At 38.9% G+C, this 114,569-nt stretch overlaps 4 protein-coding genes and 3 non-coding genes across 14 annotated transcripts in view; 2 read left to right on the forward strand and 5 right to left on the reverse strand.

The window, feature by feature from the left end:
• Positions 1-26,087: 26,087 nt before the first annotated feature.
• Positions 26,088-57,761, reverse strand: bcl11bb (BAF chromatin remodeling complex subunit BCL11B b). The gene is made up of 3 exons (XM_027155449.2): positions 57,041-57,761; positions 49,309-49,674; positions 26,088-30,469 (listed from the first exon to the last, which is right to left on the reverse strand). Exons 1-3 carry the CDS (start codon positions 57,102-57,104, stop codon positions 28,518-28,520), a joined length of 2,382 nt encoding a protein of 793 aa, XP_027011250.1. The 5' UTR covers positions 57,105-57,761; the 3' UTR covers positions 26,088-28,517.
• Positions 57,762-60,195: 2,434 nt separating this feature from the next.
• On the reverse strand, positions 60,196-60,278 carry trnal-cag. Its single transcript has one exon. It is a non-coding gene; the product is annotated as a tRNA-Leu (tRNA).
• Positions 60,279-60,680: 402 nt separating this feature from the next.
• trnal-cag lies at positions 60,681-60,763 on the reverse strand. The gene has a single exon. It is a non-coding gene; the product is annotated as a tRNA-Leu (tRNA).
• A 4,332-nt stretch (positions 60,764-65,095) lies between these two features.
• trnal-cag lies at positions 65,096-65,178 on the reverse strand. Its single transcript has one exon. It is a non-coding gene; the product is annotated as a tRNA-Leu (tRNA).
• A 1,732-nt stretch (positions 65,179-66,910) lies between these two features.
• Positions 66,911-87,410, forward strand: reps1 (RALBP1 associated Eps domain containing 1). 7 transcript variants are annotated; one of them, XM_047801502.1, is made up of 20 exons: positions 66,912-67,561; positions 70,312-70,435; positions 71,684-71,877; positions 72,608-72,764; positions 73,937-74,061; positions 75,108-75,270; positions 75,368-75,431; positions 77,173-77,327; positions 77,455-77,576; positions 78,164-78,241; positions 79,217-79,304; positions 80,889-80,984; positions 81,093-81,165; positions 81,268-81,398; positions 81,491-81,558; positions 81,872-82,045; positions 82,807-82,896; positions 84,013-84,161; positions 84,241-84,346; positions 85,897-87,410. In XM_047801502.1, the coding sequence occupies exons 1-20, from the start codon at positions 67,409-67,411 to the stop codon at positions 85,963-85,965; spliced, it is 2,379 nt and encodes a 792-aa protein (XP_047657458.1). In that variant the 5' UTR covers positions 66,912-67,408; the 3' UTR covers positions 85,966-87,410. The 7 variants fall into 7 exon arrangements, with proteins under 7 accessions (XP_047657462.1, XP_047657458.1, XP_047657459.1 ...); XM_047801503.1 differs by having other exon boundaries at positions 73,937-73,998; positions 78,161-78,241; XM_027155358.2 differs by having other exon boundaries at positions 66,913-67,561; positions 78,161-78,241.
• Positions 87,411-88,401: 991 nt separating this feature from the next.
• On the reverse strand, positions 88,402-95,756 carry clu (clusterin). The gene is made up of 9 exons (XM_027155359.2): positions 95,600-95,756; positions 91,644-91,765; positions 91,412-91,560; positions 91,149-91,319; positions 90,368-90,725; positions 89,742-89,882; positions 88,857-89,083; positions 88,587-88,762; positions 88,402-88,476 (listed from the first exon to the last, which is right to left on the reverse strand). The coding sequence occupies exons 2-9, from the start codon at positions 91,729-91,731 to the stop codon at positions 88,461-88,463; spliced, it is 1,326 nt and encodes a 441-aa protein (XP_027011160.1). The 5' UTR covers positions 91,732-91,765; positions 95,600-95,756; the 3' UTR covers positions 88,402-88,460.
• A 9,780-nt stretch (positions 95,757-105,536) lies between these two features.
• scara3 (scavenger receptor class A, member 3) overlaps positions 105,537-114,569 on the forward strand; it is a 12,797-nt gene continuing 3,764 nt past the window's right edge. Inside the window, exons 1-6 of one of the 2 annotated variants that reach the window (XM_027155474.2) lie at positions 105,537-105,901; positions 110,647-110,682; positions 110,913-110,957; positions 111,461-111,580; positions 113,275-113,340; positions 113,983-114,569. The exon at positions 113,983-114,569 is cut by the window's right edge and continues 448 nt beyond it. In XM_027155474.2, coding sequence (XP_027011275.2) covers positions 105,895-105,901; positions 110,647-110,682; positions 110,913-110,957; positions 111,461-111,580; positions 113,275-113,340; positions 113,983-114,569 — 861 coding nt within the window. In that variant the 5' untranslated portion in view covers positions 105,537-105,894. Of the gene's footprint in view, positions 105,902-110,646; positions 110,683-110,912; positions 110,958-111,460; positions 111,581-111,954; positions 112,009-113,274; positions 113,341-113,982 lie in introns of those variants that run through there. The other variant, XM_027155473.2, reaches the window with a different exon arrangement.

A 114,569-nucleotide genomic window follows, 5' to 3' on the forward strand; every position in this document is an offset into this window, starting at 1 on the left:
ATGTCTACTGCAACCCTGACCATTATGAATATGAACAAATGAATGAAATGGTAAAGAATCAATGGAACAAGGTTGCTCAGTCCTAACCCTAAGGTTGTGGGTTCGAGTCTCGGGCTGGCCACGACTGAGGTGCCCTTGAGCGGCACCGAACGCCCCCAACTGCTCCCCGCAGTATAAATGGCTGCCCACTGCTCCGTGTTCACGGTGTGTGTGTGTGTTCACGGTGTGTGTGTGTGTTCACTGCTGTGTGTGCACTTTGGATGGGTTAAATGCAGAGAACAAACCCTGACTATGGGTCACCGTACTTAGCCATATGTCAAGTCACTTGTCACTTAATCGTGGGCATTTTTGCCCCTCACCCCCAATGCTTAGAGTTTGCATGTTCTTCCGGTGCTTTGGGGATTTCCTCTGGAAAGGGTTGCTTCTGGGCGATTAATAGTGTGTGAATGAGTGTGTTTTTGATTGTGCCCAGAGTCGGCACCCTGTCTAGTGTGTCCAGTACCTTGTGTCCCGACTCCCCTACGATTGTCTCCAAGCTCCCTGTGTAGAATAATGGGTACAGAAAAAGGATGGATAGATGGATGGATGGATGGATGGATGGATGGATGGATGGATGGATGGATGGATGGAATGTTAATATAAACTGATGTATTCAGTTTGATCAGTGAGTAATGTTTTAGGCTTCTGAACTCCAACCCCTAGAGTTCAGCATGCATTCTTCTTGCCTGATTAACAGCTTTGTAAAACCATTTTGAAATCATCCTGACAGTCACTTGTGTGATGGCCCACTAGATGAATGATGGCCCAGCGCTGGCCCATGCTTCCCATTTTCATCTGGCCCACATACCGCCTCGGAATGACGGCTCTGAACTCAACCGGATCTGGCTGCCAGAACACAGCCACAACTCAGTCTTGATGAGACCATATTTCAGGCATGATATGGAGCAGAACTTACACTTGGGCCATTTTTGGCCCAACACTGAAATGCAGCACAGGCATTAGATATGCTTGGTTGCATATGAGCCGTTTTTGGCTCTGATTCCAAATACCACAAAAACCTTAAATGTGGCTGCATAAAGTTAGGCCACTTTTGGCTCAGGATACATTGCCACTGCTATAACTGACCCTTGTGTGCTTAAACTCAAATAATCAACTATTCTGCTATTCCCTAAATAATTAGCATTCCTACATTATCATTTTTCCTACATTTACTTCCAAACAATGTCTGACCAAACCAAAAAGCTGAAAATAAAGAAATAAATAAATGATTCTAACTTGAAAAAAGACCTTTATTTAAAAGTAGGACACAAAAAAGTACAATGCATTACTCGTAGGAGGTAATTAAATAATTCTGCTTTTCCTCCTCGGCCCCTTGTTATGTGATTGTGCGAGCATCCTTTTGAACAGTTCCTGAAATTATCATTAAACCAGCAAGACTCTGCTCTTTTTGTTTCTTTTTATAATTTAACTTTTGATTTCTCCTCTCCTGCTGGAGTCTCTGTCTGTCTCCGGAGAAGCTTGGCTGCTCTACTTACCAGGAGCTCTCTTTCTTAGAGAGAATCCCTGCGTAGATGGTTATTATGCAGACAGTGAAAGAAGCAGCGAGGGACACGTTTCGGCATGCTGCTCTTGGCTTCTCTTGGTCCCTACTGGGAGGGAGGACTCTTGATTTGAGGCAACAAGGCAATGACAAAAAGTTGGCATCATCTCATTCGGTTTTCAGCATCACGATATAACGGCGGATGTTGCTGTGGAGGACGGGAGGGTTCAAAAAGGGTAGAAAGGTGCATCGTCTTACGTCCTATATATCCGCTGATTATTAGGGTTAAGTGAACTGGGTTAACCTACCACCCTAGCAGTGACTGTTGGTAACGGAGTAAAAAATATTACTATTATGCAACTCTATGAATGAGCCTTCTAGCACGGGGACTCGTCGTGGACATAAAACTATTATGCATAGGTACATAAATCATGCCATGTCTCTTCTAAATAGCGAGCATGGTAAACAGAAATGCTGCACTTACTATTAGCCAGCTCTTTTATTCAAACCACACAAAACTTATCCTTTTATCATTTGTTCCTTTGTGTAATTTGAACTTTGATTGGACAATCTGCTTAGTCAATTTACCTCCGGTTTTTCTTCCGTTTTGAAAAATCAGTGCTTTCATTGATTACATGCCATTTTATGGCTATACCAGTGAGGCAAGCTTAAAGAAATTATTCACAAACTGCACACAAATTTTGTTTCCCAGGCTGCATTTCAAAAAGTCTAATCACTTGACTTGAAGGTCACTGATAGGTAGGATACATTAATCTACAGTTTGGGACAGGAAGAAATCAGCCCCAGCTTATTCTGTTCCTTTTTTTCTTTTCTTTTTTTTTCAAAGTGAAATTAATTGGTAGTTTTCGGTTTCAGAGAAATAAAAAAATATTTTGTAGTTTTATCTGTTTGTTTATAACAAATATGAAAATGTGGATGGAAATCAATTTTCATTAAAAGACAGTATAATATCTATTATAACTAGATTTGGAAATTGTTTAGACTACTTTATGATTTTCTTCTTCTTCTTCTTCTTCTTCTTCTTCTTCTTCTTCTTCTTCTTATTATTATTATTATTATTATTATTATTATTATTATTATTAAAAAAAACACCAAGCGAATTTCTAAGCATATCGTGGTTATTGTCATGTACTCAAATATTATAATAGAGGTAAATGTGCACTGATTTTTAGATACTATAAGCAAAATGTTCTTTTTCTAATGAATAAGTTATAATCTATTATTTTCTGTTCTGTTTTGTTCCGTTGTGTGTTCAGAAAATCTCTCATCTTGTAACATTTTTTTTATATGCACATAATCAAGATGAATCAATTAATATGGTAATGCGTCAATGACCTCATCGGTTAATTACCTCTAGTGACTTTTTGAGCATGCATTAACTACTTTCTTCAAAAGTGTGGGCAATGTTGCATGGACTTAGACCGTTTAGCCAATGTATTCAAGCTGGCCCTGCATGTGAGTGATCAGAATGGCATGAGTTCAAACCTAGAGACTATGAGAGAACCACTGTATGGCCCTAACTCTATGTAGGGCCTTAACCCTAACGCTAGGTAAAAGTAATTGTAAATTCGATGTGCTTTGTTTCTATTTTAGATGGAAGTTGCTTCTTATAAAAGTGTCTACCAAATGGACAGACATCAACAAATCAAATCTACCAGACTTACAATTGTGTAGTTCTCAAAGCGGTCCTCCTTGTCCTACAGAAAACAATCCATATTTTTGTTCTTTCCCTGTGCATGGTGTTTCTGGATAGAGATATAAGGGCTGTCCATTTTGAGGTCCCTGAGGTTTAAGTGAATGTGTTATGAGTAGAGAAGAATCTTCATGACTATAGCACAAGTCCACTTGTTTTGACTTACTAAGGCCAGACATTGGAATGGACATGGACAACTGAAGAGCTTCATTCGTCCTGACAAGGAGCTAACAGCAGCCTTTTCTCAGTCTCATTGATCATGGCACATGCTTGCCTTAAGTGCTCTGGCTATGACAGAAAGAAACAATGGCAGTCTCATGAAAGTCAATATTTTAATAAACACCAGCTGCATGCAGTCACTCCTGTCTGCAGCTGCATGCAGTGAGCGTCCTGACAGGCAACTTGCCGAACCACTTGGAAAGAATATTAAGAATTAAATCAACGAGTGGAGGAGGTGACGTTAAGACAGCACTCCATCTATGGACACAACTAAATAATAAGCTTATATAAAATACATTTGGACAAGATGTTGACTAGTGAGCGTTCTTCACATTAACCTTAGAGGTATATTTGCCGAATTTATAAAGAAGGCGTACAGAGTCTATATGTACTGTATGGGATGTGCTAGCTTAGTGGTTAAGGTGGTGGACTGCTGCTCAGAAGGTTATGAGTTTAAATCCCATGTCCACAAAGTGTCCACTGTTGGACCCTTGCGAAACCCAGTTATATATATAAATGTAAGTTGCTCCGGATATGAGCATCTGGCCATTGCTGTAAATATGAATTTGTTTGGGATTTAACAGCTTTAGGGGCAGAAATGGTGGATCTCCTGGAATTTTTACCCTGGAATCATTTCTGCAGATGGAAATGCTTTGTCCTTTTGAAAGACCAGAAGATTAAGGCCAGACTGATATAAGATGACCAGAAGGGCTACGGTGGCTCAAATATCGGCTCCTCACGATTGTGGTGAGCAGAAAAGCATCTCAGAAAACAAAGTCCTCCAAATTTGTGAGGAGGATGTGCTATAGTATAACAGCTGAAGACCATGTCGGGTTCTGCTTCTGTCAGCCAAGAACAAGAAACTGAGTCTGTAGTGACGTGACATACTGTACGAGTAAGTACGGTGATCCATACTCAGAATTTGTTCTCTGCATTTAACCCATCCAAAGTGCACACACACAGCAGTGAACACACACACACACCATGAACACACACCCGGAGCAGTGGGCAGCCATTTATGCTGCAGCACCCGGGGAGCAGTTGCGGGGGTTCGTTGCCTTGCTCAAAGGCCCCTCAGTCGTGGCCGTCCCGAGACTCGAATTCACAACCTTAGGGTTAGGAGTCAGACTCTTTAACCATTAGGCCATGACTTCCCCCAGTAGGAGCAGACTTATTAAAACTGGAAAGCTGAAGATTGTATAAACATGCTTGGTCTTTATCCAATCTTCAATTGTCTAAGTTTTGTGTGATGTTCTGTGAAAGATAGGGATCTGTGATGTGTCCTAAATTTCTCCCAGCAGTTCGAGGAAAAGCTTTGGATCCACCACAACCCTAAACTGGATAAACAGTAACAGACAAGAAGATATTGTTTTTATATTTTGCCCTTCACAAGACCAAGGCCACATTACAGTAAGTTATAGTAGACATATGACATGGGGAGAAGGACATTAAACCACAACACAAACACAGAAAACAATCATAAAACAAAGGATAAAAGAGTGAAAAAAGAGAAAGAGGTCGTTGACAGGAGATGTATATCGAAAATAGGTTTTAAGTTTTACTTTTCACTTAAACATTTCAGTGACATTCTACAACATTTAAATGTAAAATCAGTGACTAGTTCTTTAATAAATACATTGCGAAATGAGTAATAAAACAATTGGAAAACTGTTGGGAAATAACACACTTTAGTACAGTAGCAGTAACTTTGCTTTTTAGTCAGGCCACATGACCTCATCAATTAACTGTCATTGATTTCTTCCGGGTACTCCGGTTTCCTCCGGCGGTCCAAAGACATGCATGGTAGGTTGATTGGCATCTCTGGAAAATTGTCCGTAGTGTGTGTGTGAGTGAATGAGAGTGTGTGTGTGCCCTGTGATGGTTTGGCACTCCGTCCAGGGTGTATCCTGCCTCGATGCCCGATGACGCCTAAGATAGGCACAGGCTCCCCGTGACCCGAGCAGTTCGGATAAGCGGTAGAAAATGAATGAATGAATGAATGAATGAATGATTATTTTCCAATAACAGCACATCCACAATTTTTTTTGTTTTTTACTTAAGCATAGATTGAAACATGAGTTCAGGAAGCTGCTTGTTTTTTATGCACTTGAATAGAGATGTTGTTAAAACCGACAACCCTCAAGTATAAGACAAGTCCAGGACCAGGACTAGCTTTAGTCAAGCCCAATGCTGGAACCAAAATGAGTCCCAGTTCTCATACTTATACTATACACTGACAGTATGAATGCAGTATGAAAGTAATGAACCATACTAGCATGTCATAGCAATGCTAGAGAACAATGTTATCAGAAACACCTTGTTGCATTTCAGCTTTTGTTCATTCATGTGAATGTATACTATGTGAATGTATACTATGTGAATGTATACTATGAATACATTCATTATTCCTAATACAATTGATACTATATAATCTATTTATTTATTGTTAAACATTTCATTTCTGTATTTACATCTCATTATGTAAAATGGTAGTCATTTGTAATTTGGATTGTATTAGATATTCTGTCTTTTAATTTAATAAACATGGTACACTTTTAACACAACATTCAGCAATAAATCTCATATAACAATACAAAAGTTTTTCTAGTTCTTACCATTTAAGTTCTTATGTTTAAATACCGAAGACGCATCACGGACGTTACACTCGTACGCCATGTTTGCAGGTCAAAATTGCCAAAGCAAACCATACAAAGTGCCTCTTTCCTCAGTACAAGGAGTCATGGGGATTAGAAAAGATTATATTAGTCCACAGATCCAAACTTCTTGCCAAACTTTGTGTATGCGAAATGAAGTCAACCTGCATATTATTATTATTATAATTTTTTTTACAAACTCTAAATCAAGTCCAAGATCATATTTAGCAAGGCCAATGTTCAAGACTTGTCCAGACTTGTGTGCTACAACAAATTTCCCAGCACCTTTATTAGTGAAACCCTGAATTTAAAAAGATCCAACCACATGTTTCACCTTTCCCAGTGAAAACAATCTCAGCTCCCTCAGAAACACACCACTCCTCCTTTATGTCCTCATGTATGATATACCATGATCACTGAAAGGTGTGATGAGATCTGAAACGTTAAGATATGATACATCTTACTGACTCACTCACTTACTCAGAAGAGTCTAAGAAAACGTACGGTCTTTTACCTGTAATCACGGTGTGTCTTGCGCTCCACCGTGGGCATGCAGCCAGCTTTGCTGTGCTTTTATGGGGATTCTGGGCTTTTCTTGTGGTCGTCGTGTTGCAATTAAAACTGTCTCCAAGTTTTGGGTGGCAAAGGCGCTGAAGCAGACACGGCTAAGAGCAACGTCTCCCTGCAGGCTATGGGAAAACATAGAAAAGGAAAAACACACTTAATTACACTTGACAGGTAGCTATTAAAGTAGATTTTTTTCTGTCCAGACCTTGGAGGTCTTCACATAAGTCACTGAAAATATACATACAGCAGTAATGCCCACTGAAAACTGCAGGTTATAATTATTTCATTCTCATATCAGAGGGTTAACTTTGTTAGCGTTGAAGGTTAAGGAGTAATCAATTTGCTTTTTTTTCTCAGGTGTGTGTTGCAACAGGTCGGTCGGGGGGTGTTTTTTTTTTGCTCCGACTTTGATGTGGAGTCTGTCTCATGGCGCCTGTGATGGGAGACCGGGTAAACTTGGACCTCACTTTCCTCCATGTTATCAAGAGGTAGGGAGATCATCACACATCCAGCCAAAGACCTTTACAATGCTCGTTTTGTATCCTCTGTCTCCATCTTCATCCGTCTGGAAATAAAAAACGGCATCCAATTTGACAGGTATTATACCTGAGATCTCCAACTTATTTATGGCACTATATAATGAGAGATGAGCCACATTTTGGCTGCCACACTTCGCTCCTGTGTTTGCTTTTTAAAAACCCGTGTAATTAGACACATTTTTTAGGAATGGCATGAAAATTTATTTGGTGATCATCATTATGTTTGGTCTTAGTTTTTTTTTTTTTTTTAACCATATGTCACCCTTTGCTAGAGAGCCAAGATCTCATAATTGCGAATTCACATAAATTTACACGAGCCAAATGATGTTTAGTTCTTCTAGCTTTATATCTAACTTCTTTCTTGTGAAATTAAACATAATTATTAAATTTGTTTCAAATTCCCATGAGAGCTGATGATTTCTGAGGTATACATGGTATTTATTGTTTATGTTTTATAGTGTACTTGTTTTTTTTTTTTTTTTTTTAAAAAGGTTTCTGGTTTCAATTTTATATCATAATCACAATATATAGCTATGTCTCCTCTGTCTCTGTCCTGTGTGTGGAGGTCTCCCTATTTTTCAGGGGTTTCCTTCAAGTTCATGACTGGTCCCGCTGTCTCTCAGGGACTCGTCTACCTGTGTCCTTATTGATCAATTCCAGTTTCCCAGTGTAGGATGGATAGGTGCTTCAGAAAAATGGATGGGATGGATCGATATCTTACTAGCAAGGTGTTAAGCATCCATGATCTCTTTTCCCACTGTACATTTACCACCAGATCTGCCTTGTATGTACATGTACATTATCACCAGACCACTAGGACTGCGCTTTTTGTATAGTCCACTAAAAAGTACCATTGGTTCCATTTTATGGTTTTTCATAGATTTTTAATAGACCTGATGGTTTCCATTGAGCAGTTCAGAGGAATTACAAATTTTGAATAGACCCCATGTATATACTGTGTGTTTCTCAGTAAGGTTCCTATTCAAACATGCAACAGAAAAACGGTAAGAAACACGAAGTCCTGAGAACGTCTGCATACCTGCTGTCCTTCTGAACTCTTTTATTTTTTTTTTTTAAAGGTGCTACGGTTTGAGACATGCATGAGCAGACAGCATTTCCTCCTGCTTTAAATGTGCTGTATAGCAACCTGTCAGTCATTACTTAATGCCTTTTATGCAACACAGGAACTGTTGGACTCAATTTATGACTCCACATACATTTTGGGGCCGTCCCTTTTATCACCTAAGTATCGTAGCTCAAAGCAAAATTGTTTGTCTCACAGCTTCCCCCGCCTTCTTTCTTTTGAATGATGACACTAATGAAACTGTCTAGCACAGCAATCCTTTTGTTTTTTTGCTGATTTGAAAGTTTAAAAAAAGACTAATTCATAAGAAATCTAGTTATTTTTCTCTTTGTTGGTTTGTTCCCTGCAATGACGCAATACGGTGAGAAAGTTCCTTCTGAGATGATTGTTTATATTCATAGGAAATACTGTAAATCTGTGCAGCACGCAATAAACACAAAATATAAATTATCAGTCATTTTTCATTATTAATTGTCATAATTTTTCCTCTTTCTAGTACATAAAGTGTTTAAAGCTTGCTAAAGTTATATCCAAGGTCTTTTGGATTCAAGAAAAATATAAATGTGCAGTGACATATAGTCCTTGCTTTATCTCTCTATGTAGCACTGCTTTAGTGCTTTAGTCTGTCCAGCTCTGTCCAGCTCTGTCCAGCTCTGTCCTCTCCCTACTCATCTGTATACACTGCACAAACAGATCAGCTTTTGAAGCTTGAACAGCTTCAGATCATCCTATAAATTTAATACTGCCATCAATATCAGTAAACATTAGTTTTTAACATTTTTAAGCATTACATTCTGAAGCTTTAAGTCTTTTACCTATCTCCATTATTCTACATATTATATTAAACCTTCAAACTGTCTGTCCCTTAGTGGTGGAATGAATTTCTAATCTCAAACAGCAAAATCCAAAATCTTTACAGTTAAATATTTTATACCTTCAAAAATAAATAAATAAATAAACAAACAAACAAACAAACAAACAAATAAATAAATAAATAAAATCATTTGCACTTATACCGCATCTACTCTGTGCACTCAATTAAACTACTATATGGAAGCACTACCTAGAAATAGCCTTTATTTTTGTCACATATACATTACAGCACAGTAAAATTCTTTTTCATATATACCAGCTTTGGAAGTTTGGGTCAGAGTGTTAGAACTGAGCAGAGAGGGTTAAGGGCCTTACTCAGGGGCCCAACAATAGCAGCTTGGCAATATCACGGCTTGAAACGCCAACCTTAAGATCAGTAACCCAGAGCCTTTTATTAGATGCTTGATGTATCGATACTGTATCAGTTGTATTTCTTTATTTGTAAGTTTATTTAAATCAAAGTGTCTGCTAAACGAATGCATGCAAATCTTAAACATTCATGGAAAACAGTGAGTAAAAAGCACATGCTGATATAACAGTAGTTCCTGCCTGTTATCACTTAGGTTATTTTCTATTTAAACACCTTTCGACATCAACCGCGCTAATAACGTCCATCAAAATGTCCACAAATACACTAACATATCACAGGAAAAATAAATTACAGCAGCAACCAACAAATTAAGTGAGAGTGAAGTGACATACAGCTAAGTACGGTGACCCATACTCAGAATTCGTTCTCTGCATTTAACCCATCCAAAGTGCACACACACAGCAGTGAACACACATACACACACCGTGAACACACACTCAGAGCAGTGGGCAGCCATTTATGCTGCGGCGCCCGGGGAGCAGTTGAGGGGGTTCGGTGCCTTGCTCAAGGGCACCTCAGTCGTGGCCGGCCCGAGACTCGAACCCCCAACCTTAGGGTAAGGAGTCAAACTCTCTAACCATTAGGTCCCGTACTGAAAGCACCACAAATATTTAAATATAAACATATTTAATGTAATTCAGTGTAGACTTTTCCTATATGTAACAAATTAAAGCTATTCTCAAGACTTTGGTTGTGTCTTTTTTTTTCAGATGGTAATGCATGACATAGCACATTTGAGTTCCTGACTCTGTTGCTCAGAGTACAAGAGACAAGGTCGAAAAGCAACACCAGCACAGATGTTTATTCCAAATAACTGTCACCAGTTCAGAAGTTCCACTTTTCAGCTTGCAAAGACGGCTTGTGAAGAAAGCTAAGCTTCCAGTGCAGCGGCAGCCAAAGTCACAGGGGCAGAAATAGTACGAGGGATTAGAGAGCGAAGGACAGCCCTGACTATTCACGCTTGGCACTCGCAAGACAGCCACCGGTACAAGTGAGGTTTTTTTTTCTTAATGCATTCCATTTAACTTTAATTACTCAAATCTCTGTGAGGGCACACAGGAAGAAAGGCTCTGCGTTTTGCGCGGAACAGATTACCCCACTGGCCTGCCAAGTCGGCGCATAGCTGCATCATAAGATAGAATTCAAATTCAAATGTGGGGCTAAAGAAAGTGCAGCTGTCACCCCTCTGGCCTGCGAAGACCCCAGTGGATCAAAGATGAGCTGTCCTCCATCTCTGCCTGCACAAAAATGATCAGTCGTGCCTGTGCCAGGGTCTCATCTCGCACCGCTTCCCCCCATGAGGTTCATAATCCTTCACTCCTCACCAGACGGTGACAACCTGAATAAAGGCATTAACCCTGAAAAATAATTACCAATTAGAGCTGAGAGGAGAACGGCAGCAGGTAGCAGCCTGGAAGACATGAGCATTGGGTCTCCTGTACAGAGTTGTATAAATTTATGCCTAGACTAGCCTGTGAAATATCAAACCAACATGATCTGTTGGGTTAGGATTAGGATAGGAAAAAGATAGAGCTGGTGGCTGGCTGGCACATACCTTAATTGGAAGTATTCTGTATTTTTGATTTAAAAAAATGATACTGTAACTGTATATCCATAAGTTTGTGGACACCTGATAATGGCATCATATGCAATGTTGAGCTTCTTGTTCTTGTAATTGTAGCAACCTATTGTAAAAGGCCCACGTATCCACGTAACACGACCCACACGACCCAACGAAAAAGTCATGATTAACAGGAATTTTTCTCTATCTCTTAATTGTTGAGAGTGTATCCTCTGTTATGAAGCTCATCCAAACAAAAACATTTATTAACATAACCATATATAAATCATTCACTGCTTTCATTTATTCATCACCAGAGAACCACTTTATCTTGAGCCAGGTCATTCCAGTTTGAAAAGTTAATTTGTTTATAGTTTGTTATATACTGTATGTATATGACTACATGTGTTAAAAAAATATCTCAGCCAGATACGAACAGTGATAACTGTGGGAGTGGATGAGGATGGTCAAAGGTGTCAGTGGGAGTGGTTGGGATTTATCTTTCTTTCTACAGGGCAAACATTCGTGGACACATGAGCATCACATCGATATTTGGTTCTTCTCCAAATTTGGAAGCACACGAATGTTAATGTATGATGTACTTTTACAGTTTCCCTTTACTGGGACTAAGAGACCCAGAACCTGTTCTGGTATGACATTGCACATGTACATGTCCAGATCTATGAAGACAAGGCTTGCAAAAGCTGGAGTGAAAGAATTACTGCACAGAGCCCTGACCTCAACTCCACTGAACAGCTTTGGGATGAACTGGATCACACTCCAAAACTCGTCGTCTGACATCAATGTCTGATTTCACTAATGTTTTTCTGGCTGAATCGACACAAATCCCAACAGCCACGGTCCAAAAATCTAGTGGAAAACCTACTCAGAAGAGTGGAGCTATTATAACTGAAAGGTGGACAACATCCAGATTAAAATGTTCTGAGTGTTAAGGCAAAGTGTCCACAAATTTTTAGTAAATGTTTAGTCCAGAAGAATGTAGTTTAGAACTTGGCTAAACTCCAGATACCAAATATCCTGCTTAGAATTTGAATGGTCAGCCATACACGCTCCATCATGCTTTAAGGACATTATTCAGATTGATCTATTAGGGCCCTAAACAATAAAGACTTCAGAAGTCTTTCTTTACCGCTCCATTTGCAATCTGTATTCCCTGAATTGTGTGTGTTCACAGAATGACACTGTATACCTTAAACTAAACAGACTAGTATGCCGCCAGACCCAAGCTGCTAATCCTGCCATCCTGCACCACTGAATCCAGGTAAAGTGGTCTTAAATCCACAGCCGCTTATTTCTCGCTTCTTGCTGGCCCTGAGTTCTGTTAAGCCTCAACTATCAGTCCAAGAAAGGATCAGAGTCGCAGATCCGCTTGGAAAGAGCAGGCTGGCAAAGGACCAGTTGTTTGACAAGTTAATCTAGTCTAAACTGAGGAAGGAGTGAACTGACGTGACTCACTCCAGCACTCCCACAGACAGTCTGAGATTTCTCACTGAACACACAGCAGGCTTGGACAGGGCCGGCGGGGCAGAGCTTCAGACTCTCAGGAATATTATTTTCAGCCAAACCAAAGTGATGACACGAGAAAAGAGTTAATACAAGAGTTAATAACATTTGAAGGGATGATAATCATGCAGTAAAAATAATTAGCATTAAGTACAGTAGGCATCTACTGCATACAGTTATCTCCAAAGATCCACAGCATCATAATTCATCATACTGTGGTCAAAAGTGAGATTTTCCACAAGTGTAGTCCATCTAGCCAAGACATGCTTTGTGTCTGAGGTTGTTTCTTTAGTTTTTCACAAGAGCTAACAAGTACAAGAGGCTTATGGGTAACAGTTTATGAAAACTGCATGTACATGGCACAATGTGACTGGCTCAGACATGTATATGTGGTTTATGCCACAGTGTGACACTGTTATCTATTAAAACTATGTTACAGAGTTACTAGTAGTTGCAGTCACCTTAAAAAAGAAGAAGCATTTATTTTTCATATATGCATTACAGCACAGTCAAATATTTTTTTCTTTGGAAGTTGGGGTCAGTTATGATACAGCACCCCTGGAGCAGAGAAGGTTACGAGCCTTGATCAAGGACCCAACAGTGTCAGCTTTATCCCTGATCCTCCAATCAACAACCCAGAGCCTTAACCACTTACAGTGAACATCTAAAGTACATGGGGAAACTTCACAAACACAGGGCAGAATCAAGATTCTAACACCAACCCTGAAGATCTAAGGCAAATATGTTAACCACTAAACCCCCACTTAATGATTGATTGATTGATTGATTGATCGATTGATTGATCGATCGATTTTTGTGGGAAGTAGTTAGCCAAACTCTAATATTATATTCCCATTTTACCATATTATTTTTTACTCCCATGGATGATTTTAATTGTAATAACTTTTAATAACTCACACTGTAAAGTCATTTGATTTGATACGCATGTTAAGTGTATAAGCCTTATTAGCTTTGCTAGCCTTGTAGCTTCAGTGCAAAGATGTAACCTTGGCTGAACTACATTTGGCTGGGAAATTTCACATCCCTTTTTTTTAACAAAAAATCTTGATGTAGAATGTATTTCCCTGATTCTGTGTCGCTTCTGACACTTCCCCGCTGAAGATCAGTGTTATGTCCTCTGTGCAGTCAGACCGAACATTCACAGCAGGCTCAATTTGCTATTACAATGCTCACATGGATTTAGTTTATGCTTGGGTAATGACAACTTGTGAACATGTTCTCATCATCTTGAGAAATATCACAGTCAGTGATAGCAGTGTGTTTTCAGGGAAGATCGTTTCTATAATTTCTATAATTGTCACAAATAAACCTTCGGACCAGATATTTCTGAACATTTCTTGGCTTTTGATCTCCCATGTTGAGTAATTCCTTAGTAAGTGTTTCTTGCAAACTGCTTAGCTTGTTAACGTCTTTGACTGAGAGAATAATCCTTTGCAACCTCTATATTAATTTGTTTAATTGTCAAAGATCAGTGTTTACATGATGTACGTTGATGCTTCATCTGTGAGTTTGAGATAATGGAACTTATTTGTTCTTAGAATCTTATATCTTGCTATCTAACACCCCAAATCTACTATGCTAATCTGTGGTTCTTTATTCCAGACATTGGAACTCTGTGCTCTGTAAAGCTTTGTGGTTCTTCCAATGCTAATACACCTGACTCATATCAGCCAATATTGAACTATCAGGATCGTATGTTGAGCTCATTTACAGCACCAAATCAGTGCAAGCGTGTTTGTCATTTTATACTGAACTATCATCGATATCATGTCATCGCAAACTTTCCCGTAATCGTCTGCCTGCAAGATAATCACAAAACTTTCTTTAATAACTTTGCCGGTCATAGCAGGTCATAGCATAGTTTTAAAGACATTATCAAGGAAACTGAAAAACACCTTGCCCTTAGCAATCTTCTTCAATTATTCAAATATGCTTCAATTTTCAGCTCATGTACTTGAAGGCAGATGGTCATTGAACAGATGATCTGTGGCCATTAATTTATATTAATTTGTATTCTCTCCCTTTTGACCCCCTTTTCTTCACACACACACACACACACACACACACACACACACACACACACACACACACACACACACACACACACACACACACACACACACACACACACACACACACACACACACATATTTCAGTCACAAAACAAAACGGGAAGTAAAAAAATGAATCATAATGTGATCTTCTCTGACTGATGCCAGGTGCTCTTTATTACTTTCTTCCAACTTGACTGACACCTTTGGAGTTGAACTTAAAGCTCATCACTCTAGATTTAAAACAGCTCTGTGGCCAGAGGGAATTGTGTTGATTGAAAGTGATGTTTTTTATTCATAATAAAGGTGGAGTGTTGAGTGGTTGCCAGAAGCCTGCAGCAAAGGTTAGGTAACACTGTCCTTTATACTAACCTTGAACACAATGTCACAATATGCAAATATTATTCTTTTTAAGCATGTTATGTCAAATTGTGTTTGATTTCCTTCTGGTCAAATTTGTTAACACACCATTTAGTCAAATTTCTAGATAAATGTAATATTTTGCTATCTTATTTAGTTACATTTCTTACCCTGGTGTTACGTTTAGATAGTTGTATTTGATGTTTAGGTTTTTTAATTAGACAATTAAATATATTAATCTCACATTTAGTTCAATTTGTTCGATCTGTATCAATTCGTATGCAGCATTAATTTTTATTTTGATATATTTTACCTTTGGTCAATTGTACAGCTAATGCCACTTTATTAAATTGTATTAATTAAATAAAATACCAATTTACCTTGTTTGGTTTTATCTTTCTTTCTTTCTTTCTTTCTTTCTTTCTTTCTTTCTTTCTTTCTTTCTTTCTTTCTTTCTTTCTTTTTACTTTATTGACCCTATTCTTGTATTTTGATTGTATTTTTGTAATATGGGCAGGTTAATAGATATAATAATAACAATTATTATTATTATTATTATTATTAATAATAATAATAATAATAATAATAATAATAATAATAATAATAATAATAATAATAATAATAACAATAATAATTGTTATTAGAAGATCAATGTTATGTCCTCTGTGCAGTCAGACCGAACATTCACAGCAGGCTCAATTTGCTATTACAATGCTCACATGGATTTAGTTTATAGTTATATAGTTATAGTTATAGATTATTATTATTATTATTATTATTATTATTATTATTATTATTATTATTATTAATAACTCAAGAGCTCAATTACTGATTACTGAATTACTATTCAAAATCCAAATTATCAGTGAATGATAACCATTATTTACAGAATTTGTCTAATAAATGCATTGCTAACTCACTAAAATCTTAGCCGGTAATATTTTTAGTTTATGTTTTTTTGTTGTTGTTTTTTTTGCTTTAGTGTTTTTTTACAATATGAATCAAGATTGGTTCTTTCCTTTAAGCTTCATAATATATAAGAAAAAAGAGAGCAGTGTTGTGAATTAGACAGCATCTAAAATACAATTTCAAACATGGAACATAAAAGCATTATATACTTCACATCATTGTTCTTCACAACGAGTTTAGTAGCTGCTGAATAAATCACTGAGACAGATACACAGAACAGACACTGAGTGATACTGAGATTCAACTCGTGAAAATCCAAGCTAGTTTAACTAGCTGCTTAGCTTCTGTAAGTGCAAACTGTGCTCATTACTGACAGCGTAGCAGTATGCAATATCTGTAAACACGATTCTCATTCTGATACATGCTGGTGATCCGGTGCCTCGTCTTGCATGAATGGTTTCTAAACGTTCCCTTGCTTTCTGCAAAGGTGAAAAAGTGGAACTAACGCCCCTGTCTGTTTGTTCTACATACTGTAAAACCAGTAGAGATTTCTTAATGCGTGTACAGGAATGACAAAGAATACTGTGGCTTCTGAAATTTTAGGGGATTTTTTTCAAATGTGGATATCATTCACATTTATCTATGATGACATTTAAGTCATAGGTCTTGGTTGTTAATAGTATTAATATTATTCACGGTGTCACTGATGTGCTGTAGGAAGTGTCGCTGCCTCACCGCTCCATGGTCCGTTCTGCTTCGATTCAGGGTTACATTCTGTGCTGAGTTTTACATTTTCATACATATTCTCTGCATAACTGTGTGGATTTCCAGGTTCCCAAAAACATATCGATAGGTAAAGGAAATTTGTCCCTAGGTGTGAATATACTCATGTGTTCATGGAGCTTTGGCATTCTGTAGACATTCAGTCCCTGAGTTACAAAGGAAATGCGTTTCGATGACCCCATGTGTTCAAAGTCCAACCATGACCTAGCCTACCCAGGAGTCTTAAAGTAAGGTGATCAGTATGGGGTAGTATACAATATGGGGTAGTATACAATATGGGGTAGTATGCAGTATGGGGTAGTATACTGTACTATACAACCATTATTTTTTCACTAAGATTGGGCTTTGAAACACCAAAACCACAGAAAATATGCGGGCACTAACACTGAGACAACTGCGCTTTGTGAATCGTTATTGAGTCTGAGGCGAGGCAATTCACATTATCTCAAAGCAGCTTTACAAAGCTATAGAAACAGGATAAAACCAGAATGAGGTGAAGGTGGCGAGGAAAATCTCCCTGATATGTTATGAGGGAGAAACCCTGAGAGGAACCAGACTCAGAAATGAACCTTCATCCTGATTCAGGTGACACTGGACAGGAAATGATGTCAATGGAATCTAATGTAGGAACGTCTACAACAGATTGTAGTCGAGCAGAATTAAGCAACCAAGAGCTTCCGAGGAACTAACAGGTCAGAGTCATTTTCTTCCTGCCTGTATTTCTATCGTCCATCGTAAGAATCAAATTCATAAGTCAAACTATCGTAAATCTGAGAGTATCTGTACTTTATAAGTGCATTCCCACCTTACACCCATGAATAAATGAATGAACAATATATCTTGGTACATTTTGGTATGTTATTGTATTAAAAAGTCAGGGTTTATTAAATTTGTTACCTTAAATCTACATATTTACTTGATGAGGATGATACAGATCTTTAACACAATGCTTACTCTATGTTTATGAATAAGGCTCTCCTCATGGTTTCTCGGTGTCTTTCAGGAGTTCAATAGAGTGGTACAGTATATGCATGTGGAAGCTCTTTGTGATTCATCCGTTTATTCCTCGATTGAAGAAAGACGCTTGGCATTGACGATCTGCTGCCTGCATCTTAAAAACACAAAGAGAAATAACTTTGACAAAACAACACTTACTGTACAGTTTCGATTATAAGGCACTTGAACATATAGACATTTTTATTCCATACTCTTTGATGTGCACTTGAACTCTTAAATGAGACGGGGACCTTCACTGAATATCCGCACTTGACTTTCCTCTGGCGTTAATTGATTTCAGTCATCAGTCTGTCTTTCATCATTAAACTGAAGCACAGAGAGAAAAGCATATGGATATTAGGCATTCAGCTTAAAGGTAATGAACATTATTTAAATTAATTACCTTGTGAAGGGCAAACACCTTTTCAATAGCAAGCCCTCAAACGGGGCCATGCAAGGCAAGAATGAGGCCACGTCTATAGCGTGTTCTCTGGAAGGCCGTTCGAACGTCAAAGACGTTTCTAGCATTCCTCATATCGCTGAATTCAAAACGAACGTCCTAGAGCTTGGACGAGAACCACATAACGCATAGGTATGGATCGTATATCATTTGTGTTTCACAAACACTTTATCAAACGCCATTCAGTTACTGTGTAGAAATGTAGCTCTTACCTTGCCAGTAGAAAGAATGGAACATTTTTAGTAGGCACTCGTCAAAAATGCCATGGAAAGGGGGGGAAATAAACAGATTGGAGAAGCAATTGACATTTCCCTAAAGCATGCAAGGGCTTATTTGCATCAGTTCACTGGCTCATGTTTTATTTATCTGTGATCACAACCGATCGTGAGGGAAATTCATCAATAGGGATGGCACCGGGGAGGCTGGGGTTTGTGCCACACTTCCCCCCATATCGTCCCTGCACCTTTACACCCAGCGCTGAGGTGACGGATTTCTCCATCGCAGCCATGCTTGGAGGAGCTCCATATGGCCAGGATCAAAGGTGTAGTTCAGTGCACGGTTCTGCTTGGTTGCCAGCCACCGCCATTAATTAGAAAACAAGATCAGAGGCGGTATTAAAATCCAATTAAGCTGGTATGAACAGATTGCCAAGTGATGTTCACTAATGTATTACTGAGCACCATGCAAATTTCAGCACCCGTGTTTGGTCGGTGTGTGTATGTGTGTGTGTGTGTGTGCATCGCTTGTGGTCGTGCTTGTCTTTATCCCCCATGCTACTTTCCGGGCGCCCGTTGAAAATCATTCAAATTGCCTGAGTGATCACACTTGGCCGGCGCGGCATTACCTGGAGGGCGCCGAGGCCCTAAACAGCGCAGCCAGGTTCTGCCAAGCAGCACACTGTCATGGGTTTATGTAAACTACAGCCTCTGTGTGCTATAGAGAAGCTTAATTCGCAATGATGGGATCATTCAAACAACCTGAGCAGAGTGATCACGTTAAATCAGGCTAATGACGCCGATTCCCTTGGACGCAGGACATCTGAACTGGGGGAGGATAAGTGGCTCCAGCTGGTGGTCCACGACCAAACACCGCAGCCCCAAATGAAGGATTCGCAGGAGGAAAAATATCAAGCTACATAATACCAGGCTAATGAGTGTCAGGAAAGAGACCTCGAGTGTCAGGAAATTGCCCCGGTCCAGAAGACATGGCAACAAACACGAGTGATTAATTGGATTTTTGGAATAGAGGAATGCAAAAAGGACTATTTTTCTCTTTCAGTTAAAGAGGGTCAATGGTAAGACAGGCTGCTCAGGCAGGAGGATTAACAATTTAGCATCTGATATTCTTCAAATATGTATACCAGTGCTCCATGATACAAAAACAAAGACCAATGAACAATGTTGGAATGATTTATTTGATTGTTTTAAGAATCGAACTTATTCGCAATATTGATTTATTTTCTCACCTTTTTAATACTATTCCCAAATTAATTTGACAAATAAGGAGGGAATAAAATGCACCACGACGGTTATTGTGTTATAGAAAAATAATCAAAGATGAAAGATTATCAAAGATTGGTTTTTTAGTAAAGGGAAAACTATTGTCAGAACTGCTTTTAGAGAATCGTTCAGATTTAAGAACCGCTCTGCGGTGTAAGGAAACGTCTCCGTAAGTCGTTAACTGTGTGGCTGAACTAAAAAAAAGAAGAAGAATTTCAGCTCATAAAAATTGTAATTCTGATTCTTTTAATAATGCTGAGATTTAATTAATCACAGAAAAATCATCATGCCGTGAATCATATTTTACAACCGCTACAGAAAGCAAGCAGTACGATGCGGATGGATGCGATAATCGTAGTAATCGTTACATAACGGAACCTAAACTTTCAAGTTGACCATGTTGACTCGTCGGTGGTTCTTCATTGTCGGTATGCTGACTGGAAAAAAAAGTGCAGTTTTGAAATCTGAATGTCTGTGACAGTGACATTCTTCCACTCTCCAAAGCCACCAAGAAAACGGCAACAGACTATGAGAGTCAAACCTCAACTCTGTGTATGAGTCATTGAAAAAATCCTTTAGCTTCCGTCTAACTCATCTAGCAAATTCATTTGAAATGAAACTTTGAAAAATAGACAAAAGTCCAGAGTCTTGTAGAGTCGTCGTCATGTAGCTTCTCGGTTAGTTAATACGAGAACTCTCTTTTTTCAGGTGAAAAGGCAATTATATAGTAAACACACATACACACACACACTTTCTCATATTATACTTGTGTGACCAAATGACTCCATCGAAACAGCTTTATTGTCTTTAGCCAATACAGATTTAGCCCAACCTCAGTAAATAAAAGCTGCACTTTTGTGTAAAAACGAGCCACCCAAATGCCCCAACGAAGTCAAAACTGTCAGATATTCCCCACACAGATATAAAAACATTCACACACACACACACACACACACACACACACACACACACACACACACACACACACACACACACACACATATGCACTCTTTGTCTCACACAAACACACAAACACACACACACACACACACACACACACACACACACACACACACACACACACACACACAAATGCAGACACACAAACACACAGATGCAGACACACACAGACACGCACTCTCCGTCTCAGACAAACACAGACACAGACATACACACACGCTCTCTCTCTCTCTCTCTCTCTCTCTCTCTCTCTCTCTCTCTCTCTCTTTCTCTCTCTCTCTCCATGCCAAGACTTTTTTTCCACTCTGTAAAACACAGGTTCTGAGTAAATCTTGTACAGCACTCAGTCATCTTGACGTTGCTTGAACATGATGCAAAAAGAAGGAATTGATGAAACAGATAATCTACACAGACTCTAACTCCTCTACACTGGGTGATAAACTTTCAGGGTTTTTTTTCTCCCCACACAGTGCAGCGCTCTGCCGAGTTGGTGTGCATAAACCGATGCCAGGAGTGTGTGTCATCCTGATGGAGCGTTTGAGGGAGAGAAGCTCTGTCTTCACTTATCACTGTAACAAGCCCAGTGCTGAGCAAACACTTCTCAAGACGACGCTCGCCATAAACGTGCAGATATACGAGCCAGCGGAGCTAGTTATCCACTAATAAGGACTGTGCTCATGCTCATTCTCTATCACACACACACACACACACACACACACACACACACACACACACACACACACACACACACTCTCTCTCTCTCTATCTATCTATCTATCTATCTATCTATCTATCTATCTATCTATCTATCTATCTATCTATCTATCTATCTATCTGTCTGTCTGTCTGTCTGTCTGTCTGTCTGTCTGTCTGTCCTGATCTATGTCTCTTTCTGTATCGGTCTGTCTGTCTCTCTGGTGATGAGTCTGTCTGTCTGTCTGTCTGTCTGTCTGTCTGTCTGTCTGTCTGTCTGTCTATGCCTGTCTTTTTATGTGTCTCTCCTACTGACTACCTCTTTAATCATCTCTCTTTTGTCTCTCTTTCTCTCTGTCTGTTTATGCATATGTTCCTTCTAACTGTTTATATCTGTCTGTCTGATTATCTAATTCTGTTTGTCTGTCTTTTTTGCTGGCTCTGTGTCTCTCTATTTGTCTTTCTGCCTGTTATATAAACTATCAGCCTTTCTGTTTATTTATCTTGTTTGCCTGTCTTTTTTTATATCTATCTTTATGTATACCTGTTTGTCTTGCTCTTTGTCTATCTGTGTATCTATTTGTCTCAGTCTATCTGTCTGTCTGTCTGTCTGTCTGTCTGTCTGTCTGTCTGTCTGTCTGTCTGTCTGTCTGTCTGTCTGTCTGTCTGTCTGTCATGTACTGTATTCTACTACAGTCATGTTACCAGGTTTATAATCATGTAAATAAGGAAAAAACACAACACTTTCAATACACTAAGTCAAGGCATCAATCTGTTTAATCTGTGTCCACACGGCTGATGTCAGATGAGCTGATGGTGGATATAATGTGTGTTTGTTATTATGATTATTATAACATTATAGCGATTAGAATAGGTGACTGACGTACTCTGCTAATGTCTTATACAGTTTAAACTCGAACGATTTGCGACTCACGTTTCATCATTTCCTTTGATTTATGAGAACTCTTCTTCTTCACACGATGGTTAGAAGCAGTGTTTGTTGTATCTGTAACCAGATACTGAGTACACTACCTAATCACTGGAGAAGTATTGACTGGAAGTTCCTCACTGTGTTGTTTGGTGCTGTGTGTGTGATCGAGTATCAAACCGCCTCAGTCGCTTTGTGATCAGCTGTGAACATGAGAGAGTGATGACTCTGAGAGAGAGAGAGAGAGAGAGAGAGAGAGAGAGAGAGAGAGAGAGAGAGAGAGAGGGAGACAAATCGGCTGAGTGTGGCTGCGCGGTGAAAAGACGGCCGGTGATGTGCTCTGTAATTAAGCCAGTCCGTACTTGATGAAAGCAAATTCGACTGGCGGGGCCCGCCGTCTCACAGCCAGTTTTCTTTTTTACGACATAATTATGCTTGAAAATCAAATGAGAAGATTTAATATTTCTCTGGGACAGGAGCAGAGTCCAATATCAACAATTACACCGACCCCCTCGAGGTAACAGCCCTGGCGGCTCAGAAAGATTCCTAATTTTACATCTGCTTCAGGGAGGTCTGGCTTTAAGAAGCCAAATGACTACAGCTTGGAGATACTAGAGGTAATTATTCACATTCTGGGTGTGTATTTGTGATCGTCTGCTTTATTTCTTCTACTTACTTTTGCTTTATCACAGAAAATTCACATTAGTGTTCACCCATTCGAGGAGGAGGAGAAGAAGAAGGAGGAGGAGGAGGAGGAGGAGGAGGAGAAGAAGAAGTGCTTCAATAATAATGTTCAACCACCAAAACATCAGAGTTTGTTGGCTTCTTTCTTTTTGTACTAGAGCTACTGACCAAAAAAAAATCTTAATATAATCACTTGAAACGTCATTAAGCTGTGTAAAGTTCTTCTTCTTAAACTATGTAGTAAAATAGCTGTAATCTTCCTCACTTACTTGTTTAACCCTTGTATGGTGTTCGTATTTTTGTTACTCAGCCAGTGTTGGTGGGTCTGGTGACCCGCTGCACTTTTGGGTGTTTAATTCAACACAATCAAAAATTTTATGTTAAAATACTCTACAGATGTTTACTTACTTCATCCCAATTACAACACTTTTTTTTATTAAAGTGCTACTTGTTTTTTGTTGATTTTTAATAAAAATGTAATAAAAAAAAGTAAATCAAATTTAATCAAGTTATGAGTGGGAAAAAAATCAACAAATTTACAAATTTACAAAAAACTATTGATGTTTATGAATATGGGTCCCACAGACCCAAACACCATACAAGGGTTAAGTTCATTCACAAAATCAATAATTTTTTCCTCCTATGTTTTCATTATTTATTTATTTTTTTGCCCCCAGTTACCCTCAGTTACATCCCAAAGCTGATAATTTTCCAGTTGCTTCACATCATACTGTGCTCTGTTTTATTATTATTACCATACCACATTATTCATATTCATTTGATCACTTTTAGTTTTCTTTAAAATAATCGTTCAAACTAACTGGAGCTGTTGCAAAACTCAGTTCCTGTTTTCACGTATTATTTATCATTCTTGTACCAAGAAATAGTTGTTCTTTCACTCTCACCTGACGTTAACATAAGAAAAAAAAAATGACGCTTGTTATGTTACAGAAAAGCCTTGAATCTTTCTGCCCTGAAGACTTTTCTGTGGTGGAAGACTTTTTTCCTTTGACTGAAAAAGTTGTGATATTGGAATCTCCTTCTATAAACTCTATAAACAGGCATGTCCTAACAAAAAAATACAATTACCCACACTTTTGTCACAAATAAATACTGAATTGTCTGCCAATGTTTGCTTGTGTGAGTAAATTGTTACTATAAACCTATCTGTGATTATAAATAATGTGGTACTATTTACAGTGCTGCTGTTATATATATATATATATATATATATATATATATATATATATATATATATATATATATATATATATATATATATGTGTGTGTGTGTGTGTGTGTGTGTGTGTGTGTGTGTGTGTGTGTGTGTGTGTGTAATAAACACCTTTCACCCAATCAGATTTGACAATTCATTCGTTCAGTCGAGTTCTAAAATGTTTTGAAGCGTGTTGTGTGCTGTTCGAGTGTTCGTTGACGTAACAAGGGCACAATGAACAGTTTTTTCTTTGTTCTCTTCAATCAGGGAGCATGCATTCCCTTCGCTTTACAGATACATTCTGCAGCACCACAAAGCCTTTGTTCCTCTCAGTAAGATCTCCTCGGAAAAAAAGATCCGCAGCTGCCGATTGACCGTGGAGCAACCGCAGTCCTCTTCGTCTCCTGCCCATCCTTTTTTCCAAAACTGCTCTGTGCACCCTCCATGTTCCCAGGCCTGTCCATATGGGTCGGATTTGCTCTGGTTGTCGGCTCCTCTGCCTTGGGGGTAAAGCCTGCTCACTGGGTGCCATTTCCTTTCGCCTTGGTCAGGGAATAGAGATTGCTAACTGGATATAGACACAGAGACCCGGTGGGGTTTGGCCCCTGCAATACTATTTAAAAAATAAAGGATTCTGTGGTCAATCTGTGTGGTCAAGTCCTCGACCACAGCCCCTGCTGACACCCTGTTCCCCGAGGCTGTGGTTTTACCAAAAGCCATCATTTCCTAAAGTCTCCTTGTGTGTGACCCATTCACATTCTAGACGTTTTGGCCTAGTAAATGAAGGCGCGTTTTCTTCCAGTGGCATTTGCCACACAGCACAAATGGGGACCTTCTATTACCCAAGCTTAAAAGGGACTTTAAATCACATGTCAGATGTGAACTATGACACTACCCTGTGTGGAGCGGTGGTCAAAATGGCCTAGAGATGCATCGGTGTGGCTGAGTCGCATAATTAGAATGGGAAAATGGTGAGACCTCAAGGGATCATGGTGCCATGAGAGAGACTTTGGGAATCTGCTGTCTTTTAATCTTATTCAGAGACTTGCTGGGAATGGGCTGTTTCAGGACTGAAGATGCATCCCAGATGTCCAGGGTCAGTCTAACCACATCCATGCCTAGCTGTTTGAGCAGACAGTCACGTCAACACAGAACACTAGAAGACGTTTCAGGACGCAGAGTCTACGCTTTAATTGTTTGTTGGTACGAATAAGGGAAGGTCTCTCAGAAAAGATAGCTCAGTGTGCAAATCGTGAGAGCCTCATTCAGCAGCAAAGTACCATGATTGGCCATGCGTAAATAGGCTATAAGAGTTTTTTTTTTTTAAGTAGTTTCCCTCCTTTACACAGAACATTGTTAGGGCTATAAAAGCCCACCTGGCTCACGTGGGAAGAAGGGACGTGGCGACATTGACAGGGTCAAGAGAGGTCAGACGGGTCATTGTGTTTAGAGCATCTCTCACTGCAGAGAGGGGCGGGCAGGTGCAGCAGAAAGGAAGGGCTAAAAAAAAATAGTGAACTTCTTAGGTCAAAGGTCATGAAGTAAGCAGCACTACTGTCTGGAGGTTTCATATGATTGTGTGTTGAAAATAAGACACTGAATGAGATTTACTGGGGCTTTAAATAGCTGCATTTACCAGTCAGTCAAACCTGAATCTTAAAAGCCTCACAAAAAACCTGGTGCCAATGAAATTTGCCCGCAGTGGACCATTTAGTCTATTGACAGCTAGAAGTATGTGTTTGTTTTATTTCTTCATGTATTTCATCTTTTTTTTTTCTCGTTCTCTACAATATTTTAATGATTTATTATTTTATTAAATTAATTTCAAATTAACATTAGTTCAGCTGCACTTTTAACACAAAACAGCGATTCAATAAACAGGTTGACTTTTTATTCCTTTTTATTTTCTATTTTTTTTACATCCTCACAAGGATGGATTTACCAAAATTATGAACAGGTATAGAGATGAGAGGAAAAAAAGTAAAAAAAAAACAAACAAAAAAAAAAAACATTTGGATAGACTCACAATTTTATAATGGACTGCAAAATATAAAGATTTTTTTTTTTTTTGCATCGTTTCATAAAATGCCACTGGTATACAAATACACTGTGTATTTTAACAGTGAACGAAACATATACGAATATATCCATTGAAATTTATGGGGGTAGGGGAAGAAACCCTGCACCAAAAAACAAAATAATATATTAAACAAACAAACAAACAAACAAACAAACAACCCTGCCATGGCATTCGAAAAATGGTAGAAAAAACATGAGATTATTCTCTTTTAAAACACATTTACACAGGAATTTGTTATCCTTGTACTTCAACACTGTAAACATTATTTTAAAGACAGAGTGTCATTTTTTAATTTTTTTTTTTTCCGTTTTCTTCCAAGCTGGTGAAGATCCAGCTCTCGGTATCAGTGAAGAACTAAATGGCTTGGTTGTCTCGGGCAAACTTGTGCGTTGAATTCGATTCTGAAAGGTAGTACACATACGCACATCAAATGCATAAATATTTAACCTCTTCTTTGTGATTTCTTGTCGCTGGAATGAAATTCCTTTTTACAAGTGTACACACTGCATAATCGTATGTGTGCATGCTGGATCGAACGGCAGTAAAACACAAACGTGTGTATCTGGGCCAGTTTGTCTCTGAGCATCTTGAATAAAACCTTCTCAGGTTTACGTTTTAAATTTTAATCCACCTTGTTTTTTTTTTACGTATGCTACCCATAGGACAAAGAATTAGACATTTAAGCTAGGATTAACGATCATGTAAGAAATGTAGAATTTTTTTCATGGTATCTTTCCATGACTTTTCTTGGAGATACCAAAAAAAAAAAAAAAAAAAAAAAAAAAGGCATTTTATTAAGTGCTGATTTTTAAGCTTACATTTGGAATGGAAACAGTACTGGAAATAAAATGTATACAGACTTACCAAAAAAAATGTAAAAAAAAAAATTATAATAATAATAGTAATAAAAAAGAAGCAGCAGGCTGAGATTTCTAAGATTTGAGGGGAGAATGGTTATTTGTTAAAGCCACAGCAGCCCTCTGAATTGTTGAAGTGTGAAAAGTAGGAGGCTGGGTTGCCTCCAACATCTAAAATGAGCACATTGATTCATTCCACAATGCTCTGGGGATTAAGCAGCCACTTAGGACATTGCATGTTAGCTTAACAAACCAATTTTTTTTTAAATAATACATGTATAATACTGCAAGACCAGGTAAATGAATGGTCCTGGCTGAGGTTTTGTTAAAACAGATTTTTTTAACACTTTGGGCCCTAGAATGTTAATAACATCGCTCAATTTTCATTTCACTTAATTCAGGTTAAAATGTTTATACTACTATGAGGTCAAAGCCATTAAGTTGTGTGTTAAGAAAATATACACTGGTGTTAAATTTCGTTTAAAAAAAAAAAAAAAAGGTGGTAATGTAAACATTCGGATCACAAAAATACGGGCTATATTTCACGTTACCGGCCTTATGAAGAATACAATAAATGCTCGATGTCTAAAAGAGTGTATTGTCATAAAGAAGAATTTGTTTTGCTTGACAGCTGAAATCATACAAGTCATATTAAGAACATATTCAGCTGGATGGTGGTCAAAGGGAATCAAACTGTCATCCAGCTGCCTGAGACATCCCTGGTATTCCATGTCCCTCGAATTTGTTTAATATTTATTGTCAAGTTGACATTCAGTGCTTTATGCTTTAATATATCACCCACGTCTGGTGTGACTGCAAACAGCAGTAGTACACAAGGAAATCTCTCACTGATTTTTAGAAGTATGACTTCTTCAGATTTTTGCAGGACAGGTTAAAATGACTTCTTTTCCTTTTAGGAAATTCCTCAAACAAAATTGTGGCAGAATGCCGAAATCTCAGTATGTGTCATATCTTAAAATGGTGTCTGAAAATAATATTCTAACATAGGAATGCATTAAAACCCCTGCACATGCCATAATATACCTGCACATGCCATGTATCATCAAGAAATGACCCAATAAATACAGAAATTATTGCACAGTAGAAAGGCTCCATGGATTCTTAATGGACAAATTCCTGGTGGTTGCTGGGAATGCCAGCAGGGCTTTTTTTAAAATCCATCCACAAACATTTACTAACGTTCTTATTTCTCAGGTGGCACTAGAAAAAAAAACAAAAAAAAAACACAAAACAAAAACAAAACAAAACAAAAACACACCAAATCATTCCGAAAACTCTATAGTTAGATTTATTCAAAAGATTATCCAGCTAAACTCATCATACTGTCTGAAGTTTGTGCTTTACTGCACGGAACCTATGCTCGATCTGCCTGCTCAAGTTTGACATTGTTGCTCATCAAGTGTTCACCATGCCACTTCTTCATGTGTTTTTCAAGGGTGCTGTAGACGCTGAAGGGCATGTGGCAGATGTCGCAGCGATACACCTCCTTGCCAAACTGGCCATGGGTCTTCATGTGGCGTGTGAGCTTGCTGCTCTGTGCGCAGGCATAGCTGCACAGGTCGCATTTGTATGGCCTCTCGCCCGTGTGGCTGCGCCGATGCACTGTCAGGTTGCTGCAGTTCTTGAACACCTTGCCACAGTACTCACATGTGTCACTCCTACGGCTCTCTTTAGAGCCAGGAGGTCTGCCCGGACCCGGACCTCGGAGATGTGGTGTGCTGCTGCCACTCCGTCCTGACAACACTCCACCTTCCAGCAGCTCCCCAGGGGGTGTAGAAAAGCGCAGACTACCTGTCTCCGAGGAGGAATGCTCAGAGGATGTAGCAAAAGGTGACTGCCGGGAGTCACCAAAGGTCAGAAAGGGCTCCCTGATGTAGTGGCGGGAAGCAGCATAGCCAGCCAACAGCTGAGAGTACACATTTTCAGAAGAAATGAGTGGCAGAGATGGAAGCTCCATGTCCTTCTCTACTTTGATCCTCTTGGCTGAGGAGCCAGAGAGGTTTGGGCTAGAGACAGGTGCCGGCTTATGCTGGAAAAAACCTGACATGGGGTCCTCAGGCCCACTGCCCCTGCCATTAACCATGTGTTGACCTACTGCATCTGTTGCTCTGGCTGAAGAATCTGTGTCTGCCTCTTCCCTTGACCTGCGGCCCAAAGGCAGTCTCAAGTGATTGTCGATGTCATTATATTGGCTTTCCTTCCCACTGTCAATGGAGAGAGGTTTTTCTCTCATCAAAGGCTGGGACTCGTTCTCCCGGTTTCTGCTGAGTTCAGAGTCCATGCTGAGATTAGATGCGGGCCTGCTACTGCCATTCTGTTGCTCTTCTATCTCCTCCTCTTCCTCATCCTCTTCCTCCTCCTCCTCATCTTCATCATCATTGTCTAGTATTTCCCTGCCTTCTCCACTCTTTTGCTCCTCTCCTGTCGAGTCACGCCTCCCCCGATCTGGCGAGCTGCTCAGTGAACCTGACTTCTGTAAGTGGGTCTTCATGTGCCGTTTCAGCTTGCTGGCCTGAGAACAGGCGTGATCGCACAGGTGGCACTTGTACGGCCTTTCACCAGTGTGACTACGCCGATGTACTATCAGATTGCTCTGAAATTTAAAGGTCTTTCCACAGAACTCACAGGACTTGACCTTGCCTGCATTGCCCAATGTTGGTGAAGAGCTGGACCTGGGAGCAACTGGAAGAGGCTGTGTTGGTGTTCCGAGGAATGGTGGTGGCTTGGCACCAGGCTGAAAGAGCGTGGGGCTGAGGAGCCTATGCACAGGGGGCACACGGTTGGGTGAAAGAGGAGGTGTGGGCCCACCATTATTGTTGTTACTGGCCAGCTCACGGAGGCGGCGGGAAAAATCCATGGACGGAGGTTCCATGGGCATTGGTGCCAGGCGCATCACCCGCTCAAAGGCACTGGGATGCTGGGTGAGAATGCCCATCTCCTCTGGGCCCAAACGCTCAAGGTGATGACGGGGCGGGGGAGGTGGACTTACAAATGGTGGTGTAGATGGCAAGCGGGTCTCCATGTATCCAGCAGGCTGAGGCTCTCGCAGAAGAGGTGCTGCCATGCGGAGCAAGTGGAATGGGTTGCTGCTGTCTCCCAGAAAACTGGCAAGAGGTGAGCGAGGCAAGGCATCTGCTCCCAGAGGAGGGGGCAATGCCATACGGGGTGTAAGGGAGCAGCTGGAAGGGTGGTTGTCCAGGTAGATACGGATACCATGTGTGTTCTGAGCATGCTGCAGCAGGAACCATGCGCTGGTGAAGGTCTGCTTGCATGTAGTGCAGATGTAGCTCGAGGGCTCATCTTTCCCTGGAAGACACAAAGGGTACATGGTGTGAATGAAAGAATAAATATTAGCTCTTAACTCTGCAACACATTCCTAGGAGAGGCTCTGATGACACGCTTTAATAGATTTTCATGACATTCCTGCATCTGTTTGTTTGCAGCAATGGCTTTGGGTATAATCAAAGGGAAGAGTTCTCTATGATGAGGTTCATGGATCATTTCACTTTAAAAATTAAACAAGCAACATGTGAGCGGCATCTCACCGCACTCTGGTGACAGCCATTTTATGAGACAAAATGAAAATTGCATCGCTGTAAGTGGGAGAGCCGAATCGGCTGATACTCTGCCAGGTTATCAGTGGCCTCACGGTGCCTGCTGTTTGCTAAATCCTCAGTTGAGAGGATGTGTCTGTACGTGACTGTGTAAGGATCAAGGGCCGGAGGGTGGAGGGTTGGTGTGTGATCGTCTCCCTGAGACTCCCTGAGGGCTCGAGCCTTATGCAGATGGCAGGTACAGCCTGAAGGCCTCAACGCATTATGCTAATGTTGATGCCAGACAGGCTTTAATATACAGCTCAATTCACACGCACACACAGACACACGCATTCGCAATTTCCATATGGGAATAAGTATGTAGCAAAGGCAGAGGAAAGAGGAGATGAAGAAAAAAACAAAGGAGGTGGTGATCAGTTTCACTCCGACTCATAAGACTGCATTACAGTCACTAGCATATGTATAAAGCTTGAGTGTTTGGAATATGAATGTAGAATACACATGCACACACACACACACACACACACACACACACACACACACACACACACACACACACACACACACACACACACATATATATATATATATATGGCAAGAATACAGGATAATCGTTTGGTAGTGAAAGTGATCTAGAAACCTATTAGTGAGTGAAATATTATATTCAATGGAAAATTGTCTTATTTAAGATTACATTATGGATCAACTTCAGACAGAGAAGAAAATAGTGGTTCTTCTATTTTGTATGGTGTGTATGTGTGTGGAGATGCTATGTACTAATGGGAGTGTGATACTGTCTCTATGGCTGACAGGGGCCAAAGGGTGTTATTGGGGCCATGGCCAGGAGCTTGTATGGCATGGCCAGAGTCCCACTGGTGCTACTCTGCTGGAGAAGAGGAGAGAAGTGTGGAGGCCTGATGTCCGTGTTTAGTTTGGCCAGGCTTCACACACATGGCTGACAGGAGGGAGCAGGAAGAGGGGGAGGATTGATACTAAAATATAAACGTGCCTGCTCCTTTCTCTTCTCAGCATGCATGGAACTCAGCCCGGAGCTGAAGTGTGGATCAGAAGTGGACGTAATTGATGTCCCCCCATGAGTTCTAATGACGCCTCGTCAAGATCACACATTCCTCAAGTGACTGCTTAGTGGCGAACTGCATTTTTCTAAATAGAGAGGTGGAAGATAGGAGATGGCAGTGAGACAGACAGGGAGAGTGATAGAGAGGGGGTGTGAGGAGAGGGACTGGAAGAATGTGTGTATGTGTGCAGGTCTCTTTATGAGTGTGCGCCTCTACTCTGCCATAAATGTGCGCTCAAGCTCTGGCAATTTGCATCTTATCACTTCTTACAGAAAGAGCCATATGTTGCCAAAGGAGCGTGTCAGCTAACAGACAGGCAGGCCTAATGACGACCAAAGACAAATTTCATCAACTTTCAAAACAAGCTTGAGAGAGAGAGAGAGAGAGAGAGAGAGAGAGAGAGAGAGAGAGAGAGAGAGAGAGAGAGAGAGAGAGAATGAGAGAAGCCCATCATGAATAAGTTAAAATATGCTAATGACCCATCAGAGAGCCGTGTCTTGCAACGGCAGCTTGTATGGTGTGATGGTGTGAAATTACCCATCAGCCACCTCAGGATCACAAATCTCCATCTGATCATGGCCCATTGGGTCGCGCCGCATGGCACCGGGCAGGGCTGTGCCACACCGCACTGCTCCAGCCAATAAAAGTGCTCATTAAGGAATCATTGCCACTCGCTCTGTGATTCAATTTGCAGCAATTACGGTGGTCCGTGCTAAAAAAAAGCTCTCGCCGTGGGCCGTAGAGGTCAACTAGCAGTTAGCAGAGTGCCTTCTCTACTCTCAGGGTGTTCGTTGTGAGAGCCTAATGGCCACATTTGCCCCCCCACCCCTCACACTTCCATGAATAATGCAAGGACTACAGGTTAAATGGCCAAGTTGAGTCACGGCTGTGATAAGATATGCCAGGCTGTGCAGCATTTTCATGCTAGCCAAACTGGCGGCGCTAATCATTGAGGAGGGGCTCACTTCCCATCACACTGTGTCTGTGTGTATGTGATTAATGATGTGTGTGTATTAGAGGTGGTCCAGCATTAAAGTTCCCCACCGTTGTGGAGATGGTGTTACAAAACCCACACAGCCAATTAAGCCGTCCTTTGAGAGACCTTTTCAGGGTTTAGCTCTCATTTTGAGGCCACTCGCTTGTGTATATTGGTGAAGGAGGGTGTTTGATATTTAATTATCTCTGAAAAAGTTCATAAGCCTCATGTTTTGAGAAAAGGGGATGCGACCATGATTGCTAGCTCTAACACCAAGGCACCACATCAATGCCCATCCATGTTTAGTGATCTGGGTGAGACGCTGCCAGTCATAGCGATGTGTGTGTGTGTGTGTGTGTGTGTGTGTGTGTGTGTGTGTGTGCGTGTGCGTGTGTGTATGTGTGAGTGAGAGTCTGTGTGTTTGTAAGCCTTACGCCTTGCACTTCTGGGAGCTCAGCTTTCAGAATGTGTCACATTCCTAGCAGTGGAGGATGCTACGAAGGTAGATTTGCATAGAGAACAAAGGACGAGGTGATAACGCACCAAGTGTGACACCCCCCCAGCAGGGCCCACGCCCCCTCTGAGAACCTGTCACCCACTGTGTGACACCTGGCACGATGCCCACATTAGCATGGCTGTGATCTGCAGCTCCCGGGCGCCCACAGGGCCTCACCTCGCATTGCTGATGTCTTGTTTCAGATGATGGCAGCTAATCAAGAGGCCAGACTGCCATGCAAATCACACACACACACACACACACACACACACACACACACACACACACACACACACACACACACAAACATGTATGCATGCATGGTGGTGTGGGTCATGCTGCCACTTCTGTAGAAAAGCTGCTTCTGCAGCAGATACACACCAGGACGTCTGTGTATGTATATTTGTGTGCATGTGTGTGTGTGGATGGGAAAGAAAGACCTCATGAGAATGTGTTGCTATCTCTCTTGTTACAATACATAGTATAATTTATTTTACAAGTGAGCAGTTTAAAGTCAGGCCTGAATCAGTGTTTATATATGATATATATCTGAAACTTATTTCCTATACAGCACACGGGTTATAATGGGTATCTTGTTGCAGCTTGGGGTCTATCATTTCTATGCTAGTCCACTGGGATTATCAGGAAGCACACTACATATTATCTACTACAGTATAATATCATTTCAGGCTTGGCTACAATGCTCTATGAAATAATGTACAGTTGTGTTGAGGGTGTTAAGCAGTCCATATCTGCTTAGCAGTCAAGCCTCCGTCTTAGTGTCCAGAAAGCTGTGAGTTCAAATCCCAGGACTTCTATTGAGTCACTGTTCGGTCTGCGAGCAACAGAATTAAAGAAACGTTCCAATATTACAATGGACATGAAAAGGAGTATAAATGGTTTCTAACGGTTGTTTAAAGTCAGCTGCTGAATTTAGCCAATAATTGTTTAGACTCTGGTGACATAAGGACAAACCTAAGACTGTTGCACTGTAACAATAACCACAGGGCCAAATTTACAGCATGACCATGTTTACTTAGAGATGTCAGTGTTAACCAGTTCTATCATCCGTTACCAAACTTCTTTTTTTTCTTTCTTTCTTTTTTTTTTTTTGTTATAATGAGCCACCCCTAGGCATCCATTATATTTGCATTTCAAGTAAACAGGTTTCAGTGCAGGGAAACATCACAAAATTCTTGTCCATTCTAATTGCACGTATGGTACTGTACCAATGCTGCGACTCAGGGCTGTCTGGTATAAATGGACTAGCACGGCTGTCCAAGAAAAAAAAAAATGAAAGGATTAATTTTCAATCTCAAAATCATCTTAATGAAGAAGACTTATTTGTCACATATTTGTCACCTATACATTGCAGCACGGTGAAATGCTTTTCTTTGCAAATCCCAGCTTGCATTGCAGCTAGCAAATGGCTTGCAATAGCAACCGACGGGTATAAAAAAGGTATACAGTACAGTATGAAGAAAAGGATGGGGTTAATTTGTTTCTAGCCCTGTCTTTACATCCCTGCAGCCCTGATAAGTGACTTTGTTTATTTATTTATTTATTTATTTTTTTACACCTGCTCCACTATTAACGCGATATAGCTCAGGTTTATATATGAATACGTAAGGCTGTGTACGGGTGCTTTAGTGAAGCATGGAGTAATGTAGAAGGAGTGGATGTGACAAATCAGGATCACTCGCTATATGAAATGAATTATAATGTAAATCCAGACAGTCAACCAGATTTTTCAGATTCTCTTGACAGAAAACGACGAATCACGTAATAAACGAGAATATATATTAATCTGCTACAGCATCATTTTTTGTGTATCTTTGTTTTACACACTTTTCTAAATGCATCAAAATAATAATAGAAAATAAAATATTGACGTACAACTTTCGATAAAACCTGCAGACAATGGATCACAACGCTTCTTGGTACACAAAAGGACACACCTCCTGCTTTCAACCAATCAGCATTGGATACACTAACAACACCTTAGATACACACAATACTCTGTTAGTGTTATATATATATATATATATATGAGGGTTTGTATGTCAGTCCATTGTTGTGCCTGTGCATGCCAGGCTTTCCCATAAACCCCTGCTCTGCATTGGAACACACATACGCAAACACGCTTCGACACAGAAGTACAAACCAGCCTTAACATGTCATCAGCAGTGATTAAGGAGCTGTGTGTGCAATACAGTCGCTCGCGTTCTCCGTTTCTCTGTAACTTTTGTGTTACCCGTTCGATATCATGACCAGATTTCACTGCTTTTAACAGATATCAAGTTAAAAAGCATTCCTTTAACCCTGAACTGACAAGTTCTACGCTCTGATTCGGAGCTCTTTGACTCTGAGTGTTTCTTCTCCCTAAGTGGAAGAGGCAACTTTATGAGAAAAAGCAGCTAATCTGAAGTGGGACAGTTTGTGTGTGTGTGTGTGTGTGTGTGTGTGTGTGTGTGTGTGTGTGTGTGTGTGTGTGTGTGTGTGTGTGTGTGTGTGTGTGTATGTGTGGAGCCACTAAGTCATTGTGAATGGTGCACACACATATTTCAGAAGCAGACCGGTTGTGGCTCCACCTGCAGGATAAATGAAATGTAATGCGGCTGCTGTAATCACACAAACTCACACACACACACACACACACACACACACACACACACACACACACACACACAGACACACTCACACTCACACAAATAGTCATAAGAAATAAGACTGGACATAAAGGTTTCCCTCACCTCGCACACACACTCCAATTTGAATCTTGGCTAGAGGCCTGTTTTCCAGCAGGTGGTGTGTGTGTGTGTGTGTGTGTGTGTGTGTGTGTGTGTGTGTGTGTGTGTGTGTGTGTGTGTGTGTGTGTGTGTGTGTGTGTGTGTGTGTGTGTGTGTGTGTGTGTGTGTGTGTGTGTGTGTGTGTGTGTGTGTGGGTGGGGTGTCAGATCAATAAGCCTCAGTAAGCTAGACATTTTGCTCTTCTACCACAGGTTAAGACGCACAAGCTGCTAATTGAAAACACATACTGGGTCTGAGCGGTGTGCCATCATCAGATAGACATGAGGGGAACAAGAGGAGGACCTTGTGCCAAAGGCAGGAGCAGACAGTGAAAAATAAGTGGAAAGACAACTCTGTCAATAAGAGCTATGACTCCTGGCCTGGCCACAGCAATACAGAGTGCGCTAGCTAAGCTTTTCATGGCATCACAGCAAGCCTGAATCAAGGTTCGGGCACCAGCCCCAGTATGTGTCGCTATGCTAAGACCCGGCTGGCATGAGCCGCCAATGTCGAAGGGCTCAAGGGGTTTGATGAATGACACTCAAGCTTGTGGTTGAAGGGAGATGCAGACCGCCGTGCGGGGAAGTAAGGGGGAAAAAAGCAAGTGAGAGAAACAAGATCAAAGGGAAAGTAAGCTGGGTGCTATGCATCTCGTCAATCTTCTCCTGGATGGGCACCATCTCCCACCCACACATCCACAGGCTTTACGCTTTCTCTCGCTCTCTTTTTCACACAAACGCTAACTGCTCCAACATAAGACTGAAAGAATCAGCTCACAGATCAGGACCAGAGTCTAGGTAGCTCTGGCTCCAACATGTTCATCGCAACTATTGGAGGTGCTTACAGATCTCTTCAGTTTCACAGGAGGAAGCCATAAGTGTGCAAAACAAGTGTGTGTGTGTGTGTGTGTGTGTGTGTGTGTGTGTGTGTGTGTGTGTGTGTGTGTGTGTGTGTGTGTGTGTGTGTGTGTGTGTGTGTGTGTGTGTGGACCTCTGCATGTGTGTGAGCAAACTGGCACAAAGAACAGTCCCGTATGGGAAATAATTGCCCTGCCATTTTTTAGGATAACGTACCCCATAATGGTCCCCAGCTGAGTGCAGGCATCTAGACCCATTTAAAGGCCACTGTAAAACTCAGCAGACCTTCAGAGTGCCTTCCAATGCAATCAGGCTGCTATAATCAGAGTGTGTGCATGTGTGTGTGTGTGTGCGTGTGTGTGTGTGTGTGTGTGTGCATGTGCTATAAAACGGCTCCTCAGATGCCGCCCGGCCCTTATGATGGCAGAAGCCGCCACGCATGCCAGCCACCTTACTGCCATGCCTGCTGGCACCGAGCCCTAGAGCTGACCATATTACAGAGCTGTGTTACGAGTGTGTGTTTGTGAGTTTTGTGCATGTGCATGTGTAAAACAGGCTTTAGTAAATGGGTAAAGTTCTGCTTTTGTTCACACAATCAAAAATAAACAGAGACATAGAAGAGAAGAGAAGAGAAGAGAAGAGAAGAGAAGAGAAGAGAAGAGAAGAGAAGAGAAGAGAAGAGAAGAGAAGAGAGGAGAAGAGAAGTGATAACAAGACAAAAGATAAGAAATAAAACAATAAAACAGTAGAAGAGAATACTTCATTATGCTCACAATCTTGATAACGATAACGGCAGGATTATGATACTGTTAAGCTAAACTAACACAAAGTAATCTGTTAGCTCAAAATGCACAAATAGATCATGAGATCATGGCAAATCCTGTCAGTCAAATTTGAACAAAAATGGCCATGTCAACCAGACCAGTCCCCCTGATCCTGGCTGCAGCCGTGGGGGAAATAAACAAGAGGAGATTCGTTTTTCCCTTGGCTGTTATCACGCCGATGCATTTCAATCCCTGGCTCGGTTCCCTACATAGCTTATGGTTAAGGAGGCTCTTTCATCACGGCAGTGCCTGTAGCGCCAGGGCCATGGCTAACTCGGTGAGCACGTCGGGACAAGCCTGTGCTGGCATGAACAAAATCAGATAAGATCAGGGCTTATTTCATTTTGCAGGGGCTCCCACAGAGACAAAGAAGGGTACTTATGGTACCATAGTGTCCATAACGTCTCCCAGTTAAATCTATAACCTATGTATTGTAACGACATGAGATCTTATTAGCATGACACAACAAAGACCAAATTTTTTCCATCGAGATCTAAAAAAAAAAAAGGGCTGTGTTTCAGTGCATATAAGAGCATCAGAGGGCGAGAGTGGAACAGACCAGGACTTTGCCGTAGGCAAAGCTAAACCGGTTTCAATTTACCGAGCGATGTCATACAAAGGCTAAGCCAGGTGAAACTGCCAACGATCAACTCTCCAGCCGTGAGAGAGTACAGTGTAAACGCGTGATTCTCAAGGAGAGGTCTGGATTGTGTTTTGCTGCACAGTGAAAATAGTATCCACAGCAAAGCGGTGGCATATGGCCCAGTCATGGTCAGCATGCGGCATTTATCACATCAAGACAGATCAAAATCAGCGCCAGGGAAAAAGACAGACAGCTTGAGTGAGGGAGGGGAAAATAAGACAACCGTAAAAAAGCATATGAGAACTTCGGTGTTTAAAAGCGGTCGCGTTTTTATAATGCCACCCAGAACGCAACGACAATAACGGTGGCGAGCAAAGCCGCTGTAACTGAGCTTACGTTCTGGCTGGTAATGCTCAAGCCGACACCGCACTTTACCACTGAATTAAGCTCATGCAATGAGATCTCGCCATCGACGTGAGATGTTGTAATGTCTGCGGAGAAAAACTGTTTGTTTAAAACAGCCGCAGCTTCAGATCTCGCTTACTTCTTTTGCTAAGCAAGTCCTCGGCTTTTGAGGGCTAAGCCTTTAGGGGCCTAAGAAAAAAAAATAGGGAAGGAGTGTTTTCACAAGGAGATCAGTGTGTGTCTCTTTTAACATACAGCACCCTATACTTTCACCTTAATACCTTCCCGAGGGGACGAAAGAGAGCGCGACAGAGACAGAAAAATGTAAAAAATGTGTGAGGGTGTGAAAACCAGGCATTTATGATATGCTGTGAAAAACAGGAAAACATTGTCATGTGCTCCATCTTAATAGAACATGACCCATATAATCTGGAGGTCCTCTCATAATCAAGGAGCAGGAGAAGAAAAATAATGAGTAAAAGCAGAAAATCACAGGGGCTTAAACATGCTCCAGAAGCAGAGGGTCGCATCTGGGCGTCAGCAGTGCGGTTAGCTCGCAGAGACACGATGAGAACGAGCTGCTGCTGACAGATCCAATGGGACACGATTCCTCACAAGCTGAAAACTATAACCAGAGCAATGATGTTTTTAATAATTATAATAAAAACTTAGTCTCTGTTTTCTAAACTTGTGCCACAGCCAGGCAGCTTCTCACAAAATGTGAGAGAACATTAGGCAAGTCCAGAGAGAGAGAGAGAGAGAGAGGGCTGAAAAGCGAGAGGGACCAAAAGGAAAACATCTGGCGAACACCGTCAGCACATGCTGAAATTTAGCGGCGGCGCTTGCAGCCTAAATTAGTGGCGAGTTTTATTCCCTGCTGTGGTAGGAAAAATATCAAATCGGTTGCCATATGACTACCATAAAGCGGTATGTGGAGCGTTTGATGCCTTCATGTGGGAGACTTTAACTCCTTACAGGGCGGCGAGTGGAAAGCACATGGCGTGTCGCTCTTTTCTGCCGCACTTTAACCGATCCAGCATGGAGCAGGGTCGAAAAACCAATCAGCCGTCCTAGGGGTGGTCTGAACCAGCCCCGAAAGCCACGCCTCCAATCCCAATCCCATGAGTCCCTGGGGCAATGCAAACCTCCTGGGGATTTCACAAGCCAGACTTATGTGTTTGTATTGTAGGCTTTTTTTGTCTGAAACCACAACTAACTACAACAGGAAAGGTGGATGCTTTTGCCAGAGGTGTGTTCTGTAATGCAACAAAAGTCTTCTTAGGTTCTTACAGCTTCCTAGAGTGTCATAAATAAACCCTTAAAAGTTGTTTACTCAAAACCTAATTATTTATATCCATAACTTTAAGTGAAATACATTTTTGTAGATTGACATCTTTGGTCCAAAGGTAGTGAAAAGGCCAAAATAAAACCTTCAGAAAAGCCTAACTGGAATTTATTATTGCTCCAGTGATGGATAGTTGAACAAAACTACAGATTTGTAAGTACAGATTTGTTAGGATGTTATCACATGTGTCCCATCTTATAACCTTTTATTGTTTAAATGTAACAGCTGTAGCTTTGAATCGACATTATAAATGTATAAAATTTATTTGAATTGTTTACTTCAGCCAATGTCCTTGTCTTGGGTAAAAAAATGATTTTGTGGGTTTTGGTTATTTTCTCAGTACACGGTAACATATTGAAATTATTATGTGAGCAAACATTACTGATACAGTGAACCGAGATTGGATGAAGATAACAGTCACACCAATGCAATGTGATTTTTTTTAAGCTAGAGAGCTATTATTTAACATAATCTATAAAACTTAATATATCTATAATATAATATAATAAACATACGGTGCATCATTGGATCTTTAACAACATGACAATTACCTATGACAATGTATAAGACTTTATAGCTCTTGTTTTTTTGCATGTTATTACTTTATTTTCATGGTAAACACAATGTGTATAACTTCATGACACATTATATCACTTAACCAAAGAGTCCTATTTTGTCTTGTGTTTGTCTTCTTTAATAAAGGAATCGCACCAGAGACGATGACGACTTATTAAAATATATAACTTCACCAGATTAATAAATAGATAGATAGATAGATAGATAGATAGATAGATAGATAGATAGATAGATAGATAGATAGATAGATAGATAGATAGATAGATAGATAGATAGATAGATAGATAGATATAGATATATAAATAAATAAATAAAATGATCCTGAATTTCTTCGACACTTGTGATGTAACATGTTTTACATTGACAAAGCTTATAGTGTTAACCATGAAGTGTATAATTCAATTCGATATATTTTCAATTTATTTGTATGACACTTTTAACAGTTCACATTGTCTCAAAGCAGCTTTACAGAACTAAAAAAAAAAAAAAACAGAATAAAAATGGTAAAGTGAACCTCATCCTCATTTTGGTGACACTGGACAGTAAATAATATAAATAAATAATATTTCTTACAACAGTTTGTAGTTGAGTTGAATTAAGCAACCTGAGGAATTAATAGTTCAGCGCAATTTCATTCAAAACGTTGCTATAAACCGTAACGAATAATCATAACATGTTATGAATGTGCTCATAGGCCTTTATATACAGTATGTATGGCCTTCGTAGGAAGTGTTCTCAATTACTCTAGGGTTTTAGCTATGACTAAATGTAATGATGTGAAATGGGGAAGTTTGGACCAAATACTATGATGCGTTCTGATATTGAGCTGTAAATCAAACGCCTTTATAGTCAGTTCTGTACAGAGGATATGGAGGGCTGCAGATACAGTTTACTCATCCTGTGTACTCTGAGTGACAGTGTGAGAAAATGGCTTTTCACATCCGCTAACGATCTCTTGCACACGCACCTAGCCTCTTCACACAAATAGACACGCACACACACACACACACACACACACACACACACACACACACACACACACACACACACACACACACACACACACACAAAATGCCACTGTAACCTCTAATCACAACCCTGAAGGCTGGACATCAAATGCAGCTGAGTCGAAACCAGATGATCAGAGGTAATTAACGCAGTTTCATATGCAAATTTAATTAATGCAGAACTACAAAGTCATTATGCAAATGGAGTTTTCCTTGAGCCCCTGCGCAAATATTCATCGCTCGGAACAGGGATCAGTCTCGCCATCTTTCGAAAATCTCTCCTCTCTCTCTCTCATCCCGCAGACACACAAACACACCCACGAATGCACGCACACACACGCGCACACACACACACACACACACACACACACACACACGTACACACACACACCCATGCACACTCACACCTCTCTCTTCAGGGACAACATATAAATGCGAGAGAAGTTCTTTCAAACTTGAGATGGTTGTTTTTTTTGTATTTTTGGCACAGGACCAGGCTCTCGCTATCAGAGCAGGCAGCTGAGAGACTGGCTGAGATGATTTGGCACTGAAGCGAGACAATGAGACTGTTAGACCGGGACCGTATGAATATGCATGACACTGATTACTTTCCATGATTAAAGACTACTCTAATATTTAAATGAGAGCACGCTCGGTGATTAGACGAATACTGCAAAGGGCCAGCGTGAGAGGACGTGTGCTTGCTTAGGCAGATTAAAAAAAAATAGAATTTACTATGCAGCCTGCAATAAACGCATGGTGTAGGTGTCGTCGTCTATGCGGTTTTGCAAATGAGGAGAAAATTGATGGCATTTGTATTTCACAAAAGAACAGGTAGCGTCTTAAATAAGAAACATGCCGTAATCAAGCCTGGTGGTTTACGGTTATACCGTGACAATCCAGTCTTGTTTACAATCCCACATATCTTACACACTCTACACGTTGTATAGGAAACACAGAGCACCATCTGCAGCCGGGAAACAAAAGAACTCTTGGAGACCTCTTGATCAAGGTTCGGGCCTCGTGAGGCGAACGTTTAGACAAGGAAAACCTCAAAGGTTTGACGGACCGCTCTCTCTCACCAATGATTACGCTCACATCTGGAAGCTCTATCATGCGCCACGGCAAGTGTGTTGCACTGATTCCACTGAAATCTGTCATTTCAAAGAATCTTTCACTCGCACACCTAAGAAATGTGTTGCAATGTTGAGGAAAATATTCCTGCCATTCGCCAAAAGATCTGCTCTTAATTGCCCTGAATATGAATTTGAGCAAATTACTTCTTCTTATTCTTGATTTATTACTGAGAAGCAGAACAATTCTCAAATATTTGACTGCAAAGTAAATCTCAAACTAATACATTCGGACCTCTTCCGAATATCATCCATCTACTCAAATATTAATCTCATTAATTAAATGTGTACAGTAATATTTTATCTGTTTATTAGATCCAGATCCGTATTCAGAGATCAGAGATTGCTATGTTTAAGGATTATAAAGCTAATGGAATTTGTTACACTCCAGAGCTGTTTCGATGCAATACAGTATATAAATAAATAGCATGGTAGAAGAGAGTGAGAAATATACAGGGTCTAATGTATGGTATTGGATCATGTCTCTAATAAACAGGACATTACATCTAAAAACATGTGGTATTTGAGGACAACAAACTTCAAATCAATACTTTATAAGAAGGTAGAAAGGACATTATTCATAATAACATTCACTGGTGTTTATAACAGTTTATAATCACACCCTCCTGGTTCACCCAAATGAAAGTGAGGTTCACTTTTGAGTCTGGTTCCTCTCAATTTTTCCTCATCACAGCCGCCTCAGGCTTTGTTCAGTGGGGATAAATACAAACAAATCCTAATATTAGTCTCGAACCTTTGTCTAATATTAATCTGTGTAATATTAGAGGTTTTTGTACTATATATTATGTTTATTTATGTTCTGTAAAGCTGCTTTGAGACAATGTCCATTGTTAAAAGCGCTATACAAATAAGTTTTCCCCAAATAAAAAGAAAAGGAAATATTTTTTTATATATGTAAATAATTGAAGTAAATAATTATTACTGTTTAAGTACTGTTAAGTAAAAACAGTAGGTAATATTTTGGAAAATAAAGTAAAAGGTGAGCTAAGAAATTGTGCAAAAATTTTGAATGGAGCAGTAATTTGCTCATTTTTAGTTTTTAATTTTAAAAACTATGACGCAATATAATTAATGAATTAATGCATTTATTTAGATGAGAAAAATTCACGAAAGTAAAAAAAAAAAAAAAAAAAGGAATTCAGTGATCACCTGATTTATGCTCATACTGTATATACTAAATTATACTAAATGAAGCGAGATTTTTGGAAGTAAGTTTCTGCACTAGCATAACAAGGACAGCTCATATCACATCTCAAAGTGGTGCTGATCCTTTAAGCTGGAGGTCAGGGATAACTTCCTCATGCTTGAGCCTGCCACGCTGTCAAACTGCCCCGGCGGGAGCATGATGTTGGGGGGGGAGATGAGTTCAAATGACGGCCAAGGCTGCAATCGAGTTTAAATGTCTGCCAATGTGCCAGGATCGGGCCTGTGGGACCGCAGTGGACAGAGGGACATATCTCTACACTCTCAGTCCCTTCCTTAGCAGGAAAGGTTATGGACATAAATGAAGGCCACTTTTCCTTTAATAGTTTTCGGCTGCCAATCTTTTTGTGCTTATGGCAAAGTACTGTCAGTAGATAGATGCGAATAATTTGACAAAGCCTGATTAGACATTCTCAGCCATTGTTGGATGTGAACGGTTAACGCTGTGTACTCATCAAACTCTAACCTTGAGCAATCAGTATACATTCCTTCTGACCAACGATACACATAAAGCCTTACTGCATTCAATTTGATTAGCAAAGTTTTCATGCTGTGGCAAGCTACAGTTTCGCCCTGGAGCTCCTCTCTACTCTGCATGTCTGCAGATAACCTTCATTTCCTTTGACGCTTCTAAGCGAGGAATAAAATACACCATGTGTTGTGTTGTTATTGGAAAATAATCAACAACTGGTTTGGGAACCAGAGTTAATACAACATCTCATTCCACAGTGATTACAATTACATTACTTAATGACAACTATAAGGACTTTTTATCTGTTTATAGTTGCATATAGTTCATGTTGTGGCAAGTGGCATGTCCACAAGACAAGTTCTCTCCTGTTGTCACTTATGTTATAGTATCTGTATACAATAAAACAGTCTGTATTCCTCACCACCACTAAAAAACAACAACAAAACAAACAGCTCGTTACCAAGAAACCAAAAAGACTTTCCTGGGGTTTACTGAATGTTGCTTAACTCTGAGACTCCTTCCCTAAATTTTCCATAAAGGTTTATTTGAGAAAACGTCATCATATTGGAAATTATGCTCTTTTAATTTCAAAAATTTTTACTACATAGAACTCAACTATAATCGCCTGCATGTTTATACATCACTTTTTATTCTGTAATAATTGCACAGTGTAATAATAATAATAATAATAATAATAATAATAATAATAATAATAATAATAATAATAATAATAATAATAATAATAATGTGTCTATGGTGAGTTTGGTGATAGTAGCTTAAAATGAGCTCAAGGAGGAGTAGCATTTAGAAGGTTTTATATAGCATAAAAAAATCTTAAATCTTGCTAATCTGTTTATTATTAGCCTACGGTTTTTTGTGGTATGTCTATGCTACAAGTCTGTGTGTTTTTTTTTCTGGGAATTTTACTACAGAAAGTATTAGAACGAGAGAATAAATATCAACAATATCGAACCTGCTATTTGCCTTGAACTATTCAACATCTTCTGAGCAGAGTGATGGAGGAATTGTGAGTATCTGCACCGGATAACATAAACAGTATGAAGCTACGTTGGTGCACAATATCATAATATGATCACAATATATCATGTCACTTCTTGATTTTTGGAGCTTTGTGAATATCATCAGCACTTCTTCAAGATGCTAGGCTATAGACTATATATTTTTCACTCATTTTAATTATTTTGTTTCTGTGACATCGCTTAAGTTCCTCCATATCAGTATTTTACTTACATCCATGTTTAAATCTTAGAATGAGTAAATATTAAGATACAACATATTTATGACACATCTATCAGGCTGTATTTATTCTGCTGTTACTCGACATAACACCTACGAAATTATTCCTCACCTTAGAAAATTTCTCTTTCTTTCTTTCTTTCTTTCTTTCTTTCTTTCTTTCTTTCTTTCTTTCTTTCTTTCTTTCTTTCTTTCTTTCTTTCAAGAGCAAAGAAAACGTAAAAGTAATATAAAAATATACTGTGAGATGAATCCATTTTTGCCTAAAGCAAGATTATGATATGATAGAAGATGAATTTATATAAAATTATAAACAAAACAACTGAACAATTTGTCCTAGATAAACAATTGGGCCTTAATTGGAACTGAATTGTTAATCATAACGGTTAGCATGGCAGCTTACACAATGCACGTATCATCCGCCTTGGAAAAATTTTAAACTTTTGGACTGGATGCAACGTCAACCGACTACACTGACGCTCAGAGAAACTACAAGACATCCGAAAAAATAATTTGAAATTTTAAAATAATAGAATTAACGAATAGCATTGGGCTTGAATATCTAAGCGCTAATGAATAACGTAAAACTGAATATGATTGTAATTACGTATGCACGGTAAGTTCAATCCGCTTTTTTCTGTTCACAATGTACAAGAAGATCCTGAAATTCTTTAACAAGGCTGTGCAATAACATGTTCTCTAAGTCGATCTGTAACGAAAGATTATTAACGTCATGCTTTATGTTGTATCCTGAAATCAGTTCGCGCAAAGACAGTTTGACAGATCGTTTCAGCATCGCTACCTTTTATGTAGCTGTCCCCTGTTTTTCGAGAGACTCCATGCCGTCCTCCTGTCTGTGCTTTTAAGATGAGCGTCACTCTCTGGGACTAAAACATGTCTGACTCTGCCAGAACTTTGGGCCATTGGCCATTACTGATCATGACGGGAATAAATCAGGACTAAGTTAGGTTATGTTTGTAATCTGATCTCAACTCATGACCAAAAAATTATTGCAAGTTGTGTGTGTGTGTGTGTGTGTGTGTGTGTGTGTGTGTGTGTGTGTGTGTGTGTGTGTGTGTGTGTGTGTGTGTGTGTGTACAACAATCTTTTTCTCACAACAAAATTGGACAAACATTTAGTCCGCCGGTACCATAAATGATGTTCACCGAAGTTGTGTTTAAGGTCATGACCTTAAGCTAGAGCTAGCTTTAGATTAGAACCCTTAATGAAAAAATGCCCCTCAAATACAGTAGACATAGTATTGAGACCTGGGTGTGAACAGACAAAAAATCTCCCTTAATAATAATAATAATAATAATAATAATAATAATAATAATAATAATAATAATAATAATAATAATAATAATCCTATTTTTTTCTTAATGAGCTTCCCTAAATTTTCTCTCCTAATATATTAAATCCTTCCAACATGTAGAGTAAGGTTCAGTTTTTCTTTGTCTATAAAGAAAATTGGTTTCAGCTGGCAAAGTGCTTTGGGCCCAAAGGGATGTTTTATTACAAATGAGAAAGGAAGGAAGGAAGGAAGAAAGAAAGAAAGAAAGAAAGAAAGAAAGAAAGAAAGAAAGAAAGAAAGAAAGAAAGAAAGAAAGAAAAAAAGAAAGAAAGAAAGAAAGAAAGAAAGAAAGAAAGAAAGAAAGAAAGAAAGAAAGAAAGAAAGAAAGAAAGAAAGAAACTCTTTCATAAATTTATTTTCCCATATTTCCTTGATGTCATCTTCATATTTCCGTGAGTTTCATTCCAACTCTGAAGAGCGCAGGAACCGTTCGAACACCTGAAAATGTTTTTGATCCTATCTAAATACGGAGGATACGTCAAGTGGTGACTTGCTAATGAGACCTAATTGAAACAACAACCCAACATTGGCAGCGACTTCTGTAGCAAAGTGTACGCTTTCATTTCAAAAACCACTTATTAAAACCTGATACCATTAAGAAAAAAAAACTGATCTCTTTTTTTTTTAAAAAGAGAGAGAATTCAGACAAGAACAAATTATGCGGTTGGATGTCATTCAATTTCATTCAAACAAACAAAGTTAAAAGAAACGATCCAAATGCTAACCCCAGCGTTAACCTTTGTAACTTTTCATACAAATTGTGCCCAATTTCTAACTACAAGGTCATGTTGGGAAAAATGAGTTGTTCGATAAATAATACACTTGTTGATTATTTACACCAAACTGCGCCAAATACAGACGTCTGATTGGGCTGATTAGATAACTAAGCTAGCTAGCAAAGCCCTACTGTGTAAACGTGGAATAAACAGTAAGCTACTGGTACTGAAGATGTCTTTTGAAACTTATCTTCTTACTCTCTTGAACACTTTTGTGTCCTCACTTGTTTGTTCTAAGGGAGCTTTCACACCAGGACAACAAAAAAAAAATTTTCAACTGTAAGCACAAGTTTGACGTGTGATTCTAAATTTAGCGACGGTATTTCAGAAGGAATGTGATTTTTCCTTTATGAAAAATGGTCCCATTGGCATTTTTTGGTCGCAGCAGAGGTACAGAGATTCCAAAACAGAAAGATCGAAGAAAGAAAGCACCGAGTGACGTCGATTATTTTTTACCTTCTGACCAAACAGGTCGTGCTGAGAAAGAGTTGAGACTCAAACGAGAAAAACAATCAATTAAGAGGACAAGAGCTGGAGAAAAGGGCATGTAAGTGAGGACATATAAGTCTTGAACAATTGAAAATATTTCATTTCCAATTTCTCAATGTTATAATTTTCTGTCTATTGTTGGGACTGGAACAGAAGTGACATGACGTCACGTTCCACTTGAACTGTAGTTGTATGCAGTCATTGACACAAGCACTTATTTATGCTTCCTCCTTTCACAGTTACTTTTATTCAAAGCCACATTTACCCTGGGATTCAAACTAACAATCAGTTTTCCAGAAACAAGCCGACGCGCTTGTCTTTATTTTCAGCCTCCAAAACCAAACATCATCCTCACCACAATGAACCTAGTCTTTCATCATTATTAGTGGTAGTAATAAATACAGTCTGCATAGTGAGTTATTTATTTAGAGATACTTAGTTAGTTAGTTAGTTAGTTAGTTAGTTAGTTAGTTAGTTAGTTAGTTAGTTAGTTAGTTAGCGGATACTAGCTAGGGCTAATAAAAGCGTTGTTCCAGTTACAGCATGCACTTTGGGAAGTGTGAAAGCACCTTACAAGCTAAAATGCCAAAAAAATTCTTCCGTTATAAAATCTTGTCCTTTAGTCAGAGTTTGTTTGAGGGAAGAAGAAAAAGAAAGAAGGGGCGTGGGAATAGGAGTCTAATGAACTGAACTGACAGCTGACATGTAATCTCTCCTGCCACCAAAGCTAAAGGAAAAAAATCTTGATATATTTGTGGGATTAGGATCAGGATTTTTATGCGTGAAATTTCAAGTGCAGAGATGTGCTATATCAAAAGCGTAACACACACCCCGACCTACACCTGGATGTATGTACGAACATGTATTTTTTTCCACTACAGTCCATATCAATCACTTCTCTCCAAGCCCTCCCACAAACCCTCCCCTCCTCTCCCCTCCCACCTCGTACCTGTCGGTACACTCTCTTGCTTGGGGCAGATTCCTCTTGCAGGCGTTAGACGCTTTTCTTCTTCTTCCTCTCCCGGTGTGACCTGGATGCCGATCTCCACGGGGCAGGGTCTCCTGGTGAGTTCTACTCGTAGAGCATGCGGTGATGAGGACGTGGCACCGCCATTGCTGGGCTTCTCATAGCAGGCTCCAGCCCCGCGGCATAGCCTTCTCTTGTGCTCGATGAAGGCCAAGATGTCTCCCAGAGGGAAGTTGGTCTGACACTGGCCACAGGTCAGCAGGTCTCTTTCTCCAGCGTTGCCCATTGGACTGCGAGGACACACCCCTGGTGAACGAGGCTCCACCCCCATTTCATGGTTGGCCTCGGCTGTTTGGGGGAAAGAGAGAGGACAAGACAGAATTGAATTTTCAGCTTGTTATTTAAACAAGTTTATGGAAAGCTTTGAGTCTATCTCACATAAAGTCTTGTATAAATACACATGCAAACCTTTACTTACTTCAAAGCCGTATAATAATTCTTAAATAAACATGTTACCGATATCAATTAATTAAAAATGACAGGAAAAATCCGAGTTTCAGATTTCAAATTTTGGCTAAACGTTAGACTATACGTGCATTCGGATCCCTTTCAGCTTTACGAAGCAATTCCGCTTATTTTGTGTGATTCCAGTTACCCAAGAGTCCTACCTGGTACAGTGAGTATTTTCGTATTGTTTAGATCTTACACTAAGTCACACTGTGTCCTAAACGTCACCACTGTAGAGCTGAACAGCTGTAAACAGAAAAGGTTTTATGTGAGCTAGACGTTTATTATTAGTGATGAGCTACAGTATCAAATGAACATTTTCAATTCCTTTTCAATTTTCAAAAGAAAAGTAAGTCAAAAAAACGTCCGACCGCTGAAAACCGATTATATCTGGACATGGAGAAAGTTGCTTTAGTTCGATTTTTCATCAAGCCGTTCCACTAAAATTTTATATTGTGGCTATTCTTCGTTCCTCCTGACGTTTAATTACAGATGATCGGATTTCTTTGTCGTTACTAAAACTCTAGAAACAACAATGTCCTTGAAACGAGCTTTCAAGTTTGCTGACGCCATGTTCTCAGCTTCAGAGCATAAACTTGGCCTCAAAGTGACCGCAGCCTGTGATCCTGATAGTGTACGCTTGCTATAACGCACAAGTAGTGTCTTGCAGTTGCAAAATACCTTTCTCTTTCTTCACACCACAAAAAGCAGAACACCTGTGATCTACAAACTGAGATCAGACAAGGTGTCTGTGTGTGTGTGTGTGTGGTGTGTGTGGATGTGTGTGTGTATGTGTGTGTTTGTCACAGCCGTGCAATAGCACAATCCTGCAGTGCTATGTCTATTTCCGGTCTACTTCTCTGCACGCTGGACCGGATGCTGGAGATGTGCACATGCACTGTACAGGTAGAAGCCAAGGAGCGCTTGCTGAAGCCGCAAACAAGGCGCGAGAGCCGCAGGCCGCCTCGCAGGTGCGCTTTTGGGAAAAGATCGGTTAAGGATACTCGACAAACAACCACCTCCTGTGTGAATATTTATGCTCTGTCACGCTAGCACTCGATCGTTTGCAAACCAGAATACAGCTGTACTGTCTGCCTTGTATTCATGATAACATATGTTACATACGTTCAATAGGTTTAGCTTCTAATCTCAGGTAAATTACAGGCAGAGAGAGAGAGAGAGAGAGAGAGAGAGAGAGAGAGAGAGAGAGAGAGAGAGAGAGAGAGAGAGAGAGAGAGAGAGAGAGAGAGAGTGCTTACTTATACATTATCATACATTAAACAGAAAAATGTATGTGCACATTTTCAGACTAATAGTTTTTTGTCTATCGTTTCTCTCATATCCCGTCCTACAGTAATACTAATACCTTCGAACCACTGGGATCTTATTGCATGTTATAACATCTGATATATGCATAAATAATCATGGAACTCTACATCCACGTCTGGTGTCTATCAACCCCTCCATGTTCTCGCAGGAGAACGTTGCTGCGAGATGGCAGCCTGAACGTTAACAGCGAAGCGATTCTGAGGCCGTGTCGCCGACACACACCTGGCCATCTGTACTCAGCTCTCAGTGTGAGATGAAAGAGGCATCAGCCTGTTTGTTCACACACGGTTGAGTAAGATCGCCGGAGGAGGAACATAAATGTCATGGAGTTGGCAAAGATCCCAACGCCACAGGAATGGAGGACAGGAGCTCGTTCAGTAGCACCCTCGCCCCTGAGAAAAAACGCCCAGCACTGCTACGGGGCACAGCGCAAAAAAATGCAGGTGGGGCTGCGAAGCACATACACATATACACATACACTCACACACACACTCACACTCACACACACACACACACACACACAAATATCAAATCCTAAATAAAAAATAACAAACAAAAGAAATAATAATAATAATACTATTCCAACATTGTGATTATTAATAGCAATCATTATGACATTATTATTATTATTATTATTATTATTATTATTATTATTATTATTATTATTATTATTATTATTATTGTTGTTGTTGTTGTTAATATTATTATTGTTATCATAACAGCAACTATAAATAAGCATAATGTTTCTCATTTATTATTATTATTATTATTATTATTATTATTATTATTATTATTATTATTATTATTGTTTACCTGATCTTTAAATGATCAGTTATCAATTATCATAATAAAAGGAAATTCAAAAACTTGTTTACCTCAGAACATAATTTTTTTAGTGACTAGCGAACACTAATGAATTCTGTATTCTGTAAAAATACGGTAGCTCATGTTCACTCAAAACCTGTTTGTGTCACAAAAGTATTTCAGACGCAAACATGACATGAGCAAGAATAAATAAATACATAAACGCTCTAACCATCGAACCATCAGCGAAGCTCGGCAGCTGCGTTTACAGAGAACGGCATGCTCCAAGTACGGCTGGGTGAAGCGCTGAAGGCCGGGCAAAAAAAGCTACAGCGAACATGTTGTTTTAATGCTCTTGAATTACTGCGTGCTTCACAAGATGTTTTCGTGCATCGCTGTATTGTAACTTTACTCAATTAGAGTCAGTGTTCAGCGTGGAACACACACACACACACACACACAAAGCAGCAATTTCATACACAATCCTCAGGGAAGAGAATTGACAGACAATAAAGTGAATTATATCCAGCTTAAGATAAGGGGTTGGAAGTGATTACGGATTGGGAACGATACTCCTGGGATGGCAGGTAGACTCATGGGGGATGTGCACATGATAAATACACTTATCACACATTATTCCTTAAGGCTATAATCAGAGGGAAGGACAAATTCCCAAAAAGTATATTCACACACAGACACACAAAAGAAACAGGGCTTGGGGGGGGGGGGGTGTTTCTTCTGGTGTATAGGGGTTTCACTTTTCCCAATTGCACCAAGCTCCTAAAGACTTACAGCACCCCCTATCAGTCACAGTACTGACAACTGACACACACACATACACACACACACACAGATCGAGCAAACCCTACCGTACATGCTTTCCATGCCACAATGCTGATGGATAACGTGGGCGTGAATACGAAGCCCTGCTTTAGACAAAACTGCTGAAACGAATCAGTGCACATGTGACAGACCCTGAAACAACAGCTTCCGTGTCCACGTGCGTTCGGAAGACGATTCCGACATGAGACGTTACTTAACATTTGGTAAGACTCATCAGAACAAGAAGAAGACAAAGAGTCATGCTGGTCACTCTTTTACAGTATACAGTCAAAAGGTCACGAGCGTGAGTCCGCAGACCGTCACTCCAAATCGTTTTGAATCATTGTGCATGCTGCTGCACTACATGCACACTAAAGTGAACCACCTGACTGTGATGGACATCCCCCTCCTACACATAAATATACACACGGTTCATGAATTGACTCATGCTTGTCTTTTTTTGAGAAAACGGTCAAATTACATAGAACACCATCACACACACACACACGCGCGCACACACACGTCTCACTAACCTTATCACTGACATAATTAACACTTTACCTAGCCAAACATCCAACCCTCATCTTAATCTCAGTAACAAAAGCGAATCCTTTGGAATAAAATTTGCAGTAAAAATCTAAAAAAAATACAGAAAAGAAACTAAAAACAAACAAAAAAAAATCTAGTAGGGACCAGTTAAACCTCCCATCTGTTATATTCCCATCGTCAGGAACATTTGATCTCCACCAACATAATGAAACACACACACACACACACACACACACACACACACATGCACATGTTTATATACACACATGCATTAAACTGTATATATCTACATGAAAGAGATAATAATAAGTATTAGATATAATTTGCTAATTTGGGCAGTTATAGTTTTGTACACACACACACGCACACACACGCACACACACGCACACACACACACACACACACATGTTTATATATACACATTCGTTTAACTGTAATATAAATGAATGAGATAAATATAATGAATATAAATATATATAATGTGTGAAAAAACATACACACAAATTAAAGGTCATACAGTCATTACCGTGTGTGTGTGTGTGTGTGTGTGTGTGTGTGTGTGTGTGTGTGAGAGAGAGAGTGTGTGATGTGTTTGTACTGTACATATATACAGTAAGTACATACAGTGTTTTAATTAGGATTTCGTTCGTCACTTTCATGCAGGCAATTAGAAACATTTTAAACATTTAAAGCTGCCTTTATCTTCGGGCTCATGATCAGTATATAGTAGCTTGAAATATGTGGTTCCTCCAGTTTCCACACCTTTTTTTTAACGTAATGTGACCTATAGATCTCACCACCCTTAACTCGCAGTTAACTCTACCTGCATTGAGCAACCGTCTCAACCGACACGTCCTGTTAAAAGAGTGTTAGCTTACCCGAATGAGCACGCTCTGGTTTTTCCCCTTGCGTACGGTCTTCGGAATATTAGTAATAATAGTAATACACTTGGTTTGAATTTATCAACACACCCACCCACACACACACACACACACACACACACACCCACACCCACCCACCCAAACACACACACACACACACACACACACACACACACACACACTTTTCTTTAGACAGACACGTGCAGGGCCACACAAACAAACAATTATATATGAGTCACAATCTTAAAACAAACATATACACTAGGACACAAAAGCAAACACACACACACACACACACACACACACACACACACACACACACACACATGCAACAAGTTACTGCCATGCCTTCAGTAACTATATTACAAACTTTACACTGTGTATGCATACGCTTCATGGATCTAGAAGAAGAAGCCCTAGAGCAAAGCTCAAAAGATTACAGTCTTGAAAGAGACCATAGGCTCCTCTGCTTCCTCTCACTCACACACACACACACACACACACACACACACACACACACACACACACACATATATATATATATATAGAACCAAAACGTTAACCTCTGTAAGAAAAAACATGTCTGATAGTCTAGTATATTTAATATTTAGTATAGCCCTGAGTATTATGCACGTATATTCTGTTTGGTATGTTCCATATTTGCATAGCTTGATCTTCTTACTACTACAGAACCTTATTATATCTACAGCTACACAGCTCCTAATTCATATATTCACAATTTTCTTTCTGTCCCTGACACAAAAGTGCACGTTTCTACATCCACGTTAAACATGTCTATTTTTGTTTTGATTTCTGACCATATCTTGAAGTGCTCAATAGTGTATTAAGGAATAAATACACCTTACAATGGATAATAATTACACGAGATTACATCTGTGTAACACATCCGAACTGTAACACATCTTCGAAAGGGTCATAAAAGCACGTCAGCTTTCCTGAAATTAAAACATCTCAGTCAGACAGGTTAAAGGTCAGGAAGAATCGTCTGACTCTACAGGCCTAAGCGAGACGCTGATGTTAGTGACACAATCACGTCCTTCAACACATCATCTCCAGAATCGTACTATGACACACGGATTATTTTCAGCACACGCAGAAATCTACTGTAGCTACAGCCCTTGGTAGTGAAACGAACATGTTTTAGCTGTTCGATAGGAAACAGGCTGGATTAATTGCGCTGATTAAGCTGCTATTGACTGTAGACAGGAACTGAATCTTACGTGTTTTTCTGTTATAACATCAGATAAAAAAGACCTTTTGAAATTACGTGATACGAACAGCATCTGGGGCCAAACGTGTGTAGTCTTTTTAAGCTCGAATTACAGTAAGATTTGATTATTATGAGGTGACGTTGACGTCGATGTTGACGATGATGATCGCGCTGTAAGCCGACGAGAGACTGTAAAGCTATGGAGGCATGGCTTCACTAGAACAATGTGTTCATTTGCTAATTAAGATAAACATAAGCCAAATCATTCATCCTGTTCAATTAAATGCAAATTGCATCGTGTCTTACCATTCTATAAATCAGTGTATTGTTTATTTCTGTGTATATATAATTATATGCAATCATCAGCAAATCCTACGTTTAAAAAATAACCTAGTATTAAATGGCTATTAGAATATTAAACAAACCGCATAAAAATGTTTGCACGTCTGTATATTTCTATGCAAAGATCTATTTTTTTATTTCTTTTTTTAATAAACACAGCAGTTGTGCATGCTTTGTTTAATCTACACTTTCTGCACTTTAATCAAAACCTCACAAATGTCAAAAGTAGTTTAGCGTTTCATTTATATCAGAGCCTGATGTTTATGTAGACGATCATCTGATTTCTATGCGAAAATAAAAATAGAACTGTGCCGGGTTTGAATAAAAAAGCTGGCCAGGTGAACAGGAATAAATACAGTGTCATTGTCAAAATATTTAAAATGCCAGAAAAGCACTCCGAATAAAATGCACTTGAAAATGAAAGTATAATCTAAGTACTCAGGTAAATATGATGAAATCTGTATGAGATACTGTTAAGCAAAAATAATCATGCATAATGTGTATAGAATTTTGAGATTATTTGAGAATATTGAGATTTTATTCCAGTTATGTTTGAAGAATTTTTTTTTTTTTTTTTTTTTTTTTAAGAAAGAAAGAAAGAAAGTTTCCTGGAAACATGTTTAAGGTGAGGCAAACTAAAGAACTTCCAGGAACCTTTTTTTTTTTTTTTTTTTTTTTTAGTGAGCACAAATATGGTTAAAGGTCATGAAAAAGAAATCTATGCTTTATTGGGATGTCTGGAGTTCAGTCCTTTTTTCGCGTCGAATAAAGTGGATCAAAAATGCTGTATTTCAAGGACCAGATCAAGGTGTCTACTTAATCTGGACTAATTGGAATCTCTTTAAAGGGTCCGTGTAAGTCATGAATGAAGCTGGTGTAATAGCTATTTGGTGTCCATGGATAGATTTTGTCCTGCACTGCTCTGTATTTGAAACTTGAGTTATAAAATATTTACCATTTAATCACAGGGTGAATAGTGTCTCTGAGTTAAAGTAATGCGCCCTCTGCGTGTGTGCGTGTGCGTGTGTGTGTGTGTGTGTGTGTGCGTGCGTGCGTGCGTGCGTGCGTGCGTGTACGTAAAGTTATAGGTGATTCCCATGCGTGTGTGCAGAGTTGTTATTGACAGGCGTGTTATTGTCATTGATTAGGCCTATTGATTAGGATCGTGTGTGTGTGTGTGTGTGTGTGTGTGTGTGTGTGTGTGTGTGTGTGTGTGTGTGTGTGTGTGTGTGTGAGTGGGATTACTCACGCTGCACGCTTTCCCTCTGGCTCACGGACAGGTGCTGTGGGTTGCCCTGCTTGCGGCGGGACATCGCCCGGCATCTCACACACACTTAGCACAGAGGAATAAAATCAGTCCGTGAGAAACACGCAGTCCTCTTCTTCCTCTTCTTCCTCTTCCCCTGCGCAAACTTTTTTCTTCGGCTTTTCTCTCCGGAGTCCGAAGCTTTCAGGTGATTTTTCAGAACGCAAGAACGCTCCGGTGCGCACGGGTTACACAGAACAAGCAGGGAAAAAAATACTAATAACAACAACAACAACGCACCTTCTGCACGTAGAACAAGACCCTCCGAGCGAGAGCTAAATCTAATCTCCTAATTTCTACTCTAATCTAGAATTCAGCTCCTCTGCTCGCAGCGCACGACACCAGCGGCTTCTCCAAACTAGAAGTTGCCTGTAAATATACGCTCCTCGACTCGAAGTGGGGTCTTCTTCCTTTTTTTATTATTATTCAAGCTCAATGCGCGCTAGTGTCAAAAAAAGCATCTCTGGCGCAAATCCCAATTCCTCCCAAAGTGGTTTTGACAGGTGAATGAAAGCTTGCGCTCCATCCTGCCCGGCGTCAGCGCGCGGCAACGGCAACTCACGGCGCACGAGACGGAGCTGCTTCTCAAAAAGCGACCTACAGGCCGAGTCATTAATTACGTCTCGCGTTTTACGTCGGGGTTCTTCACGAGGGAGGGAGTGGAGGAGGGAGGGAGGGAGGAAAGGCGGACAGGACCCACCCTGCGCGCGCCTGTACTTGTGTGTGTGTGTGTGTGTGTGGGTGGGTGTGTGCATGCATGCATGTGTGTGTGTGTGTGTGTGTGTGTGTGTGTGTGTGTGTGTGTGTGTGTGTGTGTGTGTGTGTGTGTGTGTGTGTGTGGTCAGGGGTTGCCTCAGACTGAAAGAATAAAGACTGGAATTCAAGTTCAAGTACGGACGTGACGTTTGGAGACCTAAGAACAGCGCGCGCTGCGGGGCGACGGCGGCTGTACAGCGCGCGGGGGTTGAAGCGTGGATTACCTTTTAATATTCAACTAACATACTGAAGAATTTACCCAACAGTGCAGTTATGTGCATTAATAATAGATGTTCTGCAGAAATGCACACGGGTTCATTTATGTTTTGTTCATTTAGATAAACTTTGGCACTTGAATGCACTTTGTAACCTCTTTAATAACAGTATTTATATTTTATTCGTTTGTTTGCTTTATTGTATTAACACTGCAAACTGTTCCATTCTCTCTCTTTTCACACTGATTAATTTAATTAACACATTATCAGATACATAATCAAAATACAGATAATTATCTGTCTCTATATAAACTCAACACTTTAATACACAAAATATAAACTCTTTAATAAACAATATATGTCTCTATATACACACTTAACACTTTAATAAACAGCATCTTTGTCTCTATATACACACTTAACACTTTAATAAACAGCATCTTTGTCTCTATATACACACTTAACACTTTAATAGACAATATATGTCTCTATATACACACTTAACACTTTAATAAACAATATCTCTGTCTCTATATAAACTCTTAACACTTTAATAAACAAATATCTGTCTCTATATACACACTTAACACTTTAATAAACAATATCTTTGTCTCTATATACACACTTAACACTTTAATAAACAGCATCTTTGTCTCTATATACACACTTAACACTTTAATAGACAATATATGTCTCTATATACACACTTAACACTTTAATAAACAATATCTCTGTCTCTATATAAACTCTTAACACTTTAATAAACAAATATCTGTCTCTATATACACACTTAACACTTTAATAAACAATATCTCTGTCTCTATATACACACTTAACAGTTTAATAAACAATATCTCTGTCTCTATATACACACTTAACACTTTAATAAACAATATCTCTGTCTCTATATACACACTTAACAATTTAATAAACAATATCTGTCTCTATATACACACTTAACAATTTAATAAACAACATATCTGTCTCTATATACACACTTAACACTTTAGTACATTTACTATGGACAGTTTGTTCTTCCCACCTCTTTGTTCTCAGTCGTCTTATTATCCCCAAGGTTGCCCTTATTTTTAAATATTTTTTATTAAATAACAAGAGCTGATTCGTTTTTCTATGACATAACATGCATAACGTGTATGTCCTGTAATACCTGATCCAGCCTTCACTCTGGAGGATATTTCCAGTGATTCTGGGTTGATAAACAAGTGAATATACTGTATCTATTTACCTTTCTTTAGTAAAATATCTAAAGTTTCCCATCAAATTACAAAGTAAAACAGATTTATCATTTTATAATATTCCGCTGGCTCATTGTTTATCTTAAGTAATAATAAAAAAAATCATCATTTTCATTATTTTACTTTATGAAGCTTGCTTATCGCCTTATAGCTCTGGTTCTAGTCTTATCTCCTTCTCCTGTCTGTATGGACTTTCACATGTTCTCCCCTGTCCATCATGCACAGGTGAACTGGATACTCAATGACGTTTCATGTAGGTGTGAGTTATTGGAGCTCTGCAATGGACTGGTGTCCAGTCCTCAGGGGTCCTGGGATAGATTCTGAACTTACTACAGAATCCAATGAATGAATGAATGAATGAATGAATGAATGAATGCACATTTCTGCCCATAATGTACATGTAACAGGGTTACGCATGATAATTACTATCATGCATTTTATACCAGTATAAGTTAATACAGAAAAGTCTGAAGTGTGTGCACATTGACGGACAATGGCTCCCTCTGGTGGATACGTTTATAATCACAGAATATTATAAGGACATAACATTGTTTTATTTTTTTTACTGAAGAATGATGAAGAAATCACGTTGGAAAAAAGTGGTTCCCTCCGATTTTGTATAAACGTAATCGGTCCAAATCTCATCTCCTCATTTCAAGAATTATTGTTTGAATATGAAAATAAATAATTCTGAATTTTTTTTCTTTTCTCATTAAACATTAAACATATAAAAACTTTTTAGTTAAAGCATCATATTATGATCATATTCATAATCTTCAAGCAGTTTCAGATAATTATTGCCCACCTTGCATAAAACCTCATCATTCTTTTGTCGTAATCGATTGAGTTCAATCAAATATAAAATAAACTTTGTCAGAAGTGGGATTCGAACCCACGCCTCCAGGGGAGACTGCGACCTGAACGCAGCGCCTTAGACCGCTCGGCCATCCTGACAATTAACACTGCAGGTTATTTATTTACTTATGATTTATAGTGTAAAAGGTTTTAAACATAGTATTGTTTAGAGACGTGATTGGACAGACCTTGTATTTCAGTGTGAATTATTTTAACTAATAGACCAATTCACAGCTTTTAAATAACAATATGGGGTGTCGTGAAGTAAATATTTTTTACTGAGCCCATCACTGGTCCTCCAATTCCAGATTTAGAAGCCTATTAGATTATTCATCCAGATTTTTACAAGTATTTTGAAAGAAGCGAAGGCGAGAAATCGGTGGAATTATGTCAGGTTAGTAAGGTGTTTGCTATTCATCACGTCTAAGTATTCTCTCAAAAAACGCACAACTGATAAACAGTGTTTACTTCCGACTTCATTTTCACTGTGGAAAATGTTTCTGTCAGAAGTGGGATTCGAACCCACGCCTCCAGGGGAGACTGCGACCTGAACGCAGCGCCTTAGACCGCTCGGCCATCCTGACTGACAATTGAATCACATTACCGAGATAAGACCGCTGGTGTTTACATGCGACAGTAAGCTTCAGCCGACAGAGGGCGCAGTATCCACGAACACCTGATGCTCTTTTACAGACTCTGTTACAAAATGTCAAAACATCATCCTCGTTCACCCACAGAGAAACCCAGTGGAGCTGCGAGCGCAGAGTAAGTCATAATCATAGCCAACAGCTTTACAGCCTGTTCACTGACAACACCTGTTCAGAACAAGTAGTCTAGGTCAGTGGTTCTCAAACTGGGGGCCGGTTTTATGACATTTTATTAAATAATGAATTGATCATCAATTCTGTGTAATTAAATATCAGAAAAATAAGGCTACTAACCAACAGTTCTACATTGTATCATTTAGAATGTTTTGTTTAATTCAAATATTAAGTTTTGGAATGTTTTATGTCATAAATTTTATTTAAGGGGGAGGAATGCACTGTATACAAGGGGGGACGCACGCCAAAAAAGTTTGAGAGACTCTGGTCATTGATGCATTAATCATTGCAACATGTCTTTCAAAGATGTCAACTAAAAAGCAACTAAGCATTCCCTCATTCGCCATGAGAGGAAAGCCCCCTAAAAAGCCCCTATCTATCTATCTATCTATCTATCTATCTATCTATCTATCTATCTATCTATCTATCTATCTATCTGTCTGTCTGTCTGTCTGTCTGTCTGTCTGTCTGTCTGTCTGTCTGTTTATCTATCTTGTCACATAATTATTTAGCAAGTCAAACACAAATGACAACATATACATTATTATGCAATAAAGCTTATTTTATTACAATTATTTCTAAAAATCAGTGCAGATCATTTATTCAATCCAAAAAGTTAAAGAATGTATATTTATTTATTTATTTTTTTTGGGGGGGGGGGTGAACTTGTAGTGCATATGATAGATTATTATGGTGAACTTGTAGTGCATATGATACATTATTATGGTGAACTTGTAGTGCATATGATAGATTATTATGGTGAACTTGTAGTGCATGTTACAATACGTGCCTCAAAACTACCACCATCGTTCCTGTCCCAAAGAAGTCTACAGTGTCCTGCCTCAATGACTATCGTCCCATTGCACTCACACCCATAGTTATGAAGTGCTTCGAGAAGCTCGTCATGAGGCACATCGAGACCCAGCTACCACCCTTACTGGACCCCCTACAGTTCACATATCGTCCAAACCGCTCCACAGACGATGCCATTACCACAACCCTCCACTTAGCCCTCACCCATCTGGACAATAAAGACACTTATGTACGAATGCTGTTCATAGACTTTAGTTCAGCATTCATTACAATCATCCCTCAGCACCTGATTGGGAAGCTGAGCCTGCTGGGACTAAACACCTCCATGTGCAACAGGATCCTGGACTTCCTGACTGGGAGACCTCAGTCAGTCCGGATCGGGAACTGCATCTCTAGCACCACCAGAGCCGGATTAAATAAATGGACTACACTAGGCAGGTTGCATTTTTTGGGCCCCCCTCCATCGATGTTATTTATGACTTGAAATCTGAAACTTACCAAAGTTACTAATAAAAGTTAATTCACATTTTAATAGCCCAGTCTTTAGTTACAAATTGGTTATGTTGTATATTAAACAGTCTATCAGACTATTTTTTGATATTCATTATTTATACGTCATTACACGGCTCTATTAAATGCTATTAAATTATCCTCATCCATTGGGAGTGTCATTGTTAAGGCAGTAGTATCAGCAAATAACCAATAGGTGTCAGTAAACTATGTAAACAGAGCAAATAAGTTTATTTGCTCTGTTTACATTTAATCAACACATTTAATTAAGATTTTCTGCAAAATGCAATAGCGTACAACATTTATAAATGTTGTAATTAAGATTTTCTGCAAAATACAATAGCTTACAACATTTATAAATGTTGTAATTAAGAACAAGAAGGCAAACATGACCCTTTCACATTCATCAAGACCATTTAGAAACTGTCTAACAATAAATAATAATAAATATAAGGATGGAGGATTTAAACTATGGAAAACTAAAGGTATTCAGACTATTAAAAACTTGTATCTTCCACCGTGTCTTCCGCCGCATTTCCCGCCGCATCTTCCACCGCGTTCACAGCTGTCAGACGGCTGCCCGACAGAAACTTTTGCAAAGCCCCCCGCTGTCTCTTCTTTTGTTCTTCTTCATTTTTTTTCTTTTTACGTTTTGCCCACCCGAAAGCATCTTCAAAGTCAGCCTACTACTCAAAACACACCTGCCTGCTATATTTGTTGTCCCGCTCTGACGTCTGACCGCCGCGCAGCGTACGTCTCCTCGGACTTAACTGGCTGGCGGCTCTATATAAATACAGTCTATGGTTTAAATAAACATCGTCACTATTTTTATTTAATTAATAAATAATGAAATAAATTGTACATAGGACATTTGTACATTTTATTATATTTTTATTTTTATTATAATTTATTTTTTTATATATATAATTTTTTTTTGGTCCCTCTGTCTGGGCCCCATCCCGCCAATCGGGCCCTAGGCACGTGCCTAGTTTGCCTTTGCGTTAATCCGGCTCTGAGCACCACCAAACTGAACACTGGAGCTCCTCAAGTCTGCGTGCTCAGTCCACTCCTGTTCACTCTGCTGACTCAATGCACAGATCGAATCATATTATTAAGTTCGCCGATGACACGACCGTGGTGGGTTTCATCAACAAGAATGACGAGTCAGCATACAGGGAGGAGGTGCAACAACTAACTGCCTGGTGTAGAGCCAACAACCTTTCTCTGAATGTGGACAAAACTAAAGAGATGGTTGTGGACTTCAGGAGAGCACAGAGCGAACACTCTCCACTGAACATCGACAGATCATCTGTAGAGATCGTCAAGCGCACCAAATTTCTTGGTGTTCATCTAGCAGAGAACCTCACCTGGTCACTCAACACCAGCGCCATCACCAAGAAAGCCCAGCAGCGTCTCTACTTCCTCCGAAGGCTGAGAAAGGCACATCTCCCTCCCCCCATCCTGACCATGTTCTACAGAGGGACCATTGAGAGCATCCTGAGCAGCTGCATCACTGTCTGGTTTGGGAACTGTACAATCTCGGATCGCAAAACCCTGCAGCGGATAGTGAGGACAGCGGAGAAGATCATTGGGGTCTGTCTTCCCTCAATCATGGACACTTACACCACACGCTGCATCCGCAAAGCCAACAGCATCGTCGATGACCCCACACACCCCTGACACACACTCTTCACCCTCCTGCCGTCTGGAAAAAGGTACCGAAGCATTCGGGCCCTCACGACCAGACTGTGTAACAGTCTCTTCCCACAAGCCATCAGACTTCTCAAAAACTGAACTGTACTATACTGAGCACAACATACACACACAACATCTGTATGGACTGCATAGACCCTCACATAACACACACTGTTTTGCAAACTTTTCTGCTGTTTTTGCACATCCTGTCCAACATTTCAGCTGTTTTTGCACACATTGTACAATATCTCAGCCATTACGCACATACTATACAATATTTCAGTCATTTGCTGTTTTTTGCACAACTCTATATATTATTCAAAGGACCTGCTGCTAAGAAACTGTGTTCATTCTAATGTTACTGCACGAAATATTGTTTGAACATTCAGTATTTACATACAGTATTTACACTGGTCGGTCGGCGCTGTTTCTGTTACTGTTACTGTTTATTGTCTTTTGTGTATTGCATTTTGTGTACTTTTTGTATTGTCTTGTAACTTTATGTCTCCACTGTTTTTTGTCCTGCACTGTATTTTGTCCTGCACTGTCTTGTTTGTCTTGTCCTGCACTGTTTGCACCAGGTTGCACAGTTGCACTTTATGTGGCTAAGACTACTTACATGTCCTTAGCCCTGTCTTTGTTTTATGTAGCACCTTGATCCTGGAGAAACGTTGTCTCATTTCACTGTGTACTGTAACAGCTATATATGGTTGAAAAGGCAATAAAAGCTTCTTGACTTGACTTGAATATTGATCAGTATTATAACAATATTACATCTGTTCCTAGTAATTTTTATTGTTTATGATTCAGTAAATTAAAATAGTTTTCAGTATTCATTATTCTTTATTCACATTTCCTTCATTGACTTTTAATCTCTAACTGTATTTGATTATTAAACCAGATTTTTACAAGTAAAAATTTATGTGAAAGAAGAGAAGGCATGAAATCGGTGGAATTATGTCAGGTTAGTAAGGTGTTTGCTATTCATCACGTCTAAGTATTCTCTCAAAAACCGCACAACTGATAAACAGTGTTTACTTCCGACTTCATTTTCTTTTTAACTGTGGAAAATGTTTCTGTCAGAAGTGGGATTCGAACCCACGCCTCCAGGGGAGACTGCGACCTGAACGCAGCGCCTTAGACCGCTCGGCCATCCTGACTGACAATTGAATCACATTACCGAGATAAGACCGCTGGTGTTTACATGCGACAGTAAGCTTCAGCCGATAGAGGGCGCAGTATCCACGAACACCTGATGCTCTTTTACAGACTCTGTTACAAAATGTCAAAACATCATCCTCGTTCACCCACAGAGAAACCCAGTGGAGCTGCGAGCGCAGAGTAAGTCATAATCATAGCCAACAGCTTTACAGCCTGTTCACTGACAACACCTGTTCAGAACAAGTAGTCTAGGTCAGTGGTTCTCAAACTGGGGGCCGGTTTTATGACATTTTATTAAATAATGAATTGATCATCAATTCTGTGTAATTAAATATCAGAAAAATAAGGCTACTAACCAACAGTTCTACATTGTATCATTTAGAATGTTTTGTTTAATTCAAATATTAAGTTTTGGAATGTTTTATGTCATAAATTTTATTTAAGGTGGGAGGAATGCACTGTATACAAGGGGGGACGCACGCCAAAAAAGTTTGAGAGACACTGGTCTAGGCCTAGTCATATTTTCGTTATCACACGATGACTGACATTTTGTCACATTGAAATAGGCTTAATAATTTTATTAGCACTAAATAAATTAAAGTGTATTGCATTGTCAATGTTACAGGTCACTTTTAAAATCATGTCATATTTGATATCCTGGCCATTGATGCATTAATCATTGCATCTGTCTTTCAAAGATGTCAACTAAAAAGCAACTAAGCATTCTCTCATTCGCCATGAGCGGAAAGCCCCCTAAAAAGCCCCTATCTGTCTATCTATCTATCTGTCTGTCAGTCAGTCTGTCTGTCTGTCTGTCTGTCTATTTATCTATCTTGTAACATAATTATTTAGCAAATCAAACACAAATGACAACATATACATTATTATGCAATAAAGCTGAAAATATTTTATTACAGTTGTTACAGTGCAGATAATTTATTCAATCCAAAAATTTAGAGAATGTATATTTATTAATTTTGGGGTAAAAAAGGTGAACTTGTAGTGCATATGATAGATTATTATGGTGAACTTGTAGTGCATGTTACAATATTGATCAGTATTATAACAATATTATATCTGTTCCTAGTCATTTTTATTGTTTATGATTCAGGAAAACTTTAAATAGTTTTCGGTATTCATTATTCTTTATTCACATTTCCTTCATTGACTTTTAATCTCTAACTCATCTTTTAAGCCCCAATGTCGTGAAAATTATTACTGCACTGTCAGGAATGGGATTCGAACCTAGTGCCTACAGGTGAGACTGCGAATTTACATTGTACAGTATTAATATGTGGAAGGAATCACAAGCATTACCCAGAATGCAACAGAGGTTTTTCAATTGTAGGGTTGCCAGGGTTATGATAAACCCCTCTTAACACCTTAGAGGTGTTGTGTTTTAAATTCAAAGGTTTGCAGGTAGAGGCTTTTGCACTGCTATATATTATATTAACATAAATAAGGCAAAACTAATGTCATATTTATTTATCTTATTTATTTAAACATAACGAAGTGTACAAAATACTTAGAAGTATGTAACTTCTAGGAACGTATTCCTGTCTTGTCTTTTTTGCACTAGTAGAAAGAAAGAAAGAAAGAAAGAAAGAAAGAAAGAAAGAAAGAAAGAAAGAAAGAAAGAAAGAAAGAAAGAAAGAAAAACGTTGACACCACGAACGCACGCTGAAATCACGTGAATTTATAAATGAATTGAACATCCGGGTCTTTCCGCTATCGCGTAGATACGCGCTACAGCCTGGGTGATGACGTCACGGGTGCAGGAATGGCGGCGCCGTCTGTCTGTGTGAGGGAGGGAGTCTGGAGAGCCTGAAAACTTTACTCCACAGCACAGCGCACCTTCTGCGGATTGAACACGCCGCATCGTTTCGGTCGCCGAGGACACGAAGACAGATTTAAAAAGGCACCGAGAGCTCCCACCGTGTCATAAAGTGAAGTACGGCCACGGATATAAGCTCGCTTAGCTTGCTAACTGAACACTTGTAACTTTACCTGCGTTAGCAACCAAGCTAACATTACAGCTTTAGCTGCACAAGTATAACGTTTGATTTGTTTTATCATTTCACACAGCAATCTGAGAGGAAACGAGGTAGCTTAGGGACACACTCGAGCCTTAGCTAGTCGCTTTATAGACGCTAGCAGTCTGGGATATTTATTGCTGTCTAGCCAGCTAAGCGTTAGCTTTGTCGCTAATAACTTAGCCTATATGCCACAATGGAGAGTTTAACGCTGAGCGACGTCGAGCAGAAATACTACTCGGATTTGTTTGTGTACTGCGACGTGGACAACACGAAAAAAGTGGCCTCCAACGGCAAGGTTCTGGAGCTGTTCCGGGCGGCCCAGCTCTCCAACGACGTGGTGCTGCAGGTAACTCAGCTATAGCGGTGTATCAGCAACGTCGCAATACACTCCGTTTGCGTGTATATCATCAGTCTAATAAGGTCTGTAGTATCAGACGGATTATTATTATCTTTTTAACTCTTAAAACACAACAGCTGGGTTGTCTCGCTGCTAGAGGGTGTGTTCCTTTGCTTGTTGGGTGCCATTACTTTTGAGCGCGACCTGTTAATAGAACGGGCGATATGGCGAGAATATCATATCGCTATGCTTAAACAGAACCCCTCGATACACAGTGCGTTTGACGATATTTAGTTTGCAGCAGTGCTGTTCGGCGATATTAGATATGAGCAGTGAAATCCAGTGTACAAATTAGAATGGAATTGGAAAATCTAGATTGTAAAAGTGGAATTTTTTTTTTTCTTCTATCCAGACCTTATATATTGTTCGGTGATGTCCCTCAATATCACTAATGCATTTATTTAAACTCTACATGATGTGAGGAGCTAGTAACTGTACCAAAGAGCACCGTCTCTATCCGATGCTTGCATTTTTTATGTATTAGAAGATACACATGAAATACACATTAACTCTGATTTTGGTTCCTGACTTTTCGGACACCCTAAATATTATACAGCGTAAGTCGGACTGTACATGTTACGTGAAATCTTTCAAATTGAACATAATTCTTTATTCTCGCTCTGTATTTTGAAAGCGAACAACGATGGAATATCATATATTATTTTGTGATGCACTTTCATATCACTTCTAGCACAACGTTGTACACTATATGGACATCTGACCATCATCCTGTTTAGACTCCTCTGGGAAAGGTTTGCAATAGATTTTGTAGTGTGGCTGTTGGGATTTCACACGAGTGGTAGTGAGATCAGTCACTGATGTTGGGTGAGGAACCCTGATGTTCCCTTCATCCCAAAGCTGCTCACTGGGGTTGAGGTCAGTCGTCTGTGCTGGACACTCGGTAATCCGTGTCTTTATGAAGCTCATAAAATTCACAGTATAGTTATGGTACTCAGGTGTCCACATTTTTGTATCATTTACTGTATCTCTATCACAAGTTGCACTATTGTGCTGGATTGTTTTCCTAATATTTGCAACCGTTTTCTTGTGTTGTAGTCGTGTAAGTCATTTTACTGTCACGTAATAATTTTATTGTTAATCTAAGTCTGAAAGGTAAAGCTGACTTGACCCGGCCTTATCAATTCTACATAGAAAACCAGATTGCAATATTTAGACTTGATTATACAAACTATGTAAACCTGCTATTATAAACAAGTTCCTTGGGCCAATACAGACGTACCTTGAGAACGATAGATGGAGCTGGATTCAGGCCTGAAATGCTGCTTGCAGTCTGATCCACTGACACTTGTCATAAGTACACAACTGACCAAAACAAGACAACCTTCACTGTCTTAAAGCACAGCTTCACAGCTCTAGTTTTTGAGTTCTCTGTCCAAGTCTAAGTTTTAGCATTGTCCCTGCTCGAACATGCCTAATTCAGCTAATCAGTTAATTAAAAGCTTATTTACGAGTTATAGTGGGTGTGTTAGTGCAGGGAGTATCACAAAATGTGTATTAAAAAAAGGGTGGTACACTATTAGCAGGGATGAGAATCGGTGTTAAAATGACCGAGTGCTCATTAGAGAATTTCCGTGCTTTTATACATTTCTTTTATTTTATACATTTGTTTGTCGTTGTCAAATCAGAACAGAGGCATGGGCTCACTGCACAGCTAGCTATATTTAATAAAGTAATAAAAAGTCATATTGAAGACTCTTAAAGCAACAGTTGTCCACTAGTTGTCCTTTCAGAAATATACATGATAAGGGACGTTAAATATGCAAAATAAGATAAAATCAATAACATCTCTTGCTTGTGCCTCTAAATGTTCATGGTTATTATGAGGATGTCAGTATTGAATCAGCTGAAATACAGACGATTCACCCTTGTTTATTTATTTATTTGAAATTGTCATACAGCGATTTGACATATCAATAGCACATTGTCATTTCGCACAACAATATCAGCTCTTGTTTGAACAAGCAAATGATCTCTCTAACCTCCATGAGCATATCACACATCACAAACCTTGCATACATAGATAAACAGATTAGAGTATCTGAGTGTAGATTTTATAAACTGTGTGAAGCAGTAAAGTCATTCAGGTCATTATAGTAAATTTCTTTTTTCACCAGGGATAAAATGGACAATGCAGATTAAAAAGCATGTTTTTGTTTCTTTCTAGTTTCAGCTCTTGACATACTTTTTAATCATTAGAGCTGTTTGTATATTTTATTATCTGTAATGTAAAATAAACTTTGTTTTAATATCTTGACTCATTGTTTTTGATATAGCATTTGCTTGGTGTTTAGATTTTTTTGAGCCACTGACCCTGTGGCCTGACTTGCACAGTTGCGAAACACTCCAAGCCAAAAACTCATTTTGTGATGAGTCAACAGACGAGGAGTTTCGCACCCTCATCATTTCAGCATTGAGGATCCAGTAGGCTGAGCAAGGACTCTTGCCAACATATGCAGAGGGGTGGGTCTGTCTGTGGTGCAGACCTTTTTGCTTTTGACCATCATGATCAGAGATGGGCAGAGTTACTTTTACACTCTTACTTTGTTGCAAAACTGACAGGAAAACCACATTCTCCTTTACTAAGTAACCTTACAGATCTGCTTAGTCATGGTCCATACTTTTGTTAATGTGTGAAGTATTCTGACAGCAGAATTTCTGACCTGTTCTTATTGTTTCAGATCACTGAACTGTGTGGCGCGACCCGTCTTGGCCACTTCGGGAGGAGTCAGTTCTACATTGCATTGAAGCTTATAGCAATAGCCCAGTCTGGACTGCCGCTTCGTGTCGAGAGCCTGAACAGTGGTAAGCAAAAAGCAGACTTGTCTTACATGTCATGTATATGGGGGTGGGGGGACGGATGATAGACGCCTCCCTCTTTATGGATGACTGTTTTATTTAGCACACATTAAAGCAACTAAATGACTAGGAATTATTTATCTCACAACAGAATAAACTCTAAACCACAGGATTCAATCTTTTATCAAAAATCCAAAAAGTCTTTGGCATTCTCCACTGCCAGCCTGAAAGCTCCTGTATTAGAGATCAGGAAATGACTGGGTTCATAGATGAAGTCTGAATAAAGACAGATAGGGGAAAAACAAGCAGGAAATAAGATCATCCCTTGTAGGCCTGAAGATCCTGTAAGAGTATAGAAAATGAGTCAACAGGAAATTGCAGTGAAAAGGGTTATAATGCAGAGAGACATTTTTAAAAAACATTTGTTCTACAGCACCAAAGTTCTTGCTAGTACTAAAATCCAGTTTTTTTTTTATTAAGGTATAATTTGTAATATTATTAATGTGCTACACATTGATTGACTTGTGTTTTAAGTTTTTTTTTTTTTTTTTAGCTCAGAGCTTAGTTCTGCAGGTTATTTCACAAATTAAATATGCCAGCCTGTTTGGGCAAATTTGGTTCCACACACAAAGCTATTGTAAGTCCTGCTGAGTTACTACCTCAAGACATGCTTTTGGACAGACCTGTTCTGTCTCAGTTTGGTTTGGAAGCTTGATGATTTGATAACTTTGTGTCTTCGTAGTTACATCTGGAGCAAACAATACTTAGGAACTATTTTCTGCAATAGTGCAAACAGAAAAATGGGACTATTTGGTCCGTCAGCAAAAACAAATAACGTTAGTTTATATAAAATATGTTTGTTTGGTTTTAATGTTCATTGTTAACAGCTCACAGCTTCATGGCTCAGGGTTTGAATGGCTCTGTACAGCACTTTGGCCAACAGCTGTTGTTTTTAAATGTGCTCTATAAATAAAGTTGACTTGATTTTCTGTCATGAAAAAGAATCATAGCTCACACTGATCTGCATTTCCATCTACACAGGCTAAACACTCACACTTGGCACCCTCTGCTTTAGCTGAGAAAATGACCCATTTATAAGACCTTGTAATTTTTTTTTATTTTTTTTTTATGAAAGAGCCAGTCATCTGTTTGGTAAAGCACTGAACCTTGACTGTTGTTGTTGCAAGCTTATCACTTAGCATGTTTTTTTTTTTTTTTTTGTAACCAAGTATGCGTCTGTGTTCGCCTTTGCAGTCAAAGACTTGCCCCTTCCTCGCTTTGTGGTGGGAAAGAATGAGCAGGAGGCCAGACACGCATCGGTATACCCAGACACAGAGAACCAGGGGCCGTATTCCAGCGTGATCCCCAGACCACCAGGTCGAGTCCCAACCAAAAAAGTGTCCACGCATGAAGTGATCCAACCCTGTGCTCCCCCTGTTGAACCCCAGGTCAGTGAACAACCTGCATCATCACTGCTTTTATATTCAAAGCAACAGCATGCGTTTTTTGGCCACAACAATCACAAAAAACCTCAGTGAAACACTGGAGGGACTTTATAATTCCAGCTCTGGTTTATAAATCAGTTTAAAGGTAGACATATTTAGCCTTTGAAGGATTCTCTCTAACTCAGCACATTATTTCACATTTATTTTGCTGCCTGAATTTACTGTAAATTTCAGTCAGTGATTTATTAGGTAATATGCTAGTTTGCATACAAATATGTACTTATATTTACTGTAATGTACTTTGTAATGATTTATAAGCCCCCATCTGCTGTCATTCCAAATAGGATGAGCTCCCCTTTGTGTCTGGTACCTCTCGAGCTTCTTCCTTCTATTTTTTTGTCACATCTGTTTTCTCTGGTTTGTTTATTAAGAATCTAAATCTGTGGCATTTCTGTAAAGCTTTTGTTGTCAGTGTCTGTTGATTTAAATGTGCTATACCTAGAAAAATAAAAAGACCTCCTCATAGCATCCATCTTGAATCGTAGCCCATAGTTTCATGTTCATCACCTCAGGTCTGAGGATGTGACTAATATTATGACGGGAATAGGCTTGTAATATAAGTCCCAGTTTGATTTGCGTATAATTTTATAAATGCAGGCAGCCAATAACATGAAACTGTAAAACGTTGATAGTTTTAATGTGAAAATGAATGTTCCATGTCTTCTGACCCCAGCCAGAAGCCACGTCTCCTGTAGTGTCCCCTCACCAGTCTCCGCCCACTTCACCTCCTGCCTGGAGGAAGCACAAGCGCCAACCAAGCGGAGGCACCGTGGACCGACAGGCCGCGGTGGCAGGAGCCGTTTGGCCACCATTCAGAGAAGCACAATCTGGTACATCATTAATTTTCATGAACAAATTAAATGTGCAGCTTAATAGAGTCCTTTTAGATTTTCACTTGACTCACCCTTGTAGAAAGTGCTAATCACGTGACCTGTCTTTCTGAAAGGGGAATATATATTTTATCAGAAGATGGCTGAGTCACTTCCTCTTGTGGATATGTAAACGCTAAACAGTATTGAAGAGTTGTCATTTCATAGGATGTTAAAGAAAGCAAAAACTGGTTCGAAATGCTGGTTATATTATGTGCCTCGGTACACTTCGCTTCTTTTATTTGTTTGCATAATCTGCATTTTATTTTCTGTGAATGAGCCTGCATTTGACACCGAGCAGCTTCTCCATTTGGAGAGTTTTCTGCCGGATGCATTTGAGGAAATAAAATTGCAAAACACTTTGTATGCATAGAGTATGAAAAGCCAGCCGATCTAATCAGCCACAGAGACATGTTGGTCAGGGATGTTCGTCTGGTAGCTGTCAGATTTATCTAATGTCCTCCAGAATTAATGGCACCCTTCATTAGATAATCAGCATAAAATTACATTATTGTTACAAATTAATAATTTGTTTTCTTCTAACTAAAATATAATGCAGACTCTAATGTTGTAAACAAATCCAGACAATTACTTAACCACTTTCTTGTTGTTTCTGACACGTGAAAAGTTATTCATTGTAATAACACTAATGTGACAGGTGTTTTTTGTTGACTTGCACAAAGCAGGTAAAGTTTATATAAAATGGATAAGCAGAAAAAAAAGCATATCATTAAGAACAATTAGGACCAATTATAAGGGGCAGTGGTGGCTCAAGTGGTTGAAGCTCTGGGTTTTTGATCTGAGGTCTGGGGTTCAAGCCCCGGCACTGCCAAACTGCCACTGTTGGGCCCTTGCTCTCCCTCCTCCAGGGGCGCTATACCATAGCTGTCTCTGTGCTCTGACCCCAATATATATATACATATTCTTTTATGAATAAAAGAATTCCACTGTGCTTTCATGTGCTTTACATGTGGCGATAATAAAGGCTTCCATGCCCCAATATTGTATAATAAGCATTCTGTGGGGCACCGAAATTTTAGTTCTGATTTTATTATCCACTTAAACCAAAGTGTTGGGTGTTCTAACTCCTGCTTTCTCAACCCCTTCCTTCTCTCAACACTTCACTAATAAAGGTCCAGTAGCAGGCGATGGGATGTGGTCTGCCCATTCTCCTCCTCCCGTTCAGGAAAACTGGGTCAGTTTCACAGACACACCTCCCTCCAGCACACTTCCAGCAATGCATCCCTCTTCTGCTCAGGTACTGCACCGTCCACTTCTCGCAACCTGTGGCCCATCTCAATAGCCTTTTTGTTTTCAAAGCTTGTTATGGATGCCGCTTATAAGGCTTCTGTATATAAAGCATTTTCTGTGATGGCATAAGCACAAGCCTGTTTTAATATTTGTCGAGCCCACACACAGTTTAACCCATTGACGATGCCTGCAGCAAACAAAGCAGGTATCCATGGGAGCCGAGAGAATGTTTACATTTGCAACAGTTTATATCATTGCCCTCGTCATTTGATTGGAACCTGCGGTTCTGCTATGTTTATTTCCCATTACCAAAACATTGGGGGTTCTGTATGTACCTTTGCAAATGTCATTTCTGCTGCTTGTTGCAATAACATTTGCAAAGTTTTTGTTTAGCAAGAGAGATCTGTCTTCTGAATTTCTTCATTTTTGCACCACGGCTTATGCGGGTAACACTTTACAAACGCCGCTCAGAATCTTTCCCATAAATAGTTCTCTGAAAGACATTGGGAATTTTTTTCCTGTAAAATGTTATGCGAAGTCTGTTTTTACAATTTGGAAAGACATCTTAAGAAAATATTTTGCATACTTCAGACTTGTTTATCCGTTGGCTGTGAATTTAGGTAACCTCATACACTGTCGGGCCAAAAGTATATGGACATCACACACACACAAACACACATACACGCAGTTCTCTAGGATGTATTAGTATAATTTCCCCTTGCTGATCCCAGGAGGCCCAAGCGTGTGCCAGAATGATAAACACTCGTCTGCTCATCCTCATCGAACACCTTTGGGATAAATTGGAATGCTGATGGCACTCCAGGCTTCTTCACCACATATCACAGCCTGAGCTCTCTAATACTGTTTGAATGATCACAAAGCTCCACAGCTGTACTCCAAAATCTTTTGGAAAGCCCAGGGTGGAGGTTGTTTTAACAGCAAAGAGAGGAATAAATCAGAAATGGGATGTTTGCTATATATACACACACACATTCTGTTTGAAGGTTGTCTTTTGTGTGTCTTCCTAACCACCTGTGCCGTCGTGTATTGTAGGAGAGCACAACAGTACGGACAGTGACATCTGCTGCTACTACAAACGAGATCCAAAGACAGGCCAGTGGTTATGACGACCCCTGGAAAATCACAGATGAGCAAAGACAGTATTACATTAATCAGTTTAAAACTATCCAACCTGATCTGACAGGTTTTATCCCTGGTGAGTCGGTCGAACATTTGACGCACCGATCACGTGTATATATACACACATACGCCTGGTTTTTCATACTGACGTGATTTTTATTTTTTTTTTACAGGCTCTGCCGCAAAGGAGTTTTTTACTAAGTCAAAGCTGCCTATTTTAGAGTTGTCTCACATTTGGTAAGCTGCTTTACTGAGATTAGTATGTTTGTGTTTGCCTTGGGTGACCTTGCTTAAGCTTGTTCAAAAACAAACAAGCACTTGCCAGTCGAAATATCGGGTATACCTGCACATTACTACTTTATTTTTTAGTACTTCTACTGTCGGTTTTGGATAATAATGAAGATATGCCATAGTTGTTTAACCTTGAGGTTAATTAAGGCCACAGGAGATTTTTATTAAACACTGTTAATGATATGATAATGATTAGAACTGTATCGGTCTCTCTTCAGTTTGTCCAGTACATGCTTGTGTTAATCCAAATATCCTTTTACATTAAAAAAAAAAAAACACATTTTACTGCAGCAGCTGATTGTGCTCTGGCTCTGGTTAAAATATACCTCTGAGCATAGGAGTGAAAATCTCCTTGGGTTAACTATCATTAGCTATAATTGCATAGTGTATATTGGGGAAAAATTAAAATTGGGTCACTGACCAAACCAAGGTTGAGAACCTGAAATATGGAGTTGTACAATGACCAAGAAATCAAAACTATTTGTTATAAGTCTTTAGTCTTAAAAGTGTTCCTGATGACACTCCAAATATCATCTCAGCCAGCTTCATGTGCGAGCTTCACCCGAGAGACTTTTTCCTTCCAAATTCCCAAACTAGGCCGAGCCCTGCTAAACCTGGTAGTGGTAGCTTAGCGGTTAAGGTGTTGGACTTCTGATCAGAAGGTCTTGAGTTTGAACCTCAGGAACTCCCGAGTTGCCCCTCCTGCACCTCTGAGCGAGTCCCGTAAGCCTCAATTGCTTAGCTCTATAAATTAGAGCGTCTGCCACATGCTGTAAAAGAAAACTCGTGAAAAGTACCTGAGATAAACACGGTAGTTAATAAACTAGAATGTACATTTCCTGAAGAAAATGTGAATGGTGCTTGCACGTGGCAAGTTCCCCTCATCGTGCTGAATGTTTTGATACATGACATGTCCATGTTGTGCTAACTTCTTGATTTCGTTTATTTTGGGTGGCGGGGCTAAACGTGACGTCAAGTGAATACCCGGTGGGGTGCCAATACTTTTGGGCAAAAGTTGCTACTGAAATAAAACTTTGTCCGGAGTAAGGTCCTAAAGGAACTGGTCGAGTTCGGTGTAAATCACTCAAAAACTTGCCGTGTTATAAACCTCCAAAATTTATAATGGAAGTGTATGGGGGGAAAAAGCCTTTTTTGAGCTTCCGTACCGGGAATTCTGTTCGCTTATAAAAGTCATAGCACATCTCTCCTCAATGAACCGGTCAATTTGACACCTGATTCATGGGTCTAGGACAAAAGCTGCGGGACAAGTTACGTGCTGAAGTTTTGTCCGGCACAATAACAAGAATGTTGCTTTGCAAGCACCATTAATAATAGTGCACATGAACATTCACATCAAGAATTATTTGTCTTAAAAAAAGTCAACTTTCGTAAGCTTTTAAAAGAATGCCTTAAAATCATAGAAAAATAACTCCAATGTGTCTAAACAAATACAGAAGGAACAACACAGTTCTTGTATTTATACCATTTTAGTGAAAATATAATTGTTTTTCTAAGAAGTTTATTTAACCGTTCCTTGCTGGAATCCTCATATTGTGGTCTAGTCACGCTACGTTTAAACGGTTTTAAGAGGAAGTCGGTTTTCTGGGGGAAACCAGACATTACAGACTCATGGTTTTTATGTTAAAAAATGGACTGTGTGTTAAGATGATATTTCGTCACCCTGCAGGGAGTTATCAGATTTCGATAAAGACGGTGCACTGACCCTGGACGAGTTCTGTGCAGCATTTCATCTTGTGGTTGCTAGAAAGAACGGTTATGACCTTCCAGAGAAGCTTCCAGAGAGCTTAATGCCAAAGCTTATTGACCTGGACGACTCAGCAGGTATGAAGCACAGGCGAGAAACCCAAGAAATGTGTAACTGGAGTAATAACGGAAGTAATATTTCAGAACATAGGATCAGTATGCAAAATGCAAAAGAAGTATTTGTTTGTTTGTTTATTTATTTTAGGAGTCCCAGATTCTGCACCTGAAGTGGGCTTCTCTGGTTCCCCAGTGGAGGTGACGCCTAATAAATCTCCTTCCATGCCTTCCTTAAACCAGAACTGGCCCGAGCTCAACCAGAGCAACGAGGTTTGGCCCGAGTTTCTTCATCAAAATCACAGCGTACAGATACTAAGCGTTTAATGCAGCTGTTCTATTTCTAAAGTTTTACAGACTAATAAAATGTACCTTGTATGTAAAAAAAAAAAAATAATAATAAAGTGGTGATGTGCACTTCTAAATCACCACATATTTATAATCACTAATAGACCTTTATGACTCTATCTCGAGAAAACGATGTTGCTGAGCCGAACTATCGGTCCTATAAACTCAGTGTGTGATGATCACGGAATGCTAACTTTAGACTTTAAGCTCCAAACGAGAACGTTTGGAGCTTTCTCTTTTTTTGGAGAACGTTCGAGAACGATTGAAAACTGCAGACAGCAACCATTTCTTGTCAGGTGGACGACAATTTATTTATTTAACATTTACATGTTATTTAAAAGTTAAATGATCTAGTCTTTGCTCAGTAGGCAGTTGATTTATTGTGTCGTGAGTGTGGAAGCTGTAGTATTACTGCAGGCTCACTGGTGCTGTTGTGTGTGTCAGTTGGACACGAGTCCAGCGTGCGTATCCTGCTGATATGTCTCTACGTCTCTGCTCTGTCTCTCCAGCAGTGGGAGACTTTTAGCGAACGCTCTTCAAGCTCACAAACTCTGACCCAATTTGATTCTAACATTGCACCAGCTGACCCTGTAAGTCAATCACTTAGTGCTCTTTCATGATTTAATGATTTTTATTTCATTAACCCTTCGGATTCTGTCTGGGGGGAAAAATTGCATGTTTTCATTGCTAATTCATCTGCCGCAGTGGCCAGTATAATTTTTGGTTTTGTGTATTTTTTGGGGTTTCGCTTGCTAAGCCTATGATTTATTGTTTAGTACAATATGTTCTCGTAAATCTGCCTAGGCGATGAAAATCACTGATGGAGCCTGGCGACAACTTTTTTGTTTGTTTGTTTTTTGTTTTTTTCCTCTCTCATCATTGCATATAGTTTTATTTATTGCAGCTGCATTGCTAGTGTTCAACTTTGTTACTGTAGGCATATAAGGTCTAAGCCCTCAGCTAGTGAAGCTTGAGAGAACCAGTTTGTACTTATTCTTTCTTTTAAAGTGCAGCTTTTTTTCCCCTCACTACCACGTCATTGTCAGAACAAAAATGTATTAATAAAAAGAAATTATCTTAATTGATCATTTGCAACACAATTTGAGATCTTTGTAGCGGTACATACAAACTTTGCCTAAAGATTTCCAGCCGCGCACACGGGTTTAAATAATTATGGCAACATTCACATTTGGGACAAGTTTTTATTTTATTGCTCTGAAACACTGCAGAAGAAAACCACGTTACATTTTGACTTGATAATCGATTAAACATCTGTTTATTCAGCAAATTCCTTTATGTGAAAATAAACCGACTGATAACTTCTCCGACTCAAAACCACACTTTAAAATATATATTTTTTATTCTTTTATTTTAAATTATAACATGATAAATATTGCCTAGCTCTACTCAATGAACGTTCTGTCAGTTCGGTTTGCTATACAGACAGTTTTTCAGTATTTACTTTCGCTGCACATTTGGGCTTGGGGTGTATAAGTGGCTGCTGTGTTGAGTAAAGTAAAGATACTTAACACTGCAGTAATGAATAACACGTGAATAATTTACAGGATACGGCTATCGTGCATCCTGTACCCATCCGTATGACACCTAGCAAGATACACATGCAGGAGATGGAGCTGAAGAGAACTGGAAGTGGTAAATATCATTTCTTTGTATGTATGAGAAACTTTGTGAAACTTTTCACAGGGTTAGGGTAGTAACAATGACCGTTTGTACAGGACTGTATCAGCAAGCAAACTTTTCTTCATTTCTAATGAGCAACCTTTTCATCGTTAATCATAATTATTGCTTTATTGCACAATTATTTCAAGTCAGTCAATTTAGTGGAAAAAATGCGGGATGGAGGATTTCCTGGCTTCCTGGCATAGCATGAAGGCTTATACAAATATTGCCTCACTTCTGGGACTAAATTTCATCCTCTCTGTCTAATGAGAGTGTCTGTGTTTATAAGGAGTACCTCGTCTTACATTTCAGGACATTTGTGCTCTGAGCAACAGAAATTAGGGCTGGAAATTTCAAGGGGGCAAAAAGTAACTCCCAAATGCTGACCATGTCAATTTTTATTAAGCTTAACACATATATATTTAATGATGTTGAAAATTTGAATGGTTATTAAACAATAAACGATTTTAATTCTTATAACAGTACTTAATGAAACGAAGCTTCATTGCAACCAGGAACCATGATGATATTTTAGTGTTAAAGGGATCTAATGTAAGTCATGTAATTTAGCAGTGTCTCAATCATCTTAAGACCTCTGAAAATCCTGTGACAATGAAAAGAGTGAGAAGCTCAGTGCGCAGAAATGACTTGCATTTTACTTGACAGATCTTCTGAGGTCATCAATCTACAGTCACTTAGCGGTAATATATCCAGTAGGGATATTCTGAAAATGAAGAACGGAAGGAAGTGCAAGCACTTTTTTTAATTAGGAAATGTGACAGCCGGCAGGGTCCGTTGAACGTTGGCTCACGACCTGCCCAGGAGCCACACCTCCTCCATCCAGTCTTGGCATGAAGTGCTTTGACTCAGTTGATGTCAATCTGGGTGTTGTTTTTTTTACACAAGGTCACTTCGTGTTTTCTGTGATCAGATAGCTATCCGATCGTAAAAAGACCAGGTCTAAATGCCCTCCGAAACGTTTTCGAGACAGATATAAATCCAACCACTTCAGGAGGTGGTCTGGGACGCATTTCAGATGAAACTGGACAGGTGTAAATGAATGTGGTTGTTCAAGCCACATACGTCAGCGCTATACTCCTCCCAAACGGAAGTATGTCACTCGCAGGTGACTCACGAGTCGTGCATCACGCCAGAAACAAATAACATGGACGACACACAGGCATGCATTCCTCTATGGAGCGATGAATGTCAAACACAAGCTTTGTAAAACATATAGAAACAAGCATATTTAAGTATACCAAAGCATGTTCTATTTCAATTACCTCAGAAATGAGGTAAAATATATTTGCATTTTGGGCGGGAGTAGAAAGATCGGATCGATCTCTGATTCGCCGAGAAGCATTTATGTGGCCTAATGTAGATGGAACAGTTTTTTAACAAATCAGGTAGCTATCGGATCAGAGAAAACGCATGAAGTGACCAGGTGTATAAAGGCCCTCTGTCTTTTAGTCAGATGTATACACTACTGTCCACGATCGCAGAAACATGCACAATCCAGACAAATGACAAACATTCTTGTCTGTCTTGATTCTACAGACCACACACATCCAACAAGTCCTCTAATCGCTAAACCTTCCGAACTCTCGGAGGACAAAAAGCTAGCAGCAATTAAATTCCCTGGTAGTGCTGTAGGTAAGTTATTTAACATGATCGTCAGGTTGGCTTTGTTTTAGGAGTGTAGACAAAACCTAAATGTTTTGTTTTTTTTTTTCTTTTTTTTTTTTCTTTTTTGTCATGCAGGTGATGGCTATAGCAGCTCTGATTCATTTACATCTGATCAGGAACCCATTTCAAGTGCTGCAACCAGACAGAGGTAACACACACACACGATTTCAACCTATGATTCTGTGTGTGGGTGTGTTTGTTTGTTTGTAAAGCACAACCCTGTGAATTTTGAACACTGTGTTTGTTGCAGGTCTCACTCTGGAACTTCTCCCGAAGGTCTGAAAGCTGTGGCTCCGCCCCCTCCCCCTCCCCGCCCTCATGCTTCACACTCACGATCTTCCTCTCTAGACATGAACAGGAACTTTGCCACCGTCACCGCAGGTACACATCACACTCATATGATGTTTTTACCGAGGTCAGCCAGATCGTCGGTGTTCATAACAAATATTAAAATAAATATTGCATTTCTGCAGGGGCTCAGCAGCAGGCAGGAGCGGTGGCCTTTCCTCCTGCCGTGCCTCCTCGGCCACTGGCTACACAGGTACACGTCATAACAGTCAGTGCTCGTTCCTGTACAGCCCATTACAAATTCTAATAAAATCTAAGCTGTATTTTAAATGTGGTAATGATAATATTTGACTGGTATGATAAATCATTGACACCGTGATGGGTTTCTTAACATAAGTTCAGTCTTAACTAGAGTGTTTACTGGTTTATATTTACATGACGTTTGCTGAAATGTAGACTGGTTGTGAACAGTGGGAAGGAGCATCAACGCTCATGATGATGATTTTTGCTGTTATCATTCTGCCATATAGGTAATATAGGTTAAACGTATTAATGTTTTTACTAAGGCGTCAGTGCCGCACGGCCACCGTTCAGTAGATGGAGATGGTCTTCCAGCACATTCCAGTACTTCACCACAGCAGATTCCTGAACAGCCTAATTTTGCAGACTTCAGCCAGTTTCAGGCGTTTGCTGTGGAGCAACCTGCAGACGAAGGGGACAAACAGCAGGACAGTGGACAGGTGGGGACACCGAGGAACTGGATGCTCATCTAATGAGGGGGGAAACTAGATTCAGGCTTTTTCACCTTGTTGTAACAGACAAGATTAAAACTTTAAGCAGATAAACTATCTAGTGCTGCAGGAAATCCAGATTACCGGGTTTGTACAGAGCAGTCATGAAAAGCCGGCTGTGTGATATTCTCCAGTTTGGGTTACATTGCTGGATTGGGCTGTGCATGTATGCCTAGTGAGTGTGTCACAGTGTATAAAGGAGGAAACAAAGTGCAGAAGTGTATAATTTCTCTTATAATGCACCATCTTCCCATTGCTACACATTTTTGGTAATTAAAGTACACCACAGTGCACTTTTACCTTAGACTTTCTAAACGTTTCCGTCCCAGCCAAACCTCGTCTTTTTCAGGAGTCCACAATTTGCACACTCTTGTGTCTTCACCATTATCAGCAATTATCTAAATTCAAGCAGATTCGCCAATAAAATATGTGCAGTTATTAGAGAATGTGTTGCACTTGGAGTTAAATCAGTTCTTGTAACAGCACAGTTTGGTGACTTCTTTTATTTAGCCTTGGCTAGCAGTGCATTTCCTCAGCTTGACTTTATTTCATTGGTTCGTCCATCGTTTAATTTACATATGTGATGATCGTATGTAAGATTAGTATGGCTTTGTACAATTCCTACAAAGTAGTTTATGAAAATAAACCTTACCTGTCCACTGACAATAACAGGACTGTTGTGTGCCTGAATTTCCTGCTCTTGTGTTCAGGTGGAGAAATGTGCAGACACTGCTGCAGCTTTGAGATCAGCGAAGAATGAAACTCAGTCAGAGGAACGACCTGCGGCCACCGTAAACTCTGTACGTTTCTCTCACACAGAGTCAGAAATATCATGAATTGATGTTGGCATGACATGGTATAATGCCAGTTATACTCACACAGTATTGGCAGGTTATGGATGTGTGCATCTAATAGATGTAGTAATTCTTAGGGGTGGCACGGTTCATAAAACCTACAGTTCAGTTCATATCACGGTTTTAGGGTCACGGTTTTTGGTTCTGTACGGTGCTTGTTGTTATTTTTTTCTTTTAATCATCAACACTCCAGAAATTTCCTTCAGCATTTGATATATAGCTTATTAGCTTAATTATCCACAATTTAGGATATAGTATTAACATTTTTGTAACGTAATCATGCACTAACTGAATTTGACTTGACTTTAAGCACATTACTGGGACCGTCTCTGAGTAAAAGCTAGGTGAGATTTTGATAGAGCAAGAGAGAAGACATTGATGATGACATGCTTTCTGTTTATTTGGTTAAAAAAAAGGAGAACGTGCATCATCTCTACAGGAACTTGTGCCTTTTTAGCACACACAGACTGAAATTAACTTGCATTTATCAAACTTCAGTGTAGGTCATAAAAAAAAATTAAAGAAAAAGAGAGGAACTCTTACAAGCTCTGTCTTTTAAACAAGTCAAAATATTTTAAACATAAATATATAATATAATGTAATGATATAATGAGGCTATAACAATAGCAAAGGCCATAATCATAAAGTAAAGCATAAGTTTAACATCTTAAAACAACTGTCATATTAGAAGAGTATCCATTAGCATATTTTATGCATTTTGCACAATGCTTGCACACAGTTGCAGTTCTATCTACTGTTTTATTTCCGTTGTCATCGTAAGTAACATGAAATCCAAAATGTTCCCACACACCGAATTTCAACGACGCGGGCGCATCCGCCAACACCGGGCAGCCTTCATTATCTCCTCCACATGCCATTTCTGCAGCACTCCTTACTCAACTTTTACTGTCTATATGTATGTTCGTGCGAAACTGAGTCTGAGGCGAAACTGAGCACGGGGCTACATTCTGCATGCATCGAACGCACCAAACCGTTCGGGTGTTTTTATTTTTTATTTTTAGTAATTCTGTATTGCTCCTGAACACTCGTATGTTCTCATAGGCCAAAGGATCTACTCCACTGGCACCTCCTCCCAAACCTGTCCGGCGAAGGCTGAAGTCAGAAGATGAGCTCAGACCCGAAATAGACGAGCACCCGCAGAAGTCCAACATCGTTGCCACTGTTCTCGCCACGCAGCCTTCTATACCACGGTACACACATTTGTGTCAACGAGTTTTTTTTACATAATCTTTGTGTTTTCTGTTTATTAATCTTTTCTGTTACATGTAGATCTGCTGGGAAGGATAAAAAGTCAATCCAAGCTTCCATTAGAAGAAATAAAGAGACGAATACGGTTCTGGCTAGACTCAACAGTGAATTACAGCAACAGTTAAAGGTGAGTGTTATGCTGCAAGTTGTCCTCCAGGTAGCGTGGGATTCAGAAATGTACAGTCAAATGTTTGCCTCGAGCTATAAGACACCACCTAAATTGGGACTTAAGGCACAGAGAACGATAGAATTGGGAGTATTAATATATACATGTTTGGTCTGTATTTCATTTAAGCAACCGATCTATCTGCATGAGGATTGATTAATGCAAAAGGGTTTGCCCCCTTCCTGATTTTATTTTTGCACGTTTTCACACTTTAATGTTTCAGATCATCAGACAAATTTTGGATATTACCCACATGGCCCTGTGTGAAAGTGTTGCCCCCCCCTTAAAACATAACTGTGGTTTATCACACCTGAGTTAAATTTAGCCACACCCAGGCCTGATTACTGCCACACCTGTTCACATTCAAGTTATAACTTAAATAAGACCTGACCAAAGTAGACCAAAAGATCCTCACAGGCTACACATCATGCCGAGATCCAAAGAAATTCAGGAACAAATGAGAGAGAAAGTGATTGAGATCTGTCAGTCTGGAAAAGGTTATAAAGCTGTTTCTAAAGCTTTGGGACTCCAGTGAAACACAGTGAGAGCCATTATCCACAAATGGTGAAAACAAGGAACAGAGGTGGCCTGAATGGCAGAGTTCCAAGACAAAAACAGCTGCTGAGCAAAAAGAATATAGTCTTGCCTCAGATTTGCCAGAAAACATTTTGATAATCCTCAAGACTTTTCGGAAAATACTCTGTGGACTGACAAGACAAAAATTGAACTTTTTGGAAGGTGTGTGTCCCATTACATCTGGTGTAAAGGTAACACCGCATTTCAGACAAAGAACATCATACCAACAGTAAAATATGGTGGTGGTGTGATGGTGGTGTTATTATGTGACATTTGCTGAAATGTAGTCTGATTGTGAACAGTGGGAAGGAGCATCACCGCTCATGATGATTATTTTTGCTGTTATCATTCTGCCATGTATCATTAATGGTAGTGTGATGGACTGGGGCTGTTTTGCTGCCTCAGGACCTGGAAGACTTGCTGTGATTAATGGAACCATGAATTCTGCTGTCTACCAAAAAATGCTGAAGGACAATGATGGCTCTGTTCGTGACCTCAAATTGAAGAGAACTTGGGTTCTGCAGCAGGACAATGATCCAAAACACACCAGCAAGTCCACCTCTGAGTGGCTGAAGAAAAACAATATGAAGACTTTATAGTGGCCTAGTCAAAGTCCTGACCTGAATCCTATTGAGATGATGTGGCATGACCTTAAAAAGTCCGTTCGTGCTCGAAAACCCTCCAATGTGGCTGAATTACAACAGTTAGGTTTAGGGCCAAACACTTTTTCACACAGGGCCGTTTGGGTTTTGTTTTCCCTTAATAATAAAAGCCTTCATTTAAAAACAGCATGTTGTGTTTACTTGTTATCTTTGACAAACGTGCAAAAAAAAAATCAGGAAGGGAGCAAACAACTTTTTTTTTTTATACCTTTTTCACTTTCTCACCACAGCTTCACAGTTTTGATTTTCATTTAATTTTTTTCTCTTTTGTAGGACTTGCTGGAGGAGAGAATATCGTTGGAAGTTCAACTGGAGCAGCTGAGACCTTTTTCCCATTTGTAAGCATGTGAAGAAAGAGCCGCGAAGAGCGACGGTAAAGGTTCTACAGATCCTCCGCGAGGACGCTCATGTCAGCCCTCTTCCTGCTCCTCATCTGGCTACGTGAGGAAAGACTTTGCTGCTTCCTCCATAATGCTCTCACACCCCATCCTGCTCTGATAGAGAGGCTGTCCTCACAGCGAGGAGTAGGAATATATAACATTTTGGCACTTTGACGAAACAGAGTGCGAGTTAAATCTAACTGTCCATCCTCTGCTTATGCAGCACACGGTTAGCACTGTTACTATGGGGCGTATATGCTCCTGAATCTCACAGAGGATGATGGAGATGATTGTCCAGCAGATCTGGCCTGATAATCATGTGTGCAGGGGAGGACAGATTTTCTTGTGGGAGGTCATGCTCTGTTTCAGAAGTACGCTCACGAATGACTGCTAGACACTCGTTCATGTTTCTTCTAAACTCCCTAAAATAACATTGGACAACACGTGTGTGCGTGTGTGTGTGTGTGTGTGTGTGTGAGAGAGAGAGAGTGTGAGTGAGTGATGGTTAAAAATATATTGCATAATACTAGAGTTTCTCAGCTCTCGTCCTGAAGGTCATTGGTCTGCACATCCATCTCACTTGATCGGCGCATGATGATGAGAAGAAGAAGGAGGAGCACAGGGTGAAATGACACCCAGGAGTAGAGTTGAGAAACACAGGCATAATGCATCAAAGATCACTCTTCTTTTAACATCTGTGGTATAACAATGTTTTTTCTACCTTGTACAGTCATTGGCCCTGTATAACAGATCTTTTCTTTCTTGAATCCCACACTCATCAGTGCATTTCCTGTAAGGCACAGACCCTGAGTGAGTCATGTTTCAGCATCGTGTTTTCATGTTCCACCAATTTAAAAAAATAAGACCTGAAACTGCACTTACTTCCCCTTGGCTTTCCTTTCTGTTTGTTCGTATTTTACCTTGTATCAATTTTTTGCATGTTGTTCCTGATCTTAAAATCGAACCACTTGATTTGTATGTCTATTATCTTAACTAGTACTAGAGTTTTACAATCTTACTCAAAATTAATGTCTTAAGTTTTGGTTGGTTAGTTTATTTGTTTTCCATTTTCTGTCCACAAAGCCTTACTCCTTTCATTCATTTTTTTTTTTTTTTTTTTTTACATTATTGCCCCCCCACCCCTGTTGAATCAAGGTGAGCCTTTTTTCCCCTGCTGTTCAGGTCGATGTACTGTATAAGGGGTTTGTTGTATATTGTATGATACACACCTTTTGGTCGCATATGTAAATTTGCATTAATTGCTGACTAATAGCAAATATTCTATTTAATTGCTTATATTATGGCTGTGGGATCATAGATGTTTAACTGCATGGATGTATCTCTGCAGAATGAACTAGCAGCTGTGTGATTTTTACACAAAATAAAAATGGCACAATATTTTAATAACTTTTTCTTTTGTCATGAATTTCGAATCTGTTCAGTTTTGTCGCACTTATATTTAGCAGTGTTGGATTTATGATAGCTTGTTGCACATAGAAGTTAAACTGCACATGCATTTATAATGTGCATAGCTTATCTAAAGTTCAGCATAATAGTGTGTGTGTGTGTATAAGGTGACAAATGGCCTGTATGTCATGGTTCTATACAAAATAGACCTTAATATAAACATTTGCAAATGTATTGAATAAATGTTCACCCTCAAATGTATACAACTCCTCATTGTTTGCAGCATAATGTTTACACATTAATCATTAGCAAATTTTGTGGGTTTATTATAAATCCTCTTTCACCCCCTAGTGGAATGAAAAGGAACTTCACATTGTGGTCCACAAGATGATTTGTTGGGCTGGATTAGAACCCATGTCCATGGTCTGTATATTTGATATCTGTGCATTATGACCTGTTGCTTTTAATAAATTCCAGAAAACCGCACACTATATCTATTAATTTTATTATTGTAGTTCCTTCTAGCCCAAAACCTTCATTGTTTATCTCTGAACCTTCAGTATTTGATTGCATTACAGCATAAGCCCTTATCCAGAGTGACTTGCTTTCATCTCCTTTATACAGCAATTGAGGTTAAAGGGCCTTGCTTAGGGGCCCTTAAACACCGAGCTACCACTTCCCCATGCCACCAAAACCAAGGTTATGGCATGTTTAACCTGTTCATCATTTATTCATTTACATTTAAAGCAAAACAAAGTCAGGTACATTTGTACATTTTATCTTTTTCTCAGTGTATGGTTGGTTATCACAGCGAAATTGGAAGCACTTTTATATTCACACGTACATCCGAGGATCATTTGATGCCTCCATCAGGATAATACGGCAGGAATTATGCTATATAGAGAGCGTGGAGCTAAGTAGTACAACAGCTATTGGTATTTTGGGAGATTAATGCAGAAATAACTTTTAACTGTATTTCTGTAGTAATGTATTTTGGGTCTTGATGGGGTTTTTTTTTCAGCAGGAAGTTTCACCCGGTTTCCTTTATGATTACTTTGCAACAACTCTGAAATAAAAAAAAAACAAGGATTTTGGCATAAGTGCAACAAGTAAAGTGATGCAGTTAACTAAAGCTTGGAGGAAAGACATTTCCAGAATTGTGTCTTAAATACCCACACAGTGTTCTGTTTGTAGCGATCCAGAGCCTCCTGCGCCACCACCTCAGAGAACTTTGGGTCGGTCCAGGGGATTTCTCCCGGAACGGTGAAACTTATTTCTGGCTGATCAAACAGTTTGACGGATATGTTGGTGTCGCCGGGATTCTCAGGGTTCTCCGTGTCCTTACAGATGATCTTTAGGAAATCAGAATATGACGTTACATACAATACAGGTCACAGTATCTGAATGCATACATGTGATTAGAAAGGCATTGCTATCAGGACTAACTGTTTGGACTTTAAAGATGCCGTCGTCACTGGTGGTGTGGTTGGCGAGCGAGGACACCCAGCTAAACTGCTTCCTCAGCGTGTCCAGCAGCTTCGAGGTGTTGAACATCTCCTCCTCAAAGTGCCTCAGGAGATTGTTGTACTCCTTCGTGAATTTCTCAGCCACATCCAGAGCCTGTTCCAGGTCCTTTTTCAGTGGACCTTCCAGAGGCTTCTTTCCAGAACAATCTGTACAAGATGACCAAGTCAAGAGTCAAGTCCAGATGTTTTTGTCATTTCAACCATTTACAGCTGATGCAGCAGAACGTTTCTCCCGGACCATGGTGCTGCATGAACCATTGGAGATACCAAAGGTTTGACAAGCCAGACTCGATTACTCTAGCAAACAAGCTCCCTAATTTGGCAAAAAAAAGCTATTTTACTTTCTTACAAATTGGCCCAGAACATACTTTACAGTTTTCTCAGTGATGTGTCACAGTCTTGCTTTTGAAAGCATCAACTATTTGCTGCTGCTGGGCAGCTTTGTTAGATAAAGCTGAGTTGGTTTCCTGTCAGACTAATTCAAACCCGGGGTGGGGAAGTTCAGATAAGGAGGCTCGAGCGCTCATACAAATAACCGCAAACCAATCCAAAGCTGAAATGATATCATTTTTGTTTTTCCCCACAGATGTTCCACAACATCAATCATAACTATAAGGAGATAAAGTGTCGCACTATAACATACCAAATAATAACATACCAAAAAACAACCGTTAGGAAGGTCAATTTAATTATTATTAAATTTTACTTTAAAGGTCTTTGTTAATAAACTACTGTATGTTCTGACTGTCATTATGAATTGGAATAAATCCTAATGGCTTTAAAGGAAGTTTGACACTGAGCTCACCAATGTGCTGGATCTCCTTGCACTTCTCACACTCCTCTCGGAGTTTGATGCATCCGGCAGAGTTACGCCGAATCTCCCTGCAGGTCATTTTATCGTTCCCGAACGGCTTGGTTATGATGACGTCTTCGTTCGTGTTGCCGTCTGTCAAAAAAACAGTAAATGAACAGGAAGGTAATTAATATTATATGTTCGAAATAACAACCCTAAAACCCCTTTTCAGGGAATGACTGAATACATAAAGGAGAGTATGAAGTACTTTGATGAATGAGTAGCAATAAACAACCTTATTTACAGAATGTCCATAATGCAGTGTAACTTTATAGAAGAAGTCTTTATATTGTCACATAAACATTACAGCACAGTGAAATTCTTTCTTTACATATACCAACTTTGGAGGTTGGGGTCAGAGCACAGGGTTAGTCATGATACAGCACCACAGAGAGGGTTAACTTGTGCATTAGGTGTAGTGTAGGTATAATGTTGATATTTGGCAGACATCCTAGCGGCAGTTTGTCACACCTTAACCACTTAGCTAATGCTTCCCCAATTTCACAGAAATTGAAGGATATTAAATTTGACACATAGCAGAATAATAAAAACACACTAACATTTTTTTTTTTTTTTACCTTCAGAAGGAAAAGTCAAATCGCCGTTCATGTAGGAGCCGAACGATCCAAAGACGTCTTGTGTCATCTGCTTCATTGGCTGGAACAAGCTGTGGAAGCCAGAGAACTGTGGGTTATGGAAGAAGGGCCTGTAGGAGGGTGTGTTGATCCATCTGGGCTGGTGCAGTGAGCGCATGTGGTCAAACACTCTCATGCTGTCCATGAAGATGGTGTCCACGCTGTCAGCCACGTCCGTGTAGCGTCTCTCCAGATCCTGGAAGTGCTGCCTCTGCTGGAGGTCCTCTTTCTCTAGAGTCTCCATATTCTGACCGTTAATCCAGATGGAGAAAGGTGAGGAGCGGTTCAGGAACTCCTCCAGCTGAGACAGGAGAAGAACACAAAATTAGGTGTTGAATTCTATCTTGTAGAACAGACAGACAATAGACCAGTGTTCCTCTGTCTTAACCCATGGTGGTGCTGAAAACTTGAATTGGTTAGTAGGTGTTGATGTGGTGACGTTTTTGGTAAGATGATTATTTTACAATTATAGTGTACAGTATCAGTGCTTTATAAATGTCAGTTAGTCAGGACTCTGTGACTTTGTGTGTTCTGGTTTGTCAGTAACATGACAAGCTGTGACTTTGTTGTCTTCAAGAAAGATGGGAAAAATTTAGGCTGGTGACGGATCGACTCTTTATAGCTGCCTTGATATAAGTGATAACAGAAAGTAACTTGTCAATGTTAAATATAACAGATGGTTAAACAAGGGTTTATCTTGAGCGCTATGAATTTCAGCTCTCACCTGTCGACCCACCAGGCCGGAGCCACTGCTGCAGGTTCGAGAGTAATATTTGATACACGTGTTCTTCAGGCACGGCTTACACTCTTCCCACAGGGCCTGTGTGGTTTCATTACACACTGACTGCTCCTCGTTCAGCTTCTCCTCTATCTCCTGTGCCACCTTCAGAGCTTCCTAATGCACACAAGAAATCTGGAGCTCTAGCAAACTTCCAAAATGTTACAATCCTCACAGTCAGGAAAATAAGTCTGAAAATCTTCACTAACCTCTTTCTGCTTCTTTGTTTCCTCCAACGATGACAGGAACCTTTCGTGATCCTCATCCGACTTCTCCATCAACGTCTTCATCTCCTTTACGCCGTTAATGGCGTTTTCAATCTCCTTATCCACATATTTCTCCCCGAGCTGAGAGATCTCTGTAGATGCACAGCTGCCATGAAGCACCGGCTGAAACTGACCGCAATTATAATGGTGCTCACAGGACATCTGTTATACTCACGTTTCAGGTCTTCCTTGGTGGGGGGAAGCAGACACTCAGCAGAGATGTAGAGGAGCGAAAGGCCTAGTAAAGACAAACACGCCCTCATCTTCAGCGAGTTCAGCTTTCAGATGCAGGAAACACTAAAGGTAGAAGAGAGAGATGTAACGTGACTTCCTCTAGACACTCGCTTAACCTCCGTACTGTGTTTCTCGTCGACACTAAAACCTTTGTCTGGTTTATCTGTTTATAAAGCATGAAAATGTATTCAATGTTATTGACATAGCACTTTTAACAATGGTCATTCTCTTAAAACAGCTTTACATAAGAAATATAGTACAAAATGTTTATTATACAAAAATTATAGATTATTATTAGACAAATATTAGAATATTAGACAAAAATATTAATATTGGACGTGTTTGTATTTCTCCTCAGTGAGCAAGAGGTGACTGTGGCGAAGAAAAAACCCCTTAGACGAAAGAGGAAGAAATCTTGAGAGGAACCAGACCTCAAAAGGGAACCTCATCCTCATTTGAGTGACACTGGAGGGTGTGATTATTAACTGATATAATCACCGGAGAGTGTTATAATAAATAATGTTCTTTCTATTCCATACAGACTGATAATTGGGTATTGATTAGGAGGTTGTTACCTAATTAAAATAAGTAGGAGGAGGTTACTAGGAGTCTTAGATACTTTAATTATCTTCATTTATAATTTGTTACCATAAATTATAAAGTCATTTATGGTCAATAGACCTCATTTATATTAAATAAATATGCCTGATATGTAAAAGAAGAGACATTAGAAGATGTTTAGAATTTTAGTAGTAGTTTCGAATTTTTAGAATATATTTATAGAATTATATATATTTTTTAATTATAGTAGTAATTTATAATTTTATTTATTTAAATCTATACACACCATGTTACATGGATCACTTCTGATGTCACTCTTAAAAAACACTTGAGCACCTTTTCAGAATTACCGTCTGACACTAGCTATGGATGGAGGTCATGTAGCTACTGCTGTAAGTCTCTCAGTGTAACACCAGCTTATTTAATACCCTGAATTACTGAATATGTTCATTTCGTGTATCACATTGTCAGTGTGTGTGAATGTATATATTTGTATGTTACTGAAGCTAGCTAGCTTTTTAGCCACTCCAGTGACAACCCTTCAGTGTAATTCATAATGTAGTTAACAATAATATAATTAATAGCCAGCTAGCTATATTTCCTACCTTAATTTATGTAGTAAATTTATTTAGTGTAATAGGCACTAGCTGTACTTACTATATAGTATATATTTACTAAATTGCAGAGTAGCTAGCTTTTTTAATTTAGGATAATACCCACCTTGCAATAATTAACCTTTTATTGTTTAGTACTTAATTTCAGAGAGTAATAGTAGAGAAATACCCAATGTGCTAGCTGACTCGCCCAGTGTCATTATTAGCCACTAAGCTATAATGTCATTTTATGAAGCTGTTTCGCTTTTTCAGCTAATTCTTTTTAATAGCAAGATAATAGTCTCCAGCTAGATTTAGCAAAGACTAAATTTTCTACTTTTACTGCTAAAAAATATGACCTATGTTATGCATGCATCTATGTTAGTAATTAAGCGACACATTTAAGCTCTGAAATCTATTGTCATATCATTGCTACACTGCAGATGTGTATCTTCCTGTGGAGTTAAAGTATTTGTCCTGCATTTGAGTTATATCCCTAAAAACCATCAAGAAAGTCAACCATCACGTGGCATTATGATTTGAGACGTTGTGTAATATCTAATAATCTTCAGCTAAAATCCACCAGTTATATGAAACCTGTGACCTCTGGACTGGATTGGAAAGATTCAGGGTTGGATTTGTGAATGTCGCTTCCTAATCAGGCAGAGAATAAGTCCAGAAGATCAATCTTGAATCTGTGTGTGGGTGTGTGAGTATACAGTGAGTTATTTTCCAACAGTTTTAGCTGACGACGGCACCCACGTTCTAAGCTGTGCCACCATTTACAATCCATCTTGATGAGGACTTGTGAGTTAGTCAGGCACTCGGCATGTGCTGACAGTGCTATTATGCTGAAAAAATGCCTGCATGCTGCGTCGCTGCACTGAGAACCTCTGAGATTTTGCCAGATGGATGCAGGTAGCTTAGTTATATAAGCAGCACACAAGTTCTCTGATATTCAAAATGTGAGTGATACAACCCAAGTGCTGAGAAAACAAATCTGAAAAACAACGTGTTTGTCAAATTCTCCTTTGGTCGGTGTTAATGTGATGATTCATATTTAAAACAGCAGTGTTGGCTTTAATTCTGTACTTACTGCTTGTATATTCAACTGCGTTTCTATGGCAACGGCTTATTCAATAGGACTTAATGGCAAATGCTGCAAGTCTAATAATAATAAGATTTTTAAACAAAAAGTCTAAATGTTAATGCATTAATTAACACTTTTTGGAAAGACTCCTATAACAGTTGTTTGTGAATTTACATTTTGTGTGTTTTTTTTTATATAACATGGAACATATATAACATATAACAGTCTCTCTGTAATTAAAAAAAATATATATATATAAAAATGTCCCATAACAGTAAACAACTATAAACTGCTAAAAAGGGTTTTATATTGCATTCTAAGTGTGATATAATTTTTTAAAAATAAGCATGGTCAGATAGCTTGGTGGGAGGAGAAATAATGATCACACTATAAAGTAAAACAGTCTTCGTTATTATTTCTATTACTGAATTACTTGTACTGAATTTATGCAGGCACCAAGAATGAGGCATAGAGACATACAGTATGTGTGGAGCTTGAAATAGTGCAGAAATTGTGTCTAAAACTATCACGTCTATGTTTTTTTTAATCTGTATAAAATAGCAGGCTGTAATTTTGTTGACTCTAATTACAGCTCTTTTAAACTAGTATTATTTCAGCAATAAATAAATAAATAAATCAACCAATCACATTGTAGTCTTTCTGACCTCCTGTTTGACTTTATTTGTAAATACTAGAATGAAGACCATTTTTTAATTTTAGTTTTTTGTTTTGTTTTGCTGTTTTAAACAATGCGGTCTGTATTACAGTATCAAACAACAATAAATTTCATGCTGTGCTGAAAATATATATTGAAAGTATTTCTTCTTGCTACATTTGCTAGAATGTTGTTACTGTTTCTCTCTGTGTGTTCTGCTGTGTTTGTTATCCAGCAAAATCCAGACAAAACTTTAGTCTTTGTTTTGAGGACCAAAAAAAAAAAAAACAGACAGTAAAAAATGTTCCTGGCAGATTGTCTTTAGTGGTTTTTTTTTTCCTGTTTTGTAGATGTCCTTCCCTCAGGCTGGACAAACCTGGAATAGTGCTGCAGTGACAAAGCATTATGACATGAACTCATTTTACCTTGCCACCCCATCCTGGTTTGGAGCTGAGAGTCATATTCCTCTGCACTAAAAGATCAATACACATTCAGCTCAAGGTTGAGAAAGACAAGCTACATAACAGTGTGTATACCCAAGTTAAAGGTTATTATTATTATTATTATTATTATTATTATTATTATTATTATTATTATTATTATTATTATTATTATTATTATTATTATTATATCCCTGTCTGTCTGTCTGGATGTCTGTCTTGCAGTATATTTATGTATTATATTAGGATTACAATATCAGATAATAAACAGCATTATTATTATTTTTTAAACATTCATCTTTACTTGTATTTGAATTAAGAAAATGTTTTGGTATTATTTTATTATATGATAAATACTACTAATAGTACTGCTGATGCGATGATGATGATGATGATGATGATGATGATGATGATGATGATGATGATGATGATGATGATGATGATTATTATTATTATTATTATTATTATTATTATTATTATTATTATTATTATTATAGCTTTACTCTGTTCTGTCCGTGTGGTACAGAGTTAAAATGAAGGCGGATCACGCGCACTTACCGAGCCGTCTGTTGTGCAGCTGAATCCGTTCGTCCTCTAGATCCCTTCGCGCGTGCACCGTTATTTATACCGCGAGGTGGCGACGTGATTCAGCGCGTGAGAACGAACCCCTAATCAACCACCGCTCCACCCCCCACCCTTGTTTCTGCACCGCTGGACTTTTCCAGAAGTGTCACGCGCCTCCCTCTCTCTCTCTCTCTCTCTCTCTCTCTCTCTCTCTCTCTCTCTCTCTCTCTCTCTCTCTCTCTCTCTCTCACTTTTTTCTCTATTTTCTCTCTCTCTCTTTCTCTGACTTTTTTCTCTATTCTCTTTCTCTCCTCTCTCTTTCTCTCTCTCACCTTTTTCTCAATTTTCTCTCTCTCTCTTTTTCTCTCTCTCTGACTTTTTTCTCTGTTCTCTCTCTCTCTCTCTCTCTCTCTCTCTCTCTCTCTCTCTCTCTATTCCCCCCTCAATCCCTCCCTCTCTCCCTCTCTTTTCTCGTTGCCAGATTAGACAGATTTTACTCCTGAGTGGATAATTTGTCCTTTGTTTTGAATAACCTCTTTGAATTATCCCTCCATTTTGCAACAGAATGCATCATGTTTGCAATTATGAAACCATCACACCCAAATGTTTTCCAGTAGATTCTGATCCGGTGACACAAATCCGGTGACAAGTTTTGCTTTTTCACAGGCTATGGCATTCAAGCCATGACCAAAAGTGTGGCAAATTTTACCCTACATTTTTGATGCCGAATTCATATCTTACTTTGCCTCAACAGAAATCAATTTTCGACAATTTTTGGTTGACAGAAATGGAATGGTTTTCTGTTTGGTCTTCACCACTGTTAAACAGTAACAGCAAATATGACTGTGATGACCAGGTGTCCATAAACCATCTCCCCATACAGTGTTAATAACCTGTTAAAAATGTGCCACCCATTTGTCTAGATTGTGGTCTGTGTTTTGGCACCTTTAGGTTTTGTTCGATCAAGCTGAATCCTTCAGCAGAGATAACACCCATGACTCATCAACTATTAACAAAGAACTTTCATCGACTGAATATTGTGTGTTAAGGATTTTTAAGTACACAGAAATCACTGAGATCCTACACTTCCTCTATTGAGACTAGAGAGGCTTTTTAAACTGTTATTAGGCTGCAAACTATAAACCCAATCTGGCAACCCTGTTCCAATGCAAGATTGAACCAAAGGCTTATGGGATTAAAACATTCAGTCATTTACGGGCAAGTCGTGTTGTTGACCAGTCTGCTGAAGCGATCACATTATAAAGGAGTGAATCAGCAGAGACACATCAGCTGACCTACTTAGGCAGATCTTCAGCTGGGACTGTGAAATACATGTACAGTGAATAACATCTGCATTAGCAGTGCACCAGTGTCTAATTCATCCTTTGGGGAAATTGCACAGATATTCTTTATGAAAGCCCTGAATTACAAGTTAAAGCTCTATGTCTCTTTTTTAATAGTGCATTCAACTTAGCATTATTCTGAATAATAGTGATGTGATATTATGTCATTATTTGTGACGTAATAAGTCATTTAACATGTAATTATTATTATTTTTATGTTACCTCACAATCTCCCAATAACAATAATTAGTTTAATATCTTATTCTTTATGTTTAAGCTGAATAGCATGTTGACCCAAGTTGAAGTTCAGTGTGTCTGCCAAAAAAATAAGCAAGATATCATTAAATAAATTAGTTTTTTTGGTAGATTGTAGGGTATAAATATTAGGCATAAAATACAAAAAAAATATTCAGAGAGGTATTTATTATTTAAAAAAATTCAGAGATATAATATTTATTTAACATTAGCCATATTGAGCAAAAATAATGAGATAAAAAAAAAATATGTCCTAAGTTTTGTTCTTAACTCTAACCAACAAGTTCAAAGGTCAGAAGCTTTCTGCTGATAAACATGTGCCTCATGCCCCAGAGTGTGCAGAGTAAACACTGTTTATAATGCTGATGATTATACGCTGTGCCGTCTACTGCCGTAAATGGATTTAATTTTTTGGTTATTAAGTTTGCTGTGGTGAAGACAAGTAGAGCTGGTGGTTGCTCAGGGCATGTTATTACTCCTCATGTCTAACTCCAGGGCCGAGTTGTTTGTCAGGCGTCTCACGAGCCAAAAAAACGTCAGGCGGCCACATCTGCATCTTGTCCTATCTCGCATACAGTGAGTCAGAGGTGACTAAAGCCTGTTTTTTTTGGACACAAGTTGACTTGAAATATGTTTTTAGGTTTCTGGAAAAAGTTCTGAATGATGAATTTGTTTTGACCTTGAGCTGTAACATGAGGTGAAAATATAGAGCATTAGTACATTATTGTTTAAATGAAACACACCCTGAAACAAATGAAACAGTTTGAGCAGAGTTAACAGATGAGGAGGTACGAGAGCCAGACAGACTATAGGGACTTGAATCTTACAGTAGTGCTTTCAAAAAACAGGAATGAAACAAAAGCATATAATATTATTATGAAACATCCATTTATTTAAAGTGGATTTTTCCTTGTATTGGCTGTATTGGTACTATTTGTTTTTCCATTACACCCACACTTCCACTAATATAACTGCCAAAACCTTACATAATTCTGTGTGTGTGTTTCCTATTAAAGGCCTAAATTACAATAACCACAAAGGATTTTTCAAGATTTAACAACAAATGATTATCATCCAATGTCAAATCCTTCCAAGTCTGCACACAGCATAGAGATAGAATTATCAACACCAGTTACACATAAGAGGATATAAACTTGTATATGTGTGTAGTTTGTTAAAGAAAAGCTCTGAAAACATCAGATTAGCAATACTGCTCTTATTCTGCCTTATTTGTGTCTGATCCTGATTCAACAAAAATCCTAATCCTGATCCTAAAAATAGCATGAGCTGTTTGACTTGTCACAAAATAACAGTGATGTCACCACATTCACAGAACAGCAGGTTTTTGTTGTGGGAACTGAACGTTTTTTGTTTTCTTTTCCGCTTGCAAGCACTGAGGTTTATCCATTCAGTCTCATCCATTCATCTCTGTATTCTCAATAAAATAAAATGTGAAATTATTTTCACCATGTTAAATACAAATTTTGGGGGGCACGCTTACTTAGTGGTTAGCACGTTTGCCTCACACCTCCAGAGTTGGGGGTTCGATTCCCGCCTCTGCCTTGTGTGTGTGGAGTTTGCATGTTCTCCCCGTGCCTCGGGGGTTTCCTCCGGGTACTCCAGTTTCCTCCCAAAGACATACATTGTAGGTTGATTGGCATCTCTGGAAAATTGTCCGTAGTGTGTGATTGTGTGAGTGAATGAGAGTGTGTGTGTGCCCTGCAATGAGTTGGCACTCTGTCCAGGGTGTATCCTGCCTTGATGTCCGATGACACCTGAGGACAGAGCACAGGCTCCCCGTGACCCGAGAAGTTTGTATAAGCGGTACTCTCACTCTCTCACACACACTCACACTACGGGCAATTTTTTCCAGTTAATTTTTTCCAATCAACCTACCATGCATGTCGTTGGACCAGGGGAGGAAACCGGAGTACCCGGAGGAAACTCCTGAGACCTGGGGAGAACATGCAAACTCCACACACACAAGGCGGGAATCAAACCCCAACCCTGGAGGTGTGAGGCGAATGTGCTAACCACTAAGCCACCGTGCCTCCCTCACCTAAAACTTAAGAAGTATTAATATTTTCAATCATTTTTTTATTTTACCAAACCTTCCTGCAAATGATTATATTTTTACATTTACATTTCAGACACCCTTAAGAGTAACTTACTTTTTTTTTATTTCATTTTTATAAAAAGATTTATGGTTTTTTATGTCTTTGCATTTTATGTGACTGTTGCAACTGAGCTATTATGATGCCTTATACTTTATCAGAATGTGTTTTAAATACTGTATGCTCAAATTATTTATTTTATAGAGTTATACAGGACTTCCAGCTTCAGTGGCAGATCAGTGGGTAAGATGTTGGATTATTGATCCCAACACACGTAAGATGCTACTGCTGGGCCCTTCAGCATGGCTCTTAACCCTCAACTGCCTAGTCATTGGGAGTCAAGAGTGTCTTCCAAATGGTGTCACTGTAAGGCTCATATTTACTTGTACCATTTCCTGAATATACAAAAAAATCTTTGTGCTTTATTTTCTTAAAACATACTGTATATTCTATTTATGGCCATGACCCACAAGCCTTCCTGCAAATGATTATATATCTACATTTACATTCATGACATTAAGCAGACACCCTTATCCAGAGTAACTTACTTTTTTGTATATTTCTTTTTATACATCTGAGCAATTGAGGGTTAATGGTCTTAATCAATGGCCCAGCAGTGGCAGATTGGTGGACCTGGAATTTGAACTAACAACCTTTCGGATCAGTAGTCCAGAACCTTAATCACAATGCTATCACATCCCTCGTTAGTAATAATACAGATTAACAAACAGAGTCAGTCTACTTAAAGATGTCTAAAGCCTTGCAGGATTATCAGTACTCAGATTAAGTTACTGGATATTTAAGTGCTGTAGTGAAACTGATCAACTCTTGGTTATCGGATGGCTGGTGTGAAAATGTTGACTTATTATTCATATATATTAATAGTAGTATCAAGAAAGTATTTGCTGCTTTTAGGCTTATTTCAGTCAGTCCCACATGGGTTCCCTTTCCAACATGAACCTGACTGGGATAAAACTCTTACTCAGGATGGATGAGTGAGATTGTTGCTTTCAGCAGGGCACCAGTATACATTTTAATGCTCTAAAAGGTAAAATTAACACAAATAAATGAAAATTCTTACCAGATGATTAATGTTTTTTTTCTCTCCATAATTTCTAATGTGCTTAAGCAGGCGATTGGTTAGGAAGTTTACAGATGTGTGTTGATTCCTGTTTTGTCCGCTAGATGTCAGTGTTTCATACTAAAGATAAACATGGACGCTCATGCTTGAGATCATTTTACACTGCTAAACCTTTTAAGTTAAACTAGTTATAAGTTCTTGAATACAGTCTCAATAATCTACTATTAGTCTAGTTTAATCTACTACTAAAACACACAATCAACCAAATATACGATAAAAAATATAAATATAGACATATCTGACTTTTTTTTGCTTGACATTTTCTCTTTTTTTTTAGCAGATTATTTTGGTAATTTAAGCAAAATGGTCTGCCAAAAGAATAAGAATATATTGTTGTTGTTTTTTTAATATATAATACTAATAAAATTATATTTATATTTGATATTGAATCTTACAAAAGTTTAATTGGACTAGCTTCAAGTGAACTCCAACAGAAAGATGTGACAAATAACAAAACACATTATATTCATATTATTTGTTGTATTAATGCAGTTATAATGCATGTGGTTTTTGTTATGTACATTTTACCCAGTATGGATTAGAATGGAATTTAACTATATTTCCTTTATAGAAATCCACATTGTGAAAGATGGAAATATGAGTTAAGAAACTTTCATTGAACCAAGTCTCAGTAGGGGAAGCTCGTCGTCCTCTTCCTGGAACTGTTAATCATACAGCAATTTTCAGTTCATCCGATGCAAAACACACAAAAATTCTTGTTGACATATTTGGTTATTACACCTTTAAAGAAGATCTGATCAAATACTTACTCACATTCCTAATGATGAACAAGATCATCCGGCAAGACTAAAACAATGCTCTGGAGTATTGAAAATGTGGAAATGTTCATTTAAATGATGTTCCTAGTTATCGCCAATGATTGAGATCAAGCTTCTGTTCTATAATATATTTTATTGTTTGAGTTCAATTAATCATTATGTCTTTTTATGTGATTTTTTTTTTTTGCAAATGAGCTATTTTGATGCCTTATACTTTATCAGAATGTGTTTTCAATTTGTTCAAATTGTTAAATTACAGTAAGATGTTGGATTATTGATCCCATCACTGCTAAGATTCTACCACTGGGCCCCTCAGCATGGCCCTTAACCCTCAACTGCCTAGTCGCCTTGGAGACGCCATTTGGGTGTCTGCCAAATAGCTTCACTGTAAGGTTCATATTTAATTTTACCATTTCCTGAAGATACTAAAACATCTTTGTGCTTTTTTTCTTTTGTGCTTTATTTTCTTCTATTTACCCCATGACCCAATCTCTTTAAAGGTCATGGTTAATGAGTTGCATCTATCTATCCACCCATCCATCCATCCATCCATCCATCCATCCATCCATCCATCCATCCATCCATCCATCCATTCATCCATCCCTCCATCCAGCCAGCTATTCTTTCCTCAGTAACCAGTTTTATCTGTAACTGTACAAAGTTACCACTAGATACCCTTTCTTACATCTCCAAGCTTTACCATATTAAAATTTATATAGTTTTATTTATTATTATTATATTGTTTTCTAAATGCTTCCACGTATTAATTATTATGCTTAAATTATATAAAGTCCAACTTACCTTTAACATAGAAATAAAAACTTATTTCAAGAATTCAACAGCATTGTCACATGATGGTTACAACAGATCTATAACAGCTGGTCTTTTAAATTAAAGCCACATTAATATTTACTTAAATTTCAATAACATTCAATAAGACAAGTATAAATACGGTCAGTTTGAATAGAACTGTGACTCAATTCAACTGCAATAACTATGTTAAATCAATTTTTATATGATAGCAGGCGATTATTTTATTTTGAGAAGAAAAGCTCTAATTTCTCAACATTTTTTTCAATAAACCATATATTTATCTTTATTGAAAGGGGTAAGCATAATGTTATGGAAATGACATCACACATTCAATCACACACACTTACAGCACATGTAAGCCAAATGGGCCTTTTTGGCATCCATATGTTAGCTGGTGGGCGTGAAATCTTTAGATAGCTGTTCAAACCTGTAGACTACTCTGAGTTAGTGGAATGAACAGGCAAATAATATGCTTTTGTTTCTCCATCTCTCAATAGGGCAGTGAAGTTACCCATCATATCAGACTTCAGTGTATTTCAGCATGACTCACTGTGTTATATTTATGGTAATTTAGTAATCTCTATGATTTTCAGATAAATGTTTGTAAAAGTTTAGGTCTAATCTCTTCCAGATGTTGAGCGTGATCACTGCGTCAAATTACAGGACACATGAACTGATATGACAGGGTGTGAAATTTGTTTTCCACAACATCACTGAGATGTTTAGTAACCATTTTCAAATCATTTCCTATGTAAGATGTTCCATGTGTGTAACCGGCATCTTTCTTTTCTGCCAAAAATGATATCTATCACTCGCTCCAGATGTTTGTTTGTGCCAAAATGCCTTGCTTACGATCACGTGCGATCGTCACTTCTGCACATCTGCACAAACACAGTCGATGCGGTCTCGGTGCTCACCAAAGAATAGACTGCGACTGTGATCCTGATCTTTGGAGTAAATCTTAAAAAACAGTTATTAGTCTCTCCTTTTTGTCTCATGGATATTTTTCCTTTTTATATAATTGCCAGCAAACTTCAAATGACAGGACCATGATTGCAGCCTTCTGAACAATATAAGTATTAATCCATTAAAGAAACCTTATTTTTAGAAGTCCATATCCATGGTACATCTTTCCAAAGGATAATTTCACTACAAATGACTGTGCTATATTTATCCAACCTCAAATGTATCCCAACTGTTTGTATATTTTTATAAAGTACTCTAAGTTCCTGTTGTGTTTGTGTGCATCCCAAAGACCATTACTTTATTGAATGGAATTCCTCTGTCCTGAATCAAGGAACAGTTTGCTCTCAGAAGTTCATCCAAACTATTTGAAGAGCATCTTGCAGTATTTATCAAACTTGATGTGTTGCCATCATTGTACTGCTGTTTCTGAGGATTGCTTGCAAACTGCTAGCTATTTGTATGACTATAAAATGCACACAACATTCCTGTTGTGACACATCAAACATTTGTGCTTTTTGTTGGATGCTTTAGCATATGTCTTTGGTTGAAACATACGGGATGTTATCTACAATGTGGTCAATCAATCAAAACTTTTTTTGGAGACTCCAGTATTGATGGAAATCTTAATGGGAAAATGTGTGATTTAAGCTTTTTTTTTTTTTTTTACACTTTTTTTTCCATTTCAAACTCACCCCACTTTGTTGCTTCTCTGTTCTCTGCTTTATTTTTACCTCCCAAAACCATGCTGGTTGGTGGACTGGCTACACTAAATGGCTCCTAGTTGTGAATGACATTAATGCTTGCCAGTGCTTGTGCACTTCATTAAGATTCCTATACTAATTTGGGCCAGGGCCTCTCTATGCTCTCAAAACAGCCTCCAGAAGATTCCAAAATATGTTCGACACATTCATCTAAGATTCTGATCCATGTTGACTGCAGATTTTTCATGCTGTGAATCTCCTGTTCTACATCCCAATGGTGTTCTACTGGATTCAAATCTGGGGGCTGGGAAGACTGCTGAAGAACACTGAACTGATAAGTTTCAGATAAGCTTTGTTTTGTGACATAGTGCGTTATCATGCTGGAATAGCCATTAGCTGATTATAAGTAACTGATTGGAAGTAATGGCCCAAAGTCAACACCATTACACCGCCTCCACCAGGAAGGTTTGGTTTCCGTGTATTCCCACTGTTGGTGCCAAATTACAAACCTAGAATCTGTCTTCCTTAGCAGAAACTGAGATTTACTGTATAATACCAGGCTACATTATTCTGGTCTTTGGCTGTCCACTTTCTGTGAGTCTGTGCTCTGCAGCCTTAACTATCTGTTCAGAAGTGTTTCAAGAGTCAACATGTCGGGAGATACTTTTCTGCTCACCACAATTATACACAGTCGTTATTTTAATTAATGTAGCTTGTTATGGTTTCTTGGTTAAGTCTAAGATGTCATTTGCCATCACCAAATTATTCATTTGACATTTCTGTGGACTTTAATGATCAACCATCAAGAGCAGTTACTTATCTTACTTTCCACAAAATTCCATGTTTGTTCACACATCATCATAACGAACATCTGAGACATGGACAAAGATATGCCTTCAATATAACAGGTGTTTAAATGCTCACAACATGCAATTTTTTTGATGAAAATACAAACTGATTGAATATGCCAATTATAATGACTCTTACAGCTAGGATAGCATGAGAGCAAGATGCTGACATAGAGCATTAGTTAGCCAGTTGGTCCTAAAGAGAAGAGTGTTTCTCCTCTTCTTTCCTTTTTTATATAAGAAAATCTTTTTATTTTAAAATCCCTGGTCACCCTGGTGTTACGAGGGTCCTAACGAACCAGTGAAGTGCTTATAAAAAAAAAGTTTTGAATCTACTAATGCCAATCTGGGGAAACCGTGATGCATCAATAAGCTTTTAATATTATTATTATTATTATTATTATTATTATTATTATTATTATTATTATTATTATTATTATTGTTGTTGTTTTTGTTATGTTATTTCTTACATCGGTAGAATACATTATTACATGTGATATTTTTTATTACCGAGAGGCACCAATAACAGGCCAGAATTTAAAGCGTAATTAAATTATAAAATATTTAGCACAATATTTTTAATGGTTAAATATTATGTAGACTTTGAGGGTCTTAATATATTTTTATAGAGCTACCTGACTATCGAAAGTGTGGAAAACTGCACTAATCCACATGGCACAAATTCCATTCCACAGATACTGATTTGGAATGTGGAACATTGGGAAAAAATCAAATGGAAGAATTTGTGAACCGATCTAAATTCCCATAAATGTGTCAATGCAGGAGAAACAGAAGACAAAGGTGCCTGTCCTTCCCTTTCCAGACATTTGTTAGTAATTAGGCTGGGATGGGACTGGCCTGCAGGAACATATGCACTCCCTTTCTCTCTCTCTCTCTCTCTCTCTCTCTCTCTCTCTCTCTCTCTCTCTCTCTCTCTCTCTCTCTCTCTCTCTCTCTCTCTCTCTCTCTGCACCTCTCCCTCCCCTTCTTTCTGTCCTTCTCCCACTGAGAAACACACTCCAATTTCTGTTGTGTCTTTTCAAACTGCACATGTTTTTAGCTTCATCTAGTTCTGCGGAAAAGAGAAGCATGTTCTGGAGCGGCTGCTACATACGCGCACTTGCTTAAACATGTAGCACATGTTAGCTGCTCAAATCAGCAAGTGAGCTCCGATTACAATAAAGTGGACTTGTTAAAAACAGGATACTTATTCAAGACACGTATTCAGCTGTATAATTGGACAGTGGAGGACTTGTGAACTGAGACAGCTTTCAAGACTACTGTACCTGCTCATCACTGTTCCTTCTGAAACATCATTACATAGCAAATATGAAAGGTAAGACAATATTCCTTGGTCATTTTATTTTTAATTAATACAGAAACTGTAAAACTTGGAGGCGGTTTGCTGTAAAGCTTGCACCTCTCAGCCCTTTCAATGTCCGGGGAAATTCAGCATATGTTGATCTTGGATGTAAGACAGACTCAAAAAGAGTGTTTAATATTAAATTTCCTCATTCTCAGCACTCAATACATTTGCTTTGGCATTTCAAACAAACTGCTACATAAAGAATATGATCAAGTGATATTTAAGAGTTTGGTATCCTGTAATGTTTTTTCCACTGGAATTTAAGCTGAGTGATACCTTTTGAAGGTAGAGGTAGCATATGGAGTAGACTTGGTAAGCTGTTTTCATAGGTAAAGGGAGCAGGTAGGAGGTCTGTTTCTTTTTATTTGAGCTTATATCCCAGAGAGTTTTGGCAAAAGTACATTGTCAGAGATCAGGAGATCAGCAGGTGTGTGACCGGAGATCCAGATCACATGATCCAGTCTGAGCATGACTAAAGACACAACAAGTCAAGTGTTTTCACAGGTGGTACAGTATGAAGATATACTTATTTGCAAAACAGCTGCACTACTTCAGAAGAGTGTGTAAACATTTGCTTAGTGGTGGTGAATGTATACAATTGAGTATCTCTGTATTGTTAAAATATGTTTGAATCTGATAGCCAGCTAATGTTATTACTGGTATTAATTAACTTTTCTCTTGTTTTCCTGTGCCTATCAATCTTGATTAATGTGGCATGGCCTCTGTGCCTCTAAGTTGCATGAAATTGACTGTGACCTTTGTCGTGTCAGGTCAATGAAGACTGTTTAGCTGTTAGTCCCTGGAAATACATTTTGACTGTCAATCCTGATGATGGAGACATGGTCTCTATACATGCTAGCCCAATTAGTGTGCTTGTAACGTACAGTAAATGGGGAGTGGCATCTGTGCTCGTTAGTCCCAGCAAATTCTTTGTACCTGATAGTCATTAATTCCTAATTCCTTAAGTAAATTATTTGTGCTGGTCAGTCAGGATGATGGAGGTGTAGCCACTGTGCCTATCAATCCGATGAAGAAGGTATGGTCTCTGTGCCCTCCAGTTAGGTGTAGGTTCTGTGCCTGTATGTTTCATTCATTGGGTTGTGGCCTCTATGTCTGTCATTTCCACTAAATGATTTGTCTGTTAGTCTTAATGATGGATATATGACTTCCAAGCCTGTGAGTGCAATATAAGATGCATCATCTCATTACAAAAGGCATAAGGTGTGGTCTCTGTTCCTGTCAGTCCAATAAAGGAGGTGTGGTCTCTGTTCAATTAAGGAGGTGTGGTCTCTGTTCAGTAAAGGAGGTGTGGTCTCTGTTCCTGTCAGTTCAATAGAGGTGCGGTCTTCAAGCCTGTTAGTCCAGTGAAGGAGGTGTGGTCTTTATAACTGTCAGTCCAGTGAAGGAGGTGTGGTCTTTATCCATGTCAGTCCAGTGAAGTAGGTGTGGTCTTTATGACTGTCAGTCCAGTGAAGGAGGTGTGGTCTTTATGACTGTCAGTCCAGTGAAGTAGCTGTGGTCTTTATGACTGTCAGTCCAGTGAAGGAGGTGTGGTCTTTTTGCTTGTCAGTCCAATTTTAAGGAGGTGTGGTCTCTTTTCCTGTTAGTCTCATTAAGTAGGTGTGGTCTCTTTTCCTGTCAGTCTGATGAAGGAGGTGTGGTCTTTATGCCTGTCAGTCCAATTAAGGAGGTGAGGTCTTTTTGCTTGTCAGTCCAGTGAAGGAGGTGTGGTCTCTTTTCCTGTCAGTCCAGTGAAGGAGGTGTGGTCTCTTTTTCTGTCAGTCCAATGAAGGAGGTGTTGTCTCTTTTCCTGTCAGTCCAGTGAAGGAGGTGTTGTCTCTTTCATTGTCAGTTTAGTGAAGGAATGAATTTCACAAGGGTGTATCTCATAATAATTATGAAGTTTCTACAGTATGTGTTGAAACAATGCTATAACTTTCTTCATTGATATTCACACAGGACGCATGTGGATGTGCTTCAGTTCAACAGTTTTAACCCCTGACCACAACACATGCATACTGTAGTTCATTTCTCAGTGTTTGATGAAAATGCATATACACATTCCTTGTATTTCATTGCTTCAGAACATGCCCACACGATCCTTATAAAGTACAACTGGAAGAGTTTATTTGTTGACACGGATAAAGTGAGACTTGTTTCTTGCAAAAGGGCTTCATTGTGCATTTCTGAAAGTTGGGTAAAAACATCTACCACATTGAATTGAATGCACAATCATTTTGTTGTTTTTTTTTGGAAATTTAAAACAAACATTAAAGGTTCAGTTAATAGTCAGTAATTTCCGAATAGGTTAGTATTAAGAATTACAGTATCTGGAACTCTTCATCCTGATTTGTTGCATGAGAAAAAGATCACAACAAACATCTGAAACACCATATGCTTTGTGTATCTGGGATCCTGACTGGGTTTTATGTTCCTGGGCTGTGTTACACTGCATTCATAATAACAGCATGCGACTGCACAGCATTCAAATACTAACTTTCTATCAAAACAGCATACACACACATTTTTATTCATTGAAAGACAAGCATTCAAAACCTGTGTTTTGGAACTTACTTCAGGAACACAAACCACCGACGAAGAGCTCTGGATTAGAGTGTGAGAACATGTTGTGTTAGATGCCAGCTGTTAAATAAATAAAAGGAAATTATTTATTATTCTTCTGTCAGAAACTAGTTCAAAGCCATTAAACGTCTTTTTGGCACAGAATGTGCAGTGGCTCAGGGTTTCCAAAAAAAGCCTCTTTCATCATCACGGTCTTGACTTCAATACAAACAGCCATCTACAGAGTTACTCCATAGAACAGACTCAGAGATTATATTTAATTACTATACAGTATGTCATGATTCACATAGATGTAGTTACTCACTCAGTACTGTTCCTTGTTAAGCTAAAGGGCACGTGTGTAACATCACCACAACATCTAATCCCCCTGTTTTTACAGGAAGTGGGCAGAATGCTATAAAACATATGTCCAAGTACACCAATCGCCTTTAATACTTCCCTCCACCTACATCTTAGAGTAAAAATGCTGAGTGTCAAAGATTTGATATACTGCATAACCGTTAACTACGTTATAGATGGAGCTCATTATTTTGTTCTGAAACTTTTTCTTTTCTTTCTTTCAATTAAAAAGGTCCTCTGACTTTGGCCTGCTGGAAAATGTTATATGGAACATGTCTGAAGGACATTTTGGTATCTTCATGAATATTATAGACTTTGAGAAAACATTTAACTACATATATATATTTGAGCCTGTATTGATTTTATATGCTTGAATGTTTCTGCATGTTTAATGTTTATGTAATATCCAGATATGCTTTGCACCATTTTATTTGAAACTAAGCTGTTAAGGACATTTGACATTTTATTGGCTGGATACTGGCCACCATTTTAAAATTTTATTTGGATTATTGGAATTGAGGTGGAAGTACTCTCTGAAAGGGACTCCAGTACACTGTCATTTTTAGGGTAATTTATGAGCTCACCAACACTTGCGATCTTCTGGATTTCTGCAGCATTGTCTACATTTCATCTTTCCCAATTGCAGAGAGAAACATAAACACACAAGCAATTGTATTCGCTTTTCCATCATCATTGTGTGTGCTGTAAAATTTCACAATCCATAAACATTCGGTTCTGCAGTGTAAACCTGTTTAAGTCTTACATCATGAGACAAACTAGATTTCAGATGTACTCGGTTTCCCGCTGACTCATCACTGTCATCAAAACTAAATTCCAAAACTAAATAAACTTGTGTTCTCAGACTTAAGCAAACCCTCCATTTCCTGCAGCTTTTTGGACACCCGTTACAAATATCCTGCCCTTTCCAGACATTCAGTATTTGTTGTACTTCTGAAGGCTGCTTCTGTTAAATGAGCCTCAGCAGATTTTCGAAGGTAAGCTTCAGAACTTGTTTTTTGGAGGGGATGGCCGCCATCCAGACCAGAGGATCTCCTAAATTTTTCCTCTGTGTTGTTGGCAGCACTAATGCCAGTGGCTAAGGTTGGGGCTGTTGATCCCAGAGACACCTGCGTACCCACTCATGGGTTGAAAAAAGTGCACACGGATGCACATTTCCTGTTCTGTTTGTGCAGTACATCAACTCTGACTGACCTGTTCACTCTGGGCAGTTCACACACCAGATTTAGAAAAATAAAACAAAACACCAATTCAGTGTATGTGAATGCTGAATTTGCGAAATGTACCAGAGGACCTACAGGATGATCATCTTTATTGACTTATGCAAGTTACTTCTTTAGCATCTGTTAATTTACCTTTGGCCCAGCTCTCTCTGGCTGCTGTTGGTATAATTTACAATGTGTTTGTGTAATGCACCAAGTGGAGCCGTTCCTGTTAAATACTTCATGTTCATGCTGTTTAAACTCAGTTGCTCTATTCGTACTCTTGTGTTTTCTTTATAAAAGAAGACATTTCTTTCTGAAGTACTGATTAAGCTACACTTCCATCTCTGATTTCAAGTTTTTTGTGTATTACTGTGCAGTGCATTAAGTTCCAGATATTACCTCATGTTCAGAAACAAGGCTAAGTCAAATGGTTTGTGTCATGGACAGCAGAACTCAGAACTGGCAGCTATTTTTTTTTTTTAATAGATGGCAGGATTAGCAAAAAATAATCTTAAAATAACCTGTGTTTTAACTATCTAATACATAACTCTCTATATCCTTTTCCTACAGAAAGTTATTGTGGATACGAGAACCAGCTATTCAAAGGTACTGTGAGTTTTTTCTTCCAAGATTTGTTTATTTATTAGTCATTTGGAATGTTTCAATGTATGAGTTTAAATAGAATTAAACAGAACAATTTGTCCTGTTTTGATCCATGTTTAAAAGAGTACATATTTTATTTAAAATAATAAGTTTTAATGTGCCTCAAAGGAGTTTGCAACAATGATAATAGGCAATTGTTGCTCATTAATCTTTTGAACGATCTCTTTTCTCAGAGGAGGACCTGACCGGAGAGGAGGAAGAGATTCCTCCCTTCAGAGGTTAGACAAATCTGAAATCTTTCCAAATATTACACAATTTCTAACATTGTGACAGTTATGTATCTACATGCATGCTGTGTGAACATACAAAACTTAATCTTACTGAGCATAGATGAATTCAAGGCCAAGAAAACAGAGACAAAATCATAGCATTAATGACATGATAATGAATGTGATACTAAACTGAAAACTCTAGCAGATTTGCACTTGTTTGTGTCAGATTTTACAGTGTTGTTTTTGTCCCTACATCTCTTTTTGTACAATTTACTGTGAAACTAGAAAATGATGTGTAAACTCTAAACATCTGACACAAGCTGTATAGGTTTATTAAGCAGAAACCTAACTCCAAGTTATGTCATCACTTAGAGAATACAGAAAGAAAGTAGAACTTTTGGGCGTAGGTTGAAATTAGTATTTGTTGTAATGGCACCACAAATCACTTTAAAATGAGCTTATGGTTTGGCATATGTGACCATGCACTCAATACTTGTTTGTGTCTACAGGAAGAACCCGTGGAGGTTGTTTGAAATGCCAGCAGACTCGTTCTCTCCAGCTGGCTGTCAGAGTTCTATATGGCTTCTTTGCCTTCATAGTCATCGCCTTGGCAGTCCTGGCTTCTCTGGGTTAGTTCTGTTCTTGAGTCTTGACCACTCCATCCTGACCCTACCAGCATGTTTACGAAGGTGGGAGGTAACTGGAGAACCTTGATGGAGCCCACATAATTCAATTCAATTCAATTCAAGTTTATTTGTATAGCGCTTTTTACAATGGGCTTCGTCTCAAAGCAGCTTTACAGAACATAAACATAGAACAGAAGTTAAACATAATGAGAAAAAAGAATTAACATAGTAAACAATTAAGATATATATAGTTCACAGTGTGTATGTATGCATGTATGTATGTATGTATGTATTTATTTATCTCCAATGAGCAAGTCTGAGATGACTCAGGCAGCAGTGGCAAGGAAAAACTCCCTTAAATTGGTAAGGAAGAAACCTTGAGAGGAACCGGACTCCAAGGGGAACCCATCCTCATATGGGTGGAACTGGGGGTGAGATTACAAATATACAGCCAAACAAGTGTTGAATTGGTGTAAAGATCACATGGAGTTCAGATACCCATGCTTAAGTTCAAACCAGGTTTCCTGCAGTTTTGAGACAGAAATGCCACCTGCTGCACCATAGATACCACGTCATGGACACCATGCCATGATGTGATAAAGCTGCAAAATCTTAGTATAGTATTTCAGTCATATCTTTGGAATGTCTCAATAAGCCATCACGCTGTCCATAATGGATACCATGAAATTAAATATCCTCATAAAGTTCATTCCATCATTTGGCATTTTAAAAGGCACCATGGTTACAAGTCTCATATCACTAATAAGTCCACCAAAAGCGTCCCACATTCACTACGCTTGACTTTACTTCATGCTTGTGGAATTATAAAGCACAGAGAATTGAAACCATGGGGGTCTGACTGAAGAACAGAGGATCTGCCAGTTATTTACGGTATCGTATGAGCAGGCCATCCTCCTTGTTTGCCATTGCAGATGTTTCTCTCCAGATGTTTCTCAGATTTCAGCATAATCATGGGATTGCAGAGACCTAAACCCATGATTTTAGATTTACAGATAATAACAAAGGGGCAGCAAATTCCAAAACACATTTGAGGCTCTGTGGTGGTGCTGACATTTTACTGGGAAGACATTAAATTGACCTACAAATCCGTGGCCTAATGAACTGAAAACAAAAGAATTGGAAAAGTCGGATTCCAACAATGTGATCTGCTGTTATTGCTGAATGAAAAACAAGATTGTGTGAGGGCAGAAAAAATTCACATCTGGTTCATATTACCCAGTTGCCCAACATGGGTGTAAAACAGCAAGCATTAAATTGCCATCAAATAAAGTATATTATTTCATAAAATCCGTCAAAGAGCAAAAAAACTAATAAACTTTGAAGTATGCAAAACATTTTAGTTGCCAGATGATTTAGAATGTAATTTATCACTATTGATCCCTGTTTTATAACTAAAGGGCTTTTTTATCACCCTGTTGAAATTAAACATGTTACGTATGCATGCAGTCTTGGAGAATTATTCTGCAATACTGCATTATAATTTGAGGGTTTGAGCCTTGAAGAAATACCAAAACACTCCTACTTTCATGAGAAATCACACAGTGGTCATAAATCACAGTGGTTATGAGTCTATTTCAAATGTCTGGCTGTTTTTTTTATTTCAATTTCTGTACAAGGGCTTTGTACATTTTCAATCACTAAAATCTGAAATTAATCAAATTCCTTTATGATGTCAGTTTTTAGGAAGGTGGACAGCTTATATGAAGATAAAAATATACCCAAGGCCCAGGGAAGTACAGCAGGTAATATATTAACATTGTCATATGCCTGGAGAAAAATTGTTCCACTATGGGGATATTTATCGATTTTGTTGGCAAGGTTTGGTGTTTGGGTCTTGTACTTTTATTGTTAAGAGTTGTGTCACTACGAATCAAATAAATCAAGTATTTATCATTTGATTACCTTTATCCTATAATGAAACATTTTGTTCTTGATAGCAGTGCACACTTCCCATATATTTTACATATATTCTCTCAGTCACCAACATAGGGCATATATTTTAAATAATAAATAGTAATTTGAAAAACAATTGTAATTTTTTTAGCAATTCATTTAGAAAAGGAAAAGCTATGTTTAAAATTACTCTGATTTTAATATTTTCTAATCCTCTGGCTTATTACCCTTCGTCCCCTTGAAGTGGGCCATTATGGCATTGATTAAAAAATATTATTAATAAAAAAATAAATAAGAAACAAAAACTTTCCTGTTTTATTATTGGTGGCTTTACAATCAGTTCCAAGTTGATATCCATCATTTGGAGAATTTATCTTTTTTCTTCTTTTTCTAAGTATAGCAGTCTAAGTATAGCAGTCTAAGTATAGCAGTCTTTCATGGTACAACCATCCAAACCCATCAGAACTGTAAATATAATATATATTTTGCAGATCTCATGAACTGCACTGAATGCTACAGCACAGTTAACTTCCGAGACGAGATCACCAGGCTCAAAAAGGAGTTTGAAGACCTCCAAAAGATGATTGTGGGTCAAGAGCAGTTATTGGACCAGTCTACGCAATCCCAAAACACTATAACACAATCCAATAACAAGATGATAAGAGATTTCCAGGCTTATGGGATTACTATTAAAAGAATTAACCAATCTCTTGAGCAGTACCTCAATCAGGTAAATGGATGGCAGGCTGTTATCAATGAGACTGATCAGGGCATGAAGACCTTGGTCCAAGACCAATATGATTTGAAGGCTACTGTGCAACAGGTCAACAGTACTGTCGCACTTAGTGCATTGTGGATAGATGCTCTTAAGCGGAAAGCAGAAGAAGAGGCTTTGGTGCTACAGAAAATTACCAAAGACTGGCAGAACTACAGCAGAGCACTTACTGCACTCAAGACCAATTCCAGCAACAATGTCCAAACAATGCGAAACATTCAGAGTGGCATCTCTGCCACACATCAGAGAATCAGTATGAGCTCAGATATGGTACATGAGCTCACGTTACAGGTCATGAACCTC

The sequence above is a fragment of the Tachysurus fulvidraco genome, chromosome 16, assembly GCF_022655615.1.
Source record: "Tachysurus fulvidraco isolate hzauxx_2018 chromosome 16, HZAU_PFXX_2.0, whole genome shotgun sequence".
Taxonomy (NCBI): Eukaryota; Metazoa; Chordata; class Actinopteri; order Siluriformes; family Bagridae; genus Tachysurus; species Tachysurus fulvidraco.

What these genes read in the sequence shown, in the direction of transcription:
- clu (XM_027155359.2), bottom strand. Translation starts at nt 91,731, where the DNA reads ATGAGGGCGTGTTTGTCTTTACTAGGCCTTTCGCTCCTCTACATCTCT. An exon ending in CACCAAGGAAGACCTGAAAC is followed by an intron (nt 91,561 to 91,643) that starts GTGAGTATAACA and finishes GTGCATCTACAG; the next exon opens with AGATCTCTCAGCTCGGGGAG. An exon ending in TTTGACTTTTCCTTCTGAAG is followed by an intron (nt 89,883 to 90,367) that starts GTAAAAAAAAAA and finishes TTTTTTTGACAG; the next exon opens with ACGGCAACACGAACGAAGAC.
- bcl11bb (XM_027155449.2), bottom strand. Translation starts at nt 57,104, where the DNA reads ATGTCCCGCCGCAAGCAGGGCAACCCACAGCACCTGTCCGTGAGCCAG. An exon ending in CCAGAGGGAAAGCGTGCAGC is followed by an intron (nt 49,675 to 57,040) that starts GTGAGTAATCCC and finishes TCCCCCAAACAG; the next exon opens with CCGAGGCCAACCATGAAATG. An exon ending in GCAAGAGAGTGTACCGACAG is followed by an intron (nt 30,470 to 49,308) that starts GTACGAGGTGGG and finishes TGTGTCTTCCAG; the next exon opens with GGAAAGATGAGCCCTCGAGC.
- reps1 (XM_027155358.2), top strand. Translation starts at nt 67,409, where the DNA reads ATGGAGAGTTTAACGCTGAGCGACGTCGAGCAGAAATACTACTCGGAT. An exon ending in TGCATCCCTCTTCTGCTCAG is followed by an intron (nt 74,062 to 75,107) that starts GTACTGCACCGT and finishes CGTGTATTGTAG; the next exon opens with GAGAGCACAACAGTACGGAC. An exon ending in ATTCCCTGGTAGTGCTGTAG is followed by an intron (nt 80,985 to 81,092) that starts GTAAGTTATTTA and finishes TTTGTCATGCAG; the next exon opens with GTGATGGCTATAGCAGCTCT.